The sequence below is a fragment of the Staurois parvus genome, unplaced genomic scaffold (genome assembly GCF_062004578.1).
Source record: "Staurois parvus isolate SC_StPar_1 unplaced genomic scaffold, SC_StPar_1.0 ptg000152l, whole genome shotgun sequence".
NCBI lineage: Eukaryota > Metazoa > Chordata > Amphibia > Anura > Ranidae > Staurois > Staurois parvus.
Window position 1 is genome coordinate 160457 of NW_028317948.1, and position 122902 is coordinate 283358.

The 122902-nt window shown below is 41.5% G+C and overlaps 2 protein-coding genes across 2 annotated transcripts; one reads left to right on the top strand and one right to left on the bottom strand.

Annotated features, from left to right (window-relative positions):
- Nucleotides 1-9824: 9824 nt before the first annotated feature.
- DCUN1D3 (defective in cullin neddylation 1 domain containing 3) lies at nucleotides 9825-72912 on the bottom strand. The gene is made up of 3 exons (XM_089674781.1): nucleotides 72715-72912; nucleotides 18050-18580; nucleotides 9825-12932 (listed from the first exon to the last, which is right to left on the bottom strand). The coding sequence occupies exons 1-3, from the start codon at nucleotides 72741-72743 to the stop codon at nucleotides 12449-12451; spliced, it is 1044 nt and encodes a 347-aa protein (XP_089530907.1). The 5' UTR covers nucleotides 72744-72912; the 3' UTR covers nucleotides 9825-12448.
- On the top strand, nucleotides 72889-121493 carry LYRM1 (LYR motif containing 1). The gene is made up of 4 exons (XM_089674782.1): nucleotides 72889-73044; nucleotides 102126-102303; nucleotides 116479-116571; nucleotides 121162-121493. Exons 2-4 carry the CDS (start codon nucleotides 102145-102147, stop codon nucleotides 121276-121278), a joined length of 369 nt encoding a protein of 122 aa, XP_089530908.1. The 5' UTR covers nucleotides 72889-73044; nucleotides 102126-102144; the 3' UTR covers nucleotides 121279-121493.
- The last annotated feature ends 1409 nt before the right edge of the window (nucleotides 121494-122902 follow it).

Here is a 122902-nt window from a genome sequence, read left to right on the forward strand (position 1 = left end):
AAATTCTGTTTCATATTATGAAGATTTGAACAGATGAAGTGGGAACATTCCAAAGTGAACATATAGAGCTCCATAATGTACAGGAACTGAGCCAAGGACAATGCAGGGAAATCTCACCACTCATGTTCCCAAAAATTAATGTAGCCTTTGATGTAACATATAAAATGAATTTTTCCTGTAATATTTGCAAGTATAACATACTGGGGTTTATAAAACTAGAGTGTTAGGATGTATACACAATCCATTGATCTGCTATTTGTCCTTGCCTAAATAAATCCTAGCATTTGCTTCCAGTCAGTCTCTGTTGGAAATTTCATCACTGAATACCTACAGGGCAGAAGCCTCCACGAGAGCAGAACCGTAAGAGCTCATTTTGATGGGTGTTCTTGTTAAGTGCTGATTTCCTCTTAAATGCATGTAGCTGTGTTTGAATGGAAAATACAGCATTTGAAAAGAAAAGGCTGCATTTTTCCAGCTTTGTCTATAGGCAAATGCACCTCAACAAGAAATACTGCATATAAAGAAATGTAGTGCAATTAGAGATGTAAAATTTCAAGAAATTTTGAAGCCATGAAAAAAACAAAAAAAACCCAGTTTTTTCTTTATTATTTTCTAGAGCAAAATATTGAAATTTTCTGAAAAATTTAAAAAAAAAAAGTGTGGGATAGTTTTATAAATTGAAAGCCATTTTTACACTGGAAACACAAAATGCAGTGTATATTAAAGTATTATGCTTGAAATAAAAGTACAGCTTATTCAGTAAATAAACTTTAGTTGCTTTTTAAAATTTGTGATGATCCAGAAGCAGCAGAGTGTTTCTGGAATGAACTCTGGAGGGAAAAGCTACTTGCACTTTTTTTTGTGGTCCTCATCATTTATTTCCAGAAAGTGTTTTTAACCACTTCCAGTCCGGACACTTTTACCCCGTTCCTGACCAGGGCAATTTTCAGCTTTCAGCGCTATCACACTTTGAATGACAATTGCGCGGTCATGCAACACTGTACACATATGAATTTTTTTACAATTATTTTGAGACAGATAAAACTTTATTTTGGTGGTATTTATTCACCGCTGGGATTTTTATTTTTTTTGCTATGTAAATGAATATGTCCAAAAATTTTGAAAAAAAGTGTTTTTCTTATAAAATTTTGCAAATAAATATTTCATCATAAATCTTGGCCAACATTTATTCTGTTATCTTTTTAGTAAAAAAATAAATAAATAAGCCAAATTAGTTTATAACCAAAAATTATAATTTTTTAACTTTTTTTAAATTTTTATATTATTTTTCTTTTTTACATACTGTCACCCTAGCAGTACAGTGTCACCATGGTGACACTGTACTACTTTTGGGGAGTGATGGATTTTTTTTTTTTTTTTTTTACACTGATTGCTTTTATACCCATATAGGATATAAAAGCAAAAATTTCTCTCTCTGTCTGCATTCTTGCAGCCATTGAGAACTACTGAGTGAGCTGTGATTGGTCACAGCTTGTCACATGGTACAAGGCTGTTGTGAATAGCCTTGTACCATGTGACCTCTGTGATCATTCACAGATTTCACACGTAGTAAGCAATGATGTCAGAAGTGACATCTTGCTTACTACTTTGCATGTGATCACTGATTGGCCAATCAGTGATCACATGATCGGGACCTCGTACAGAGGTCCCATCCGACGATCGGTGTTTCACTGTGTCTGGAGGACACAGTGGGCACCGGATCACGGTGCTGAGCGCTCCCGGGGAGCGCACACAAGCAGGGTGCGGAGAGGCCGTTTATAAACGGCCACCCGACCCTGCAGTGCCACCGTCCGGCCGTTTATATACAATGGCCTGTCGGGAAGTGGTTAATGCATTTAGGGCCCCTGTGGCATGTAATAATGTGTTTTGTTATCCTAGTAGCATTTTGAAAAGAATACTTCTTCTCAATAGTTGCAACATTGCAGCTTTGCTCTCAACAGAAATTGCACCTTTTTATGGAGAGGAGGAATAAAACAAACAAACAATTTACTGAGACTATAGGTAAACATTATGCTGTGGTGATGGAGAACATTATTGGGCATCAAGGGTTAAAAAGATGAAAACATTTTCAGACAAATTTACCCTCTTACCTGTCAACTGGCAATAACAGTGGCATAATGTGAAAGTAGATATCACATACTAGCACATTATGAAATACTTACCTTAGAACTAAACCCTCCAGTGGTGCACTGTTACTGCTGTCAGGTCTTCAAATTTCCCACTATTATTCCTTCCAGATTTGCTGGCTCTGGTCCTTTGAATGGTCGAGACGTGATGATGTCACTCCTGTGCATGGGTATGCCGTCCCTTGAGAGCTCATGCACCAGTGATGACACTAGCTGCATCAAATGTGAATATCTCCTAAACACCGCAAGTTTAGGAGATATTCACTGTCCCTACAGGTAAGCCCTATTATAGGCTTACCTGTAGGTACAACTTAAAAAGTGGAGTTTATTACCACTTTAAGGTCTGAGAGGACGACAGAAATCTCATCTACTGTATCCCAACAATCACTCAACTGTAGGAGGTAGATGATGGAGCCCACAAGCAAACTAAACTGGAGCATTGCCCCTGCAGAGTCCCCTAGTAGCAGAAATGCATATTTCTCGTTTGAGAACTGCATTGAGAAGTACAGTGTTACTTGAATTGTATTCCAGAATTTGTCTTTAGCTGAGAGAACTTGCAATAATGTAAGACTTTACATAAAGTCACAGAAATCTTTCATTAAGGTCTTTATGTTATATAGGTTGAATTCCATATCACAGATATATTTATTTATCATTGTAAAAGAGCATATTCCACAAACACTTTTTTCTATTTTTCCAAAAAAAAAAACCCAAATAAATGGCTTTCGAAAAAAAAAAAAAAAAAAAAGTTTTCTTTCCCTATTTTTCCCCAAGGCTGTCACATCTCTAAATGCAATGCAAAGCAAGTTCAAGAAATCCTCTGAACAGTCACATGTACTGCTCAAATAAAATCAATGGGATTTTGCAGACCTGTATTTCATGTTTCAACACACAAAAAACACAGTACAACTGCACCCATTGACATGAGCTTAAGGTCTAACTCAAGGTAAGAATACTCTCATTTAAATATATTTCCCAATAGTCGCACAAGATATAAATTCACTGTGTGCACCAAAATACCTTTGCCCAGATATTACCTTGTAAAAGAAGTGGTGACATCATCACTGCACATAGCCTATGCAGAGAGCCTGACTTCCTGCAGGAGGATGGATACAAAACCAGTCACCCTGCACAAAGAGGGAAAGCAGAAGTGACCAGTCTTATCACAGGAAAGAGAAGCAAAGTGCAGTTGTTTCATAGTGGATTTCTGTACAGATCTAGTAATACAAATACAAATGACACCAAGATTCAAGTACGAATAGACATGGCTCTTTTATTTAGACAATATTTGTTTGCCCAGATTCAGCTTTAAAGGGAATGCTGTACTGAGAGAAATAAAAGGACTGTCATTTTTTAACCTCCGTTACAAATTTTAGTTACCTGGTTTTCCTTAGCTTCAAGGATTTTTGAGTCATTGACAACAGAACAATACAGTTAGTGACATCACAAAAGAATCTGCACTCTTGTTCTGGATTAGTGATTCAGAAAGTAAAGGTCTTTGCATCAACAAAAGTGCCAGGCAACTAGCATTTTCAAAAAAAAAAAAAGTTCAACAATGGCAGTCAATGTATTTTCTCAGTACAAGAAGAAAATTCAAGATAATATGCACTCCAGGACCAATGTATTAGTGTTATCTGTAGCCTTGAAATAAGATCTGGTCAAGTCCTCGTCCAAAGAGTTTTCGAAATTCTAAAGCCCAACTGGATACAGCAGAGACTCCCTTCTACAGACAGGAAGAGTTATCACTAAAAACCTCTGGTCAGGTTTTTATTGCCGTTCCTTCTCCTTGTAATTCTAACAGTGGGAGAAAGTAAAAACAAAACTTTATTTTTTCCTATTACAGCATGTGAGGGAAGGAGGATGACCATTTGTTCAAGTATAACTTATACTCCAATTTTCTTTTCTGGTGTCACATAAATAACTATGGTGTCACAGACTGCAAGGAAAATTCTGATAAAAATGTTAAATGTTCCCCTCCCTATATAAAAATATTGGCCATTCTTGGCCAACGCTTTCTCCCCCCCCCCCCCCCCCATAAAAATGGTGTTGTGTTTGCCTTTCTTGTATCTAAGATTTTGAAATAGAACTTGTAAGTAGAGGGGGAGGAAAGTTGCTGTATGACCTGGAATCATGGGGGAGGGGGGGAGAGATGAACTAAAACTGGTGTACTCAGAATCTGCTGCATCGGTGCTTGGTAGCCAATCAGTTTTTATCTTCAGCTTGTTCACGTAAAGTGTTACTAAACCCAGGACCCTGCATTCGCTACATCTGGTCTCCCACAGTACACAGAAGATGGAAACGCAATTATTTTAGTAAGTATAAACTGCTAAGTACCTTTTCTAATCAGCAGTTAGAGAAGTCTTGTGACTTCTATCAGTGCCCAGCAAAGCACATGTTAAAGCTTGTAGGAGTTTTCATTTTGTTCTATGAGGATGCAGAACCCCTGACCTCTGTTTGATTGGCCCTGTGCTGATCCCATGCACTCTCCCAAGAAAAAAACAACAAAAAACTTTTCTAGCAATACACACTAAACTGGACATGTGCAGAGCGACTCCACACGATAGGTTTTATCAGGAGATAAGAGGGGAACACTGAAAGAAGGGGAGGATCAGAGAAGACCGGATCAAACAACCTTTTTACACAATGCAAAGGATTAATCCCTTAGGTTCCACAGTGAGTATAACAAGCATACTGTGCTGCATACACAGACATATTTTACTGGTGTGGGTTTAGTAACACTTTAAGCTTTGACGATAAAACATGGAAGCTGGCTGATGTCTTTGCAGAGCTGCACCAAATTTTGAAACTATAGCTTTAGTAAATAACCCCCATGAAATTCTTGGCTAAATTTTACCAGCTTCACCATGTTTTGGCTTGGAAGAGGTGCGCCTTTAAAATGAAATATAGTATGAAAATGTGAATTCTAAAATCAACTGACATACATTTTGAACTAGCAAATGGCTCACAAAGATACACCTCCGACCTCCATTTCATACATTATCCTGATGTTCATCAACACTTTTTGGCAAAACAGATGAGCAACAGGGACAGAGCCTTTCCCTATGGACTGCACTAAGCCAATGTAAATTAGTTCCAGCTTAGCATGATGTCTGCAAATTGCAGTTTTCAAAGAACTGTAGAATACAAAAGGGCCCCTTCTAACATTTCCCACATGCATGTCATAGCTAAATACAACAAGCAACATTAAAATTTAGCTTTCACTAATTTTATTCAAGGCCGGTGCACACATACATGGCATGCTGAACTTCATCCAGCACCTGTATGGCTCTAGGACACATTCCACCATGCTTGTACATGCTCTTGCTGAGGGAACATCATTTGTATATACAGGCCTGAAGTGTTAGCAGGACTAGGCTGGATCTGAAATCACACAGTGCAAAGCAAAGCGGATCTTTCTCCAAGCCCTGGTGTGTATTGACTCACCTAGCTTCATATATTAGCTATCAGCCCTTATGTCTAAGGGCACACTGCACTTTGAAACGTGACAAGTGGCCAATTGTGAAACAAACAGGGCCTAGGACCACATCAGCTGAATTAAAAGAAGTCTGCCCTGAAGACACATACCTGTATGAGAAGCCTCTGGTAGCAGAGACCCTATAAACCACAAAGACCTGCACAATAAGTCCATGGCAGTACCCTCACAGTACAACTGAACAGAGTGCACCAAAACTAGTATGCAACTTGGCTTTACCTATAACTTTCATCGGAGGCTGCTCACATACAGGTAAACTAATTTAAAGCAGATCCCATTTAAGATGGAACAGGTAAAAAAAAAAAAGAAAAAAAAGAAGAATAAAATGTCACTGCAAAAGGTTGTACCAAGGAAAACATAACTGCTCAAATACAATTTGTAAATCTTTGTTACAAATTTATTTAGCTAGTTATAAGTCATCCAATGCTGAATTTTCAGGTTATAGCTATTCTTAAAATCCAAGTTTCAATGGCAATTATAGGTAGTAATGCTGTAACTAACCCATGTTAATTAATTACAGTCCTCACCACAATTTTGTTTAAAGTACAACTCCAGTTATATTACCAGAATACAACATGAAGGATCTATTCTGTTACTTATAACCCTTTTTTTTCTGGAGGGGCATTCGATGAGTACTTCCTAGTAAAATGCACAAAAGGTTTGCCATTTTGTGTTCTATTTTTTTTTTCAGAGCAGCAGTCAACAGTCAAATCCTGTTCTAAACTTAACCCCAGTGTCTTCCACTACAGAAAGCATTTATAACACAGCCAAAGTGGAGTTATAGTTTAACATGTGAAAAAAAATTGCTAAGTTCAAAGCATAACCTTGACTGCCCCTGTGATTACCATGTTCAGTGTAGCTCTTCGATAATTGTTGTAAACATGCCTTTGTGATCATAGATGAAAACAAAATCGGTTTATTTCTTGATTGTTTTTGATGCTGGTGTCACCAATTTTATAACTAAAAGTACTTACTGCTGAGGACTCCTTTGATTCCTTCTACTAGTGGTGCCATCATTTTTTATGTCTCCTAACTGCAGTTTTATTCTGGCCATACACAAAGATTTTCATTAAAAAATGTTCGTTTTAAGAATGTTTGTTTTTTCCCTCAACAGATGTATTTCTACTATCTGCAATTATGACATTCCCTAATAGCTCAAGCATTTTCCCCATGACTTCTTTCTCCTACCGCGGTGTTTCATACGATTCAACAAGTTTCTTCCACCAAGAGTTACATTTCCAACTTTCACTCACAGTTACTATTGTCATACTTGGATAAATACCCATGCAAAGCTAGAATACAATGGGAGCCAAATGTGGGGGAACTGACCGGTAAACAATGGGTGGAGGTTATGGAGGCAGTATGCTATAACTCCCTGAATGTGTTGCAGCATTTCTTGCAACTGTACATATTGCTTAGAGCACATAAAACCCCTCTGTGCTGACGGACCCTCTTTGCCCTAAGTATCAAAGGGATCATGGGGACCTGATCCATATGTTATGGCGCTGTCCTGAGCTCCATAGATACTGGGATAATGTCCTGCATACAATTAATCAGGCTTACAAATTAAATTTATCTCTGGACCCCTTGCCCTGTATACGGAGTATTCTTGACCTAGTGATTCCTGACGCTTTTGTTAAAGGATAAGTTCACGTTTGGGATAATGTTACATGTTCCACCCATTTTTAGGGTGGAACATACAAGTATAACATGTTCCCATTGCCGCAGCCCCCCCTCCCTCTGACCGACAGTACAGAGAGACTTCTCATACTGTCAAATTTCAAAACTGCTTGGCTGTGCGGGGCTCCACCCAATCGGCCACGTCATTCATTCATGGACTTCCATGACTGAATGAACTGCAAGTTCCAATATCCTTAGCGGCTGTGGGCTTGTAGTTTTCAATGAACTACCACAGCGCTGTGAAGCGCCGGGGTAGTTCACTGAAGCTTCTTGTTAGAATATCTGTTTGCTCGTACATCCCATACAGCAAGCAGATATTCTGACAGGTCTGCAGGAGACCTGCATGGCATCAGCGATCTACTGATCAGTGGTGCAATGCTTTCCAGGCTCCAGTAAACAAAAATAATAAATGTAATTTTTTTTTACCTGGAAAAAAAAAATGTGCATTTATCATTTGTCTAAAAGGTTAACTTATCCTTTAATCACTTGCTCTCCTGAGGATTTTTTTCCCCACAAGTTGAGCTTTCTTTTGGTGGTATTTGATCACCTGTGCAGTTTTTATTTTTTGCGCTGTAAAAAAAAAAAAAAACGACCAACAATTTTGATAAAAAAAAAAACCAAAAAACTATTTTTGACTTTTTGCTATTAAAAATGTTTAAAAAATGTGTTTGCCAAATTAATTGGTTTACTTGAGAGGATTGGTTTATGTTTTTACGTTTACAAATGGAGGTATATATACACTAGGATTTCTTTTTTAAATTGTTACTAGTAATGGAGGCGATCAGCAACTTATAGCGGGACTGACACCAATAAAGCGATCAGTGCTTAAAAAAAAAAAAAAAAAAAAAGAAAAAAGCACTGACAGTGTACTAATGGCACTGGGCAGGAAGGGGTTACCATGAGGGGCGAACAAAGTGTTAACTGTGTGCTGTTTTACTTGGTGCTGTGCACAGCCATCTACAGCAGTGCATGATCTGACAGGGAGGAGAACTGTTCTCCCCGTCAGAGATGCTCGCCAATCACAGCCGCGAATGGCGGCGAGAGTAGGGCGAGCATGCACCCCCTACCCAGAAATGCAAAATCACACACACACACACATATATACACACATATATACACACACATACGATTTTGCGTACCTGTGCTGCCCTGTAGCAGTATATCAGCTATAGGGTGATCGGGAAGCAGTTAAGGAGGCAGTATATAGAGCTCTGTTTTAGGAAAGTGCTCGTAATGCACTGGAAGAGTTCTTTACCTCTGTCCACACAGGACTGGATTGCCAATCCAATAGGAGTATCATCCTGCACTATAAAAAAAAAAAAAAGTGTGTGTGTGTGGTGTGTGTGTGTCACAAATACCTATCAATGCAGGGGCTGCCTGGCTAAATTTGAAAATTTAATATATGGACTGGCTGGCTGTACCTGTCTTAGAGCTAGTGTTAACCCAACTGTTAGGTTATGGCTAAATTCCCTAAATGTACTGCCTAATCTATATGATAGCTCAGGTTTGAATCTCTCTCTGACTAGTCTGTTGGTCAGTGGAGGGTACCGTCTGTACTCCACTGTGTATTATTTCTGAGTACCTTGCCAGCCTATGCATCTACATGACATGTTTTGGTGTGTGCAGCTATTGTGACACAGATACTCTGGACCTTATTTCTGTTCGGTTTAATAAACGTAATTTCTGATTTAACCACTTGCCATCCGCCCTATATCAGAAGTACTGCTACAAGATGGCAGGGCTGTGCAAAATCACGTATATATACGTGATTTGCATTTCCGGGTACAAGGCGCACACGCCGCCCAACCTGCGCCGCTATTGGCGGCTGGGGATATCAATCACCGGGTCCTGGCCGGCAATTTCCGGCCAGCAGTCGGTGATCGTTGGCAAAGCTGACAAGGGAGAGACCTGTGTGTGAACAGCACAGTTCTGTCTGCTGTTAGCATGGACATGCTGCTTAGAGATACAAAGCAGCATGTCTCCGAAGTAAAACAGCACACAGTTAACCCTTTAATCACCCAAAAGTTAACCTCTTCCTGCCCAGTGTCATTAGTACAGTGTCAGTGCTTTTTATTAGCACTGATCACTGTATTAGTGTTACTGGGGATGTAAGTGGCAGTTAACCAGTTTAAAAAAAAAAAAAAAAAAAAAAAACATTTTTGACTTTGAATTGTCGGTCTTTTTTTGTTTATTGCGCAAAAAACAAAAACAAAAACAAAAAACACAGAGGTGATCAAATACCACCGAAAGAAAACTATATTTACGGGGGGGGGGGGGGGTTACATAAATTTAATTTAGGTACAGCGTTGCATGACCGCGCAATTGTCAGTTCAAGAAACGCAGCGCAGTATCACAAAAAATGGCCTGCCGGGAGGGGGGGTAAAATGTTCAGGAGGGCAATTGATTTACAAAAAAAGAAAGAATGTTGTTTGTTAGATTTTCTAATCATTATTGGGGTCAAACTGACATTGGTTTTCGACCACACTAACCAGACAATTCAACAATTTCTCAAACCAACAAATTTACTGACAGTGTATGTTTTTTTTGTTTAGGAATTACATTAATTTTCAAGCTAATTGTTAATAGCAAGTGAAATTTTCAAATATGACATTTGTCCATTCATTGAATATAAAGCAAATTTTGAGAATGGATGTTTGTATGGATATTCTTGTCTGAAATTCTGTTAGTGTATGCCCAGCATTAAAGTGTACCTCTGTTCAAAACTAAAAGCCAAAAATAAGTTTAAGCTACAGTGAAGCAAAGAACACATTCTCTGTCAGGTTTCTATTGTGGTCAATAGAACAACTGGGGAAACTTCACGTCACTTCCTGTCCTTGTGAATAAGACAACAGTAGGGCAGGAATTGAGAGGTAATCTTGCCAATAGTTACAATGCCATTAAAACCGAAGAAAGGTTCTAATTTTTTATCCAAATTTAAAACATTTTGGCTTAAGTTCCATTGCCTCAAATGTAAAAATCTGAATAGGCACTGACAAAACTACTATTTTGATAACGGAACAGCAGGCGTCAAGCTAATAAACAATGAAAGAAATAAAAGTTTCACTATAATAAGTATTTCATGTTTGGTATGTCAAACCTGAGCTTCCACTTTAATGTTAATGCAAAGAGCAATGGTGTGCACCACACAGACTGCAATGGCAGATCACTTTAAGAAGGAACTCAAATAGTCACATTCTTATTGGTTGTTTGTCACAGGACATCATTATAGCCTGCAGCAAGTTATCAAATAACATCCATTCCAAAATTACAAGGGTCATTGTAAACTCCAAAAAAAAAAAAAAGATTAGGAGGCCAAAAACTCTTCAAAACATATGGAGTGCACTGTTGTTGACCATTAACCCTTTCATTTCATCATGCAGAAATTATCTGCTGCCAGGACATTATTACATGGCAGCCCAATGGATAGCCAAGATCAGGAAATGCAAACAAATATTAAACATACAAGGGATAAGGGGGAAAAGTGCAATAAGTTAAAAAAAGCTTAAACGTTTTCTTTACCAGTTGAATGGCAAACTTTGTCCCTGTATCTAAAATACAGGGTCAACTTTCATCTTCACATTTGCTTTACTGTCCAAAAAATATGTATTCTAATGCTCTTAAATCAAGATTAAAACTTGACTTAGACAGTAATGCCGAATTTTGGTCAATACTAAAACAGCAACAAAAATCTGGAATATTGCCTTCTGCATTTTATGACCTTGACTAGGGGGCACAATGCAAAAAGGAAGGAATTCTCCATTTTACAACAGGGAAGTCAAAAGCAGAAGTGAAATGTTATGTTGTCCTGGAAATCCCCTCCACAGCATCTCTCTGATCCATCTCCTATAGAGACTATACTTGAGAGTTATGGCAGAAGAACATTTATCCATGGATCCAAAACATTTCATGCCAACATAATTCTTACATAATTTTTATTTCCAAAACATATGGCATCAAATCCATTTCTTACAAAATAAACATGGACTTGTGAATTAAAGCTAGGGAAGGAAAAAAATTGGTCATGCCAAATTGGTTCTCTGTTCAATCAGAAAACAAAATGAAAATACTGATTTAGTTGGTATGCCATATGATGTTCTTCCCTTCAGTTTTCATACAAAGTTTAAATAAATCTGCAAACATGTTAAGAGGAATCCATTGTAACTATACTTGCTTAACTTGGGAAGCCTGCAAGTGAAAAAAATCTCCTCTGCCCCCTGGACCACATGCTAATCCCAGAGCAGTCACATCAGCTAAACTGAAACTTCACTACCTCTAGTACACAGTGGCTCTATTTACCAGAGAATTTGCAGTCAAGTATTGTGATGACAGATTTACTTTAATAGAAAAACCATGTCCTATTTTTGTTACGATTGCAAATAATGCAAATATGATTAATGCTCCATAATAGCTTTGAAGGAAATGTGTTCTTGATCCAACCCCACTGAAGAGTGTCACAACTCAAACACCAACAATGTAAACACCACTACACACTGTACACAACTGTCCTGATCACCAAAGGATCTTGAAAAGAAAAAAACAATCCTGGCACTCTCATTGAGAACTGCATTTTTTTTGTTTATTCCAATCCTGCATGTGCCAGACTGATGTGTTGCAGGCCTCTTTGGCACTGGAGGGGTTAGTATAAAATATTTAGCTTTTTTAAAAAAGGTGCAGGACTCTGCAATAAGCAGAACAGTCACCACCTGGCTGCCCATGCCCTACAATGCAATGCCTTGCTAATTTTCCCATTCCCAACCTAAAAATGTCAATTGGGTTTAATTAAATAAACTGATCACAAACCCTGCCTTCCCCCACCCGCCTATCCAAGCTCCCATTTAACTTAATTGGAGCCGGTTAAACCTGAAATATAAAGGTGAAACACTTTCTGGCACTATAAGATAAAATATTCCTATTAAAAAAACAAATAACTAAAATAACCAAACAGTAAGAAAGTGCCTGAAACATGTTACCAGCATTTAGAGCCCTTTCAGATACAAGGCAGAAATAGGTGTAAAGTAGTTTAAGAAACCAAAACAGAACAAAATATATGGATTTTCCATTAAATTTCCAGGGAAGGTCCATAAATGTACATTAATGAAGGTCAACGGGGTCTGATGTTCACATTGCGCTAAGTCTGTTCATCTATACTCAGATGATCTGTGTCTGAAGATCTTAAACATTTGGTTTCCTCTTCCTTTTTCCTTCTCTCTAGTTCCCATTCCACAAAGGTGTCAAAGAGGCTAGGCCAGGCCTCATCCTCACTGTAGTTGCTAAGGTCGGGTCCAATCACCTGAGTAAAGTTTAGGAACATGTTCCATGTGTCTCGGGAGATTCCCTTGATTCCTGAGGGGTTCTCAATTAGGAAGTCTAACCACTGGTCCAAAATGAGGGGTTTGTTCTGGGTGAATACTAACTTCCAGAGGGCAATGGCTATTTCCCGATGAAGTGACCGCTGCCCTTCTTCTGAGTCCAGGCCAAATTGAAAAGTGAAACGATAAAGATCCTTAAATTTATCTTCTTGCTTGGCTTCATTTAAGAGACTGGGAAACCGGTTGCAAATTCCTTCAATGCTGTCTGCATTTATTGCCTTGCATCCTTCAAAAAACTCTTTCCTGCAAGGAAGAAAGAGAAAAAACAAATCTGAAAAAAATTAATTAAAAACAAAAATTTTGGAAATCACCAGCTGTGTATGAAAGGGATCAAATCCTGGTCAGCAGTTAGGATGGGGGGGCAATCAGAAAGCCTTACTGAGGACAATGCTACTGTTGTATTCAACAGTCCCAATTTATGCATAGTCCTCAAGGAAGTAATGATTCCCGTTTTCTTGTATACAGATTACTATACTAGCATGGCATGTAGGGCTGTTTCTGTGAGGAATATAAAGGACAATGCCTTCACTACGCTGCAGTATGTTTGGGTAGGTATACTAGGGGTCATCAGGACAGTACTGAAAATATGCCAAGCTGCAGGTAATAAAAGGGTGTTGCTATGAATAAACACAATATTTTGCAGCATTGTCAGATTACGTCTGCTTTGTGTTAGGCCTTGTTCACACAAGTGTACTACAGAATATGCCAGTGCAAGGGCCATGCTTACCCATGACAGCATGCGTTCATGTGAAGTACACCCACGCAGATATCAAATTGAAAGCAGTGGCTGTGTCTGTGCAGCCTCTGCATCCCCTCTGACATGAATGGGATTGCCTGCACAAGGATGCACCGGCGGAACACCATTGCATCTCCATGCAGGTAAACACAGCCCTCTCACTAGTGTGTGCTGCAGTACGCCTGTGTGAACGAGGCCTTAGAAGGGTCAGGTTATTGCAGTTTTTTTTTTCATTTTAGATCTAGTATAAAAACTCATTAACTACACTTCACTTTTTATTGTATTAATCAGTTAATGAATAACCATATATACATTTTATATATGGTCAAGTGAAGGACTTTGGCAGAGAAAACTCAATAAAAAGAAACTTATGTGAAGGCAGAGATTGTATACTATGTAATAGAATAATATTTAATTGATGTGTCTTCAGAACTGGTATACCATGATATCACATGTAACAACTGTTTTTTGCAGCTATGGTTAGTGCCCTCTCTACACCCCAGTTGTCCTTCTATAGTTATTGTGATGAGAAAATTGGCCTGGGATTGGTTCGTAGGAGGATTTGCAAACCAAGTCTGAAACCTGCAAATGCTGAAAATAGCAACTCAAACTTCACTGCAGTTTATGAGAGCCAAATCTTGTATTCTTTTTCTGCCCTTTTTCACAGCCAATTAGCAAGACTTTGGTAAAAAAAAAAAAAAAAACGAAGGGTGGCTGGCTACCACCATGAAAGACACGTACCAATGCAAAAAAAAAAATGTGTAATAAAATTCTGTTTCACAGGGAGCAGATCTTTTAATATGGCTTAAAGGGCAACATTAAGTGGGATATTAAAAAAAAGGTAGGTAATTTTTTTTTTAATTTAAAATATCAAACTTACCTGAGCCTCACCGTGATCCAGCGATGTGAATGACAGCCTTGACTGTCCCAGGCCTTTGCCTCCTTATTGGCTGAGACAGCAAGAGCTGCCATTGGCTCCCGCTGCGGTCACAGTCAGTCAGCCGGAGAGAAAAAGGGCAGGGCCAAGCCACGGCTCCGTGTGTGAATGGACACTCTGAGCAGGGCAACAAGCTGCTTGCTGTGGGAGCACCCGATAGACAGGAGGAGCCAGAAGAGCCTGCGGGGGACAGAAGAGGAGGATCCAGGCTGCTCTGTGCAAAACCACTGCACACAGTAGGCAAGTATAGCATGTTTGTTATGTTACCAAAAAAAAAAAACCATTTAGAATTGCTTTAAACTCACCTGCTCTGTAAAATGGTTTTGCACTGAGCAAACCCTGATCCTCTTCTCCTCGGGCCCCCCGCCAACACTCCTAGCTCCTCATCTTCTCCGAGTGCCCCCATAGCAAGCCACTTGCTATGGAGTCACATATGGGTGCTTGCTCCTGAGCCCCAATGTGTGTCCATAAGATACACAGAATGGGATTCAGCCCCGCACCACTCCCTCCTCACTGGCTGTGACTGACAGCTGTAAGAGCCATAGGTTCCCTGCTGCTGTCTCTCTCTGCCATTGAGGAGGCAGGAACCCAGGATAGTAGTTGCTTTCATGCACATCGCTGAATCCTGATCAGGCTCAGGTAAGTATTGAGGGCTGCAGGGAAAAATGCATACTGAAGGTTTTTTAACCTTTATGTATAGAATGCATGAAGGCATAAAAACCTTCAACCTTTAACAAGACACAATTCCTTTAAATGCTCGGGGATGCATTAAAGTGGTTGTAAAAGGTAGAAATTGTTTTTAACTTAATGCATTCTTTGCCTTAAGGTAAAAACCCACCTGTGCTCAGCTACCCCTTAGACCTCATAAATACTTAGCCTGAGCCCAGTCTCGATCCAGCAGCACTGCTCTCTCTCTCCCTGATCACAGGACTGCTGCTGTCAATCCATTGCTGTGAGGAGGGAGCAGGGCTGGGCGGCATTGTGTATCAATAGACGCACATAGTCCAGCTTGGGATCGAGCCTGAACAAGTGCTCCCGTACCAAGTGGCTTACTAAAGGGGCACTTGTAAGGAAGGGAGGAGCCAGGTGCACAGGAGAGGGACCCCAGAAAAGGTGACCCAAAGCAACAGCACATCTCTAATTGTAGTTCAGTTAAAAAAAAAAAACAAACCTGTAGGTGATTCTGTGGACAAATATACTTCTGAACCAGATTTCAATTCAATCCAACAGTGAAAATAAAATGTCTTGATCCTTAGGGCAACTGAATAACTCCATGGGTCAACAGTCTATAATATAATTTATAACAACTAGCCCTTCATTAGAACCAGCTCCTGTGTAAGACTCTACAATAAGCACTGTGAAAATTAAAGTGTCCCCAAGTCTTTTGTTGTGATCTTGCAACCCTGTCATCCTTATAAAAAGGATTGTTGCCTTATTGTGTCTGCTATCAATGTCATTTTGAACCAATGTGTCTGATTTTCTTATCTCTTCTTATGTGCAACTGACTTCTGCTTTATGTTTGAGGGTCATGTTAGTACTGCAGTAAAAGTATTTTTTTTCCTTCTATAACTAGTATAAAAAAATCATTAACTACACTTCACTTTTTTGGATTAATCAGTAAACCAATAAATGAGCATAATATAAATACATTTAACACGGTCAAGTGCAGGGCTTTGGCAGGGGAAGTAAAATGAAAAAGCGGTTATACTTTAGAACAATCCGATAGGTTTATTACAGAGAAATAGGAATGTGCAAGAAGAACAGCGGCTAAATGGTTAGCACTTCTGCCTGGTAGCACTAGGGTTGCTGGTTCAAATCCCAACCACGGCACCACCTCCCTGGAGTTTGCATGTTCTCATTGTGCCTGCGTGGGTTTCCACCGGGTACTCCGGTTTCCTCCCACACTCCAAAGACAGGCTGGTAGGTGAATTGGCTCCTGTCTAAATTGGCCCTAGTATGTGTATGTATGAATGTAAGTTAGGGACCTTAGATTGTAGTCCCCTTGAGGGTTAGGGACTGATGTAAATGTACAATATATATGTAAAGCGCTGTGTAAATTGACAGCGCTATATAAGTACCAATAATAAATAACTAATTTGGCCAGTCAGAATGAACCTTAAGTGTCTGTGTTGATGGCATCATAAATCATTGATAGAAGCATTTGAGCAGCAGTTTGCTGTATGTCATGCCTCTGGGCTTGAAAGAACTGAAATCCAATGAATGAAAGGGGTGGGCCAGGGACAGAGAAGGCTAGAAGATGCTGGATGTATGCCAGCCAGGAAATAAGGTGAGCTCTGACTTGCTGCAACTTCTAAAGCGCACTGGGAAAAGCTTACAGTGTGCGGAGAAATCAAGGAAAGCAATTTCAGTACATCAAAAGAGCCCGTATAACTGTGCAAAACGAAAGTTAAGGCTAGAGTTCGGCTTTAACCAGATATGTCTTAATCACCAATGGTGCAGCAGTTTCTTTTCCAATGTGACAAATAGTTAATCAGAGATGACCTGTGTATAATCAGGGGGTTTACAATATTGTAGACAAAAGAAAACTTCAAGCAACTCAATTAAAGGACACTGAAAAGCACAAATCATGAATGGGGAAACAAACTTTTAACTGCTGCAAGTGCATACTAAAAACTGACATGAATTGGGGTGAACACTTAGGCCTCATGCACCAGACAATAATTTAAACTCCTTTGGAAGCCAGCAGGGTTTTGGACAAAAAAAAAAAAAAAGGCTTGTAAAAGTGTATACTGCATTTACCCGCGTCAAGCATTCTGGTGTTAAGTAATTTGACTGGCCAGAATAAACCATTTATTCTGGTCATAATGCACAAGCGATGAACACGCCTAGTGTTTGCAAGCGTTAAGATGCATTTTTTCAGCCAAAATGCTGCTGCTCCAGGACGCTGTGGTGACAGTGGGTCTTTTTTCTGCCACATGACGCTGCTAAAATCCTATGTGTGCATAAACACATAGGATAACATGCAGGGGGGTTTAGAGGCAGAAAAAAAAAAAGCCCAACGCCCCTAGGAGCAGCAGTAAAACTGTCCAGTGTATGTGAGGCCTTATTTAGTCAAATATTTAATTTCTTATTCATTGGAATGCATTTAAACCACTTTGCAGTTATCTGTCTTCACTTTGACATGGAACGATCCATTTCTATTTGTCAGAGAAAACAAAATTAAAAGGATAACTAAACCCAAGTGCAAGTAGGTAACAAATTACAGTTTGTCAGTACTTTGACGTGATGGCTGCATTAGTATTCATTTTTTAGGCCAAGATCTTTTTACAGCAAGTACGGAAAAAAACGATCGATCTTTCCAGAAATACAGTATCCCTGCCACCTTCTGTGAGCTCAACTGCAAGCAATACAATGTTATCTTTTTTGTATAAACCATTCCATCCCCCATGTAAAGGAGATCAACAAAAGGAAGATATTTGTAGTCCTGCCTGAGTAGCAACCATGGCTGCTTTGATACAATGTGATGCTTGAGAGGAGCCACCCAAGGACAGAAAGTGTTATTCACATAACAAAAAGGTGAAAATAAAATGAAAGACGAAAGACTAAATCAAACACAGTCACCTCATCTAAGGAATGCTAAGCTGTAATGTATTACATTTTTGTTTCTGGGTTTAGGCAGGCTTTAAATGGACTGTGATTTAATGTTCTTGTAGTAAGTACACGTACCTAGTAAACTTGCACATGGTTGCAGCCTGGAATTTCCAAGCCAGAACTAACACTCTAAACTCTGTTGGGTCCACACTCAGATCATTACAAAACCGTTCCATGCCTTCTTCTAAGATGGCGTCTTCCCGCTCATCCTTGTATCTCCTAAACAATTCTTCAATCCTTTGCAAAGATGACACTTCTGCTCCCAACCCTGGTTCTTTCTTCTTTCCATCACCACTTGGTGCCTGAGGATGACAAGACTCTACTGCGGCATCCTGTGCTTTCTTTGTTCCATTGACTAAGATGTCTCCTGAGGCCTTACCACCAGCAGATGTGTGTTCTTCCTTGTGTCCTGAGCTTCTCTTATGTGACTTGTTAGAGTCCCTTTCACCGTTTTTACTGCCTAGTGTGGATGATGGATTTTTACACTTGGTGACACACTGGCCCATGTTGAGTGTGTCCAGTTTTAGAGCAGTCTGTCTTGTACCAGACACTGTCTTGGCCAATGTGCGATACACGTCAACATACCATCCTGAGAAGCTGTCTAACCTAGAAAATATAAAAGTTAAAATGTTAGCCAAACAGAATATGCATTACACCTTCAAAACACAGTGTTTTTAATCATCTGTTCCATTCCTTTGGATTAGTATTACAAAGGCAAATCATTTTTATAGATGCAGTGCAACATCTCTGTGCATTGTACAATGTTAACACTTTATGTGCAGTTTTATAATACACCTCTATGCACTGTATAGTATCATATTATCCATGTGCTCTATAATATACCTCCATGTACTTATAGAAATAGCACTTTATCTGTGTGCATTTTCAGAATACACCTCAGAGTCCTGTACAGCAATATCTTTTTTTTGAGTGCAGTTCTAGAATATACCTCTGTATACTGTAAAAGAATAGTAACTGTGTGCAGTTCTAGAATACATCCCTGAGAACTATACCATAATCTTACCTTTTCTGTGTGCAGTTCTATAGTAGCTATTACATCTAGCGGGGTCTGGGTGGTTGGGGTGTTAGTGGGCCGGTGTTTTTTTCCTGTGCTCCCTTCTTTCCCCTACGGGGAAGGGGATAGTCAGGTGTGTGTGTGTGTGTGTGTGGTGGGGGGTCATTGTGGGAAGAGCATTGGGGGCTTGGAGTTGTGGGGTATAGGTGGTTGGGTCTGCTTGGGAGAGTGGGGGTGGCTGGTTCTGTGGGGGAGGGGGGTTGAGTTTCTATCAGTGGACATGTCTTATCCATCGGTCAGTGTCTTACACGGGAGGTCCTTCCTTTCCGGGGGTGGGGGGCCCTTGTGATTGGGCATGTATGCCGGATCTCCGATGCAATGTTTTTACTGTGTATGTCATTCATTAATAAACATTTTTGAGGTTAGTCTTTTAAGTGATAGACCAACACAAAGTGGCACATAATTGTGAAGTAGAAGGAAAATGATACATGGTTTTCAACATTTTTTACAATTAAATATCTGAAAAGTGTGGAGTGCATTTGTATTCAGCCAGCGTGAGTCAATACTTTGTAGAACCACCTTTCGCTGCAATTACAGCTGCAAGTCCATTTGGGGATGTCTCTACCAGCTTTGCACATCTAAAGAGTGACATTTTTGCCCATTATTCTTTGCAAAATAGCTCAAGCTCTGTCATATTGGATATTGTCATATTGGATGTCATATTGACTGGGCCATTCTAACACATCACTATGCTTTGATCTAAACCACTCCATTGTTGCTCTGGCTGTATGTTTAGGGTGGTTTTCCTGCTGGATGGGGAACCTCTGCCTCTTTCTCAAGTTTTTTGCAGATTTCCCTGTATTTGGCTCCATCCATCATTTTATCAACTCTGACTAGCTTCCCTGTCCCTGCTGAATAAAAGCATCCCCATAACATGATGCTGCCACCACGTTTCATGGTGGGGATGGTGTGCTCAGGGTGATGTGCAGTGTTAAGCTTTCCATCACACATTGCTTTAAGGACAAAGTTAAATGTTGATCTCATCTGAGCAGAGCACCTTCTTCCACAGGTTTGCTGTGCCCCCCACATGGCTTCTTATGGCTTTCTTTTAACAATGGCTTTCTTCTTCTAATGTTTCTAGACAACATCTCAACTTTTTTTGGATAGAAGTATAAAGTCATGACTGGATGAAACGGTGCAGATGGTTTACAACACTATATTATTATTCTTCAGGATTTATATAGTGCCAACAGTTTGCTCAGAACTTTACAATATAAAGGGAGACAATATAGCAACAATACAGTTCAATACAAGAGGGTTAGGAGGGCTTTGCTCTTTGGAGCTTACACTATATAGGAAATATGTATTTTTTATGTTAAGCAGAATTTCGAAAGTTTCTATTATCATTTCTTCATCACTGTAACTACAATTTTTGTTTTAAATGTGCCTGAAGGTTCTAGATTTCCTAAAATTCTTAAATGAAAAGTGTACTATATGTCCAGTAAATACAGAGCTATTACAGTTTGTACCATAATTTGTATGTGGTTAACATTTTACATGCTTGCTCCCCAATGCTTTAGTTATCAAATATGATTTTTTGTAGATTAACCATATGAAGGAGAGCAAACAATGTTCAATCACTCAATCCCTAAACAGCTACCAGGTAAAGATATAAGACAAAACAGCAGAATATTGTATTTAAAATAGAAGCGTGCACTTTATCACCTAGGTGGATCTGATGTGGTGTCTGTCGCCTGTCATTTCTGTCTGCTGTTTTATTTCTGTTTTGTTCCTCTTCTGTGAGAACTGAGCGATCAAATACCGCTGATTGCTCAGTTCTCCCCTTTGCTCTGAGCAGAGAGTCAGGACTGTCAGTCTTCGGCTCTCTGCTCTGTCCCTCTACCACTCACTGGAGCACTGGGCTTTGGAGAGGGCGGGTGCGGCTGGTTCGCTGAAAGGCTGAGCCAGATCCCGGTCCAGGCTTTCAAGTCAATTGCAACCATATAGTTGAGATCTTTCCAGAGTCTGGACCTGCTCAGGACGTCAGCCGATGGCGGACTTTAGCCTGCTGTCGACTAAAAAAAGGGTCACAGGAATGCAGTACGAACTGCACTCCAGTGATTCATAGGTTAAATAAAGCCTGAAAAAGCTTTGGCTATACTTTGCCTTTAAGCAGGAATCAGAACCTGCATATGTAATCAGGAAATATGGCTGCCCCCATGTACATACAGTCATGGCCGAAATTGTTGGCACCCTTGATATTTCTCCAGGAAATCATGTATTTCTCACGAAACGTATTGCATTAACACATGTTTTGCTATACACATGTTTATTCCCTTTGTGTGTATTGGGACAAAACAAAAAAAGGGAGGAAAGAAAGCAAATTCGACATAATGTCACACAAACCTCCAAAAATGGGCTGGACAAAAGTATTGGCACCCTTTCACAACTGCGGATAAATAAGAATGTTACAAGCATGTGATGCTCCTGTAAACTCACCTGGGGCAAGTAACAGGTGTGGGCAATATAGAAATCACACCTGAAAGCAGATAAAAAGGAGAGACGTTCACTTAACCTTTGCATTGTGTGTCTGTCTGTGCCACACTAAGCATGGACAACAGAAAGAGGAGACGAGAACTGTCTGAGGACCTGAGAACCAAAATTGTGGCAAAATATCAACAATCTCAAGGTTACAAGTCCATCTCCAGAGAACTAGATTTGCCTTTGTCCACAGTGCGCAACATTATCAAGAAGTTTGCAACCCATGGCACTGTAGCTAATCTCCCTGGTCGTGGACGGATGAGGAAAATTGATGAAAGATTGCAACGCAGAATAGTCCGGATGGTGGATAAGCAGCCCCAAACATGTTCCAAAGACATTCAAGCTGTCCTGCAGGCTCAGGGAGCATCAGTGTCAGCGCGAACTATCCGTCGACATTTAAATGAAATGAAACGCTATGGCAGGAGACCCAGGAGGACCCCACTGCTGACACAGAGACATAAAAAAGCAAGACTACAGTTTGCCAAAATGTACTTGAGTAAGCCAAAAGCCTTCTGGGAAAACGTCTTGTGGACAGATGAGACCAAGATAGAGCTTTTCGGTAAAGCACATCATTCTACTGTTTACCGAAAACGGAATGAGGCCTACAAAGAACAAAACACAGTACCTACGGTAAAATATGGTGGAGGTTCAATGATGTTTTGGGGTTGTTTTGCTGCCTCTGGCACTGGGTGCCTTGACTGTGTGCAAGGCATCATGAAATCTGAGGATTACCAAAGGATTTTGGGTCGCACTGTAGGGCCCAGTGTCAGAAAGCTGGGTTTGCGTCCAAGATCCTGGGTCTTCCAGCAGGACAATGACCCCAAACATACGTCAAAAAGCACTCAGAAATGGATGGCAAAGAAGCGCTGGAGAGTTCTGAAGTGGCCAGCAATGAGCCCAGATCTAAATCCCATTGAACACCTGTGGAGAGATCTTAAAATTGCTGTTGGGAAAAGGTGTCCTTCCAATAAGAGAGACCTGGAGCTGTTTGCAAAGGAAGAGTGGTCCAAAATTCCGGGTGAGAGGTGTCAGAAGCTTATTGATGGTTATAGGAAGCGACTGATTTCAGTTATGTTTTCCAAAGGGTGTGCAACCAAATATTAAGTTAAGGGTGCCAATACTTTTGTCCAGCCCATTTTTGGGGTTTTGTGTGACATTATGTCATATTTGCTTTTCTGCCTCTGTTTTATATTTGTTCCAATACATACAAAGGGAATAAACATGTGTATAGCAAAACATGTGTTAATGCAATACCTTTTTTGTGTGAAATACTTGATTTTCAGGAAAAATATCAAGGGTGCCAACAATTTCGGCCATGACTGTATATTTAAAAAGTTTACACAGCAATGATTTTCTTTTCCCCAAAAATGACCACACGTGGATAACATTCTATGATTCTGGTTTATTTTATATGTACTGTATAACTTAAAATTATTGAAGAGTTATAAAGATGCAGATTCATGCTCAAAAATTAATTAACAGCTCAGAACGTCTCTACCACATGCACATGTACTTACAACTTAATCAGTTCTTTAGTTCAGATGTATTTCAACTACTGTAAGATGATGGAGATCCCAGGTATTAATAACAAAGCTAGAGTTAAACTCAAAGTGCAATGTGGTGCTTTTGTCAATTTATTCTTGTTTCAGTCTTATATTAGTTTTCATTATTTACATATTTATTTTGTAAACACTTAAAGTGGTTGTAACCCTTAGAAATGAAATATGAAACAAAGCATATCCCTCTATAGTGTGTATTTGTCTTAATTAAAAGCACCGTGTGTCATTTCTGTCTGCTGTTTTATTTCTGTTTTGTTCCTCTTCTATTTGTATCACTTCTGACAAGTTTTCCTGACACCAAGAGAAAAAAAGGTGACAGAGGAAGAATTTTGAAGCACACAGCTTGAGATCGACAGCCTCAGCTCTGTTCCTGTTAGCTGTATGAAAGAGGGTGTGTCCCTTCCCTCCAATCAGCTCTCTATTTAAATCTGTAGTGTGTAAATTCAGCTCTCTGCCTCCCATTTTCTAAAATCTCAAACAACCTTTATAAATTCAGAATTTTGAATGGATGTAGAGAAGAGAAGACTGCAGATAAACAGGTACACCTTATGTAGGAGAATTTGTTTCAGCTCTGTGCATCACTCGAGGCCAGTCACTTCACTGGGTATATGTAAGCATTTGCAACCACTTTAACCGCCCTATAGCAAAAATCCTGCTACAGGGTGGCATGGGTGTGCAAAATCACACACATATACATTATATATATATAATCCTTATGCACCTTCGGAAGGATATACATAACTGGTAGCCTAGGAGCAGAGGGACATAAAAATTCTCTCTCTTTTTTATTTATTGTTTTATCCTGGTATCCTTTGGTAATGATATCCTTGAGAGATTTTTTATACATATTTAAAGGGTTTTTTGACAAAACACAATATGTCTCAGTGTCACTAAGGATGTTTTGTACTTCCCTGGTATAATTTTCTTTATCCATTATTACAACACCTCCTCCTTTATCGGCGGGGCGTATGACTAAATCCTTACGGTCAAGGAGGGAGTCAATCGCTATAGAAACCTCCCGATTATTATTATGGTTCTTAGTTTTAACGCCAGCTAGATCTTTGAGAACTGTCTCCTTAAACACATTTACGTAGCTAAGAGCCTGTGGAGGAGGGTTGTACAAAGATGCATTACGCAAATTAGAATGGGTATTAGTACTGGGTGCATTCCTAATGATAGGGTTCTGGGAAAAATACCTTTTCAATGATAATGACCTAATAAATCTATGTACATCAATGAATGTATGGAATTTATCAAGTTTCTTATGTGGGGCAAATTTTAATCCTTTGTCTAATAAACCCATTTCTAGGGGTGTGAGTTCCTTTCCACTGAGATTAAAAATGCCCTTTCCCTTTAGGTTTTTCTCTTTTTTGGGTTTATTGACCCTTTTGCCTCCCCTTTGTCCTCTGTTCGAGCGCTTCTCTTGCGCGTATTCCCCTCTCCTAAAAAATGCACCGGGGTTGATTTGGAGTTAGAATTATCACCCTGATGTCTAGGGTTGTTAGATGGAGGCGGAAAATAAACATTAGTGCCAGATGGTGGGTCATGCTGGTATCCCCCTTGTTGTTCATTATACACTCTAGGACCATTTGGTGGATTATATTGGTATTGGTATTGATACCCCCCTTGGTTTTCACCATATGTTCTGGGGCCAGATGGCCTCCAATTACCATCTCTTGATGGTGTGCCATAATAGTTTGCAAGAGAGTTATAGTTGTTTACAGGAGGATTGTGATAGACATTCTTTTTATTGTTGTTATGCCCATTAGTGGGTTTCTTGTTATGGTAGTAAACAGGTTTTATGAATTGATTATTTCTATAACCTTGGTCTGGATACCATTCACAATTCCTAGATCCTATATTCTCATCGGGCATAAATTGCAATGGTTCAAAACGATTAGATGTTTGTATGTTGTTTCTCATAGGTAATTGAAACTGATTAGGTTTCATGGGATGGTATTGGGCGGGACCTTTCCAACCATTCTTTTTCTTAGATGGTTTGGATACATATGTAGTGACCTCCATGGGTGTGGGAGAGACTGTGACAGTCTCTTCATTAATCGTTTGCCACTTAAATACTCTATTCTCCGCATAGTCTTTATGGTCAATTTTATTGAGTAGGTTCATATGGTACCTCTTTGGTGTTCAGCTGCTGTTTTCTTATTCATATTTAGTGATCTTATTTAGTGATTTTATTAATTGTTTTAAGCGCTCACTTATTCTGAATATTACGTTTGACTTTTACCTATTTGAAGTTGAGCTGCTATTCTGCAATTTTGCATAATGACTGATATTTTTGAGATTAGGTCTATGAGACCGATGATATCAGATGATGTGTTTACCATTAATGAAGATACAGATGATATTAAGGGATTATTCATACAGCTACGTAATATGACCTCAGCTGAGGTCAGAACGCTGTGGGACATTTCCTTTCTTGATAGATATGTGAAGGAACATATGGTTCCTCGCTCACTGAGATGGGATATTCCCCCAGAGACAGGAGATGTCAATAGTACGTCCGAATGGTTTCAGTATTTCAACTCTGCTGGGTTGGATTTATTGAAATTTCTCATTTTACGTAAAAGAAAGAAACTAGGGTATCTGGATGGTGAAATTAATAATATACGGGATAAACTTACCCCATTTAAAGAGAAAGATGACTATAGAACAGAATCAGATAATCTTAAAACTTTTCTAGAGCATATCGAGAAAGAACAACGAATTAAAAAACGTAGGAAATATATACGTGACCATAAAGACTATGCGGAGAATAGAGTATTTAAGTGGCAAACGATTAATGAAGAGACTGTCACAGTCTCTCCCACACCCATGGAGGTCACTACATATGTATCCAAACCATCTAAGAAAAAGAATGGTTGGAAAGGTCCCGCCCAATACCATCCCATGAAACCTAATCAGTTTCAATTACCTATGAGAAACAACATACAAACATCTAATCGTTTTGAACCATTGCAATTTATGCCCGATGAGAATATAGGATCTAGGAATTGTGAATGGTATCCAGACCAAGGTTATAGAAATAATCAATTCATAAAACCTGTTTACTACCATAACAAGAAACCCACTAATGGGCATAACAACAATAAAAAGAATGTCTATCACAATCCTCCTGTAAACAACTATAACTCTCTTGCAAACTATTATGGCACACCATCAAGAGATGGTAATTGGAGGCCATCTGGCCCCAGAACATATGGTGAAAACCAAGGGGGGTATCAATACCAATACCAATATAATCCACCAAATGGTCCTAGAGTGTATAATGAACAACAAGGGGGATACCAGCATGACCCACCATCTGGCACTAATGTTTATTTTCCGCCTCCATCTAACAACCCTAGACATCAGGGTGATAATTCTAACTCCAAATCAACCCCGGTGCATTTTTTAGGAGAGGGGAATACGCGCAAGAGAAGCGCTCGAACAGAGGACAAAGGGGAGGCAAAAGGGTCAATAAACCCAAAAAAGAGAAAAACCTAAAGGGAAAGGGCATTTTTAATCTCAGTGGAAAGGAACTCACACCCCTAGAAATGGGTTTATTAGACAAAGGATTAAAATTTGCCCCACATAAGAAACTTGTTAAATTCCATACATTCATTGATGTACATAGATTTATTAGGTCATTATCATTGAAAAGGTATTTTTCCCAGAACCCTATCATTAGGAATGCACCCAGTACTAATACCCATTCTAATTTGCGTAATGCATCTTTGTACAACCCTCCTCCACAGGCTCTTAGCTACGTAAATGTGTTTAAGGAGACAGTTCTCAAAGATCTAGCTGGCGTTAAAACTAAGAACCATAATAATAATCGGGAGGTTTCTATAGCGATTGACTCCCTCCTTGACCGTAAGGATTTAGTCATACGCCCCGCCGATAAAGGAGGAGGTGTTGTAATAATGGATAAAGAAAATTATACCAGGGAAGTACAAAACATCCTTAGTGACACTGAGACATATTGTGTTTTGTCAAAAAACCCTTTAAATATGTATAAAAAATCTCTCAAGGATATCATTACCAAAGGATACCAGGATAAAACAATAAATAAAAAAGAGAGAGAATTTTTATGTCCCTCTGCTCCTAGGCTACCAGTTATGTATATCCTTCCGAAGGTGCATAAGGACCCACTGAATCCTCCTGGTAGACCCATCATTAGTGGGATCGGATCCTTGTGCTCCAGAGCTGGACAATACATTGACTGCTTCCTGCAACCTTTGGTACGGACTACGCCTTCCTATCTTAGGGACACGAAGCAGGTCCTACAAGACATTAGGAGCCTTTCCTTGGATGGAGATACATTTTTAGTAACGGCAGACGTTGCATCATTGTACACCAGTATTGATCACTCCCATGGTATGGAAGCAGTGGAATTTTACCTGAAAGAATCTGAGTTGTCTATTTCGCATCAAACTTTTATCCTCACTCTTTTAGATTTCACTATGACTACAAACTATTTTTGGTTTGATGGTATTTTTTATCTTCAAAAAAAAAAAAAAAAAAAAAAAAAAGGGGCGTGGCTATGGGAGCAAAGTACGCTCCCAGCCTGGCCAACCTATTCATGGCCAGGTGGGAGGAAGATGTCATTTATGCCAGGGATTGGCCTGAGCTCGTTTTTTATAAACGTTATATAGATGACATCTTGCTCTTGTGGAGAGGAGAAGAACAAGCACTTGTGAACTTCTTTGGGACTCTTAACAACAATATGCTCAACATCAGACTTACATATGAATATAGTAAGACTAGCATTAATTTTCTAGACTTAACATTAATTAACTCCAATGGGGCTGTTGCAACTTCTTCCTTTTTCAAGGAGACGGATCGCAACAGCTACATTCCCACTAGCAGTTGCCACCATCCATTGTGGCTTTCCAATGTACCTAAAGGTCAGTTTCTCAGAATCCGGAGAAACTGTACCTCAGTGGACACCTACCACGTACAGGCCTCTATTTTGCGCAAAAGGTTTATTGAAAAAGGATACGAGCAATCTCACCTCACTCGTATCATGCAAGAGGTGGCAAATATGGATAGGGAGTCATTATTGACTGATAATCCCACTAGTAAACCTTCCAAGATTTGTCCTTTTGTGACCACATTTTCTGCCCAGTTCAAAACAATTACGAGAATAATTAACCAAAATTGGAAGATTCTTAAAGCGGATCCAGTTTTGGCGAGGATCTTGCCGGACAAGCCAGAGATTATGTTCAGGAGGGCACAACCTCTGAGAAATACGATAGCCCCGAATATCGTCAATCCCCCTACTAAAACTACGTTTTTTAATAATATGGTCGGGTTTTTCCCGTGCAATAATTGTATCATATGCACATGTAACGGACATAGGAAAAAGAGGATTGATGATTTTACGTCTACTAGTACCGGGAAAAACTACAAGATTAACAACTTCATATCATGCAATAGCAGATATGTGGTTTATCTTTTGCAATGTCCGTGTAAGAAACAGTACGTAGGTCGTACTACCAGGAGACTTAGAGACCGATTGCGGGAACACGTTAACAATGTGAAAAAAGGTTACAAAGAGCACTCGTTGTCAATGCACTATAGGACTCATCATAACAGAGATCCATCTTCCTTGGTATTTGTAGGAATTGATGTAGTGCAAAACCATTGGAGGGGAACGAATAAAAAGAAAGCGGTTTCCCAGATGGAAACTAAATGGATTTACCAAATTGATTGTATGCGTCCTAAAGGACTTAACATAGACATGGACATCAACTGTTTCATTGACAACAGTTAGCACCCCCTTCTTTATCTCCCCTTTTTTATCTCTATTTTATTGTCTTTCATCCTCTTTCGGTTTTATGGTTTTTGGTCATAGTGGAATCTATATATATATATTTTAAATATTATATATATTTTTCATATATTTTTTGTATATTTTTATATAATTATATATGAGGAGATTTGTTTCTTTTTATTATACATTTATGTGATTTGTTTTTATTTTGTGATTTTATATAGGTTTTGCATTATAGTTACTATGTCATTGGTTTCTGTATTTTGGTATTTTGTATGAGAGTTTATTAAAGAGTGTGGCATTAACAATGACCACCAGGTATAACCTCATTTGATCATTTGACATTTTACATTCATATTGGATTTTAAATAAATCTTTTAGTATTGATTAATATGCTGACTAATTTGTGGGCATATATTTTTTATCTTTATCTATATTTATATATAAGGCTTTAGGGAAAGACGTCCATCTGATAACTAGTAACCTGGTATTGATGGTGTCCCTAAATTGCCCATGAGACTGCCTTTAATTGTCTCCATGCACTGGTTGCTGGGCTATACACCTTTCCCTGGTGATCATTGATGTGCCGTTTACTCCGTGCTGACAGCGCTCGCGCATGCGCTGTTTGGCGGGCTACATGAAAATGGCGCCCGATACGGAGACATGTGTCGATGGGAAAATGGCGCGCGATTACAGCGCATGCGCCACTTTCCCTATTTAGGGCTTACACTGACGTCCACTGCTGTAAGCTAACCCCCTATGACTACGTGCCTTCGCACGAAACGCGTCAGGGAGCGGCTACAAGCGGTGTGACGTCACGCCGACCGGCGCCACGAGGGCCCCGGCGGCCATCTATTTACATATCCATTGCATGGTCAGTATCCTTCCTGCCTCTGCCTGTATATATTGTGTGTTTTTGGGAATAAACACCCCTTGCCTATAAGGTATCACACTATTTTGGCCTCCTTTGTTCTTTGGGCTCTGGTGGGAGTCCTTTACATCTGCAGAGCGGCCTCTTCTATGTGTGGAATACACTATCAGGTGACGGAGGGCTTTCTGTGACCAGATCTGACCAGATCCATATGAGGACCCTGGAATATCAGCTTTTAATGCGCTTTTGAATTGCGCATTTGGTGAGTGCGCAATTTTTACCTTTTATCACCTCATCCACGAATCCAGGGATTGGAGCTCTTAAGGACTCTCTTGGATTCTGAGCACGCTATGGACTAGATTCATCATTTAGTCACCGTTTTAGTCACTGTTTTGCACTTTAATAGCACTTTTATTGATTGATTTATATTGTATGTTTACCTAAGCATATATATATTTATTCATTTAATTAGCGCTGCACCTCTCCCTTGTATGCAATTTTATTGAGTAGGTTCATATGGTACCTCTTTGGTGTTCAGCTGCTGTTTTCTTATTCATATTTAGTGATCTTATTTAGTGATTTTATTAATTGTTTTAAGCGCTCACTTATTCTGAATATTACGTTTGATTTTTACCTATTTGAAGTTGAGCTGCTATTCTGCAATTTTGCATAATGACTGATATTTTTGAGATTAGGTCTATGAGACCGATGATATCAGATGATGTGTTTACCATTAATGAAGATACAGATGATATTAAGGGATTATTCATACAGCTACGTAATATGACCTCAGCTGAGGTCAGAACGCTGTGGGACATTTCCTTTCTTGATAGATATGTGAAGGAACATATGGTTCCTCGCTCACTGAGATGGGATATTCCCCCAGAGACAGGAGATGTCAATAGTACGTCCGAATGGTTTCAGTATTTCAACTCTGCTGGGTTGGATTTATTGAAATTTCTCATTTTACGTAAAAGAAAGAAACTAGGGTATCTGGATGGTGAAATTAATAATATACGGGATAAACTTACCCCATTTAAAGAGAAAGATGACTATAGAACAGAATCAGATAATCTTAAAACTTTTCTAGAGCATATCGAGAAAGAACAACGAATTAAAAAACGTAGGAAATATATACGTGACCATAAAGACTATGCGGAGAATAGAGTATTTAAGTGGCAAACGATTAATGAAGAGACTGTCACAGTCTCTCCCACACCCATGGAGGTCACTACATATGTATCCAAACCATCTAAGAAAAAGAATGGTTGGAAAGGTCCCGCCCAATACCATCCCATGAAACCTAATCAGTTTCAATTACCTATGAGAAACAACATACAAACATCTAATCGTTTTGAACCATTGCAATTTATGCCCGATGAGAATATAGGATCTAGGAATTGTGAATGGTATCCAGACCAAGGTTATAGAAATAATCAATTCATAAAACCTGTTTACTACCATAACAAGAAACCCACTAATGGGCATAACAACAATAAAAAGAATGTCTATCACAATCCTCCTGTAAACAACTATAACTCTCTTGCAAACTATTATGGCACACCATCAAGAGATGGTAATTGGAGGCCATCTGGCCCCAGAACATATGGTGAAAACCAAGGGGGGTATCAATACCAATACCAATATAATCCACCAAATGGTCCTAGAGTGTATAATGAACAACAAGGGGGATACCAGCATGACCCACCATCTGGCACTAATGTTTATTTTCCGCCTCCATCTAACAACCCTAGACATCAGGGTGATAATTCTAACTCCAAATCAACCCCGGTGCATTTTTTAGGAGAGGGGAATACGCGCAAGAGAAGCGCTCGAACAGAGGACAAAGGGGAGGCAAAAGGGTCAATAAACCCAAAAAAGAGAAAAACCTAAAGGGAAAGGGCATTTTTAATCTCAGTGGAAAGGAACTCACACCCCTAGAAATGGGTTTATTAGACAAAGGATTAAAATTTGCCCCACATAAGAAACTTGATAAATTCCATACATTCATTGATGTACATAGATTTATTAGGTCATTATCATTGAAAAGGTATTTTTCCCAGAACCCTATCATTAGGAATGCACCCAGTACTAATACCCATTCTAATTTGCGTAATGCATCTTTGTACAACCCTCCTCCACAGGCTCTTAGCTACGTAAATGTGTTTAAGGAGACAGTTCTCAAAGATCTAGCTGGCGTTAAAACTAAGAACCATAATAATAATCGGGAGGTTTCTATAGCGATTGACTCCCTCCTTGACCGTAAGGATTTAGTCATACGCCCCGCCGATAAAGGAGGAGGTGTTGTAATAATGGATAAAGAAAATTATACCAGGGAAGTACAAAACATCCTTAGTGACACTGAGACATATTGTGTTTTGTCAAAAAACCCTTTAAATATGTATAAAAAATCTCTCAAGGATATCATTACCAAAGGATACCAGGATAAAACAATAAATAAAAAAGAGAGAGAATTTTTATGTCCCTCTGCTCCTAGGCTACCAGTTATGTATATCCTTCCGAAGGTGCATAAGGACCCACTGAATCCTCCTGGTAGACCCATCATTAGTGGGATCGGATCCTTGTGCTCCAGAGCTGGACAATACATTGACTGCTTCCTGCAACCTTTGGTACGGACTACGCCTTCCTATCTTAGGGACACGAAGCAGGTCCTACAAGACATTAGGAGCCTTTCCTTGGATGGAGATACATTTTTAGTAACGGCAGACGTTGCATCATTGTACACCAGTATTGATCACTCCCATGGTATGGAAGCAGTGGAATTTTACCTGAAAGAATCTGAGTTGTCTATTTCGCATCAAACTTTTATCCTCACTCTTTTAGATTTCACTATGACTACAAACTATTTTTGGTTTGATGGTATTTTTTATCTTCAAAAAAGGGGCGTGGCTATGGGAGCAAAGTACGCTCCCAGCCTGGCCAACCTATTCATGGCCAGGTGGGAGGAAGATGTCATTTATGCCAGGGATTGGCCTGAGCTCGTTTTTTATAAACGTTATATAGATGACATCTTGCTCTTGTGGAGAGGAGAAGAACAAGCACTTGTGAACTTCTTTGGGACTCTTAACAACAATATGCTCAACATCAGACTTACATATGAATATAGTAAGACTAGCATTAATTTTCTAGACTTAACATTAATTAACTCCAATGGGGCTGTTGCAACTTCTTCCTTTTTCAAGGAGACGGATCGCAACAGCTACATTCCCACTAGCAGTTGCCACCATCCATTGTGGCTTTCCAATGTACCTAAAGGTCAGTTTCTCAGAATCCGGAGAAACTGTACCTCAGTGGACACCTACCACGTACAGGCCTCTATTTTGCGCAAAAGGTTTATTGAAAAAGGATACGAGCAATCTCACCTCACTCGTATCATGCAAGAGGTGGCAAATATGGATAGGGAGTCATTATTGACTGATAATCCCACTAGTAAACCTTCCAAGATTTGTCCTTTTGTGACCACATTTTCTGCCCAGTTCAAAACAATTACGAGAATAATTAACCAAAATTGGAAGATTCTTAAAGCGGATCCAGTTTTGGCGAGGATCTTGCCGGACAAGCCAGAGATTATGTTCAGGAGGGCACAACCTCTGAGAAATACGATAGCCCCGAATATCGTCAATCCCCCTACTAAAACTACGTTTTTTAATAATATGGTCGGGTTTTTCCCGTGCAATAATTGTATCATATGCACATGTAACGGACATAGGAAAAAGAGGATTGATGAGTTTACGTCTACTAGTACCGGGAAAAACTACAAGATTAACAACTTCATATCATGCAATAGCAGATATGTGGTTTATCTTTTGCAATGTCCGTGTAAGAAACAGTACGTAGGTCGTACTACCAGGAGACTTAGAGACCGATTGCGGGAACACGTTAACAATGTGAAAAAAGGTTACAAAGAGCACTCGTTGTCAATGCACTATAGGACTCATCATAACAGAGATCCATCTTCCTTGGTATTTGTAGGAATTGATGTAGTGCAAAACCATTGGAGGGGAACGAATAAAAAGAAAGCGGTTTCCCAGATGGAAACTAAATGGATTTACCAAATTGATTGTATGCGTCCTAAAGGACTTAACATAGACATGGACATCAACTGTTTCATTGACAACAGTTAGCACCCCCTTCTTTATCTCCCCTTTTTTATCTCTATTTTATTGTCTTTCATCCTCTTTCGGTTTTATGGTTTTTGGTCATAGTGGAATCTATATATATATATTTTAAATATTATATATATTTTTCATATATTTTTTGTATATTTTTATATAATTATATATGAGGAGATTTGTTTCTTTTTATTATACATTTATGTGATTTGTTTTTATTTTGTGATTTTATATAGGTTTTGCATTATAGTTACTATGTCATATGTTTCTGTATTTTGGTATTTTGTATGAGAGTTTATTAAAGAGTGTGGCATTAACAATGACCACCAGGTATAACCTCATTTGATCATTTGACATTTTACATTCATATTGGATTTTAAATAAATCTTTTAGTATTGATTAATATGCTGACTAATTTGTGGGCATATATTTTTTATCTTTATCTATATTTATATATAAGGCTTTAGGGAAAGACGTCCATCTGATAACTAGTAACCTGGTATTGATGGTGTCCCTAAATTGCCCATGAGACTGCCTTTAATTGTCTCCATGCACTGGTTGCTGGGCTATACACCTTTCCCTGGTGATCATTGATGTGCCGTTTACTCCGTGCTGACAGCGCTCGCGCATGCGCTGTTTGGCGGGCTACATGAAAATGGCGCCCGATACGGAGACATGTGTCGATGGGAAAATGGCGCGCGATTACAGCGCATGCGCCACTTTCCCTATTTAGGGCTTACACTGACGTCCACTGCTGTAAGCTAACCCCCTATGACTACGTGCCTTCGCACGAAACGCGTCAGGGAGCGGCTACAAGCGGTGTGACGTCACGCCGACCGGCGCCACGAGGGCCCCGGCGGCCATCTATTTACATATCCATTGCATGGTCAGTATCCTTCCTGCCTCTGCCTGTATATATTGTGTGTTTTTGGGAATAAACACCCCTTGCCTATAAGGTATCACATATATATATATATAGATATAAATAAAATGTGATTTTGTATCCCTAGGCAGGGGGAGCGCATGAGGCGCCAGTGCGCCAATTGCGGCCACCAATAATTGGGTCCCAGCCGGTGATTACTTGCTGGCGCCCGGTGATTGCCGAGCATCTTCGACAGGGAGAACTGTTTGTAAACAAAACAGTTCTCCCTGTCAGTTCGTGCACAGCACAGCCATGCAAATCAGTGTGCTTACAGTGAAGCACAGGGACACAGCACATAGTAAAAACAGCACACAGTGAACCCTTTGATCGCCCCTCATGTTAACCCCTTCCTGCCCAGTGCCATTAGGACAGTGTCTTTTTTTTTTTTGATCACTGTATTGGTGTCACAGAGGATGTCAGTGACACCATCTCAGTTGCCCCCAGTGTCAGAATGCCTGCCGTAGTCCCGCTATAAGTCGCTGATTGCCGCCATTACTAGTAAAAATAGAAAAAAAAATTCCAGTATATATACACCGCCATATGTAAATGCTATAACATTCACGTAAAGCAATTAATTTACACGTATTGGGGCTTTTTTATTTTTTAGCATAGACATGTAGCAGAATACAGTTTGGCCTAAATTTCTACCGAAACTTGATTTTTTTTAAATTTTAATACTGGACATGTTTAATGGCAAAAAGTGAAAAATATAGTTTTTTTTTTTAATAGCACAAAAAAATTAAAAAATATACAGGCGATCAAATACCACTGAAAGAATGCTAAATTCATAGGAAAAAAAGATGTAAATATAATTTGAGTGCAGCGTTGCATGACCACGCAATTGTCAGTTAAAGTAACACAGCGCCATAACGCAAAAAATGGCCTGGTCAGGAAGGGGGGTAAATCCTCTGGAGGGCAAGTGGTTAAAGACTGCTTTTGTACATGTAGCATTCTAATAAGAAAGCCCAGCATTACCTGCTTGCTTTTTGTCATAAGTCATGGAACATGTCTCTCTTCTGACCCATTTAACAGTATGTGGGAGCAGATGAAATAAATGCAGTAAATGACCACTGGATGGAAAGTAAAAGCGCACAATTGATAATAGCAAATCTAAAAGATTAATATGCAATTCAATGTATACCAAACTAAAAAATTTTAAAAATGTTTTCACTGGCTCCTGCACTGTACAGTTGCTTTTTATACAGTTGCCTGACCATTTTTCTTTTCTTTTATTTTTTGCGGTGTATCAAAAAAAAAAAAAAAAAAAAGTTTTTGTCTGCAGACTAATTTCCATATAGAAGGATATTATTTAACTTACGTAACTTCTAAAGTCAACTAGTTGCATGATAATTCTTTTATGAATTCACAGAAGGCAAATACATACTTCACAGCTTTTATTTTTTTATCTGCAAATACTTATGGACCATTTTTCTACAGCAGTTAAATATAAAATCCCAATCCCATGCAAACCACTGTAGGTATTTTTCACAGAACACAATTTGAATCTCCTTTAGTTATAGTTGAGGTATGACCCCTCTCACATCAACTGTTCAAGAATGGGCCAAAGCTGGCATTTTAAAAACAAAGAAGATATGCTACAATCAATTTGTCCTATATTATGTAGTGCTAAAATAACATAAGAAGCAAATTTATGGTGTAAGCTTTGATCTTCATTTGCTGCAATGAGTGAGAACATCACGTGCTCTAAAAGGGACCCAACTGTTCTGCTTTAGAAAACAAAAAAAACCCCCAATAAAACAGACATGGCAACAGAGATTAGAGAGCCATAAATTGACCTACAGAAGTCTCCAATCAAGGAAACAGGCAAGGGAGTTTTGGAACAGATATTTTAAAACTGCACCAATCAATATGGCTTCAAACCATAAAACGAGCCATAACCATGACTGTGAAAACAAGCAGCTGTCACACCTTCACTTAACAGAGCTAGTCATTTTAACAAGGCCCTTGTGACTTTGGCACAGTTGAACAGCAGTCTGTTTATGCCAGGACACAGCAGAACTGACACCCGAATACCAGGTTTAAAGTGGAGCTCTAGGCAAAATAAAAAAGGACATATGATGTCAATAACAGCAGTCTGTTTTTTGTGTCCCCCAGTAATAAAGTTGTATTATCCTTTTATCCTGCCAGTAAGCAAGCCATACAATGCATATATTTTGGCCGGTTCCTGAGGAACCTAATGAAAATGGCTTAGTTGGTGGCCACCTTCTGCCCAACATTCCTTAACTGAAATACTGAAGGAGCTGGGTAGAATATCAAGTCAAGAAAAAAAAAAAAAAAAAAAAAAAGGAAGAGCCACAAAGCTGCAAGCATGCTAGGAGATATTAACCACAGCAAACAGATACATAATCTTTGACGAAATGTGTTGGAAGGAGCTATGCTACGTGACATCATCATGCATCAGAAGTGTCTCCAGACACAAAGCTGATATGCTTCACACATGTAAGTGCAATTATTTTACATAATAAAGGGATATCGGATTTACACTATGTGGTACATTGGTTTCCTTTTCTTTCTTCTCTTAGTATATGTGAATTAAAAAATAAAACTAACGAAGTGCATCCCAGATCCTGTTTCATCATCTTTATACAATCCAAATGCTATACAGTGAATATAAAAAGGTCTACACACCTCTCATGTTTCTGTGATGTAAAACAATGAGACCGATAAATCATTTCAGAACTTTTTCCACCTTTAAATGTGACCTATAAACTGTACAACTCAGTTGAGCAACAAACTGAAATCTTTTAGGTGGAAAGAAGTAAAAATAAAAAAAAAACTAAAATCATATGGTTGCATAAGTGTGCACACCCTTAAACTAATACTTTATTGAAGCACCTTTTGATTGTAGCACTCAGTCTTTTTGGGTATGAGTCTATCAGCATGGCACATCTTGACTTGGCAAGTAAGAATGGGCAAATATTGCCAAAACACTCCAAATCTGTCAGATTGCAAAAGGCATCTCCTGTGAACAGCCCTCTTCAGATCACCCCACAGATTTTTGATCGGATTCAGGTCTGGGCTCTGGCTGGGCTATTTCAAAACTTTAATCTTCTTCTGGTGAAGCCATTCCTTTGTTGATTTGGATGTATGCTTTGGGTCACTGTCATGCTGAAAGATGAAGTTCCTCTTCATGTTCAGCTTTCTAGCAGAAGTCTGAAGGTCGTGTGTCAATATTGACTGATATTTGGAACGGTTCAGAATTCCCTCTACCTTGACTAAGGCACCAGTTCCAGCTGAAGAAAAACAGCCCCAAAGCATGATGTTGCCACCACCATGCTTCACTGTGGGTATGGTGTTCTTTTGGTGATGTGCAGTGTTGTTTTTGTGCCAAACATATCTTTTGGAAGTATGACCAAAAAGTTCAACCTTGGTTTCATCAGACCATAACACATTTTCCCACATGCTTTTGGGAGACATCAGATGTGTTTTTGCAAAATTTAGCCAGGCTTGGATGTTTTACTTTGAAAGAAAAGGCTTCAGTCTTGCCACTCTACCCCATAGCCCAGACATATGAAGAATACAGGAGATTGGTTCTACATGAACCACACAGCCAGTACTTGACAGGTATTCCTGCAAATCCTTTAATGTTGCTGTAGGCCTCTTGGCAGCCTCACAGACCAATTTTCTTCTCGTCTTTTCGATTTTTGAGGGATGTCCAGTTCTTGGTAATGCCACTGTTGCGCCACATTTTCTCAACTTGATGATGACGGTCTTCACTGTGTTCAATGGTATATCTAATGCCTTGGAAATTCTTTTGTACCCTTCTCCTGACGGATACCTTTTAACAATGAGATCCCTCTGATGCTTTGGAAGCGCTCTGTGGACCATGGCTTTTGCTGTAGGATGCAACTAAGAAAATGCCAGGAAAGACCTGCTAGAACAGCTGAACTTGGGTTTAATCAGAGGCACTTTAAATGATGGCAGGTGTGTACTGACTTCTATTTAACATGATTTTGAATGTGTCGTCTTAATTCTGAACACAGGTACATCCCCAGTTATAAGAGGGTGTGCACACTTATGCAACCACATTATTTTAGTTTTTTTAGGTTTACTCACCCCCCCCCCCCCCCACAAGAGATTTCAATTTTTCAATTGAGTTGTACAAGTTATAGGTCACATTAAAAAGGTGGAAAAAGTTCTGGAATCTTGTAATCTTTGTTTCATTGTTTTACATCAGAGAAACCTGACATTTTAACAGGGGTGTGTAGACTTTTTTTTATATCTACTGTGCATGACTGTGATGGTTGTGTGGACTGGGCACACGATAGGCTGTGTGTGTAGCAGCCATATTCAGCCATTACATTTTATTTGTCATTTTTCTTTTCCGTTTTAAAACCAGAGATCCAGCAGCTCTGATTCCTCCCCCCACCCTCCTTTCCAGAATATAGCTATAGTTTCAGAGACACCTTTAGTCAACAAGGGTCTGGGTCTTCAAAGGCCTGCTAGCAATCAACTCCTACAGTTTATCACTTTCTGAAAGGGATTTGAAATGACCCATCGTAAAACTATGACAAAATCCTTCAGTTCTGTCACCCATGGTTTGTAGGGCAATTAAAGAACTAGGAACACATAGCATGCCGTTAAATGTCTATCCAGAAAGCAGTCAGATGTAAGGGGACCTCTCTGAGACCTTTTCCCAATCCACAACTTAAATCCACACACAATTCATAAATTCAAACAGGAACAAGACACATTAATAGTAAATATATGTCTGAATAGGGAATATCATACTGAACAAATCAAGTTCATAAATGACTAAGCTAGCACATACAGAGGGTGAGATAGCAGTCTCCTACCTCCTGGGTGACAGGCCCATCCAAAATACTCTGTGTTTGATATTTCCGGACACGAAATATAATGCTGAACAATAATCTACCAGTTTCCAGAATGCAACCTGTATATAGTATTAGTATAAAAATGTAAGTGAGGGCCACCATACAGTCATAAATACGGTGACACCCCGTATTGGTTACTCCTCAACCGCTTAATTGGTCAGATGGTCTCTGACAACACCCCCTTGATACCAGAGAAAAGGACTGCTCCAAAAGTTGACAGCTCTTGTTTGAACATTGACCAGGTACACTCTTGAAAGACCACTGTACCATTTTTGCTTGATCAACTGGACTCGGCTAAAACCAAGGGATTTGTAAGTATTCTTCATTTTCAACTACTTTTTATTTCTCTGTTGCTTTATTGTCTTTGTTTCCTTGTAACACCATTTTTTCTGTAAACACAGCGGGTAAAATAAGTATTGAACACGTCACTATTTTTCTCAGTAAATAGATTTCTAAAAGGTCCTATTGGCAAGAAATTGTCACTAGTCTGTAACAACCCATGCAATCCATACATACAAAGAAACCAAAGCAAATAAGTTCAGAAACTAAGTTACATGTAATAAAATGGAATGACACAGGGGAAAACTATAGAAAACGCTAATTGAAATGTATTTAATAGTTTGTACAAAATCCTTTGTTGGTATTGACAGCTTCAAGATGCCTCCTGTATTAAGAAACTAGTTGCAGGATTTGCTCAGGTGGGATTTTGGCCCATTCTTCTACAGTCTTCAAATCTTGAAGGTTCTGTGGGCCTCTTCTATGGGCCATTCTAGCAGCATTATTTTCTTTATTGAAACCAGTTAAGAGTTTCCTGGGCTTTGTGTTTGGGATCATTGTCTTACTGAAATGTCCACCCTCGTTTCATCTTAATCTTCCTGGTAGATGGCAGCACATCTCCTAATTTAAATAAATAGATCCAAACAAGAATCTACCCTCTTTCAACAAATAATCCAGCTATATGTGCAACAACAAAATTTTCCCCATATAATTTATACTAAATCATAAAGTCCAGTGTCTCCGTGATTTAAACCAAATAGTAAAAAGTCCAGTGTCTCGATAAAAGAGAAGAAAATAAAAGAAGATGTATTTCTTGCAGTGTTGATTGTTGTGAAAAACCTCAAAAATAAAGAAACTCACAATAGTGCATTACCATAATATCACCAGAGAGAAAAAAAAAAAAAAAGGATTATATATATATATATATATATATATATATATATATATATAAAATAACTTATATATACACATACATGCACACACAAATGTGTATCTTAAAATTGTGCAAACTTTAAGTGAAAAAATATATATTAAACACTTGTGAAAAAACCTTCCAAAGACGAAAGGTAATAAAACACTCGTGCTCATAAAATCATGAAGTGATCCACTTAGTGAGATTCCTACCCACACGTGACACTTCTAGTGAGTAAGGCCAATATACCCTTACCAACAGTAGATGGAACTCACGCCTTTTTTTTATATTGTATGGAAATCCTCCCAAGAAACTTTGTCCTCCTCTCCTCCTTCACTTCCCGTTAAGGCGATATTAACATGCCATCCACATACATAGATCTATGAAGCACGACGTACCTCCATATATGTTTAGAGTTTTAATAAATCCACTTGCATTTGGAGTTGAAAACATAAGCAGTATAGACAAATAGGACTAACCCCACTAAGTGGGGATTACCAGGCAGTTCCCACAGTTCCCAGGCAGTCCACACTCGAGTATCTAGCGATTCCCCAACAAAGATGGCCGCTGTGATACTTCCGGTTCCTGCTCCTTGCGTATGACGTCACGAGGAAGTGACGTCATACGCAAGGAGCAGGAACCGGAAGTATCACAGCGGCCATCTTTGTTGGGGAATCGCTAGATACTCGAGTGTGGACTGCCTGGGAACTGTGGGAACTGCCTGGTAATCCCCACTTAGTGGGGTTAGTCCTATTTGTCTATACTGCTTATGTTTTCAACTCCAAATGCAAGTGGATTTATTAAAACTCTAAACATATATGGAGGTACGTCGTGCTTCATAGATCTATGTATGTGGATGGCATGTTAATATCGCCTTAACGGGAAGTGAAGGAGGAGAGGAGGACAAAGTTTCTTGGGAGGATTTCCATACAATATAAAAAAAAGGCGTGAGTTCCATCTACTGTTGGTAAGGGTATATTGGCCTTACTCACTAGAAGTGTCACGTGTGGGTAGGAATCTCACTAAGTGGATCACTTCATGATTTTATGAGCACGAGTGTTTTATTACCTTTCGTCTTTGGAAGGTTTTTTCACAAGTGTTTAATATATATTTTTTCACTTAAAGTTTGCACAATTTTAAGATACACATTTGTGTGTGCATGTATGTGTATATATAAGTTATTATATATATATATATATATATATATATATATATATATATAAAATCCTTTTTTTTTTTTTCTCTCTGGTGATATTATGGTAATGCACTATTGTGAGTTTCTTTATTTTTGAGGTTTTTCACAACAATCAACACTGCAAGAAATACATCTTCTTTTATTTTCTTCTCTTTTATCGAGACACTGGACTTTTTACTATTTGGTTTAAATCACGGAGACACTGGACTTTATGATTTAGTATAAATTATATGGGGAAAATTTTGTTGTTGCACATATAGCTGGATTATTTGTTGAAAGAGGGTAGATTCTTGTTTGGATCTATTTATTTGAGTTTAAGCTTTCAGGGGTTGAAAGTTCTTTCCAATTTGGAATCAGTGTAGGTGAAAGGGTGTTTTTTGTTTTCACATTACATTTATATCATTTTCACATTATATTTATACATCTCCTAACTTCACTGTTGGTATGGTGTTTTTGGGGTGATGTGCAGTGCCATTTGACCTCTAAATATGGTGTGTATTATGGCAGCCAAAGAGTTACAGTTTGGTCTCATCTGACCAGACTATATTCTCCCAGTACTTCACAGGCATGTCTAAATGTTGTGCAGCAAAGTTTAAACGAGCTTCAACATGCTTTTTCTTCAGCAATGGAGTCTTGCGTGGTGAGCCTGCATACATGTCATAGCGGTTGAGTGCATTATTTATTGTTTTCTTTGAAACAATTGTACCTGCTTATTCCTGGTCTTTCTGGAGCTCTCCACAAGTGGTCCTTGGCTCTTAGACAACTCTTCTGATTCAAATTCTTTTCACTCCTCTGTCAGAAATCTTGCGAGAAGCACTTGGTCGTGGCTGGTTTATGGTGAAATTATGTTCTTTTTACTTCCGGTTTATGGCCCCAACAGTGCTCAATGAAACATTCAAAAGTTTAGAAATCCTTCTGTAACCAATGCCATCAGTATATTTTGCAACAATAAGGTTGCAAAGGTCTTGAGAGAGCTCTTTGCTTTTATCCATCATATTTGTTGTGTGACACCTTGGTAATGATACCCATTTATAGGCCATTGGTTGAGACTGAACCAGCAGACATTAATTTGCACTGACAAGGGACAGGATTGCTTTCTAATTACGGATAGATTTCAGCTGGTGTCTCGGCTTTCCATGTCTTTTTGCACCTCCCTTTCTTCATGTGTTTAATACTTTTCCCCTGTGCCATTCCATTTTATTACACATAAAACTTAATTTTTTAACTTGTTTTGGTTTCTTTGTATGTATGGATTGCATGGGCTGTTACCAACATGTGGTGCAAATTTCATGTCAATAGCACCTTTAGAAATAGATTTACCTAGAAAAACGGTGATGTGTTCAATACTTATTTTACCCGCTGTATTCTATTTGCACCATTTTTACCCTTTTTCATTATTAAGCCATGTTGGAAAAGTGTTGAAACTGCCTCTAAAGCTTTTAATTAAAAGAATCCCTGTCTCTTGAAGAAGTGCTACTGGAGTATAAATCTCTGAACATACCTGTGGTGACAGTGCGTGTTGCAGACATTCATTCTAAAATCATAGATGTTATTGCTAAGATTGTGAGCTTCCTCCTCCTCGGTAAAATGGCAGTGGTGGCAATTAAAGGGTTAATTGCTTAATTAACTTAACCCAATGACAATCGCTCTCAGGTTGCTGGCACCTACACTGCACAAAGATTTTCCAGCTTGCGGGACCACAGAGTGCAGTGGAGAGTAGCATTGTTACATAAGTGACAGTGCAGTGTAAGATTGGCCAGTCCTTAGTCCTTTCTGAGTTGGTGAGAAGGGCAGGGGTCAGGCCCCGCATTCATCACAATGACTTCTCTATAACTTGAGGGTCATGTGGCTCTAGTAAGTCTCCTTTGTGTTTTCCTTGGTGGTGGTGATAATTTATGATCTTTATATAGTCTTTACACTTTGGGTTTACTGTGTAGTATGCACTTTGGACTTATTTTCTGTTCAAATTTATTAAGCGCAGCACATTTGATTTACGACAGAATATCAGATGGAGCTAATGTTCAGGTGGTTGTACAGCCAGAAGGGCCCGTTGTCAAAATACAATAGCCAAAGTGGAAGATTTGTCCATTCCCACTGTTAGAGCATATCCAGAATAAGTCTGCCCTGCCTCTCCACCTCATCCAATCAAAGAACACTTTGCAAGCTCCTGTGTTCACCATGTAGCAGGACAGTGGCTTGGCAGGGGACCCAGATGCAAGAGGCATTAACTATATGTGGAAAGAAAAAACAGAGGGCGTACAGGCCTAGTGCATTACCATAAAAAATTTAATAAAAAATAAAGTAGGTGTTGTACTCACAAATAACAATATAGTCAAGGCACATCATAAAGAACAGCTGGGTCAACACCGCGCTGAGTAACAGTCCGCAATAGGGAGTGTAGATATCCAATAGGCTGATGCGTTTCGAGGACTTGCCTCTTCCTCAGAGCCCCGAGGAAGCCACTATATTGTCATTTGTGAGTACAACACCTACTTTATTTTTTATTAAACATTTTTTATGATAATGCACTAGGCCTGTGCGCCCTCTGTTTTTTCTTTCCTCATTCAATATATTTGGATTCCCCCGGTCTATTTGAGGGCAGCAAGGTGTGCATGTTCCAGGACATTCTTAATGTGGTTGTAGCCTGCACCGAATCCATCCTCACGCGCAGGAGCATTTGTGTTTACAGGCGTTAACTATAGTCCCGTTAACCTACAGTGATTTCCAGCTTCCACAAGGCCCGGACAGCTTTGTCACATACATACTTGCATTGGTCAAACTATGCAAAATTATCCATACCTAAAATTTCAGCTTTAAAGGATAAGTTCACCTTTCTTAACATGTTACACCCATATCTAGGGTGTAACATGTTCAGCCTCAAGATCCCTCCCCCCCCCCCTCTTGTGGCAGTGAGCCAAGAATCTTCTCCTCGTACTTGCTGCCACAATTCAAAGAAAGCGCGGTCGTGCGGGGCTCAACCCACATGGCTGCATCATTGATTCACAGATTCCTGTGAATCAATGAACTACAAGTACTGACAGCCTTTGCGGCTATTGGGTTGTAGCTCTCAATGAACTACCATGGCACTGTTGAGCGCTGCGGTAGTTAATTCATACTTCCTGTCAGTGAGATACGAGCAGAATAAATACACTGACAGTCTGCAGGAGACTTGCATGGCTCTAGTGATCCACTGATCGCTGGTGCAATGCTTTACAGGCTCCTAAAGCAAAAAATAGTAAAAGCACACTTTACCTACAAAAAAAATGTGCATTTATTATTTTTTGTAAAAAGGTGTACTTATCCTTTAAAAGTAAAAAGTTGAGCCTGAATTAATGCAAAGCATTCTTTGATTGGACGAGGTGGGGATTGTGATAGCACTGCTCCATCCAGTCAGAGTACATTTTGCATTCATTGAGAAAAATGGAAAGTGTCCTCTGAACGGCAACTAGACCAGGAGTGAGTGACCTCCTGTGTTCACTATGCAACAGAGCAGCCACAGGCATGGGACCCAGAACTTAATGGAGTTCACTGTAGCAGCAGTGTCTTTTACATGGATTTCTAGCTTAAGCAAGGGTCCCCAGGTATGGCATATACATACTTTATATTGGTCCAAGTTGGACCAAGGCAACTATGTAAAAATTGCCATATCTAAACTTCAACTTTAACCTCTTCTCTAGCAGGACAACTTTTTATTTTTTGCAAACATGTTAAAAAAACTACATTTTTTTGCTACGTTCATTTTCAGTGTTTTCAGTTCCATGATATTTTATCAAATTCATATTTTCATGAAAAATACACTAAAATGAATTTTAGTGCAAACATATATAATATAATATCCAATTTTGGTAAAATATAACAGATGGGGTTGGGTAAATAGAAACAAAACAAGCCTCAAAACTGCACACGCCTGTGAAATGTCCAAAATTGTCTATAGGACACGCTTTAAAAGCCTTTACAAGTTATCAGTATAAATTATGACCTTACTGCTTAATGCTCTCACTCTGAAGTTTGCGGCAATTCTTCACGTGTGATGCAATTTATGTTTACCTACATAATTTGCCCTACTCATGTGTTTGCATTTGGATGTGTATGGGGACAACGTGGTTGCTTTTAAATTTTGTAATTTTTATTTTGTTATAAATTATTTTAGAGAAGTTCATCTTTAGTAACATGTATGTTATACCCATACTCAGGATGTAACATGTTACTATAGCAACTGCCCACACCCCGATCCGATCCTCTATTGTGACAGCAGGCGGGAGATCCTATCCCTTCACCCACTGTCACAATAAAAAAAAAAAAAAAAACAGGCCAGCTGTGCAGGCCTCTGTCTGCACACCTGTGTCATTCATTCAGAGATCTGTGAATGAATAAACTACAAGTATTGTCTTCCACTGCAGCAGACAGCGTGTAGCTTTCAATGAACTGCAAGGGCACTGGTCAGTGTTCTCATAGTCCACTGATCTTCCTAGACTTCAATAACGGTCTGTCCACATGGACAGTATGGGCAGACAGTTGTACGGACAGTTTGCAGGAGCCTAACATTGAAAAAAATGAGAAATCCAGTAATCAGATCGTGAGATTGCATGATGACAACGGAGATGTGATTGATAACTTATGATCATATATTCCAACTTTTTGTTTGAAATCCACTTCCCAGGATGTGTCATCTTGATCAAATGGGTTGCAAACTATAGATCGATTTGATAAATGATCACTTCCTTTTCCAAGTGTGTATGGGCCTACATTACAGGTACCATTAGAAAAAAAACAAAACAAAAAAAAAAAACACATAAAAAGTCTATACATTCCATGTGAAGACTGCTTGGGGGATTCTGTCCAGTGGCACACACGACAGCCAGCACAAACTACGAATATGACCTTTAACCTCTTCCCATCCAGCCCATGTCGATAAACGTCCAGATTGCAGCACTGCCGATGCAGGTGGACGTTTCTAAAGGTCCCCCTGCATCCATTGCCTGTGAGGTCCCGATTCATGTGATCACTGAATGGCCACTCAGTGTTCAAATGAATAGTAGTAAACAAGATTTCACGTCCTGACATTGTGTACTACTTGTGAAATCTGTGAATGATCAGAGGTCACATGGTACAAGGCTATTAACAATAGCCTTGTACCATGTGACAAGCTGTGACCAATCGCAGCTCACATATTTCTCAATGGCTGCAAGAATGCAGCCAGAGAGCTGAAATGAATGCTTTTAAAGCCTTTATTGGTGTAAAAGCAATCAGTGTGAAAAAAGAGAAACAAATCATCACCCCCCACAAGTAGTACAGTGTCACTATGGTGACACTGTACTGCTAGGGTGACAGTATGTTAAAAAAACACAAATATAAAAAAACTTTTTGAAACATAATTTTTGGTAAAACTAATTTATGTTTTTTTTTTACTAAAAATGAAGAAAGATTTGCTAAATTTTATAAGATAAACACTTTCAAAATTTTTGGACTTTATATATATATATATATATATATATCTCCCAGTGGTGAATAAATACCACCAAAATAAATTTTTTTATCTGTCTCAAAAAAAATGCTAAAAAATTCATATGGGTACAGTGTTGCATAACCGCGCAATTGTCATTCAAAGTGTGATAGCACTGAAAGCTGAACATTAGCCTGGACTAGAAGGGGGTGAAAGTGTCTGGACTTGAAGTGGTTAATAAAGACGGGCCAGTCTATCAGCTGAAAATCTAAGGCTGCAAAATAATGCATCATAACAAGGTTCTTTACAAACCAGAAATGATGCATGTCTCCTAACCCTTCCTAGACTAGAAACTTTCACAGGAAAAACAAACCAATTGTGTACACTTCCCACTTTAAATCTGCAGTTCTCCAATTTCCTAGCGGCTGTTCATAGTTTGTCTCATGAATCATACTCTCATAGTTGTACAATCACAGCTGCCCTTGTGTTCCAAGCACAATACATGGTAACAGGTCCAAAATGCGTTAAGAGGCCAGAAATAAAGCAGCACACTTTTCCTGCAGAGACACAGAGAACCTGGGGAGGAATACAATGAGCTTTACTGGCAGCGTATTGTCTAACTTGCTAGGCTGACCTAGTACTTGTGGTAACGCACTTTACAAAGAGTTTAACTATGCTAGAAGTGTATTAAAAATCAGCTCACATTCTCTCTGTAAGCTACATACAGATGAAGAAATAACAGGAAACTTGGCTGACTTTGCCGCTACAACGTGAACACCAATACAAATGTAGATTGTGTAGAAGTGCTAGTCCTTGAAATCTTGGTCTTTAAATTTTTGGTATAAATGGCAGAAGTAACCTTTGTACAATTGCCAAATTAAAAACACTGTTAGAGAGTCTCCTTTTCTTCAATAGTGCCGATTAACTTCTTCACGCCAACAGTACGCAAATATGTGGCCGCTCAGCGGCTGGTCCTTGACGCAGAGTAGCTGCATATTCGCGTACCATTTGTAAACAAACGTGCTGAGAGCGCGCGCCCTGTGCGCTCCCAGCACGTGTCAGTGTCCCAAGGAAAGGGACCGATCTCTCCTTGAGATCGAGACGTTTTCAATCGTGACTGCTGTGACAGCCAGTCAGGGCGGTCAAATGACCGTAAACCGGAGTGAAGGGGTTAAGTAACCATGCTGTGAGCTTTAAGAGTAATGTCACTGTTGTTGACAAAAGGATCTTCTCTGGGTGATCAATGTACATTGCAGGAATTTTAACTTTATTGCAGATTCCTACCTGTTTACATTCTGAAGAAAAATCTGTTTGTTTGGTATTGTTAATGTGATAAGTGAATGTGAATCAGGGTTCTAATGAGGAAAGCTGCAAGGTGCTTTCCCTTTTATGAGTATCTCACCAAAAGTGATATTTTGCTGCCGGGGATGCCTAAAATGTGACTTGTATCTTAGGGCAGACGACTGGGAAAAACAGGGAGCCAGTCACACAAGCAGGAAATTACATTCCTGAGGAAGTTATAACTGTGCATTATGACAACCTGACAACATTCTGTACATTCAGCTTTACAGAAACCTACGTCACTGCAGATTGAAAAAGGTAATTTTTTTTAAAACATTAAACGTATGCACGGTTAAATTTAAAATATTAAATTACAGTAGCAATTGCATATGAAATACATATATGTATGTACACACACAAACACACACTATATTGCCAAAAGTAATCGGGACACCCCTCCAAATCATTGGATTCAGATGTTCCAATCACCTTCCTGGCCACAGGTGTATAAAATCAAGCCCCTAGGCATGCAGACTGCTTCTACAAACATTTGTGAAAGAATTGGTCGCTCTCAGGAGCTCAGTGAATTCAAACATGGTACCGTGATAGGTTGCTACCTGTGCAATAAGTCCATCTGTGAAATTTCCTTGCTACTAAATATTCCACGCTCAACTGTTAGTGGTATAATAAAGTGGAAACAACAGCAACTCCATGTAAACAGCAGGCCATGTAAAAACAACAGAGCGGGGCCAGCACATGCTGAAGCACACAGTGTGCAGAAGTCGCCAACTATCTGCAGAGTCAATAGCTAAAGATCTCCAAACTTCATGTGGCCTTCAAATTAGCACAACAGTGCATAGAGAGCTTAATGGAATGGGTTTCCATGGCCGAGCAGCTGCATCCAAGCCTTGCATCACCAAGTGCAATGCAAAGCGTCGGCTGCCGTGGTGTAAAGCATGCCACCACTGGATTCTAGGTCAGTGGTGACGTGTTCTCTGGAGTGACGAATTGCGCTTCTCTGTCTGGCAATCTGAAGGACGTGTCTGGGTTTGGCGGTTGCCAGGAGAACGGTACTTGCCAGACTGCATTATGCCAAGTGTAAAGTTCGGTGGAGCAGGGATTGTCCCTTCCTGTTCAAACATGGTGGGAGAACTTGGCTGGCCTGCACAATGTCCTGACCTCAAACTGATAGAACACCTTTGGGATGAATTAGGAGCGTAGACTGTGAGCCAGGCCTTCTCGATTGACATCAGTGTCTGACCTCACAAATGCGCTTCTGGAAGAATGGTCAAACATTCCCATAGACACACTCCTAAACCTTGTGGACAGCCTTCCCAGAAGAGCTGAAGCTGTTATAGCCGCAAAGGGTGGGCCAACTCAATATTGAACCCTACGGACCAAGACTGGGATGCCATTAAAGTTCATGTAAGTGTAAAGGCAGGCGTCCCAATACTTTTGTCAATATAGCGTGTGAGATTTTTTATATATATATATATATATATATATATATATATATTTTTTTTTTTTTTTTTTTTCCTTATGGTTCCCTATGAAAGTAGAGCTATCCTTTAGACACCTAGATCTGGGCATGCAGAACCAGACCATGACAGATTGGTTATTTATTTTCGATTGGCATCTAGGCAGTCGTGCTGGTCAAACTGAAGTAGAGTTAACCAAGATCTCCTGGGGCAGAAAGGAGCAGTGAGGACAATCCTGGCTCTCTCTTAATAGACTCCTGTACATTGGTGGCAGATATAAAACTCTGCTGTAGCACTGTCCTAAAGGATCTATACATAATTCTCAATAAATGGGCATGAAATGCCTGATTCCACAATAGCTCTGAGCTCCCTGGCACTGGATAAAAAAAGCCCAGGTGTCAGCTCTTGATAGGTGCTCTACATCCCCAGTCAGTGGCATCAAAAGCAATTCTTACTGATTGAAACACTCCAAGTGACCCAATGAAAGATTTTCATTGTCCTTTCATAATTAAAGACTCACTAAAATGTGGACTAGAGGAACCAAATATTCCCACTTTCTACCTCATATTGATCAAAGAATCTTCCACATACACTAGATACAAAATGTTTCTACCTTGTAGTTAATGTACAGCTTCCACGAGATACCCACGGGGGTCCACCATTGCAGGATTCACTATAAAAATGCTAGCTGTCTGGCTATGTATGGCTTCAATAAATTTAAGTCACAGTCCTAAAAAATGCATGCCAAGTATAGGAATTCATTATTTGTACATTTGCTCTGGGTCAGTGATTCAAAGTGCTGAAGCCATGGCATCAGTAAACTGCCAGGCAATCAAGTGACTTGCCATTGTTGATAAAATGCCATACGCTCTTAAAGGTGCTCAAAAACCTGTCTAAAGAGCTTGCTGCAAATGAATATCTGAGGCTAACAAGAGCAAAAGGTAATTCAAATATGGATGTACTTGCAGAGATCAAAGTCTCAGATATCACAGAGCCTTCAAAATGACTCTGAACCAGATAAAGACATTTTATTTAGAACATCCCTAAAATCCCAGAGGGTACAGCTGAAAGGTTAAGCGGAAAGGCCTAGAACTGCCTGTGTTAAGGTGCTGACAAAACTACATCATGAAACAAGAAATTTTCTGATGACTTTGTATATGGTCGGATGATGTGACTTTTGATAAGCTCATTGTTCTGCGCTCTGCAATGTATTAAGGTTGGATGGCTAGACCTCTAAAACACCAAAATATTCACTCATACAAAGTGCTCAATAGAAATCACAGTGAACATTACACAAGTGAGTTAAATTCTTTATTCCTCCAGTTATGTACCTGTGAAACTTGTTTTATCACTTGCTAAGTATTTCTTTTTTCCCTATAGGGCATTTCTAGAAAGAGTTTCAAGTTGCCTGCAGCTTGCATATATTTCAGAAAGTTACATTATGCTGCAAATAAAAATAGTATCTTTATAACAGGTTAGACAAATGTGTTAACCGTTCCAATCCCTCTCCATTCTAAACAATAAAAAAAAAAAGTTTTGCCTTTAGTTATCCTTTAAGAAAGTTTTCGAAAAGGCTGATTTTCTGCCAATCACAGGTGATCTTTTAAAATATAGTCCTATAAACGAATCTTAAAGAGCATATTTATCCTGAGGTAGCCCCAATTAAAAAAATAATCAAAAACACCCTTGTATACTCAAGATGGCAGTGAGCTTACAATTAACACAGCTATTTAGCTGCAAGAACTGGTCCTGAATGCTGCCATGTTGAATCTACATGAAGCCAACAATACCTGACCCTCTGCAGTGCTGGACAATTACAGCCACCAAAATGTCTACTAGAGATGATAGAGGCCTGGCAAGGAATTCTGAATATGAGACACTACTCCCTATGATAACACACAGAATATTGCTTATAATGTGTCATGGCCCATAAGCAGTGGCTATTGGTTCTGACAGTGTACAGAAAGAAAATGATGCAGAGGGTAATTTATCTTATATACTATTCTATAGTTTCCTCTAAGAAGCCGCCTATATGCTCTTTTCCACAACATCGGGAACGTGAACTGTCAGCGACCTTGTCACCTGATGACTAGCTGCCGATGGTTCAAACGGCCTCCAGATGCACTAGAAATGTTTCCATATTGGAAAATGCCTACAAGGTTGTCTACGGCTGGTACTACACACCAGCTCGATTAGCCACGGTCATTCCACAAATACCCACAAACCTGTTTTCGTGGTTGCTCCCAGTTGGGGATGATGGCCCATATATGGTGGTCTTGCGCTAAAGCGAGATTATGGATCCGGGTTTACGCTATCTTACATACTATATTTAATTCAAATATAAAAAAGAACCCTTCTGAGGTCCTCCTTTTTAAACCCATTGAATCACGATTACGGGTAGAACGCGAGTAAGCAACACATCATTTAAGTGCCACGAAGCTTACAATAGTGGGGGTGTGGAAAACTGCTGCCCTTAGTTTTGAAGCAGTTAAAAATCGCATGAACGACATTATGGTGAATGAGAAATTGACGTCTATTCTTTCCGATTCTCATGGCCGGTTCCTGCGGGTTTGGCAACCCTGGATCTCTCATGTATACCCTTAATGTTTTGATCACACCTTAAAAATGTGATCTTTTGAACACGTTTCTCTACTGATGATGGTTCTTGGGGTCATTGTGTCTTTCCTGCATATACAATTCACCAGCCCTAGCAACGCTCTGATGATATATCTAGGTAACAATTGCAATGTACCACTATAGTATGGATGACCCCATTACTTTTTCATCATTCTCTCTTTCCTGACTTTCTTCTAACTTTTCTTGCAGATTTCTTTTTACTACACAATATCTCTTTGATATAGCTTTTCATTGCTAAATTGGCTTTAGGGTCAAATATGCACAGTAATTCCGTGAGCTGCTACTTTTCTTTTTTTCCCCCTTTTTCTCTTATATGGTAGGGCATGTTACCCATGCACAAAAAATGTGCTGAAAAACGGTAATAGTGCAGTGACAGATAAAAGTGTGAAAGGTACACCAGGTAGCTACCTTGCCAATATGGTCCAAAAGAGCCTTTCTGTCCACAAAGCTGTAAAAACCAGAGTGGAAAGGGCTAACAAAGAAGCATGGAGATCCACCTTCACTGCTATGGAGTTCAATAACTGCCAATTTGTGTGGTTAGAGATGACCACAATTAGCAGTTTCCAGAAAACTGAATCAACACGTTCAAATGGTTCCCTTCCTTGGAGAAAAAAAAAAAAAAACACTGACCAGATTCATTTAGGAGAGGAAAGTGACTATCCTGGTTTGAAAAGACCCTTAAAAAAAATCATAGCAATCAAAGCCTAAAACTCTCTGGGTTGAGAGTCCCTACTGCCAAGCAATTGCTTTGATCTGGCCAAAACCACTTAATGCTGCACTGGATTGACTAGTCCAGTACCTCCCAGGCCTCAAACAATTCCTACCAGTAAGGGTAAAGACTTGTGGGACTAGGCAGTAAACAATGCTGCCATAAGTCACACAAAGCTCACTAACAAAAAACAATCACCGACAGGGAGAACGGTTTTGTTTACTGCACAGCCATCCAGAGCAGTGTGATTACAGTGAAACACACACACACCCCCCCCTTCCCCTAGTAAAACACTCCCTGCACACAGTTAACCCTTTGATCGCCCCTCATATTAACCCCTTCCTGCCCTGTGCCATTAGTACAGTGTCAATGCTGTTTTTTTTTTTTTTAGCACTGATCACTGCATTTATGTCACTGGGGATGTCAGTGACACCAAGTCAGTTCCTCCCAGTGTCAGAATGTCCGCGCCACAGTCCCGCACTAAGTCACTGATCGCCACCATTACTAGTAAAAATAAATCCAGTATATATACCACCATTTGTAAACGCTATATCTTTCACATAAACCAATTAATTTACACATATTGGGATTTTTCTTAGCAAAGACATATTTTTCTCAAAATTGTCGGTCTTTTTTTTTTATAATGGTGCAAAAAATTAAAAAAACCGCACAGGCAATTAAATACCACCGAAAGAAAAAAAAAAAAAAAAAGGACATATATTTAATTTGGGTGCAGCGTTGTCAGTAACACAGCACCATAATGCAATAAATGGCCTGGTCAGGAAGGGGGGTGGGGGGTTAATCCTCAAGAGAGCAAGTGATTAATGAATCCATGCAAAAAGACGGCTGTCAAACTGGGACCAGCAGCTGTGTCCATGTAGCCACTACATCCCAATAAATTAGACTGCCTGCAAACAGATGCATTGAACACCTGTGTGGGCAAACACGGCCCTTCGAACAAATATACACTTAAGTAAGCCTATGTGAATGAGGCCTAAGAATGTGCTTGCAATTTAGAGAAGAATGGTGTATATCTACTCAAAGGTTTATATATGACCACTGCTGACAATTTGCAAGCATACTCATGCGAGTGATTATGGATGCTTTGGCGATGTCAGGGGCCACAACTGAGGCTCCCTGTATGTAGCAAGGTGATCACCACTGATCTAGAGGTCATTAAAGCATATACAATCCAAAGAACAAACAAGTGTTGAGACTACAGAACACCTCTCATGGGTATGGAAATTTTTGAAAAAAATTACCTGTCCAGGGACTAAATCGGTGTCCCGATCTACTTGTCGAGATTAAAAAAAAAAATACATTTTAACCAAAACCATATTTAAATCTGAGGTGCTTTTAAAAACAAGAGAGATTTAAACGGTTAATATTTTTAACACTGCGCTGTCCATCTCCTCCTCACCTCCCTGCCTGTCTCAAGCACCATATCGGGGGACTAGCAGAGAGGAGAGAGACCTTGCAATGTAATGCGCATGATTGGGTGCTCATCAGGAAAGGGGAGTGTCGGGCTTATCCTTTATCCCTTTCGCTGCCAGAGCGTTTTTGCATTTTTTGCACGTTTAAAAAATAATTTTAGGCCTGAAAATTACACAGAACCACTAGAATGATATATTTTCTGAAAGCAGACACCCTAGAGAATAAAATAGTGGTAGGTGCAATTTTTTATGTCACACGATATTACCACAAAATTTCAGAAAAAAATACATTTAAGTTAATTTTAGGGCACAAAAAAGCAATAAATCACCCAATTTTTTGTAAAATATAAAAGATGAGGTTGAACTGAGTAAACTGATATCCAACATGTAAACCTTAAATTCATGTGTGCTCATGAAATGGTGACAAATTTTAGTACCCTATATTTTCTATAGGCGATGCATTTAAAGTCCCTTATAGGTCATCAGTTTAGCGTTACGGAGGTGGTCTGGTGCTAGAATTATTGCTCTCATTCTGGCATGTGCGGTAATATGCAACATGTGAATCGCAATCGACATTATCATGCGTATGCTTTTACGTTTGTATGTACAGGTTCTCTTTTATGAGACATCCTCTGTACTTCACTGGATGTAATGCAGTGCACATCTCACTGCATTACATTCTTTCTTGGCCTTGATGGCAGGGAAATCTCAACGGGGACGTCACTTCCAGGGTCAGGACAGGAAGGGGAGAGCACATGTCCGCCCTCCTCCCTTCCCTATACCCATATCAGGGCAGGAGCAGAGGAATGGGCAGGCAGGCCTAATGGTAGGGTCACGCAGCAACTGACAACAGCCGCTACTCACAGACCAGAGTCCCTCAGGGCACGGAGTCTAAGCCCCAGGCTGCCTTTCACCAGGGCCCCTGATGGTGGGGATGGACTTGACACAGCCTGAGACCAGGTTGTGGCCCCCGAGTAACCCCAGCTGCGGTAACGACTGCCGCCAATGCCGTACAACTGGTGGGAGCCAGATGGAAAACGTATAGCGTGGTCGGACAGGCCGGGTCGATAACAACGGAGCAAACAGTACAAGACGGTAGACAAGAATACTCAGGTCACGGGCCGGGTTCAGCAACGGGAGGTCAGGTAATGGGATAAAGCAGAGAATAGTCTTGTCCAAGCCGAGTCGGTTACCAAGAGAGCAACAAGAACAGAACAAGAGCTTGCTGCAAAGGAACATACAGGACACGAATGCAAAGAGCAACTGCAGACAGCAGGCTTAAATGTGATCAGCCACACCCTTCTGGAGGAGGAGCAGCAGAGCCCTGAAAGCATAAAGGCTCCCACCATGCTTTGCAGGAACATAAGATGGATGTCAGCACATAGAGCAACACAATCTCTGAGGAAAGGTAGGACCTTGACAACCCACCAGCACACGTATCCAGGACATGGGCTACAACTGTTGCATTCCTTGTGTCAAGCCACTCCTGAACCAGAGATGATCTCAGAAGTGTCTTACCTGAGCTAAAGAGAAAAGACTAGACTCAGCGGTCCAAAGTCCTCTTTTTGGATTAAAGTAAATTTTGTTATTTTATTTGGAAATCAAGGTCCCAGAGTCTGGAGGAAGAGTGGAGAAGCACAGAATCCAAGTTGCATGAGGTCCAGTGTGAAGTTTCCACAGTCAGTGGTGATTTGGGGAGGCATGTCATCTGCTGGTCTTGGTCCACTGTGTTTTATAAAGTCCAAAGTCAGCACAGCCCTCTATCAGGAAATTCTAGAGCACTTCATGCTTCCTCCTAGAGCAGAAAAAACTCCTCCTACAAGCTGTGACCAGTGCTCTGCTGAACACTGAAAGAAGTCACAAGACTGTTCTGACTGCTGATGGTATTTAGCAGTTTATAAAGGTATTTAGCAGTTTATAATTACTACAATAATTGCATTTCCATGTTCTGTACTGTGGGAGACCAGATATACTGAATGCAGGGTCCTGGGTTTAGTAACACTTTAAGGAAATATACATGCTCAAATTCTGCAAGCCCTTACCCAGAAAGGTCTTTTGCAAAAATATAGATTAGAGTAAAGAGGCAATACTGTCTCATACAGCCGCAAAACAGAGCCTGGAAGCAAACTATTCCTAGCAACCAGTATAAACTGAACTGTAATTAGAAAAATGAGAGTGCCAAAATGTGACAGCTTTGTCCTAAGAAAAGAAAGCTATGATCATGAAACAACAGACAGAGGACACCTGATTACAGGATTCAACTCACACTATACTCTTGGCACAGCTAATGCTACCCATCAGCCTACTCCAATAATTGTTTAATCTTCTTTACTAAAACACCTAAAAAGTCTATTAATATGTTAGCAACCCAATATGGACTCAAAGCACCCCCCATAAACCCATTTAAGACTTTAAGAACGGTGGAATAAGAATATTGTGTACCTCCTCCTCCATTCTTGCATGGGCAAGAATGACATGTTGCTCCTGCTCCTTCTGGGATATTCCAATCACATATCTCAGGAGGCAGAAGCAGGGATACAGTGGCTGAAGGGCAGACCTGGTGGTATATCATTGGGAGCTTGATGCAAGAAATCGGAAAAACACAGTTGGCTCCCAATAACATGAATTAGGAGGGGAATATGGCAGCACATGAAATGAAGGTCCACTTTAATGGATAGCAATACAGTATGGCCAGAGCCATGCACAGCTTTGCTAAATACAACATGATCAGATGTTTGCAGAGAGAAGTATCCCATAATTCAGGTAAGTTGGGTGAAGTTTGAAAGTGGAGGATTGGGGAATGCAACCATGTTTCAAGTTACCCTGTATGTGTGTAACATGGTCCCCTATGTAGACTATGCCTTTTAAACCTTAAAAAAAAAATCATCTAATTGCAATTAGTACTCACATCCAAATCCAATACATCTGGAAAAGCACATCTCCAAGCTGATCAAAAACTACCCTGGCAGATGGGGCTTCCCCACACACAACAAGGGTTCAAAGGAGGATGCACAGCAATTTTGGTGGCCAAAACGTTTAAGCCGAAAATACCCCTATCGGCCTTTGGCTGATATGAAAATAGGCACCCATACAGGTGCTGAAAGTAACCCCCGCCTCGCTGCCCGGTGGTTCTTAGCCGTACCGGAGAACCCATCCGATTTCGGCGCTGGGCATAGAAATCAGTGAAGGAAAGATGGCCTCCATTCATCTCTATGCACTTGGGAGGACCGAAACAACATCATTACTTCACTTGTAAACAAGGCCATTTTTTTTTATAGCACTAGATCAATGCTTTTTTATAATCTAATGCTTTACATTGTAGAGGAGAGATTTGGGGTCACATTGACCCCATATCTCTCCATAAAGAGGATCTGTCATTGCTTGCATTCCTTGTGATGGGAATAAAAGTGATTAAAATTTTTTTTTTTTTTTTAAAGGGACAGGAAAAAAAAAAAGTGAAAAGAAAAAAATGAGAAAAAAAAAAAAAAGTTTAAAGTGCCCCCGCCCCCCGCGTAGTGGTGAATGCATATGTAGGCCACGCCCACATATGGAAACTGTATCAAACCACATGTGAGGTTTTGCTGCGAACATCAGAGCAAGAGCAATAATTCTAGCACTAGACCTCCTCTGTAACTTTAATGGATAAGTTCACCTTTTGGACAAAAAAAAAATAAATGCACATTTTTTGCAAAAAAAAAAAAAATGTGCATTTATTATTTCTGTCCAAAGGCGCCTGCAAAGCATTGCACCAACGATCAGTAGATCGCTGATGCCATGCAGGTCTCCTGCAGACCTGTCAGAATATCTGCTTTACTGAATCACTATCACTCAATTCTGCTGTTTTCTAGCTGGTCTAAAACCGCTTTTGGCCTAAAGGGACGCTTATTGAATGCCATGGACGTTCTCAAGTACCCAGGCAGAAAGAACGGTAAAAGTGCAGGCAGGACACTGGACAAAGCACTAGGGACAAAACTGAGGTGAAATGGTTTGATACAGTAATGTAATCCTAACAGATTACAATGTATTCTGTGTATGTCATATTTTTACTTTTTTGAATCTCCCGCCAGTTCCGCCCCCCTGCGTACCGACACTCGCAGGGAAGGGAACCCGAAGACGGATGCCGGCATCGGCCGGAGGACATAGCGGGAGGACATCGCGGGATTGCAGGGTAAGGTCAGGATTGGGGGATCACAGGAGAAGCACTATAGAGTAATCCTGAGTGTGGCTCGAGGTAACCACTTTTGGTACTGTAAATTAAACCCCAGCCACACTCGGGATTACTGCTAGGAAGGTTAAATCGGTAAACTGTAGAAATCACCCATAGATATTTTTTTTTTAGATACCGTAGTTTGGTGCCATTCCACGAGCGTACGCAACTTTAAAGCATGAGATGTTGGGTATCTATTTACTCGGTGTAGCATATTTAATTCTTTACAAAAATTTGGGGTACATATATTTTCGTGCGGTTTTTTTTAATTCATTAAAGTATTTTTCCCCCAAAAAAGTTACATTTAAAAAATATATACATTTTTAAAAACTATCCATTTCGGTTTCAGTTTTCGGCCAAGTGCATCCTGAATTTTTGGTTTCAGCACCAGAATTTTCATTTCGCTGCAACACTAGTTAAAATTTTGTTTTTCTCTAGGGTACCAGAAAAAGCAGTTCTGCATTGTAACTGCCTTACATTCCCACGGCAAGGTTAAATTATTACTAAACCCAAAACAGTCAAATCATTCTGTATATGCAGTAAAGGATGCTTGTTATACTCACTGTGGAATCTAAGGGGTTAATCCTCTGCATTGTGTAAAAAGGCTGTTTGATCCTGTCTTCTCTGATCCTCCCCTTCTTTTACTGTCTCCAATCCATGTGCCATAGTACAGAGCAGCAGTGGCAAGTCTGCACATGCTCTGTTTGATGAGTATTGCTAGAGAGGTTTTTATATTTGGGAGGGTGTATGTGAACGGCACAGGGCCAATCAATGCTGTCCAGACAGAGGGTCAGGAGTCATGCTGCCCAAGAGGACACACAAGAAGAGAATGAAAACTTCTACAAGATTAACCAAAGCTCTGTATACTGCTGATGGAAATGCAATTATTTTAGTAAATATAATGCTACATACCTTTTCTATGTCCTGTGTACTTTATGAGACCAGACATTGTGAATGCAGGGTTATGGGTTTAGTAACACTTTAAAGTGGAACTTCACTTTCTCAATCAACACCATTTTTAATCCTCATTCTGCTAGCATTAGTAAATATATAGGAATGTATATTAGAATTACTAGTTTTTTACATTTCTTCAGTTACTTCCTTAACGGTCTATATACCTACAAAAAAAAAAAAAAAAGCAGCTTCGATCACCCAACATGATCATCCGCTATTCAGTGCCAGATGGACAAGGCAACAGTGTGCAGTAAAATCAGGAGAAAGCAATTTCAGTACGGGAGAGAAGCCTGTACAATTGTGCAAGATTGATGTACAGCCTTAAATCAACACTAAACTCTGGTTTAAAAAATGTCATTCAACATTAAGGCTCCATGTACACTGGAATGTTTTTCTGCTGGCAGCAGAAAAACACTAAACGCTGCAAAAACGCATGTAAACGCGGTACTACGTTTAGCGCTTGGACAATTATTCAGTTCATTGGCCAGAGTACTTTCCATTGAAATGAATAAACGCCAAAGTGCTGACCACGGTTAGTGATTAGGCACATTTAGCATTTTTTGCCCAAACGTGTCTCTCCTGAAAGCGATTATTCTGTGTTCAGGAGAGGGATGTTTAAATGGTCCTAAACTCTGCTACTGGTAAACTCTGATAAAAGCCTTTCACACAGGCAGCCTGATCCATTTTTCAAGCGAACCCAATCGGACCACCCATTATCTATGGGGAGTTTTAATGTAAAATGGACATGTGCCTGTTTATACCTTCCTGCATCCGATCCGCTGAAAACAGATGGGTGGGGAATCTGTTCCCCATCCATCTAGCAAATCGGATGTGAGTCGGATGTAAACTGACAGGCGTTTTGTTTACATCCGACCACCCCATAGAGAACAGTGGGCTGTGTCCGTGTCTGCTCTGCACAAGCAGAGCGGACGCAGACCTGTCAGCTGCCTGCTCAGTGGGGGAGCAGTGGACAGATCCCCGGATGAGCAGGCAGAGTCTGCCCATGTGAAAGAGCTCTAAAACATCAGGGCCCTAATGGGGGTGGTTTTGTGTAGAAGAACAGAAGAGAGATAGACAGGGCTGACAACACGATTTGGAACTTTCACACACCAGTACAGCTCAATAGATTTCTGGCAGATTAACAGGTATTGTTAGGTACTTGTAGCATTTTATAAAAATAAAATATGGGAAGTGTGCATGTACTGCAGTCTAGTACTGTATATGTGATTTGTAATGTTTCTTTCCCTGACATGCAATCTAAAGTAAACCAGTAATGAGGGAAATATGTGGAATGTTACTGCTGCCTAGTTGCCTTGGTGTCATGCTATTGCTCTGGTTTCAACACAATCCCAGTCACTGACATATAAAAGAATAGATAAGATTTGTGACTGCTCTCTTACACAGTTGCTGAATGCTTAGCCTGGGTGTGTGAATCAAGTTTAGAAGCCCAAGAAAACCAGACAACTAGCATTTCCACAAAGCAGAATGCAATAAGGTCTGTGGAAAAAGTACATTAAAGAGCATCAACTACACAGTCTTGATATGCTGAAACAAGTGCAAAGAAGATGCATATGTGTAAAGACCCTTCCAACAAGATCCAGAGGAATTAAGATTAGCCCATATTTTGTGAGATGATGCTACAATGCACTGCAGAATTTATGTTTTATTTTGCATAGCATGGGGAGGATTAGACCCCCCTAGCAGGGTTTTTTTTGGGGGGGGGGGGCGGTTTGTCATCTCTTCCTGATGAAAAAAAAAAAAAAAAATTACCCCTCCTTTTGTCCTGGTGATCCATGTCACTAAGAAAGCAATGGGAGGTCCAAAATTTCAGAGCTGTCAGAGGAAAAAGTGAGGAAAAATCTTCCAATAAAGAAACCTGTTCCTATGACAACTTTCTTGGGAATCCTGTTTAACCCTGTTCTACTGTGATGAAAATAAATGCTTTGGCTTGAGGCCTCATGCACACAGGATGTTGTGCTAATTTCTCCTAGGCACCTTTACTCCTGGCAGCAGTGTTTTAGCAGAAAAAAAAAATGCTTAACACTTAACATGTTTAGGTCCATCAAGCAATTGGGCATTAATTTCAATGGCAAGAAAAGTAAATTATTTTGGGCCTTTGAAATGAATTAACACTCAAGCACTAAATACAACTAAAGCGGTAAGCATTTTTTCTGCTAAAACGACGTGTTGGCTGTAGGGTTTTTTTTTCTGTTTCTAAATGCATAGGCTAACATCCAAGCGTGTTTAGAGGCAGGCAAAAGAAAAACAAAAACAAAAAAAAAAAAACGCCAGACGCCCCTACCAGCCACAAGGCCTTAGATTCAGTTTAAAGTCCATTTAGAACAACATGTCCACATAAGGTTCCACAGTTCACAGGGTGACGATGCTGCAGAACAAAGTGTTGTCACACTGTCACAGATGTAAAAAATCAAGTTCTAATGGCCAGAACAACATGTAATAAAATGGTTTTACATAGGGGATTGAGAAAAACAAACATTTCTGTGTTAATAATTCTGACAGACATGCATCATAAAAGCAAATTTTGCTTCTGCCCATAGTTCTTCTCTAAATATAATACACTGTCAGTAAGCTATTTGTATACAGAAGATCTTATTTAGCTTCACTTGTCTTTAGCATTAGATAAAAAAAATCAACTTTCAGTAATATTCATATTGAACAGAATAGGAAAGAATTAAAATCAGTCATGTTATTTTTCACTGTTTTTCCTTGTGGAGATTTTCCTTCCCTTCCTGTCCTGTAGGCGAAAAAGGTAAAAAAAATCTCTCCAAAATGGACAAAGTTTCCATCTTAGAGAGAGTAGTGGTCATAGGAACAGGTGTCCCATTTGGGGGATTTTCCACTTTGAAGAGGACCCTAAAATTTTGGATTTCCCATCACTTTTTCACTTTGCTAAACATGACAAGGGGTTACAAGTAAGAACTTAAAGTGTTACTAAACTCAGGGCCTTACATTCATTCTATTTGGTCTCCTATAGTGCACAGAACATGGAAGTGCAATTATTTTAGTACATATAAACTAAATACCTTTTCTCATCAGAAGTTAGAGCAGTCTTGTGACTTCTGTGTCAAGCCCACCACTAGTTAAAGCTTGGAGGAGGAGTTTTCTTTCTGCTCTAGGAGGAGGGAAATCCCCGATAAGCCCTTTGCTGATTACAAGCACCCTCTCAAAAAAAAAAAAAACCCTCACTAGCAATACATACCAAACTGAGCATGTGCATGCCTACAGTTGAGTCTGGAGATAAGTGGTGGTCTCTTGAAAAAGGGAAGGAACAAAGAAGAAAGGATCAAACAGACTTTACACAATGCAGAGGATTAACCCCTGTTGTGGGTTTAGTGACACTAGCAGGAGGTGTATTCTTTCACAAGGTTAGCCAAAACTGCTACCTTATACCTACTACTTTAAGGCTGAACTCCATGAATTAGCTAAATACAAGTAGTAAAGTATATTCTTACTTGAACCTTCATGTATTTCTTCCAGATCTATGCAGCATCCAGCATAAAAACTCTGCCTTTGTGCAGAATCTTCCTGTAATAAAGACTGGACACTGCTGCTCTTGCTCTTTGTGCAGGGTGACTGGTCTTGTATACGCCCCCTCCTGTAGTTTCCTGCAGGTACCTTGTAGTGGGTAGATCCATAACGCTGCTCTCTGCAAAGGCCATGTACAGCACAGTGATGATGTCACTGCTACTTATAAAAAGATAGTAGCTGGGCTTGGAAGACATCTAGTGCACACAAAGTGGATTTATATTCTTTGTAGCTATTGGGGAATATATTTATCTAAACATCCATGAGCTTGGAGTGCAGCTTTAAAGCGATAATAAGGCTTACATTTTTTTAAATTAAAATAAACATAGTATACTTCCCTTCTTTGTGCAATGGTTTTGCACAGAGCATCCCCGATCCTCCTCTTCTTGGGTCCCCCCCACCAGCGCCACTGCCTCCTCCCATCTTCCAAATGCCCCTATGTGGGCTTACTCCCAAGCCACTCTTTGTGTGCCCATAGACACACAGAGTGTGGCTTGGCCCCACCCTCCGCTCCCTTCTCATTGGTTGCGATTTACAGCAGCAAGTGTCTGCCTTTAGGACCACTTTAAACTATGCACAGGAGGAGGCAGAAACACAACATCCCTCAATATACTTCCAGACTATAGAACCAGTGCACACATACAATGCTTCATGCCCTATATTTTGGTCTGTGTACAGTGTATGGTAGTATGGCAAAAATGGTTTTCATATACTTGGATGCTGTACTTGTGTTTATGAGTCAGTCAGTGAACAGCCATTCATGTCTATGTGAGGATGAACGATGCCCGCATTTATGTTGATCTGGCACAGAAACCCATGTACAAACACCCCAGAATTCATCCTTGACAGCCGAGTTTGACAGGTACTTCTGTAGGGACAGGTATGAACCCAGAGTCTGCAGATCCAAGTCTGTGCACCAGTCTCTGCCTACCTGTCAAACACGGCTGTGCAGCAGGGAGACAGCAGTCTGATACAAGCATTAACACTTATGTGTGTGTGATAGTGCTGGGCTGATAGACGTGAAAGTTGGTTCTGATGGATCCACTGTAAAGTGATTTTTTTTTCCTCCAAAGAAGCAGATCTGTGATTGAAATATAGTATAGGTGGACCCTGATCTGGTCTTACCTCTCTGACAACAACAAAGGAAGTGCTTGGAGGTGCACGGAGCAGAGCCTGGTACAAAAAGCTAATCTCACTTGAAAGACTTTTTCAAGCATCTAGTACCAGTTCGCAATGCTGTGATTCTGATGCGGATCAGATGCAACCTGAAAGGCATGGATTCTCATGTCACCTGAAAATACATTGTTTCCTACCAAAACCATTCACATTTATGCGGTGCAATTTCGATCAGTAAAAAAAAAAAAAAAAAAAAAAGGATCCCGAGCGAGTCGAATTTGATCTCCAGCTATGCCCGGTCCCCTCAGAAATCACATTAAATTCACACCTGTCAAAACACGAATCACACTGTGAAATCTCAAGGGAGATGAAGTTTCATCCCTTGTAAATCAAATTAATTACCGACTAGAATTAACATAGCAATCTTTGTTTTTCTGTGTCCCCCTGTAACTTTGTTTTATTACCCGTTCATCCTGACAGTAAGTTTGTTATTTTACTACCTCTTTTAACAAACTGAGCTGTATTGCAAAATGGAAAGTAAAAAGTTGGCCATAACCAGTTCTGTTTTTTTTCCTTCAGACTGAAAGAAAAAAAAACTGAAGAGTCCCCCAGCCACACACTTGAGGTGGATGGGGGAAACCTCCCTGCTTCGCTATTTTATTCTGACAGAGGGGCAACATGGATTAAAATTTGGCCGGACCCTGCTGAACCAGATGGATTTCGATCCATCTATGGCCACCTTTAGCCCGGATTCACACTTTCGCAGTGCGGCATATCACATGTGATTCCCACAGAAACTGCACTGCATTCCTAACGAATCCTGTGCGGTGCGATTTGAGCCATTTTTTTTGGGTCAAATTGCACTGTATAGGTGCAGAACCCTTTTTTTGGTCCGCACTAGAATTGGATCACATAGGTATTCACACCCATGCGTTCTGATTCTGCAAATTACACTGCATTTTGCGAACTGATTTTGGGGTGTTACGTTATCATACACACCCACAGAGGTTCGCATTCCACACCGCATCAATGTGAACCCAGGCTGAGAGTGTTGAGACAAACCAATTCATAATTATAGGAGTGCTTACAATGGTCAGCTTTTATTCATTTTGTTAATACATTTATCCCAAGAGGAAACTTTTAATAAAACGCACATATAGCATTAATGTGCGTTAATAAATGCGCTTGCTGTGTGTTAAAACTGCTCTCCCAATAATGCACTGTCGTTTTGATGCATTTGACACGCATTAAAACCGCACCACGAACACCTACATTTTTTAAAATAAATTATTAATGTGCTGCAAATGTGCCGCAAGCACATGCCAGCGTGTTACCATATACTTGAATGGAAGGAGTTGAAAGGCTTCAACTCCTTCAAACTCCATACGAAGCTTAATTTTTGAAGCAAAGAGACAAGACGCTAACACTTCATGTTTTGATAATGTGAACGCACTGTGTACGGTCTATGTTATCATTTGCAAAGGAGTTTGAGGAGCATTAAAAACACCCCTCAACTCCTGCTTTTAATGCCTGTGTGACCAAGGCCTTAGTCTTCAATTTGTCTGTCACTTATGTAAAGTTCATCTAAACCCACTAATCCAGCTACCACAACCTGGCAATGCTGTTGTCCAAGGGTGTCTCAATTGCTCCTCCACAGATAAAGGAGCCACCCTAAGCCCCGGTTCACACCGATGCAGTGTGGGAAATGCAGTGATTCCTGTGTGTTTCTCGCACTGCATAGCAATCACACTGTATTCTGCGATCTGCTGTGACTGTCAACGAAAAGCAGCTCACAAGTGCAGTGTTTTCCTGAACCGGATCACATGGATATAAACACCCATACGATCCAGTTCTAGTGTGAACGAAAAAAAAAATCTGGCTGCACATTTTAGATGTCAAGCGATTTGAGTCATTCAAAATGAATGGGTTCAAATTGCACCGCACATAATCACGTGATTTTCATAGGAATGCAGTGTGATTCCTGTGCGATTCACATGCAGTTCACAGTGTGAACCTAGGCCAGTGTTTCTCAATTCCAGTCCTCATGGACCCCCAACAGGTCATGTTTTCAGGATTTCTATTATTTTGCACAGGTGATTTGATCAGTTTCACTGCCTTAGTAATTACCACAGCTGTTTCATCTGAGGGAAATCCTGAAAACATGACCTGTTGGGGGTCCATGAGAACTGGAGTTGAGAAACACTGACCTAGGCTAAGATAGTGGGCTACTGGCTGGATCAACAGGTAAAAATAAATTTAAAAAAAACCCCAGAAAACTAATTCAGCCACCACATCTAAGTGTTGGTAAACTGCAATATATTACAATTTTCTTTGTGTTTAGATATGTATTAACTCGCAAAAGAGAGAAAACAGGCAAGCTGTCACTATTTTGCTACGTAAGCACACCTGCTTTAATAAACAAGACCCCCCCCCATTAAGACCTGTGTGACTTTGCGGCCAAGTAACTACTTTTCATTTATTCTCTTCAGCAAAAACAGAGCACCTCTTTTGCAGGCTTAACCCCTTCCCGCCAATGTCACACAAATATGCAGCCTTGCAGAAACGGGCTTTTTTAATGGGGCAGCATATTTGCATACCTGTCTTTGTGCTGGGATCATGTTTTGTGGACCGGGGTGTCACTGAGAGCCCCAGGTCCTGTTCTAATGATTGGGACCTAAGACTCCTGATTCTGAGTCACATGATCACTGTAATAGCCTCCGATTGGCTATCACAGTGATCACTACAGCCCACCCCCCTTGTTTTTTTTTCCCCCCCCCCCGAGTTGTCATCCAGAACTGTGAAGTGTCCCAGAAGACTGGGGGGAGAGGAGGAAGGCAAACTTCAAAACCAGGTACCCACTCCCCCTCTCCCCAAAATAGTGCCAAATGTGGCAGTGGAGGGGGAGGCGCTTCCCCTTTTGGGTGGAGCTCCGCTTTAAGAAGTGCTAAGGAGCAGATTTTCAACAGACACAGATATTCATTATTTTTTAAATTTTTGCATCCAGATAATAAAATCGGTCCCTAACCTGCAATATATAATATATGATGTGATAAATCTGCACCTGGATGTATTTAACACAAATTACATCCTTTTTATATACACACCAGTGTCACTGACACATCACCATCATCAGCAGGGAAGTTCCCTTTTACAGACTCAATTGTAAGAGAACAAAAGGAAAAAGCACATCTAAAATCTTAATTACACAAAAAACAATTAAAAACAATTAAAGAAAAAAAAAAAAGTGATAGAGAAGACAAGTTCTATGTTGAGATACTGGAAAGTGAGTAACAAACCTGTGATGACAAAGGCCTGTTCTTCCTGCGGGGATTACACAGGAATTATAGGGGAACAAGTCATGACATGTCATCACTAACTTTTGGATGGAGGAATCTGTGGGAAAACAGGGCCTTATTGCTTCCGAAATATTAATCCAAGAAATGCCAGTAAGTCTAGGCTACAGATCTAATCAGGGAAAGGGAAATATCATTAAATTACTCAAACACTGACATCAACACAATTCTTTTGTTTGCCTTTTCCCCTGTATTTTCTACACGCAGATACATATTTATCTGAAAACATTCCCAATGTGTAAACAGAATAATTCAATCCTGCTTTTTTTTTTTTTTAAGTTGTCATATATACTCAGCTAAAGTCTACTTGCAAACATTGTCTCGTTAAAATGACAGAGTGAGCAAAGTGACTTTTGCAAATGCACCCCCTTATAACTTATCACGTGCTGGCATCACCTAGAACCCCAATTCCAAAAAGGCTGGGATGCTGTGTACAATCTACATAAAAACAGAATGCAATGATTTGCAAATCTCATAAACCCATATTTTATTCACAATAGAAATCATATCAAATTTTTAAAAATAGAAAAAGTACAATTTTAAGAAAAAAAAAAAAAAGTCATTTTGAAATTGATGACAGCAACATGTCTCAAAAAAGTTGGGACAGGGCCATGTTTACCACAGTGTAGCATCCCCTCTTCTTTTACCAACACTCTGGAAACATCTGGGAACTGAGACCAGTTGCTGGAATTTTGGGGGAGAAATTTTGTCCCATTCTTGCCCGATATAGGATTCTAAGTACTCAACAGTCCTTGGTCTTATTTGTCATATTTTTGTTTCAAGATGCACCAAATATATTCGATTGTTGGAAGGTCTGGACTGCAGGCAGGCCAGTTAAGCACCCAGACTCTTCTACTACGAAGCCATGATGTTGTCCTAGAGACAGTATGCAGTTTAGCATTGTCCTGTTGAAATAAGCAAGGCTTTCCCTGAAAAAGATATTGTGTAGATGGGAGCATATGCTGCTCTAAAACCTGGATATGTCTTTCAGCATTGATGGTGCCTTTCCAGATGTGCAAACTGCCATTCCATATGCACAAATGCACCCCCATACAATTAGAGATGCAGGCTTTTGAACTGAGTGCTAATTAAGCTCGCTCTCCTCTTTAGTTTGAAGGACACGGCACCCATGGTTTCCAAAAAGAATGTCACATTTTGGATTCATCTGACCACAGAACAGTTTTTCACTTTGCAAAAGATCATTTTAAATGATCTTTGGCCCAGAGAAGATGGAGGCATTTCTGCATCACGTTCAGATATGGCTTCTTCTTTGCATGATATAGCTGAATCTTGCAATTTTAGATGGCACAGTGAACTGTGTTTACAGAAAAGTGATTTTTGGAATCATGCCTACTTTGAATGCAGTGCCCTCTAAGGTCCAGAAACATTACGGGCATCCAATACTGTGTTTCGGCCTTTTCCCTCAAAGTATTTGCAATTTTATGTTGGGGAACATTACTCTCTAATTGTTCGATATTTTTTAGATGCAGCTGACTCTCTAAGATGCTCTTTTTTTTTTTTTTTTTATACCAATCATGTTGCCCATTGACCTATTTCAGGACTTGACAAATTTGCTTTGAATCTAGGAGCCAGCTAAAAAAGCTAGGAGCCATTTTTTTTTTTTTTAAACTAACAAAGCTTTATTTTCAACAACAGAACCCTTTTCCTTATGCAAGCCCTGATGTGTATCTTTACAGATGCACAACACAGGTTTACACACTGAGAATACACAGAGGTGACGCTATGTGAAGTAGAAGAAAACAACTTTAGCTCTGCAGCTGCTGACTTCATGACCGGGCTGATCACAGTAAGACAGTTTTAGCAATTTTTGCTACAAAATGTTTGTGCACAGAATAGGAGTCCCAACACATCACATAGATAATACTGTCACTGATGACAGGATTGTTGGTTTCAGGCAGTACGGTTACCAGAAGATGAATTTCAGGGACTCTTCTGTAGGTGAGGTGTCCTCAGAGACTGAATTACACATAATAGGACCCAGGGGGCACAGGGGAGCATGATTTTATGACACAGCTGTGTTTAGGATTGTCATTGTTATTGAATAGGCTGCAGTCTGAGAATAGCTCACAATGAATATCTGGCTTGACCAATATTGGCTAAAAGCAGCATTTCACTGCAAAACTTTATTATATTGCAGCTCACCAATTCTTGGATGTGGTGGCTGCATTTGTTTTCTATTGTAGGCTTTTTTCCCCTTTATTTTCACCTGGTGATCTGGGCAGTAAATGTGTTATTTTTCTTTATATTTTCTTTAACAGACCAAGCTGTCCAGGCAAACATTTAAATCAGTATTTCAAGATCTGTGTTTAGAAGCATATAAAAGAAAAAAAAAAAAAAAAAGAAGAGGAAGACAGGAGCTTACAAACATAATTTATGTATGTGCAAGTATGAATGTATTCTAATTGCCAAAATAAAATAATCTGGCATTTAGAAAACATTTAGGGCCAGTTCGCACCACAAAAACATACTCCGGATGCGTTTTTGATTACAGTTCACACCACACACACAGTACAGTTCTGTGCAGAAAAAATGCAACATTTTTGATGCTGAAAATAACGCACTGGACTACAACTGGTGTGAACCAGCCGTTATCATGAACACCATAAGTACATAAACGTGCGTACATATATATCGAATTAATATTAATTTTTTCTGCCAAGTCCTGGCAGAAAAAAATGCTGCATATCTGGAAAAAAAGTTCATATGCCAGTGTGCATGAGTTCTTAGAATGGCACAGAGCAGACTATATGCGGTCACCATTGTCTGGAATGATACACTGGACATCTCCTGCTTCTGACCACCTCTAATTGACTGTACACAGCAGATTATAAACATGGACACTCCTGTCTGGTACGGCAGTCTGACAGCTCCTATCCCCGACCACCTCTGATAGACTGGCACAGAGCAGATTATACATGGTCACTCCTGTCTAGTATGAGACACAGCCTGCCATCTCCTGTCCCTAACCACCTCCCATGTACTGGCACATAGCAGAAAGTGGCATTGTCACTCTTGTCTGGTATGATACACCACCTAACATCTCCTGCCTCTGACCACCTATGTTACACTTGCACAGTGCAGATTATATATGGTTACTGCTGTCAGGTTGTGTCTGGTGCATCATACTGGAAATCGATGACCACATATAATCTAAGAGCCAGTCTATCAGAGGTGGTCAAAGGCAGGCTGTGTGTCATACTAGACAGCAGTGACCATGTATAATTTGCTGTGTGTCAGACTGACACAGGTGGTTGGGGGACAGGAGAGGTCAGGCTGTGTCTTTTGTAACATACTGGATATCTCCTGTCCCCGGCCACCTGTCTTAGACTGGCACAAAGCAGATTATACATGGTCACTGATGTCTGGTATGACACACAGCCTGTCGCTGACCACCTCTGATAGACTGGTACTTAGATTATACATGGTCACTGATGTCTGGTATGACACACAGCCTGTCGCTGACCACCTCTGATAGACTGGTACTTAGATTATACGTGGTCACTGATGTCCAGTATGATACACCAGACACAGCCTGACATCTCCTGCCTCTGACCACCTGTGTTAGACTGACAGAGAGCAGATTATACGTGGTCACTCCTGCCTGGTAGGATACACCACACACACCCAGCCTACCTCTGACAGACTGGCAGATTATACGTGGTCACTGATGTTCAGTATGATACACCAGGCACAGCCTGACATCTCCTGCCTCTGACCACCTGTGTTAGACTGGCAGAGAGCAGATTATACGTGGTCACTCCTGCCTGGTAGGATACACCACACACACCCAGCCTACCTCTGACAGACTGGCAGATTATACGTGGTCACTGATGTTCAGTATGATACACCAGGCACAGCGTGACATCTCCTGCCTCTGACCACCTGTGTTAGACTGGCAGAGAGCAGATTATACGTGGTCGCTCCTGCTTCTGACCACCTGTGTTAGACTGGCAGAGAGCAGATTATACGTGGTCACTCCTGCCTGGTAGGATACACCACACACACCCAGCCTACCTCTGACAGACTGGCAGATTATACGTGGTCACTGATGTTCAGTATGATACACCAGGCACAGCGTGACATCTCCTGCCTCTGACCACCTGTGTTAGACTGGCAGAGAGCAGATTATACGTGGTCACTCCTGCTTCTGACCACCTGTGTTAGACTGGCAGAGAGCAGATTATACGTGGTCGCTCCTGCCTGGCAGGCTCTGTAAAGGATCTCCAAGTAGTAATCTCGCTCTCCTGCCTGGTCTCATACACCATAGACACACAGCCTGCCCTCCTCTTCCTGTGCCCACCCTCCTATGTACTGGTACAGAACACATTACACATGGTCCCTCCTGCCTGGAAGGCTCTGTAAAGGATCTCCAAGTAGTAATAACCTAGCCCAGGTGTAGGCCCCCCATACAGAGAGAATAAAGCCCTCCACCCCTCATACAGAGCAGAGTGTTGGAGGGTGTCTGAGGTGGGAGGAATAAAGCTGCCCGCACCCCATTATCTCACCATATCTGCCGACTCTGAGTCCCCCGCATCACTTCCTCCTCTCCCACATTGTGTCAGAGGTGCAGGGGGGGGCCGGGGATCCCAATCAGCTGTCTCCCTGCGACGTCCGCACCTCTCCCTCCTCTTCTCCGCCCGTCGTGACGCCACCAACGCGACCAGCGCACTCCTGGTGACGTCATTACCTAGAGGCGGAGGGAAGAGAAGGAAAGTGGCCCATTTTTCCTGGAGCCCAGCCTCTTAGCGTCAACGTCACCGGGGAGCCGGTCTTGCGTTGGTGCGGTATGGGCGTCGCCGTGCGTGTTCGGTCATCAGAAGAGGGCGGCCTTAGAGGTGAGACATCTGCTGTGTTGTGCGGGGTCACTGCATGTGTGTCAGGGCTGTGCCTGGGCACTACGGACTCGTGGGAGAAGGCTGGCATTAGGACTACCACAGCCCTTTATTACTCCTCAGTGGCAACACAGACTGAAATGTCTTTGAAGACCAAACCTTTTGGGAAAGAAAGGGTTACAACGCCTTTTAGTTTGGGTCTTGTAAACCGTTTGCTTTTTGTAATTGTTCAGTTTTTAAAATTGTTGAGTATTTTGTTTTGCCCGGAAATTGGATTTAAGCACTTCCCTACTGGGCACCTACCCAGGCCAATTTTCAGCTTTCAGTGCTGTCGCACTTTGAATGACAATTGCGCGGTCATGCAACACTGTACCCATATTATTATTGTGCAGTATTTATAAAGCGCCAATAGTTCGCTCAGCGCTGTACATTACAAAGGGGGACAGAACATGTGACAGAACAACAACAATACAATGCAAAACATGAGGGGATCGAGGGCCCTGCTCTTTCGAGCTTACAATCTAGGAGGGAGGGGATAGTGGCACAGGAGGAGATAGCTGTGGGGGATGGAGTGGTAGGAAGAGTGGAGGCGGTTGAGAGTTGAAGAGTTGAGGCAAGTTAGCAGGGGGTGGGGTAGGCTTCCCTGAAGAGGTGGGTTTTCAGGGTGCGCCTAAAGGAGAGTAGGTGATAATCTGATGGGTTGGGGCAGGGAGTTCCAGAGGATGGGTGACACCCTGGAGAAGTCCTGGAGGCGGGCATGGGAGGAGGAGACCAGGGAACTAGAGAGAAGGAGGTCTTGTGAGGAGCGGAGTGTGCGTGCTGGGTGGTACTTGGATATTAGGTCAGTGATGTAGTTCGGGGCAGTATGGTGGACGGCTTTGTACGTCAGTGTTAGGATTTTGAATTTGATCCGTTGCGCAATCAAAAGCCAGTGGAGGGATTGGCAGAGGGGGGTGGCGGAAACGGAGCGGTTGGTAAGGTGAATGAGTCTGGCAGCCGTATTCAGGATTGACTGAAGCGGGGATAGCCTGTGGCGAGGCAGGCCAGTGAGGAGGGAGTTGCAGTAGTCGAGTCGTGATATGATGAGGGAGTGGATGAGCTGTTTAGTGGTTTTTGGAGTTAGGAACGTGTGTATTTTGGCGACGTTGCGGAGGTGGAGTCTACACGAGCTTGTTAAAGATTGGACTTGGGGCTGGAAGGATAGGTTGGAGTCCAGAATGACACCAAGTACTCTGGCCTGCGGGGCGGGTTTGATGGTAGCATTGTTCGATGTGATAGAGAAGTCAATGGGGGGTGGTGTCCGGGCTGGGGGGAAGACAAGAAACTCGGTTTTGGAGAGGTTCAGTTTAAGGAAGTGGAGCGACATCCAGTCTGATATGTCATATGGGGCATCCAGTCCCATATGAAATTTTTATCGTTTTTTTAACACAAATAGAAGTGTTTTTGTTGGTATTTAATCACCACTTGGTGGTTTTTTTTTTGCACTATAAACAAAAAAAAGCAAAAAATTTGAAAAAAAAAAGTTTTCCTTTGTTTCTATTATAAAATTTTGCAAATAGGTAATGTTTCCCCTCCCTGATGTTCATTGATGAGGTGGCAGATAGTCGGCACTGATATGCAACAATGATGGGCACTGATAGGTCGCACTGACTGACGGTGCTGATGGGTGGCACTGATGGGCACAGGTGGGTGGCACTGCAGGAAACGGGATGCACTGCTGGGCACTGATGATCAGTGCCGATCTGTTTTCTGACAATTGCCAGTTCTCGGCAGTACTTTCCTAATGCTGTGATTGACCTTCTGCCACATCACGTGATCAGCTGTGTCCGTAGGACACAGCAATCGTGGAGGTTGCTGGGTGCGTGCGATAGGGCGTGTTCTGGGAGGACGTCATATGATGCCCTCCCAGAACTGGACAACCGCACTGTTGCCGTCAATCGGCTCAAGCGTGGTTGGCAAGTAGTTAAAGTGGAATTCCACTCTAAACCTACTCTCAGCCCTATTCTAAGCATAATCTATCTAACCCTGTGAAGAAAAGATTCCTATGCTCACTTATTCTGAATGATGTCACCCATAGATTTACTATGGGGCTTCCATTCCTCTGCTCTACACAGAAGCCGCCACTGATAGCTGAGCGTGGGACCGGAGCGGCTTCAGAATAGCTAAGCGTACACATTTTTTCTTAATGGTTAGATAGGGCTGGCATTAGGTTTAGCGTGGAATTCCAATTTAATTTAGAACTATAGGCAAAATGTTTTTTTTTTGGATAAAGTAAAAGATGAGTATAAACTGTGTAGCGCTACCCCCAAAGGAGCTACTTGGTAGTTTGGGTTCTCTTTTCTGTGCCTAGACTCCAAGAACACCCTCAGCCCCTCTGCCACACCTGGATGAATAAAAGTTACTGCACATACTCATAAGAACATAAGTATTAATACTGTCACCCCGATTGGGTGATTCCACCAGAGAACGGCTTCCTCGCAGCTGGGATGCAGGACCAAGGAATTATAGCTGGGCATTGTACCCAAGGCTAGGCGACTAGGTGCGAAAACTGGAACTCTTTATTCAACAGAAATACAGGTTTTTATACACTCAAAAATAGGGGCAGTCCCCACATGAACAATCAAAACAAATATTACACATTGGGATAAACATCCCACACTGATTAGGTAAGAGCTTGATCACATTATCCTAAACCGTGCAATTGGTAAACAGTACGGCTAACAGTGATCTAATTAACAGTAAGCAAATCAGCCAAGCACATAGACAATGCTTTGAATAATCTGGGAGACCACTGCAGACAGCTTGGCAACAAGCCCACCCCTGAATACACAAAGTACATTACACATGCTGTCTTTTTTAGATGTTTGCTTTCACTTGTATAATCTGTCCATCATAAGACCAAACCTATACAATAGTCCTAACAGTCTGAAAAAGTGGAATTCATCTATCTTCATAGATTTCTTAGGGGGGAGATTGTTGATAAATATTTCTGTCCCAAGTGCAGAAGCTTCTCTAGCCCAGTCTGCAGGAGTGCTCCATATTTCCTTTGACCACAAAATTAATATTACGTCTTTCCATGTACTCCAGAAGAAAGGCTGTATTGCCTTTACTCAGAGAATTATTCCAAGGCTTGCTCTCAACGTTCGTAAAGTTGTCCATCATTAGAGAATGATCTGCTCTCTCCATGGGCCATAATCAGTGGGTAGAGGGTTAGCCCCTGCCCCGGTTTGGTCTGTCACATTTCTCTTCCCTCAAAAGTGGACTAACCAGGTTCCAGACCTCTACCTGGTCTGGAGATGCGTTAGTCAAGCAAAGTAAACCCACATGATCGCGATTCTTGGCTGCAGGAAAGACTTGTCATCAGTAGGTGTGGGGCATAGGTTGTGGACCCTCTGTCAGCGCTTCAGCTGGGAAGTATTTACCTTTCCGGGGCTTGGTCTGATGCTGGGGAGAGGAGCCGACTGTCCCAACTCCCTGGAGCTGGGAAGACATGATAGGTGCTGGACAGAAGCCAGTGGTGCTCTGCCCTGTTGCCAGAGCTTTAGCTGGGGAACCTACATCCTCTGCTCTGGCTGACTGTTGGGGAGGGAGGACGGCCACCTCTTCTCCCGGACTGTGGATCTGCCGCTGGGGAGGGAGGATGATCACCTCCTCACCCAGATTGTGGAACTGCTGCTGGGAAGATGAGCCGACTGCTGCATCTCCTGTACCCTCATCGGGTTGTTGGGATGACATTTCTCTGGTAATGTCTGCCAGGTGCACAAATGAGCTGGCTGTTCCATCTCCTGGACTCCCGCACTCCTGTTGTAGAGAGAGGACATCTTTCTTCACTTCCGAGTCCCTGAACTGCTGCCGGGGAGGGAGGAAGACCACCTCCTTCCCCTGGGCCCCTGGAACAGCTGCAGGTGTAGGACAGAGGTTTTGGACCCTTTGTTCTGTCTTGACTTTGTATGGGCAGAGACTGGCGGTACTCTGCCCCGTTGCCAAGGCTTCAGCTGAGATTAGGAGTTCCACTGTATTGGCCTGCTGTTGGGGAGAAGGGCTGCTTGCCCTGGCTCCCTTGAGCTCCAGAAGTGCTGTTGGTGCTGGGCAGAGGTCAGTGGTGCTCTGCTCTGATGCTAGCTCTTCTGCTGGGAAGTAAAATGCAAATTCGGTGTTATTGCACAAATGCTTCTGGGTCACCAATTGTTGTAGGTAGAGGTGAGCCGCAGTCTGCATGGATGCCAGCTCTTGTGCTGGAGGCTCACTGGGTTGTTCTTCCTTAGCAGAAAAGTCTATTAAATTCCCAGTCTCTGGAATTGTTGAAAATCCAGGGCACAGGCTGGTGGCATTTGGGCCCAGTGATGGTGCTTTGGTGGGTGAATCATAATCCATAACATCCATGGGTGCTTGGCATAATGTTGAACTTCGTTGAACAGTCTTTTATACGTTTGCTCCAGCTCCCATTCTTGTGTAACTATAAAGTCCAAGTCATGGCTTAATCTGAGCTCACTGGGAGGTTCCAATTCCCTAAAATCTCGAATGGCCTCCCATCTCCACTCCACTGCACTACCAAAATATGGATCCTCCTGAAGCATCTCAAATATCAATCCTGGGCTGCCAAAGTCATAGCCTTCTATGGAATCACTGTCCTTCAGCAACGGGCACATTTGAGTAGCATACCATTGCAGCACACAATACCCATCGTCTAGCACCATTTCCGTGTAGACCAGCCTATCCAGCTCCATTAGCATTCCTCCTGAGTATGATCACCCAGGAATGGTATCAGCAATGCAAGCTGGTCACAAAATCTCTGCTCTGTAGTTGGAAGTAATTTTCCCTGGAGAACCTGAACCTCCTCGAGGGCCTCATTCTACAGTTCTCTTGAATCACATCATTCTAGTCCAGATCACCTGCCGAGACAGAGCCATCAAACTGGACCAGAGCTTCATGTTGTTTCCACTGAAATTTGGCTGCCATTTCCTGTCCTCTTTCATCCATAATCCCAGTGGTAGTTTGGATTTCTCTGAAGGGAAGAAGCAAATCCCACTGCTGCCACCAAATGTGACAGACCACCTGTCACCCTGATTGAGTTATTCCGTCAGAGAACTGCTTCCTCGCCACTGGGATGCAGGAACAAGGTATTTTAGCAGGACATCGCACCCAAGACTAGGTGACACTAGCTTAGGTGCAAAAACTGGAACTCTTTATTCAACAGAAATACAGGTTTTATACAGTCAGAAATAGGGGCAGTCCCCACATGAACAATAAAAACAAATGTTACACATCTGGATAAACATCCCACACTGATTAGGTAAGAGCTTGATCACATTATCCTAAACCGTGCAAATGGTAAAGAGTACAGCCAACAGCTAACAGTGATCTAATTAACAGTAAACTAATCAACAGCCGAGCACCCAGCCAATGCTTTGATTAATCAGGGAGTCCACCGCAGACAGCCTGGCAACAAGCCCATCCCTGAATACACAAAGTACATTACACATGCTTTCTTTTCAGGTGTTTGCTTTCACTTGTATAATCTGTCCATCATAAACCCAAACTCCTACAATATTCCAACAGTCTGAAAAAGTGGAATTCATCTATCTTTATAGATGAAGAGAGATTGTTGATAAATATTTCAGTCCCAAGTGGAGGAGCTTCTCTAACCCAGTCTGCAGAAGGGCCCCATATTTCCTCTGACCGATACCCTGTATAAGATTAATAGTACACCTTTCCATCCACTCCAGAAGGGAAGCTATATTGTCTTTACTCAAAGAATTAATCCAAGCTTCACTCTCAGCGTTCAGTAATTTAAAATAAATGGTGCTTTAAGCATAAATGAATACACAGAAGGTAGGTTCAGACACAGTCCGCTAGACAGTATAATCACTAAAATAAAAGTTCAGTACCACTAGATTGGAATGAGCAATGAACAGTGTATATACAAGTGAATCTCAATAAATTAGAATATCCTCAAAAAGTTAATTTATTTCAATAATTCAATTCAAAAAGTGAAACTCCTATTATATAGATTCATTACACACAGTGATATATTTCAAATATTTCTTTTTATTTTGATGATTATGACTTACAGCTAATAAAAACCTTAAGTTCAATATCTCAGAAAATTAGAATATTGTGAAAAAGTTCAATATTTGAGACTCACGGTGTCACACTTTAAACAGCTAATTAATTCAAAACACTTGTAAAGCCTTTAAATGATCTTTCAGTCTGGTTCAGTAGGTTACACAATCATGGGGAAGACTGCTGACTTGACAGTTATCCAGAGAGGCACAGAATCCAAGTTGCACGAGGTCCAGTGTGAAGTTTCCGCAGTCAGTGATGATTTGGGGAGCCATGTCATCTGTTGAAGTTGGTCCACTGTGTTTTATCAAGTCCAAAGTCAGCGCAGCCCTTTACCAGGAAATTCTAAAGCACTTCATACTTCCCTCTGCTGACCAGCTTTATGGAGATGCTGATTTCATTTCCAGCAGGACTTGGCACCTGCCCACACTGCGAAAAGTACCAATACCTAGTTTAATGACCATGGTATCACTGTGCTTGATTGGCTAGCAAAGTCACCTGACCTGAACCCCATATAGAATCTGTGACGTATTGTCAAGAGGAAGATAAGACACCAGACCCAACAATGCAGATGAGCTGAAGGCTGCTATCAAAGCAACCTGGGCTTCCATAACACCTCAGCAGTGCCACAGGCTGATCACCTCCATGCCACGCCACATTGATGCAGTAATTCATGCAAAAAGAGCCCCGACCGAGTATTGAGTGTACATGGACATACTTTTCAGTAAGCCAACATTTCTGTATTAAAAATCCTTTTTTTTTAATTGGTCTTATGTAATATAATGTTCTGTGTTATTGAATTTGGGGTTTTCACTAGCTGTAAGCCATAATCATCAAAAATTAAAAGAAATGCCTGAAATATATGAATTCTGTGTGTAACAAATCTATATATGAGTTTCACTTTTTGAATTGAATTACTGAAATAAATTAACTTTTTGATGATATTCTAATTTATTGAGATGCACTTGTAAGCACCACTAGGGTCTGGTGCAATGGCCACTGAGAGGTACCGCTTAGCATAAGCAGTAGGTGAAGGCATATAGCTGCTGCAAAGGGACAGTCTTTAGTCCTAACTCTTCAGCCAGCTAGTGTTGGGGCCCTATTGTACTATTGGCTCTTACAAGAATAGTCCAAGTTAAGCCTGCAGACAGCAATAAGTCTACTAGATGGCTGTGTGGTTGAAGTTGGTGACATTTTGCAACATCTATCTTTTTCCATTCTTCAAGAACGACCTCTGTTGGTACCTGGATGCTGGATGGAGAGTGATGCTCAACTTTTCTCTTCAGAATTCCCCATAGATGTTCAATTAGGTTCAGATCAAGAGACTTTATTGGCCACTGAATCACTGTTGTTCAGAAATTCAACAGAATCATTAGATGTGTGTTTTGGATCATTGTCATGTTGGAAAAGTGCACGACGACCAAGGGCATTAAGTGATGGTAGCATCTTCTCTTTCAATATAGAGCAGTACATCTGTGAATTCATGATACCATCAATGAAATACAGCTCCCTGAAACCAGCAGGACTTATGCAGCCCCACAGAAAGACACTGCCACCACCATGTTTCACTGTATGCACCATGCATTTTTCTTTGTACTCCTCACCTTTGTGGCGCCATACAGTTTTGAAGCCATCAGTTCCAAAAACATTTAATTTGGTCTCATCACTCCAGAGTACAGAGTCCCAGTAGTCGTGTTCTTTTTCAGCATGGGCCCTGGTAAATTCTAGGCGGGCTTTTTTGTGCATGAACTTTAGGAGAGGCTTCCTTCATGGACGACACCTATGCATGGCATTCCTCTGCAGTGTACTCCATATTGTGTCATGGGAAGTAATCACCCCACTTTGGCTTTCTACTTTAGCTAACTACAGTGAACTTGCATGGAGATTTTCTTCAACCCTTCTCATCAGAAGACATTCCTGTTGAGTTGTTAACTTCCATGGACAGCCTGGACATCTCTGTGAGATGGTTGCAGTTCCATCTTTGTTACATTTTTGTATCACGTTTGCTACAGTATTCTGACTGATAAGTAAAGCTTTGCTGATCTTCTTGTAGCCTGCACCTTTCTTTTGTAAATAAATTATTTTCTTTCTCAGGCCTTGTGACATTTCTCTTCCATGTGGTGCCATTGCTAACAGCATGAAATGGGAAGGGGTTTTCTTTGTTAAGTAACACCCTTTTATAATCAGCTGTCTGCTGGACACCTGTCTAATTAATAATTGGACCCACCTGTAGTTGAATTCATGTTAATTAGAATTTTGTTGTCTAAAATGTAGCCTTTGCTCCTAAGACTTTCATTGGGGTGTATTCATGGTCTTGAATGAATTTGTTACGAAAAATACTTTTTTTGTGTGTGCAAATTAACAAATCTTGTTTGCAATCAATGGCCCACATTTGTGAGAGTTTTTTGCAGCATAGTGTCCCATAGAAAATGTTGATTCTGAAGGAAAAGTTAAGGTTTTCTGACAAATTTGTTGGGGTGTACTCATTTATATATATATTCCTGACCTCGACCCAACACAACACCTTTGGGATGAATTAGAGCGGAGACTGCAAGCCAGGCCTTCACATCCGTCTGACATCAGTGCCTGACTTCAGAAGAATGGTCAAACACACACACACACACACCATGATTTGCAGGTGTGAAAGTGATGACTTTGCATTAAAAGTGGAAGGGGTGTAACATTCTTTTGCTTCCGCTATGTGATGAGGCACCTAGCTAACAGGTGGGAAGCCTCACTTTCGTCATTCACTGTGTGTGCTGCTAGCAGTACGGATGTCATGTTAGAGCTTATTGAGCTTAAAAGGGGGCAGATTGTTGATGCTCGCCTAGCTGGTGCCTCTTTGACTGAAGTTGCCAATTTATTTGCCGTGTCGCGAGGTACAGTATCAAAGGTTATGGCGCCATATATAGTTTCCGGAAGAACATCGTCTGATAAGCATAAGTAAGCTCTAACGAGCTGGGCCCTCTGTTTCCTCTTTACCAAATTGTATTGTGTCTGTAATGTCTACCTTCATTTTGTAAAGCGCTGTGCAAACTGTTGGCGCTATATAAATCCTGTATAGTAATAATTATAAGCACGGCCAACATGGTCAACTAACCGAAAGAGACAAAAGGACATTGTGCAGGATTGTGACCTGGAATAAGTAAAGAACTGCTGCAAAATTGACTGCAGGCCTCATTCTCAGTCTTCTAAAGCCCGTGTCCACAAAAACTGTGCGCAGTTAACTCCATAAGTAAAACATTCACAGGCAAACTGCAATTGCCAAACCACTAGTGACCAATATTAATGCTCAGAAGAGGAGACAGTGGTGCAACACCCATAAATTGTGGACTATCGATCAATGGAAGGCTGTAATATTGTCCAATGAATCGAGCATCACATTGTTCCCAACCACCAGACATTGTTATGTGCGGCAAACACCGTCCTAAGCTTACGACCAGGACTTGTGCCAACAGTAAAGCATGATGACAGCGCAATCCTTGTTTGGGCACCCATATTTTGGTATTCTGCAGTCTCCATTATCACCTTGAAAGGTAGAGTCACTGCCAGAAATTATGTACAAATTTTGGCCAACCATGTGCACCCCATGGTGCAGACACTGTTTCCTGAAGACAGCGTCATTTACCAAGACGATAATGTTCTGATTCTCACAGCTGGTGTTTGCAAATCGTGGTTTCACAAGCATGAAAATGAAGTCTCACACCCATCCTATCCTGGGAACCTCATTTGCCGAACCCTCAATATCATTAACCACTATGGTTAATTTTGGAGTACAAGGTTTGGAGCACAAGGCTTGTTTTTTGCCTCTGGCATCTCTGCAAGGACTGGAGCGATTTGTGCATGAAGAGTGGTATCAGATTCCCACCATCAAAGACTTATATTTATCAGTCCTTAGGAGAATTCAAGCCATTTTGGCTCCAACATCATATTGGGTAACAATTTCATTTTTTATCTGGTGTTTCAATAATTAATAGTCCCGGATATGGCAGTCGTCACTTCCTGAAGACGCCACCAGGCGAAACGTACATCGAAGCGTGATTCTGTCACTTCCGGGTTCCGGTGACATCACGCCTGGCCCCAGTGAGAGCGAGGCTTGGAATGCATGTCGGCCTTCTTAGACTTCACAGACTGTACATACTGGTGCCGGTGGAATAGGCACCTTTACATGTGAGTGCACAGCATTCTTTTAAACATGTTCCTTTATAAATAAATACTACACTTAGGTTGCACAAATCTCTCTTGGTTTCGTTGAGTGGCTTGGCACTACAATATAAAGAAAACCTGCTACAAGGTACCCCCTTTTATCTGGAGAGTCCATTGGCTATGCTCATTCCTTGGGCCATTAGCTGTGGAGTGTTGGTGACTGGTAGGACTAAACTGGGATAATTAGAGGTGGATTTTCCAGTTTATACCACCAGAACGCGCTATTTGACCACCTTAACCGGGGTCATATAGGTCTGCTGAGTGAGACATTGACTTATTTTCACCGGTGTCTGGATACATGGATTTCTGTCATCAATATTATGTCCCAAAGGACTGTTATAATCCTTGATTGTTATCACAATCAGTTTGTGTTTGGCATGTGGTGAAGGCACATGGACTTTTATGATTTATATTATGCCTTTCTTACCTATATTTTTGTTTTTTATATTATTATGTTCTATATAGGAATAATATTTGTTATATTATATATACGGATTTTATTGATCAACACTGGTTACAGGTTATTACATTATTTAGGCACATGGAAATTTTGGGATCGCCTGTCCCATTTTTGAATTTATAACAATTTATTGCACAGTGCCTACCTATTCACTAATATCTCACGTTTAAGTGTACAATTTAACTTTTTAGGGGCAGCTGTTGATTTACGTTGGTGTTAATGAGTGGCTATACCACTATTCATTTCAACACTACTCATTAGTTGCCACAATCATTTAATTTGAATTTTTCAACAGTTCTGTCCAACCCCTCTTTGCCTGTCCGTCCACTGGCTCGTGCTCACCCAACGAATAAAATTCAAGATACTTACAGAAACTTATAAAGCCACCCACAACTCAGCCCCTAGTTACATCACTAACCTGATCTCAAAATACCAACCAAATCGATCTTTATGTTCTTCCAAAGACCTCTTGCTCTCTTGTCACCTCCTTCCATGCTCATCTCCAGGATTTCTCCAGAACCACTCCCATCCTCTGGAATTCCCTTCTCCAATGTATCTGACTATCTCCATCTCTGTCCACTTTTAGACGATCTCTGAAAACTTATCTCTTCAGAGAGGCCTATCCTGCCCCCCACCTAACAACTGTACATGTAATTTGTCCATCAGCCCATCTTCCACAGTTATTACTTTTTTGTATCTCTCAACCCTCCCTCTTAGATTGTAAGGTATAAGGAGCAGGGCGGCCCTCTGAATCCTCCTGTATTAATTTGTATTGTAATTTTACTGTCTGCCCTTATGTTGTAAAGTGCTGCGTAAACTGTTTCTCTATATAAATCCTGTATAACAATAATAATAACAACCCGTGAGTGTGTGTGTATATACAGTCATGGCCGAAATTGTTGGCACCCTTGATATTTCTCCAGGAAATCATGTATTTCTCACGAAACGTATTGCATTAACACATGTTTTGCTATACACATGTTTATTCCCTTTGTGTGTATTGGGACAAAACAAAAAAAGGGAGGAAAGAAAGCAAATTCGACATAATGTCACACAAACCTCCAAAAATGGGCTGGACAAAAGTATTGGCACCCTTTCACAACTGCGGATAAATAAGAATGTTACAAGCATGTGATGCTCCTGTAAACTCACCTGGGGCAAGTAACAGGTGTGGGCAATATAGAAATCACACCTGAAAGCAGATAAAAAGGAGAGACGTTCACTTAACCTTTGCATTGTGTGTCTGTCTGTGCCACACTAAGCATGGACAACAGAAAGAGGAGACGAGAACTGTCTGAGGACCTGAGAACCAAAATTGTGGCAAAATATCAACAATCTCAAGGTTACAAGTCCATCTCCAGAGAACTAGATTTGCCTTTGTCCACAGTGCGCAACATTATCAAGAAGTTTGCAACCCATGGCACTGTAGCTAATCTCCCTGGTCGTGGACGGATGAGGAAAATTGATGAAAGATTGCAACGCAGAATAGTCCGGATGGTGGATAAGCAGCCCCAAACATGTTCCAAAGACATTCAAGCTGTCCTGCAGGCTCAGGGAGCATCAGTGTCAGCGCGAACTATCCGTCGACATTTAAATGAAATGAAACGCTATGGCAGGAGACCCAGGAGGACCCCACTGCTGACACAGAGACATAAAAAAGCAAGACTACAGTTTGCCAAAATGTACTTGAGTAAGCCAAAAGCCTTCTGGGAAAACGTCTTGTGGACAGATGAGACCAAGATAGAGCTTTTCGGTAAAGCACATCATTCTACTGTTTACCGAAAACGGAATGAGGCCTACAAAGAACAAAACACAGTACCTACGGTAAAATATGGTGGAGGTTCAATGATGTTTTGGGGTTGTTTTGCTGCCTCTGGCACTGGGTGCCTTGACTGTGTGCAAGGCATCATGAAATCTGAGGATTACCAAAGGATTTTGGGTCGCACTGTAGGGCCCAGTGTCAGAAAGCTGGGTTTGCGTCCAAGATCCTGGGTCTTCCAGCAGGACAATGACCCCAAACATACGTCAAAAAGCACTCAGAAATGGATGGCAAAGAAGCGCTGGAGAGTTCTGAAGTGGCCAGCAATGAGCCCAGATCTAAATCCCATTGAACACCTGTGGAGAGATCTTAAAATTGCTGTTGGGAAAAGGTGTCCTTCCAATAAGAGAGACCTGGAGCTGTTTGCAAAGGAAGAGTGGTCCAAAATTCCGGGTGAGAGGTGTCAGAAGCTTATTGATGGTTATAGGAAGCGACTGATTTCAGTTATGTTTTCCAAAGGGTGTGCAACCAAATATTAAGTTAAGGGTGCCAATACTTTTGTCCAGCCCATTTTTGGGGTTTTGTGTGACATTATGTCATATTTGCTTTTCTGCCTCTGTTTTATATTTGTTCCAATACATACAAAGGGAATAAACATGTGTATAGCAAAACATGTGTTAATGCAATACCTTTTTTGTGTGAAATACTTGATTTTCAGGAAAAATATCAAGGGTGCCAACAATTTCGGCCATGACTGTATGCATGTATATGTGTGTGTGTACAGTGGGGATCGAAAGTTTGGGCACCCCAGCTAAAAATTTGTATCAATGTGCATAAAGAAGCCAAGGAAAGATGGAAAAATCTCCAAAAGGCATCAAATTACAGATTAGACATTCCTATAATATGTCAACAAAAGTTAGATTTTATTTCCATCATTTACACTTTCAAAATAACAGAAAACAAAAAAATGGCGTCTGCAAAAGTTTGGGCACCCTGCAGAATTTATAGCATGCACTGCCCCCTTTGCAAAGCTGAGACCTGCCAGTGTCATGGATTGTTCTCAATCATCGTCTGGGAAGACCAGGTGATGTCAATCTCAAAGGTTTTAAATGCCCAGACTCATCTGACCTTGCCCCAACAATCAGCACTATGGGTTCTTCTAAGCAGTTGTCTAGAAAACTGAAACTGAAAATAGTTGACGCTCACAAAGCTGGAGAAGGCTATAAGAAGATGGCAAAGCGTTTTCAGATGTCAATATCCTCTGTTCAGAATGTAATTAAGAAATGGCAGTCATCAGGAACAGTGGAAGTTAAAGCAAGATCTGGAAGACCACGAAAAATATCAGACAGAACAGCTCGCAGGATTGTGAGAAAAACAATTCAAAACCCACGTTTGACTGCACGATCCCTCCAGAAAGATCTGGCAGACACTGGAGTTGTGGTACACTATTCCACTATAAAGAGATACTTGTACAAATATGGTCTTCATGGAAGAGTCATCAGAAGAAAACCTCTTCTACGTCCTCATCACAAAAATCATCGTTTGAACTTTGCAAATGAACATATAGACAAGCCTGATGCATTTTGGAAACAAGTTCTGTGGACCGATGAGGTTAAAATTGAACTTTTTGGCCAGAATGAGCAAAGGTACGTTTGGAGAAGAAGGGGCCCAGAATTTAATGAAAAGAACCTCTGTCCAACTGTTAAGCATGGGGTTGGATCAATCATGCTTTGGGGTTGTGTTGCAGCCAGTGGCACAGGGAACATCTCACGAGTAGAAGGAAAAATGGTTTCAATAAAATTTCAGCAAATTTTGGATGGTAACTTGATGCCATCTGTGAAAAAGCTGAAGTTAAAGAGAGGATGGCTTCTACAAATGGATAATGATCCTAAACACACCTCAAAATCCACGGGGGATTACATCAAGAGGCGTAGACTGAAGGTTTTGCCATGGCCTTCACAATCTCCTGACCTCAACATAATTGAAAATCTATGGATAGACCTTAAAAGAGCAGTGCGTGACAGACAGCCCAGAAATCTCAAAGAACTGGAAGACTTTTGTAAGGAAGAATGGGCAAAGATACCTCAAACAAGAATTGAAAGACTCTTGGCTGGCTACAAAAAGCGTTTACAAGCTGTGATACTTGCCAAAGGGGGCAGTACAAGATATTAACTCTGCAGGGTGCCCAAACTTTTGCAGATGCCATTTTTTTGTTTTCTGTTATTTTGAAAGTGTAAATGATGGAAATAAAATCTAACTTTTGTTGACATATTATAAGAATGTCTTATCTGTAATTTAATGCCTTTTGGAGATTTTTACATCTTTCCTTGGCTTCTTTATGCACATTAATACAAATTTTTAGCTGGGGTGCCCAAACTTTCGATCCCCACTGTACATGTGTGTGTGTGTGTGTATGTATATATATATATATATATATATATATATATACACACACACAGTGCCTTGAAAAGTATTCATACCCCTTGAAATTTTCCACATTTTGTCATGTTACAACCAAAAATGTAAATGTATTTTTTTGGGATTTTATGTGATGGGCACATAATTGTGAAGTGGAAGGAAATTGATAAATTGTTTTCAAACTTTTTTACAAATAAATATGTGAAAAAAATATGTGAAAAATAAATATGCGGTTTGTGCTGTCCAGTTGGGGCTTTGGGGATTCTATCCTTTCTTGGATCCAGGCCTTGTATTCTTCCCCCTCGGCTTCGGTTAAGAATGCAAGGTATTTCTCAGATCCCTTTCTCATTTGTTTACTGCAAATTATTATCTATTGCTTCCCTCTGTGTCCTCTCTTATCCAGTCTTGGCAATTCCCGCACCTGTCCTAGATTGGACGGGTTAATTCGGTGAAAATGACTATCCTGCCTAAATTGTTGTATTATTTGCGCCATCTCCCAGTGCGGGTTCCTTCTCATTTTCTCCCGTTACTTCAGGCAAGGATTATGCAATTTATCTGGGCTGACAGGCACCCCAGAGTCTCCAGAAACATGATTTTTACCCATAGACTGAAGAGAGGTCTTGGGGTGCCTAATGTATTACCAGGCAAGCCAGATTGCCCCTGTCTATGTTGCATGCTTCCTCTGATGTTCCTCTCTGGGTCCTTTTGGAACTGCCTAATAGTGCCCCCGTTGCGATGTCGATGCTTTAATGGCTCCCCCGGCCCAATGTCCGAGGACATTGAGTCCCATTTTGCTCCATAGCCAGTTCGCTACTCTAGATGCTTGGTGTCTCCCTTTCTGCCCTTGCTCCCAATTATCAGTAATCCTCTTTTTCCATTGGGTTTGGATTAGCCAGGGGTATTATCTTGGTGGGTGGCCAATGGTTTTTTGCACGTGCGACACTTTTTGACCTCTCAATCTTTCCCCACCTGGAACTCTCTTCGGGAATCACAGGATGTCCCTCAGGCAGAATTTCTCTGTTCCCTTCAATTGCAGCACTGGCTGACCTCACTGCTTGGTACGTCCGCCTTTTCATATCAGAAATCAGCCTTTGAACAGCTTTGCCAACAGCATCTGGGCGCTCCAGGTCTTGTTTCCCTACTCTGTGCATCCTTGAATGGGCACCCAATGCCTAATTCTCTATCATATATCGTTCAGTGGGAGCGTGAATTGGGGACGATCGTGGATGTGGAGAACTGGAATATGGCCTAGTCGTTTGTAGCTAATGTATTTAATACAGCCACGCTGGAGGCAGTATACAAAGTACTGTTTCATTGGTATTGGGTCCCGGCTCGTATAGCCTAGGCAAACCCTGCCTATAGTGATCGCTGCTTTCAGGGTTGCTGCCATCGTGGAGATGTGTTGCATATATGGTGGTCATGTCCAAGACTGCTTCACTTTTGGTCTCGTGTCTTTGGCCTTCTTTACACCTTGTTCCATTTCTCCAAATGCCGAGAGGCTTGGTATGCTTTGCTTCATTGTCCCATACCGGGCCTGTTGGCTCATCAGCAGAAGCTGGTTTCCTATCTTGTTCTGCCGGCAACTAGAACAATTGCCCAGGCATGGAAGAGCCTGTCTGTCCCTCTGCAGGGGGTGTGGGACCGTATGACCATTCTGATGCTCAATGAACAGATGTTGAGTATCCGTAATGACTCCCAACGAAAATTTTTGAAAATATGGGAGCCGTGGTTAACATATGCTTCCCCACCCAGCTAGTCTGGGTTTATAGCGCTGTATGGTATTGGTGTTCCCAGATCCCTGCTTCTGGTCTTGTTTTCTTCCTTCTTTACTCTTTTTTCCTCTTTCTTTTTTGTTTGATTATGTGAGGCGATAAATATTTGTCTTTGGCTGGAAATTGTTGTTGGTGTTATATCACTGTTTCTGTATTTTATGTGCTATTGATAGCCCCTACGTGGGTGCGCCTCTTGCATTGCTGAAGTTACAGTACTGATTTCCTTATTTTTTATGTACCATTGATAGCCCCTGCGTGGGCGTGTCTTTTGCTCTAACCTTTCTAGTTAAATTGTTTACAAAAGTTAATAAAAACCATTGACTTACAAAATGACTTGGTATGCTGACACCTTAAGAGTTCCCTTCACTTGAACTAAGGGGCCAAGACGAACCCCTGAAAAATAACCCCATGCCATAATCCCCCCTCCACCAAACTTTACACTTGACACAATGCAGTCAGGTATGTACCATTCTCCTGGCAACTGCCAAATCCAGACATGCCCATTGGATTGCCAGACAGAGAAGTGTGATTCGTCACTCCAGAGAACACATTTCCACTGCTCTAGTGGCGGCGTGCTCGCTACCACTGCATCCGAAACTTTGCATTGCACTTGGTGATGTAAGGCTTGGATGCAGCTGCTCAGCCATGGAAACCCATTCCATGAAGCTCTCTACACACTGTTGTTTTGCTAATCTGAAGGCCACACAAAGTTTCGAGGTCTTTAGCTATTGACTCTGCAGACAGTGTTGACTTCTGCCCACTGTGCGCTTCAGCATGCGCTGATCCCACTCTGTCATTTTATATGTCCTACCACTTCGTGGCTGACTTGCTGTTCCCAGTTGCTTCCACTTTGTTATAATACCACTAACAGTTGACCGTGGAATCTTTAGTAGCAAGGAAATTTCACGGATGGACTTATTGCACAGGTGGCAACCTATCACGGTAACATTCTTGAATTCACTGAGCTTCTCAGAGCAACCCATTCTTTCACAAATGTTTGTAGAAGCAGTCTGCATGCCTAGGTGCTTGATTTTATACACCTGTGGCCTTGGAGGTGATTGGAACACCTGAATCCAGTGATTTGGAGGGGTGTCCCAATACTTTTGACAATATAATGTATATAATAAATATACCCAAAAGTGTGGATCTACAATACAGGGTGATCTAACTGAGAGTCAGACATGAAGCTACATGAAGGGTGAAGGGGGATATAATTTTTTTTTATATTAAAGTAGTACTGAAGGCTGACTCTTTAAAAGTGGTTGTAAAAGCTGAAAAAACCCTCCTCTGTGCTGCTGCACCCCAGTTCCAATACTTACGTGAGCCTGATCTCGATCCAGTGATGTGCACGAAAGCAGAGACTCTCCTGGGTCTCTCCCTCCTCATTGGCTCAGACACAGCAGTGGGAGCTATCTGCACAGCCAATGAGGAGGGGGCGGGGCTGATCCATGCTGTTTGTGTCTTATGGACATACAGCACTGATTCAGAAGCAAGCACCCATGAGTGCCATCATAGGAAGCGGCTTGCTATAGGGGGCACTCGAGAGGGGGGAGAAGCCAGGAGTGTCAGCAGTAGACACAAGAAGAACAGGATCAGGGCTACTCTGTGCAAAACCATTACACAGAGCAGGGAATTATAACATGTTTGTTATTTTTTTAAAAAACTGAGCCTTTACAATCACTGTAAATTCAATGCGCAATACTGGTAAACTATAACTTTCAATTGAATTGTAGTGCCTTAGTTTAATTCCAGTCTATCAACCTCCAGCTTCTTAGAGTTCGGATGATGATCTTCCTTGCACAAAGCCCTTAAAAGTGATTGTAAACATTGGAAAATATTTTTTTTAATAACAAACATGTCATACTGGTATGGTTTTTCATCCTGGTAAAGGAGCAGGGCCTTGACTTTTTTCATATCAGCATTGTTCTGTGATGACCGGTAGGGAAGTATTTCAAGGCCAACTCCAAGATTTTCTCCTTTCCTATCTGCTTTTGTACTTCTGCCCATACACAAATCAATTTCATATAAAGTTTTTAATTTACAAGCTGCAGAAATAAGAAATGAAATAGACTCATACCTGTGATATCATAGAGTTGTCGATATCTCAGCTATACTGTGGACAACAGTAAACTGAAACATTCACTTTCAATGAAGATATTGCTGTATATCACAAGAATTTGTTTTTGTAGAAGGCACAGGGGAAAGAGGTACACTATTGCCAATGAATTTTGTCTGGAGCTGGAGTTTAACAAGCAGCAGGAGTGATGTAGAAAGCACAGATCCATGGAATAAATGAAGCAGAAGCAGGAAGATCCTTGCACCCAGGTCCTTGTTTTCAGTTTCCTATTCAGCAGAGAATGATGAGAGGTACAATATAGAGATATGCACAACGGAAAAACGTGTTTAGTTGCATTTCGGGTTTGTTTGTTAGGTTAATTATTTTGTTTCATCATATTCATTATGTTAGAATGATTCGTTTTCAGAATTCATTTTATATATTTGTTATTTTCGAAATTCAAATTCCAGAAGACTACTATATTCTTTCTATTTTATTCTTCTCTATTCAAATTTCAGAAGATTGCTATATTCTTTCTATTTTATTCTATTCCTTTAAAAATATGAATTTCAGAAGACCGTTATATTCTTCCTGTTTTGTTCTAGTCCAGCAATGGGCAAACTACGGCCTGCGGGCCATACACGGCCCGGCGGACCTTTTAATCCGGCCCGCGGAGCGTGCTAAAAAAAAACACAGCCAGGGCAGGCAAACATTGTCTGTCAGGATGTGTGTAGGCAGGGCAGCGTGATGAACGTGAAGGGAGCTAGGCTCCTCTCACAGTCCGCCCTGAAGACCGGAACGGCGCGGGAACACGGCGAGAGGAACGCGCGGAGCAAAGGTAAGTGACACAGGGGGGACTTGGCTTACTACTTGAGGGGGAATAGTACTGTGGGGGATGAAATACTATATGAGGGATGAATTAATATGGGGGATGAATTAATATGGGGAATGAATTAATATGGGGAATGAATTACTATAGTGGGGATGAATTACTATGGGGGATGAATTACTATGGGGGATGAATTACTATATGGGGGATGAATTACTATATGGGGGATTAATTACTATGGGGGAGGAATTACTATATGGGGGATGAATTACTATGGGGGATGAATTACTATGGGGGATGAATTACTATGGGGGATGAATTACTATATGGGGGATTAATTACTATGGGGGATTAATTACTATGGGGGATGAATTACTATATGGGGGATGAATTACTATGGGGGATGAATTACTGTGGGGGATGAATTACTATGGGGGATGAATTACTATATGGGGGATGAATTACTATGGGGGATGAATTACTATATGGGGGATGAATTACTATGGGGGATGAATTACTATGGGGGATGAATTACTATATGGGGGATGAATTACTATGGGGGATGAATTACTATGGGGGATGAATTACTATGGGGGATGAATTACTATATGGGGGATTAATTACTATGGGGGATGAATTACTATATGGGGGATGAATTACTATGGGGGATGAATTACTGTGGGGGATGAATTACTGTGGGGGATGAATTACTATATGGGGGATGAATTACTATGGGGGATGAATTACTATCTACTCTTGGTCCGGCCCCCGGGTCCAATATATGAACCCATTGCAGCCCTCAAGTCAAAAAGTTTGCCCACCCCTGTTCTAGTCTATTAGAAATTTAACTTTTGAATTTCGGAAGACAGCTACACTATGTTGCCAAAAATATCGGGACTTCTGCCTTTACACTCACATGAATTTTAATGGCCAGTCTTAGTCCGTAGGGTTCAATATTGAGTTGACCCACCCTTTGCAACTATACCAGCTTCAGCTCTTCTGAGAAGGCTGTCCACAAGGTTTAGGAGTGCGTCTATGGGAATGTTTGACAATCCTTGTGAGGTCAGGCACTGATGTCAGACGAGAAGGCCTGGCTCACAGTCTCCGCTCTAATTCATCCCAAAGGTGTTCTATCAGGTTGAGGTCAGGACTCTGCAGGCCGGTCAAGTTCCTCCACCCCAAACTTGCTCATCCATGTCTTTATGAACCTTGCTTTGTGCACTGGTGTGCAGTCATGTTGGAACAGGAAGGGGCCTTCCCAAAATGTTCCCACAAAGTTGGGAGCATGAAATTGTCCAAACTGTCTTGGTTTGCTGACGCCTTAAGAATTCCTTTCCCTGGAACTAAGGGGCCAAGCTCAACCCCTGAAAAACAACCCCACACCATAATCCCCGCTCCACCAAACTTTACACTTGGCACAATGCAGTCAGGCAAGTACTGTTCTCCTGGCAACCGCCAAACCCAGACACATCCATCGGATTGTTAGAGAAACGTGATTCATCGCTCCAGAGAACACGTCTCCACTGCTGTAGATTCCAGTGGTGGCGTGCTTTACACCACTGCATCCGACACTTTGCATTGCACTTGGTGATGTAAGGGTTAGATGTAGCTGCCAGGCCATGGAAACCCATTCCATGAAGCTCTCTATACACTGTTGTTATGCTAATCTGAAGGCCACATGAAGTTTGGAGGTCTTTTAGCTATTTACTCTGCAGACAGTTGGTGACTTCTGCGCACTGTGTGCTTCAGCATGCGCTTACCTCGCACTGTCATTTTATGTGGCCTACCACTTTGTGGCTGAGTTGCTGCTGTTCCCAGTTGCTTCCACATTGTTATAATACCACTAACCGTTGACCGTGGAATATTTAGTAGCAAGGAAATATCACAGATGGACTTATTGCACAGGTGGCAACCTATCACGGTACCACACTTGAACTCACTGAGCTCCTAAGAGCGACCCATTCTTTCACAAATGTTTGGAGAAGCAGTTGAATTTTGCAAGACGGCTATATTTTTTTTAAATTCTATTCGATTCGATTTTTGGAAGACTGCTGTATTTTTTCTGTTTTATTCTGTTCTATTCTAGATTCAAATTTCGGAAGATGGCTATATTCTTTCTATTTTATTCTAATCTATTTTTTTCTATTCTTTTCTAATTTTTTCTCTTATTTTCTATTCTATTTTTTGCTGTTCTATTCCTTTTTTTAGATTCTATTATATTCTGTTCCATTCCATTTTACTCTGTAAAGTAGCCTAAGTAGGAATCATCATCTCACTTTTATGCCTTAGTGTATTTATTGCAATATATTTCCATTTCAAATTAATTTTCAAATTCGGATACTTTGTTTTGTTACAATTTATTTCAGATTTGTTGAAATTCATTAATATTTTGATTCGGAAATTCAGATACATCTGAAGCTCTGAATAATGAAAATTTTGTCCGAATTTCGATTTGTAACGAAACGAATTGCTTGTGCAATTGGGGCCTCACCAAATCTCAATCCAAAATCTATGAAACTATAAGTCAGAGACTTTAGTGTGTTAGAAGATCTCACTCTCCAGATATACAGCAATGAGGCTAAAAGTAAAAAAATCGCATGGTTATTTATTAGAAAGAAGGTAGATTTGTCCATGTACTACCTACTCATTATAAGATTTACTAGAGGACCCCGTATGACATAGCAAATCTTCACTTTCTGTGCTCACTTTAAAGTAAAGTGAAGCTGTGCTTTTGTACATGCAGAACAAATTGCCCCCAGCTGTTTGTACTTCCTTTCATCCAATAGCCCCGCCCCCTACCCATTGACCTCCTCACACTCTGGAACCAATAGAGAAGCTCTATTTAATTCCCAAGCCAAAATGATCAGTTCTTACTCATCGCTAAGGACATTTGTTCACTAAATTAATAAGATTCACACTACTCCTATGCCAATTATATATTTTATCTAACACTTGGATGATACAAGTGAGATATCGATGTTATCTTTGCTTGCCTGAGCTCTTTAGCCAGCTAAAATGACTTACCATGTCATTTCCATGTCATGGAATTTCTGTACAGTATGTGTCATGCATACCTGTGTACATTTATTACAGTATGTGTAATATGTAGTACCTGATGTATACAGGCTATAGAACTCACAATTTAGAGCTGGGTACACACGGATCAACAATTTTACAGTTCAGCAGGAACTGGCCCTATTATGATTCGTGTGTAGCCCTCCCAGTTCAGCAGAAGTCGATCTTTAAATCAGCTTCTGTCTTCTGAAAAATCTCCTTCAATCAGCGACTTGCAGTCAGTCGGCTTCAAGGCTGATCAGTGTACAATATTCCGACAGTAGAGGAATCCCACTGACAGAATTCTATTCTATTATAAATTTGAATTTCAGAAGATGGCTATATTTTTTCTATTTTATTCTATTTTACTACATTCAAAATTCAAATTTCAAAAGATGGCTATATTCTTTCTACAGTGGGGGAAAATTGTATCTCCACCTTGCTTGTGTGGACGCAGGAAAATTGTTTTTTTTTTCTTTATTTGTGATGTCTGTGTGCAAGGGGCAACAATACTGTCAATGAAGAAGAATTTAACTTGTCTATACTTAATGTATACACGTACATACCTTTACTCGCCTATACTCAACATTATTCAGGTCTTTACAAACAGTTTTTGGCCTCGTGCACATGGTTGTTGCCCCCCTGTTCGGTTCATGGTTGAACATTCAAACCTTAACGAAAGCTCGATTGCAAACTTCGAACTGGGACAATTCACTAAGCGGTATCTTACCACATTCGAGTATGCTGTAAGATAACGCGCAGCTACTAAAATACTGCATGAGTTATATTATGAAGTCATGTGGTATTTTAGTAGTGAAAACATTCTTTTTGACTGCTGAATGTAAAAAGAATTGCCAACAATTAAAAAACTAACAAACAAACGGCAACTTATATCTGAGCATGCAGCCAAGCAGATAAGGAAAGGGAGGGAAGAGCGAGCTCCCCTCCCTCTCCTGAACCATACCAGGCCACATGTCCTGAGCATGGGGGGGTGCTTTGGTCTCACCCCCCCCAAAGCACCTTGTTACCATGTTGATGTGGACAAGGACCGTGGCTGGTGGTTGTGGGGATCTGCAGGTGGGGATCTTAACAAGCAGGGCACCAGATTGCGCCCCCCGCATGTGAATGAGTATGGGGTACCTGGTAAAAAATATATATATCTAAGGGGCAGGGTCAACTGGTGACATCAACCGGGTGACCCCATCCCCTTGTCTCGTCATCATATGCTGTGATTGCCCAGTTATATTGTTTTGGCCAATCACAATGCACTGCCAGAGCACAGTGCATTGTGGGGCGCGGTGCACGAACTGCCCGCCAAATGCCCTTATCGTTCATGTGTTTGCCGAACACACAAATGGCCGATGTTGGAGTCGAACTTACGTTCGACTCGAACATCAAGCCCAACGGTATTCCTGAGTAAACATCAGTAAATTATGACGCATTAATCATGGGGCCTAGAACCCCGCTGCCTCTGTCTTGTGATATTTGGTCTGAGATTTGGTATTGTTACATTTGCGATGCTCATCGTTCTTCATGAAGCTAAGCCCTACTTCTCTACCAACATGGCTGCCTCCACACACAGACACAGTGCAGTACAAGGCATAGTTAATTGGTAATGAGGTAAGATCAGCTGCAGGGAGAATACAGACAATGCTGGTGACTAGTCTTTTGCCCTTTTTGCACAGAGTCTAGAGTTCAGTTTCTCTTTAGACATGTAGAAACTAGGCAGCTTTTTTTGACAGTGGCAACTGGTTTGTGTTCTGACTTACTGTATTATGTAATAGTTTTTTTTTTCCATCTAAACAAAATAAAAAATACTGAATTACAGCTTTATCTAGCTTCAGCTTTTCTTGTTATCTTCTTTCTTGAAACCATTCTAGTAAAAGTTCAGTAGGTTCGGATCCAGATTTCCCATTAGGCACAGTAGGCACGCGCCTATAGCTAAGAGAAAAAGAAGGGGCTTTTTCCCTTCACAATTATCAGCCACATATTTTTTCCCACCATCAACAGAAATGCAGTCATCTCATAGACAGTAGGCATATCTTCACATGTCACAATTTTGTATAGGGTGATTAGTAAGGTGAGAAATGTTGTGTAAGAGAGGTGATCGTAGCAAAGGGGGATTGTGTTGCATGCCAGAAGCTTTGTTGCCTGCAGGTGCCTGTGGTGGAAATCTGTCTGGTCCTGAGCAGGGTTTTAATTCACTACTCACCCCTCCTCCTTGCTTTATTATACTGCTCTTTCCCTTTAAAGTGATCTTAAACCCCCAGTTTTAAGCAGTCACAGCAGCTGATTTAATCACGTACTAAGTATGCAGCTTTTTGATCTCAAATCCTTGCCTGTATTTTAGTTTAAAGTGGTTTTAAACCCTAAAGCAAACATTTATTTTCCTGACAGACTCCTTGGCAGCATACGTATGGGTTTGTCTCGTCCTCTCTTCTCCTAAAAGACCCCACTACCATAAATCTTTGCTCCTCGCCAGAGGCTGTGTTCCTTTTTTATCCTCCTCCTATGGACCTAGTGCAAGTCTTACCTGGTTCCCACATACAGGAGATGTGAGGTGACGCGCCGCTTGTCGGTTCCATGGGTCCCCAGCAAACGGTGGGGTATTGGACATGGCGGATGGATGCGGTACCGGAAGTGGCGGAGCAGGCATCCCCCCATCAATTTCAGTGTTCCCCAACTAATAGGATGGAAATGGGTGTGCAGGAGTTGGTGCTTGGAAAAGCTACTACAGCACAGGGCCCACATCATCTCGACCCTTCTCAAGTTTGGGTGGTTACCATGGTTGGCCCCATGGTGTCCACAGTGCCGATGGTGAAGTGAGCACAGTGGAGAATGCGACCCTTCCAGAAAGGTTTTCTTCAACAGTGGAATCCAGGCAGCATGGGCCAGGTCATTTACATATCTCCCTCCATGAAGGAGAGCCTTCCTTGGTGGCTGCAGCGGAAGAACCTGCTCAATTCCCATTCAATTGCCCCCATCTCCTGGGTCACAGTCGCTACGGATGCCAGCCATTCTGGATGGGGTGCTCTCTGCCAGTCAGTGATAGCCCAGGGCAGATGGAGCTTTCCCTTCTACAGGTTAGTTTTGAACGTCCTGGAATTACAAGTGGCGCTCTGGCCTTTCGGGGCTTCCAGCACCTAACACAGGGGAAATCAGTCCTCCTGAGGTCTGACAATACGACGGCAGTGTCCTGCATAAGGACACAAGGCAAGACCAACAGCCTGTCCCTCTTGCGAGAGGTAGAGCCAATCATGGCTTGGGCTCAGAGAAACCTGTTCAACATATCGGCAGTATACATCCCCGTATCCAGAACTCACAAGCAGACTTCCTATCCAGGCTTCAATTGGACAACAACTAATGTCCAAGTGGATACTGACCCTCGGGATCAGTCCGGAATTCGATCTGTTTGCCTCCCCAAGCAACAGCAAACTGAGGATGTTCTACACCAGGAATCGTTGTCCCCAGGCCTTTGGGATAGATGCTCTGATGGATCAGTGGGGGTTTCGCACGGCGTTTCCCCGGGTCCCTGTCATCTTCAGGTTTCTTCGGAGGCTCAGAGCAGAAGCGGTAGAGCTAGTGGTTGTAATTCAGTACTGGCTGAACAGACCATGGTTTCCCTTACTTTTGGGATCTGGTTCCTCTCCCTCTAAAGCCAGACCTGCTGTCGCAGGGGGCCATTCTTCACCCTTGCCCAGCCCGTCTTCATCTAATGGTCTGGTTCTTGAGAGGGGAAGGTTTCAGGCCTTAGGCTGTCCTGCTGAAGTCATTCCTACTCTGATGAATGCCAGAAGACCAAGTACCAACAGGGTCTATGGAAGAGTCTGGTCTAAATTTGTGGACTATATCTCGACCGTGGGTGGATCCCTTGATAATCCGAGGATTCAGGATGTCCGGGGATTCCTGCAGTCAGGCCTGGACCTGCCCCTGTTGGTCAGCACCCACAGTGTTCATGAGTCAACCATCTCTGCCTTCACTGGAGTATCATAGGCTGACCACTCTCTGGTTCGGCAATTCTTCAATGGGGCAGTAAGGTTTAGGCCCCAGTGGAAACAGAGGTTCCCAAAATGGGACCTGCCGCTTGTCCTCAACTTCTTCTCTGGAGGCATTCCAGAATCAGCTGGACCACCCATAGTGAGGTAGCTCTCCAAGGCGGCCTTTCTGGTGGCGGTTACATCGGCAAAAAGAGTCTCTGAAATCCGGAACTTTGGCTCTAAAGAGCCGTTTTTTACATTCTTCCCAGATCGAGTGGTCCTCATCCTTGTGGTAGGTTATAATCCTAAAGTGACCTCTGTCTTCCACGAGAACCAAGAGATTGTTCTGCCAACATTTAGAGCCTCGGGAGTCTCACCCCCTGGATGTAGGTGAGACCTTAAGGCTATACTTGCAGGCCACAGCATCTTTCCATAGGTTGGGTCTTCTATTCATCCTTTTTTATGGGAAGAGTAAAGGAGACCGGGCGTCTCCCAGGTCAATCGCTGCCTGGATCATCCAGGCCATCCAAATGGTCTACAGAGCTAAGGACTTGGCGCCTCTAGAGGCAGTGACCGCACACTCAAGCAGAAGTGTAGCTACATTCCGGGCATTTCGCCCCTGAGATGATCTGCAGAGTGGGAGCATGGTCCATAGTCAACACGTTTATGGCTCCTTACTATGTAGAGCCTGCTTCCTTATCCTCTGCTAATTTTGGTTTGAAAGTCCTGTCAGTTGACGGGGAAAATTAAAGTCTTTGAGTAACTGCCCACCCGTGTGTGTATGGTTATTTATTTCCCATACGTATGCTGCCATGGCGTCTATCAGGAAAACTGAAAATTTCCTATCAAATACTTACCATATTTTTCCTTGACTCCATGACAGCAGGAGTACCCTCTCAATGCTATGAGTAGACTATAGTTATGGAACATGGTCTCTGGTGAGGAGCAAAGATTTATGGGAGTGGAGTCCTATAGGAGAAGAGAGGGCCGAACTAACCGGCGGTATTTGATAGGAAATTTTCCATTATATTGCAGCTTACCATTTCTTAGATGTAATGTCTGCATTCATTTTTTTAGGCTTTCTTTCTTCTATTTTCATCTGGTGATCCAGCCAGTAAGTTTTTTGTTTTTCAATTTCTCCAGCAGAATGTATCAGTTTACAGGGTTTAGACAAACCATTTAACAATAGCAGTGGTGCTTACAATGGTTAGATTTTAATTGTAAAACCTGCAGTATATTACATTTTTGGTTTTGAGCTGATGCCATGGCTGCAGCCCTAGGTGTCCTGTTTCTGTGTGGTTCTTTTCTCTAGAGTTTTCTCCCTGCACTGTGTGCATCAATAGAAGCACACAGTCTTTTAGCCTAGGATGGCAAGGCACCCCATTGCTCCTTCCTCCCTTCTCCATACTAACAGATGGGTTGGAAACTGCACTGTCCACTGTTAACTCTTTGCTTTGAAAACCAGATATTCAGGAAAACAGCAATGAGAGAGCCACACTGCATTGTAAATTGTAAACGGCAAATGCTGGGGTAAGAATTGCAATGGTTCACTGAGGAATGTTTATTTTATTGTGCTCAGCGTGTTATACTAAAAAAAAGCTGAGGGTTTAATACTCCTTTAATGACTTACACACTTCATCACTTCCAGGTTGGATGAGGCACAGTGTCATGCAGCCAGTTCCAGCATACAGTGAGAGGAAACAAACAGTGCATGCACATGACACAGCTGTGTGATGTGTGCCACCACTACTGATCTGCAAAGAGCCATGTCTGCCCCCGTAGTCAAGAGAAATACAGCCAGTGTGCTCATGACTACCTACAGTGAGGAACAGAAGTATTTGAACACCCTGTGATTTTGCAAGTTCTCCCACTTAGAAATCATGGAGGGGTCTGAAATTCACATTGTAGGTGCATTCCCACTCTGAGAGACAGAATTTAAAAAAAAATTCAGGAAATCACACTGTATGATTTTTAAAGAAATTATTTGTCTTGATGATTTCTAAGTGGGAGAATTTGCAAAATCGCAGGGTGTTCAAATACTTCTGTTCCTCACTGTAGGTAGTCATGAGCACACTGGCTGTATTTCTCTAATATTTTTATGCTGTTATGGTGATTTGTGAGATCCTATGGATGTGGTCTAAAGAAATCTCCAAAGAACTGATCATTTTTATGGATTGGTCACAGCCTGCGCCTGCTGCATTGCATTATTATGTTGACAGATTATAGCCAGAACTTTTCCATGGCCTATTTAGGACAGTCAGATTAGTCAATCGGACAATAGGTGGGCTTCATTCCAATGTCAAGCCTTTTGAAACAGAATAAACCCAGGATCAGAGGGTTTTCTGCATAATAACAGTAATCGCCTTGTGATGCCTGCTGGTAGAAACTAATTTTAGGAGGATATAGAATAAGTGTAGAAGAAAATTCTGAAAACTGTCAATACAGTAAAAATGTGTTCAATGTGATACATTCATGTTCATCTCTCTGTAGGTATACATGGCTTGCTGAGATGACGGCAAATACACGTCAGCAAGTTATTGGTCTGTACCGCAAGATTTTCAGAATAGCAAGAAAATGGAAGTCTGTGTCTGCACTGGAAGAAGATACGATCAAAGAAAAACAATATATTATGGAAGAGGCCAGGCACTTGTTTCACAAAAATAAACATGTATGTATCCTACACTTTAAATTAAAAGCTTGCTGCACTTGCATAAGGTTACTCACACATGCTATGTGACAATATTCAGGCTTGTGGGTTGGTCATACGTGGCTCTCATACCCAGGGCTTTGGATTCTTTGGGAGAATCCAGAGGCACTTTGTGGAGGTCAGCAGCACTGTGACACATTATGGTACCTGCTATACAGTGTCTGCGTGAGATCTGTGCTACATAGTTGATATTGGGTAGTTCAGTAATGGCACATATCACACTAACATTTAAATTCTGAATAGTAACTGATGGCTACAAAGATAGAACAAATATTGCAAGCTGTGAAAGTAGCAGTGATTATTTGCACATGATCCCAGGACGCTTCTTACTGTGTGCAATTTATGTCTACTAGATGCTACTTGCATTGATTTCAGGATAGGGAAGCCATTTGTTTTGTCTGTTTTACAGGTAATAGCTACTTTTAACAATGAATCCACATCTAGTGGTGTTCTTGAGCCACTAAATCCCTTATATTAAATGATATCTACTGCATGCTGGAAGACTGCAAGCAAACACCCTGGGAAACATCTCTTACATACCTGAGACCCACTCCGTGTACCTTTTATATAATACGCCCCTCTTCTTCTCATCATTACTATCCTCTGTTCCCAAATCTCATTTCTTTACCCCTCTGCTCCACCCCAAAACTTGTACATCTCCCCCTCACTGCTATCATCTCCCTACTATTGCTCTCTTCACCTCCGCAAAATGCCTCTTCCACTCTTCCTCATTTTCCTCTCCTCCGTTCCCAAAATCCATTCACTATATCCCTCTGCTCCTCCCAAACAATTGTATATTGTGTCCTCACTGCTTCCTTCACCCCTCTACAGCACCCACCACCTCCTCCTATTACTCCACTCTCCCACTGACCCCAACACCTCCACTAGTAGTTTCACACGCTCCTGCACATCCCGCTCCCATGCCACCTTTCTCACCCTTCTCCTCCTCCTAGCCGCGGGGGACATCTCCCCGAATCCTGGCCCTCCACCACCTCCCTCACCCGCACAACACCCTCCCGCCTCCACGTCCTACTGCAACCCCCGCAACTTAGTATTTCTCCCCCTGCGCCCTAAAATCTCCCCCCCATTTTCATGTGCACTCCTGAACACCCGTTCGGTGTGCAACAAGCTTACCGCCATCCACGACCTCTTTGTTTCCCGCTCCCTCAACCTCCTAGCGATCATGGAAACCTGGATCCAGCCCACTGACTCTACCTCCCCTGCTGCACTCTCCTATGGAGGTCTCACCTGGACCCACTCACCCAGGGCTAACGGTCGTAAAGGTGGTGGGGTTGGTCTGCTCCTGTCACCACAGAGCACCTTCCGAGTCCTCCCAAACCCCCCCTCCCTATCCTTCTCCTCCTTCGAGGCCCACTGCGTCCGACTATTCTCCCCAACCCCCCTGAAGATTGCTGTGATATACCGGCCTCCTGGATCCATACCCCGCTTCCTGGATGACTTCTCCTCCTGGCTACCCTTCTTCCTCTCCTCTGAGCTACCCACCATCATCCTTGGGGATTTCAACATCCCTGTCAACCTCGACAACCCAGACACATCCCGTCTCCTCCACTTAACCTCCTCCTTTGCACTTGCACAGTGCATACAATCCACCACCCACTCCGACAGTAATATCCTTGATCTCGTCTTCTCCAATCGCTGCGCTCCCCACAACCTCACTAACACCCCCTTCCTTCTCTATCTCCTCGTCCTCCAACACCTACCCCTCCAAATGTCACACTACTACCAGCCGTAACCTCCGCAACCTTAACCCTGCCTCCCTCCACCCTGCAGCTGATCAACTCCACAACCGCATCCTCCCCCTGTCCTGCCCCGACTTGGCTATGACCGCCTACAACAATGCGCTCTCAACAGCCCTTGACTCACTAGCGCCTTTAACCACACGCAACATCAGACCCCGACCGCTCCAGCCCTGGCAGACTGATCACACCAAAACCCTCAAACGACAAAGTCGTGCCCTGGAGCGACTATGGCACAAAACCAAATCCCAACAAGCCTTCACCCGCTACAAATCTGCCTTCCGCACCTACACCTCCTCCCTCCATGCTGCCAAACAGGCCTACTTTTTGACCCTCATCAAGGCCCTCTCCTCCAATCCTCGCCGACTCTTCTCTGCCTTCAACTCTCTACTCTCTCCACCCCCACCTCCACCCAGCACCTCACTCACTGCCCTTGAGATTGCCAATCACTTCAAAAACAAGATTGACACAATTCGCAAGGACATTGCCGCAACTCACACGCCCTCTCAACCTGTCCCCTCTCACACAGCTACCCCCTTATCCCCCCTCCCCCTCGACATAACCCGCAGGGACTTCGTCGCTGCTCAAACTCTCTCCAACCCCCTTCACCCTCACTCAGCTACCCCCTCATCACCTCTCTCCCACGGCCCCACCACTGCTCTGACCTCCTCTTCCACCCCACCCTTCATTCCTCATACTGAAGCTCCCCCCACACTCCGCACCTTTGACCTTACTACCATCGAGGAAGTCTCCAAGATCCTCTCTGATGCCCACCTCACCACCTGCCCCCTCGACCCTATTCCCTCACAACTCCTACGACCTTCCTCCTCCTCCATCCTATGCTCCCTCACCCACATCTTCAATCTCTCCCTCTCCTCAGGCACTTTTCCCTCCCCTCTGAAACATGCACACATCACCCCCATACTTAAAAAGCCCTCCCTGGACCCCAATGACCCGAGCAACCTCAGACCCATCTCCCTGCTCCCATTTACATCTAAACTCGAGCGCCTAGTCTACACCCACCTATGCTCTCACCTCAACGACAACAACCTCCTCGATCCCCTACAGTCCGGCTTCCGTCCCCTACACTCCACCGAAACTGCCTTACTCAAACTCTCCAACGACCTGCTAACCGCCAAAGCTAATGGCCACTATTCAGTGCTCCTACTCCTTGACCTCTCTGCGGCCTTCGACACAGTCGACCACCCCCTCCTCCTCAAAAAAAACTACACTCCCTTGGCCTCAGAGATTCTGCTCTCTCCTGGCTCTCATCCTACCTGTCACAACGCTCCTTCAGCGTTACCTATAATGCTACCACCTCCCCCTCACTCCCCCTCTCTGTTGGGGTCCCTCAAGGCTCTGTCCTCGGGCCCCTTCTCTTCTACATCTATACCTCCTCCCTTGGCCAACTCATACACTCTCACGGCTTCAACTACCACCTCTATGCCGACGACACACAAATCTATCTCTCAACCCCCCACCTCACCCCCTTGGTCTCAGCCCGAATCACACACCTGTTGAGCGACATATCAGACTGGATGTCGCTCCACTTCCTTAAATTGAACCTCTCCAAAACCGAGTTTCTTGTCTTCCCCCCACTGATTTCTCCATCACATTCAACAACGCTACCATCAAACCCGCCCTGCAGGCCAGAGTACTTGGTGTCATTCTGAACTCCAACCTATCCTTTCAACCCCAAGTCCAATCTTTAACAAACTCGTGCAGACTCCACCTCCGCAACATCGCCAAAATCCGCACGTTCCTAACCCCAGAAACCACTAAACAGCTAATCCACTCCCTCATCATATCACGACTCGATTACTGCAACTCCCTCCTCACTGGCCTGCCTCGCCGCTGGCTATCCCCGCTTCAGTCGATCCTGAATACGGCTGCCAGACTCATTCACCTTTCCAACCGCTCTGTCTCCGCCACCCCCCTCTGCCAATCCCTCCACTGGGTTCCGATTGCGCAACGGATCAAATTCAAAATCCTAACGCTGAGGTACAAAGCTGTCCACCATACTGCCCCGAACTACATCACTGACCTAATATCCAAGTACCGCCCAGCACGCACACTCCGCTCCTCACAAGACCTCCTTCTCTCTAGTTCCCTGGTCTCCTCCTCCCATGCCCGCCTCCAGGACTTCTCCAGGGTGTCACCCATCCTCTGGAACTCCCTGCCCCAACCAATCAGATTATCACCTACTCTCCTCTCCTTTAGGCGCACCCTGAAAACCCATCTCTTCAGGGAAGCCTACCCCACCCCCTGCTAACTTGCCGACCTCCTCCACTCTTCCTACCACTCCATCCCCCACAGCTATCTCCTCCTGTACAACTATCCCCTCCCTCCTAGATTGTAAGCTCGAAAGAGCAGGGCCCTCAATCCCCTCATGTTTTGCATTGTATTGGTATTGTTCTGTCACATGTTCTGTCCCCCTTTGTAATGTACAGCGCTGAGCGAACTATTGGCGCTTTATAAATACTGTATAATAATAATAATATAATAATAATATCTTTACTTTTAGCCCCCATTCCCCTGAATGTAGCCAGCATGGTAAAATACTTCCCACACCTCTCTGAATTCTTCTTTGTGTGGCCCTGCACAATCTTTGCATCCAAGAAGGCCCAGCCATGTACCCTATCTAGTGTGTTTGTGTATTATAGCCTTCATTCTTATTGATGGTATGGTGAACCCCAGTTATCCGGTGGAGTGCATATCATCCAGGAAGAAATGGGGTCCAGGTGCACATGTGTACTAAGCCAGGGGTGTCCAAACTATGGCCCTCCAACTGTTGAAGTACTACAAGTCCCATCATGCCTCTGCCTCTGGGTGCCTTGCCTGTGGATGTCAGAGTCTTGCAAGGCCTCATGGGACTTGCAGTTCCTCAACACCTGTAGGGCCATGGTTTGGATACCCCTGCACTAAGCAGATTATCTGTTCAGGGCATTTTAGATGCACAGTAAGTATGGTGCTGACCTGTGAAGAACCTGGGAGTAGGAATGAAGGTAAGTATTCAATTATTCTAGCTACACTCAGGGAGTGGAGCTTTATTTAAATGGCAACTTGATAGTAAGTGAAGTTGTCCTTTTAGAGCCAAAGTACCCTAATGTAAATTCCAGTCAAGAGTTCAAAAACCATAATAAATCTCTTTCCATTTCATTATAAATTGTTCAAAAAAACTTTACTTCCAATCCAATCTTAAAGTGGACCTGTACTAAAAAAATGAACATTTGCTACGGTATAGTGAACACTTTGAAATGTTAATCATGTCTAAGCAGATTTACTTTTTATCTTGAAATCCTCCCAAAAATAGCAGATCATTTCCTGTTGTTTGGTTGTGCCTACATCCTCATAGCTGTATATATGTAATGTGGATCTAAGGCCTTACTGCCTCTGATTGCTAGTGTCAGGAGATTTGAGATGTGATTTTGGTGAAATAACTACTGTACTGCTCACTGTTCTGCTTGCTGGAGGCTCTGATATGGGATAGTCTTCCCTCTACAAAGATGACCAGTTCCACAAAGGGAAAGAGTACAGAGCAATGCATGTCATGTCAGTGAATGGGGAAAAGATAGCGGCAGAGAGATCATGGCCAATCCCAATCGTGATGACTTAGTCTTTGTCTTCTACATGCCTTTTTCTTTTGGTATAGTGTCCAGAGATCAGTTTCTCTTCACCTCTATAGTACTGAAAAATGTCTCATTACATATAATAATTCTCTTATCACCTATACATGACATAGTCACATCTTTTTATTAAAGTATTGACTATTGAGCATGCATATAGTTTTTATTTAGTTCAGTTTTGTTTCCACAGTGTATTTAAAATTTTCAAAAAGTCTCAATCTTGCAGACCCCTGAGTCAGTCAGATCTGCACAAATCTGACCAGAGAGCTGTACTTAAATACAGTTGTGTTCAAAATAATAGCAGTGTGTTGAAAAAAGTGAATAAAGCTCAAAATCCTTCTAATAGCTTTTATTTCCATACACACAAATGCATTGGGAACACTACACATTCTATTCCAAATCAAAACATGAAGAAAAATATATCAAATGTGTGTTGTTCCTCTAAAAATTTGAAGAAAAGTGAATATTAGACTGTTCAAAAAAATAGCAGTGTTTGTATTCTTCTTTACAAACTCAAACATTCACTATATAAACTGAAAAATGTTTGAAGATTTTGCTTTCCTTTGAATCACTTAATGAATATTTAGTTGTATAAGCACTGTTTCTGAGAACTGCTGTACATCTGTGTTGCATGGAGTCAACCAACTTCTGGCACCTGTGAACAGGTATTCCAGCCCAGGATGATTGGACTACATTCCACAGTTCTTCTCTATTTCCTGGTTTTGCCTCAGAAACTGCATTTTTGATGTCACCCCACAAGTTTTCTATTGGATTAAGATCCGGGGATTGGGCTGGCCACTCCATAACGTTAATCTTGTTGGTCTGGAACCAAGATGTTACACTTTTACTGGTGTGTTTGGGGTCAATGTCTTGTTGGAACACCCATTTCAAGCGCATTTCCTCTTCAGCATAAGGCAGCATGACCTCTTCAAGTATTCTGATGTATTCAAACTGATCCATGATCCCTGGTATGCCATAAATAGGCCTAACACCGTAGTATGAGAAACATCCCCATATCATGAATCTTGCGCAACCATGCTTCACTGTCTTCACTGTGTACTGTGGCTTGAATTCAGTGTTTGGGGGTCGTCTGACAAACTGTCTCTGGCCACTAGACCCAAAAAGAACAATCTTCCTTTCTTCAGTCCACAAAATGTTGCGCCATTTCTCTTTAGGCCAGTCAATGTGCTCTTTGGCAAATTGTAACCTCTTCAGCACATGTCTTTTTTTCAACAGTGTGACTTTTCGGGGGCTTCTTGCAGATAGCTTGGCTTCACATAGGCGTCTTCTAATTGTAACAGTACTCACAGGTAACTTTAGACCTTCTTTGATCTTCCTGGAGCTGATTGTTGGCTGAGTCCTTGCCATTTTGGCTATTCTATCCATTCGAATGGTAGTTTTTCGCTTTCTTCCACTTCTTTCAGGTTTCGGTTGCCATTTTAAAGCATTTGCGATCATTTTAGCTGAGCAGCCTATTGTTTTCTGCACTTCTTTATATGTTTTCCCCTCTCCAATCACCTTTTTAATCAAGGTACGCTGTTCTTCTGAACAATGTCTGGAACAACCCATTTTCCTCAGAATTTCAGAAACAAATGCACTGTAATCAGCATGTACAACATTTACTGCCTTCCTTCCTTAAATAAGGGCAATAATTGCCACCTGTTTTTCAAAGAATGAATGACCTCACTAATAGAACTCCACACTGCTATTATTTTGAACATGCCCCTTTCAATTAGTGATTCAATGACACAGAATCAGCAGCATGCATGTCATGACTGTTGGGTCTGTTGGACTTCTATTACACCTGCTAGTAAATAATTTGCCATGTAGAAATATGATTTCTACCAAAAACAGTGATTGATCAGGTTAGTGATGTCTGACTGCTATTATTTTGAACACAACTGTATTTTTTTTTAGATGAGGAGGATGAGTTGGGGAAATATGAACTTAATGGAAGACTGGAATTGCTAATATTACATAAGACTCAATTGCCATGTAACATTTTTCCATACATAAATTTAGCCAAAGATGGGAACTTACGGAGTGCAATACACATCGGTAATACAGTATGTAGTATTTTGGTTTTATATTGACCCACCAGAAGCATTACAGATTATTTCTTCTGCCTAAATAATTGGCCTATGTATACATCATGATTTGTAATATGCTTCTGACAGGTTAATCTGCTTTGTTGGTAGTCATCTCATTTGTGGCACAGGGATTTCACTATAGTGAAGATGAGATGACTTCCGCAAGATGGTGTAAAACACCTCTTCTATAGCATGAATTAGCTATTTAGTTCATTGCTTAAAAGATCTTTTCCAGTTTATGTAAGGGCTCATGTACACTGCAGCTGATAAACTCACATTCAGGAGCTGTTCAGCGTTTTTTCCTGCAGCCCCTGAACTCTCCCTAATGGTTTCCTATGTGTCCATGTACACTATGTCGTTTACGGGCACTTGATTTTACAGTCGTTTTTTTGAGCGCAGAAAACTTGCATTCAGGAGTAGATTTTATCAGCATTTCAACCGCTTGTAAATGCGGCTAACTGCATTTATAAGCATTTGCGTGTGACAATTTTTTTTAACTCTTCCATTTCCAGAGGCTGTCCAGAACCTTTTTTCATCATGAAAAATACATGCAAAGCGTTTTCCCGGTACTCAAATGGACCTGGTACACCATACTGTGAGGTTTCACATGAAAGAAAATATGTTAGACATTGCTGCAATAACTTCTGCACAGAAATAAGCTGGAACACATCCAAACACCACAAAAGAAAAAAAAAAAAAGACAGCTAATCTCAATAAATACTGCTATCTCTGCTTCTGCTCTCTTTCTGTCAAAATTTCTGAAATAGTTAATTTTTCACTGTTTTTCAGTGCATTCTGGGCATTTTGGAAGGTCTCCTGAGGTTATCTTTAACAAACGCTTCTAAATGCATATGCGGCTAAACAGATGTTTTTTAACCTATGTTTTCCAGCAGTCAGTTTCCATAGTTTAGAAGTGTCCTGTGTACATGGAGCCCAAGAGTTTGCTGTAACCCAGTGTTCTGTACTGTACCATGGTTATTGGACCACTGGGTGGCACTGTTTGACCAGCTTAGAATGCAACCATATCAAAAAATAAATTTCATTGGAAGAGCTCAGTGTTTCATTTGGGCAATACATTTAAATGTTACAGTGCAGGTTTTTCCTACGATCAAAGGGTACGCTTTCATTTTATAAACCAACATTGTTAAATTATGTGTTCACCTTTATAAAAATAATAATAAATGCACATCGTTTTGCATGTATAAAAAAAAATGTGCATTTATTTTTTACTAGGAGCCTGTATTCATTGCACCAGCAATCAGCAGATCGAGGATGCAATGCGAGGCTACTTCAGACTGTTGGTGTAAGCTGTCTACTCATACCTTGTACAGGCAGACAGATAGACAATGATGGGAAGCATCAATGAACTACCTAGAGCGCTCATCACAGCCTTGCTAGTTCATTGAGAACTACAAGAAGACAGCCACAGCTGCAGGTATCGCCATCGTCCCTGTATAACCACTCAAAGTCCAGCGACGTACAGGTACATCACTGGTCCGCAAGCAGTTAAAGCAGAAGTAATGTTTCTCAACCGACATTAACTATTTTAATCCTTATGCTGGTAGCATTAGTAAATAGGTAAGAAGGTATATTTATATGCTGTTTTCATTTCTTCAGTTGCTTCCTGATTTCTAGCCAGGCCAAAATAATGTCATACATCCCATGAGTCTTCATGGGGATTTTTTTTCTTTCATCTAGAGGACTGGATGAGTGTTTTTGAAAGTGATTTCTCAACAAAATAAGGGATGGAGACATGGAAGGATGATTGAGTTTGCTTTGAATATTAAAAATGAATTAAATAATGTGTCAGGGATCCCGGGTCCTCGGCGGTGCGCGCATGCGCAGACTGCCGATCCGTCCCAGCCGGCGAGCGCCGAGTCCTCGGCGATCGCGGCCGCGCATGCGCAGTAGCGATCGCGGCCGCACCAATGGGAGAACAGGGCGCTCTATTTAAAGCTGCCCTGTGCATCTCCAGGTTGCCGCAAGGTCTTGTTCCTGTCCTGTAAGTACGCTTCCTAGTTGCCAAACTCTGCCTGTTCTGATTTATGCTTACCCTCTCCTGCTCTGACCCCGGCTCGTTCCTGACCATCCTTCTGCCTGACCCTCGGTACCTCGTTGCCCGCTACCTGTTGAACCTGGCTTGTGACCCCGACCATTCTCCGCTTACTCCCCCTGTACCACGCTGCCCGCACAATACCGACCCGGCTAGTCTGACCTCGCCCACTCCTGACAGTCGCCCGTCCACCCCGCTCGGATCGGGATCTGTCATCCCATCCATCCCGCTCGGATCGGGATCTGTCATCCCATCCATCCCGCTCGGATCGGGATCTGTCATCCCATCCATCCCGCTTGGATCGGGATCTGTCGTCCCCTTCACAGCAGGCTCAACCCGGGCACATACCCCCAGCGGGACCCCTCTGCCACCGCCGGGGGTGCCCCGGAACGCGACCTGGTTTCAGTCTTGCACCAAGTCCATCCCCACCATCAGGGGCCCTGGTGAAAAGGCAGACTGGGACTTAGACTCCGCGTCCTGGGAAACCCCGTGCCGTGGACCACTAGAGTTGGGCGGAGCCTGACATAATGTTTTCTCTTTGTGGTGCTCAGATAAAGTTTAGATCCACATAAGTTTTTTCTTTTTTTTTAAATAACAAACATGTCTATACTTACTTCCTCTGTGCTGTGATTTTGCACAGAGCAACCCTGATCCTCTTCTTTTCGGGTCTCCACTGGCGCTCCTGGCTCCTCCCCCTCAAGCAGTGTCTCCGGGGAAAGCCGCTCACTGCTGCGTGCTCGTCCCTAAGCCGTTACTCTACGTGTCCAAAAGACACATGGAGCCACGGCTTGGCCCCGCCCCCGCTTTCTCCTCACTGGCTATGATTGACAGCAGTGGAAGCCAATGGGCTCCCGCTGCTTTCTCAGCCAATGAGGAGGAAGAGTCCCCAGACAGCAGAGGCTGTCGAGAACATCGCTAGATCGGAGGGGACTCCGGTAAGGATTGGGGGGCGAGCAGCGAGCACAGATGCGACTACACCTGCGCTCCAAGACTCATTGTGAAGCCGAGTTCCAGTTTACAACTTCTGTTTTCCGGCTTCTGCGGCACTACCGCTGAGGGGACAGGTGCAGGAGAGGTCCGCTCTCCTACGCTGAGAGGAGACACTATCTCCACCGCCGCGGGGGACTCGGAGGGACTAGGAGTAAGTACTGTATACAACATGTTATATCACTATAATGGAGTACTGGGGAGCTAAGATATACATTACTTAGTAATGTATATCCCAGCTCCCCTGTACTCCATTATAGTGATATGACATGTATACAGTAATGTATATCCCAGCTCCCCTGTACTCCATTATAGTGATATGACGTGTATACAGTAATGTATATCCCAGCTCCCCTGTACTCCATTATAGTGATATGACATGTATACAGTAATGTATATCCCAGCTCCCCTGTACTCCATTATAGTGATGACATGTATACAGTATGTATATCCCAGCTCCCCTGTACTCCATTATAGTGATGACATGTATACAGTAATGATTGCTGTATACATGTCATATCACTATAATAGAGTACAGGGGAGCTGGGATATACATTTCTGTATACATGTCATCACTATAATGGAGTACAGGGGAGCTGGGATATACATTACTGTATACATGTCATCACTATAATGGAGTACAGGGGAGCTGGGATATACATTACTGTGTACAGTTTTATATTTTGGACTCTTTATTCTAAAGAAAAATATAATTTCATAAGCTTTAAGGGGGCATGGTTGGGGGGCGGGGTGGGGGTTGGGGCGTTCCTGGGCAAGGTTGGGTGGGGCAACTGGTGGAAAGTAAATTTTGTGACCGGCTAGTAGGTCTGGACTCAAAATTTTAACCCCTGAACTAAAATATGGACATTTGCATAGCTAGCCAACTTCAACAGGGGCTAGGTAAATACACAAGTTCATTAACATTTGAATAGTAAGACCCCAGCCCCCACACCTGGACAGTGTGGTTACTGAAGGGGGAAGAGTGGAGTAGACATTCTGACTACTATGACCCCCTGCAGGGGATTACTGCCCAGTTCTGGCTACAATGACAGTTTACTTCCTGGGCTGGAAGATTATGTGGACATCTGAACAGGAATGCAATAAGCTTTGGACAGGAAGGAGCTTTATGACCTTTAATTCAAGATATCACTGACTGCAATTACCACTGACTGGGGGTGTGGGTCTCAAGTCTGGACAAAAAGGGCCCTGGCATGAGAGAATAGAAGAGAATGTGCGAGGATGTGTGTATAGGAGCTTACAGATCTCTTTCCTTTCCACAATCCTTCTTCCTACCCAATTCCTTATTTGTAAATATTATGTAGTTTTATCCCTGTTTATAAATAAACCTAACCCTTGTAAGAATTAGTCATCCCTCTTGGAATCAAGACACCCCAAGCAGAACACCTTTTACACACAGAATACATGCATAGAATACATGAAGGTAAAAGCCTTGAGCCTTTAGAACCACTTTAAGCTCACCATACACATTACACTCTGTCCCCATTATTATATTGCAGAAATCTAGTGTGACATGCTCAACATTATTTAGGCAGATAGACCTTTTTCAGGTTTCTGTGCTACCTGTGTCAGTTTCTCATTCAGAATGGGAGAGAAACTGGCGCAGGTTCCATTCCTAATTAACAAAAGGATTGCGTCAATTGATATAGTCTGCAGATAGCTCACATTCTTCTCTGCCCATTTAGTGATTACACTGCACAGGCAGACTCAAACAAAATATACAGCACTAATTCTATTAAATCATTAAAATATATATAATAGTTGTGAAAATAATATTTGTGCCCAAAGTATCCCACAATGTGCAAACAATGTCCAAAAAATACACATTTGAATAATACTGTCATCCAGTGTATCGGTTCAACAAACCAAAACTCAAAGTCCCATGAAGTGCCAGTGCTTTTCCTAACGGTATACACAGCTGTTAATCCTAGCAAATGTAGGAGCCTGTGCCTCTTTTGTTAATGAGGAGCAGTATCTACTGCATTTTTTCCATAAAGAAGAATGGTGCAGGTTCTTTTTGCCTATGCCACTCTTAAATCCCGCAAAGTGTTTATAACAGCGGATATTGAGAAATGGAAAGTTAGTATACTGTGTATAAAAATGTTGCTGTAATACAAACATATCTTGTTAAAAATGGAATACTCAATATAAAATAAAAGGCAAGTTCCAGCATACAAATCTTTTGATGAGCAACATAGTCTATAGTCATGATTATTTGAACAGCCATCTCATTATTCCATATAAATTAAATAGGTGTTTACACATGCAGTAAATCAACACGTTTCCTGGAACAAGATCTTCTTTTTCAAGGATGCGTGTATGGAAGGTGAACGATATAAAATAAAGAAATAAGTAATAGTAGTTTCATAAATATATATACATTTGTCTCAAACCAGAATATCGTAAAGGGTTCTCCAAAGATACATCAATATATCATGCACACCTCATCAAAATCATTTTTTTCCAACATAGCATGAACATGGATTGATGGATTGTTCTGTGTTTATGCTATGTTGAAAAGAGTTTTGAAGTTTCTGTTTATATATTGCTGCATTCTTTTGAAGACTCTGTACTGTTCATGTATAGATTTGTATATTGGAACCTGCCTTATATTTTATATTGAGTAGATTTTTAGTGAGATATATTTGTAATACATTTTTTATGTATATATCTTTTGTTTGGTGTATTGACGTTTCACTTGTCAATATCCTGTTATACTTTTTTTTTTCTTTACGCTTAAACGTATTTGGGGATAAGGTGTGGAAAATAGTGAAGTACCTCCACCCACAACTATCTTGTTTTATTCCTAACACCACAAACAAAGAATTTCCAGCACACTTACCAGCTAGCTTGCAAAAAAAAAAAAAAAGAAGCAAACTGACCCTGTCTTAACAATTCACGTTAAAAACAGGGTTTTGTTTGCATACATTTGCAAATATATGCGTAAGCCGCAGTGCCCTACATCAAGGCTCCTCTATGTACTGTGGTTCTAACTATAATTTTCAGTCTCTTCAGGTTGCAGCACATATAGCAGTTATTCCTAATACAATAAAGTTGCATTTTTGATGTAAAAGTCATTACATCATCTCAGTCATCTACGTTTTCTACAACACACTAGTGCCTCTTAAGCTGGCCATACACTCATCAAAGTTTAAGTGATTCAGCAGGGACCAGAAAAATTCTGATCATTGTGTGGCCGTTCCTGCTCAGCAGAGGTTGACCATTTCTCAAAAGGACATCTGACAAATCTATTGTTGATGAGAAACTTCAGCTGCAGATCACTATTCTGACAGCAGTGGGTCCCACTGTCAGAATACAATGTTCATGTGGATAGGATTCCTCAATCCACCACATATGAATGAAAAAAACTAATTATGACCAGCTACATGAAGTCTTGGTGCAGACATTTGCTGCAAAGCACTGTGTATATTTTTTTTTATTTTGTGCACCTTTAAACTTTTAGAGGCCCTCGTACTGGCCTTATAAATATCACTTAATGTCTCAGAATCAAGTTATATCTCTAAACCTTGTTTGAATATGAGTCTTTTATGCTTACTTTTCTTTTGCAATCTCCTGTTTGCTGACTTTATTACTTTTTTTTTTAGGTGACACACAAAGAAACTATCCAGCAATGCATAGAAGAATGCAATGCAAGGATTGAGATTGGCTTGCATTATGGAAACCCATACCCCAGACCTGTACGTGTTTCTACATTGAAATTCACTTTTCTTATGACTAGCAAAAGTGTGCCCCTTAAAGAACTTGAAATTTTTGGGCTATAACCGAGAATGCTAAAGAAATAGCAGGCAGCATGTGCAGGTGAAGATTGCAGAGGATATGACAGCAGGGAGTATGTGCAGAAGAAGAGTATGGAGGATATGACAGCAGGGAGTATGTGCGGGAGAGGAGTGTGGAGGATATGACAGCAGGGAGTATGTGCAACAGAGGATATGACAGCAGGGAGTATTTGCAGGAGAGGAGTGCAGAGGATATGACAGTAGGGAGTATGTGCATGAGAAGACTGCAAAGGATATGACAGCAGGGAGTATGTGCAGGAGAGGAGTGTGGAGGATAAGACAGCAGGGAGTATGTGCAGCAGAGGATATGACAGCAGGGAGTATATGCAGGAGAAGACTGCAGGGGATATGACAACAGGGAGTATTTGCAGAAGAGGAGTGCAGAGGATATGACAATAGGGAGTATGTGCAGGAGAAGAGTGCGGAGGATATGACAGTAGGAAGTATGTGCAGGAGAAGAGTGCAGATGATATGACAGCAGGGAGTATGTGCAGCAGAGGAGTGCGGAGGATATGACAGCAGGGAGTATGTGCAGCAGAGGAGTGCGGAGGATATGACAGCAGGGAGTATGTGCAGCAGAGGAGTGCGGAGGATATGATAGCAGGGAGTATGTGCAGCAGAGGAGTGCGGAGGATATGACTGCAGGAAGTATGTGCAGCAGAGGAGTGCGGAGGATATGATAGCAGGGAGTATGTTCAGAAGAGGAGTGCACATGATATGACAGCAGGGAGTGTGTGCAGAAGAGGAGTGCGGAGGATATGACAGCAGGGAGTATGTGCAGCAGAGGAGTGCGGAGGATATGACAGCAGGGAGTATGTGCAGCAGAGGAGTGCGGAGGATATGATAGCAGGGAGTATGTACAGGAGAAGAGTGCAGAGGATATGCCAAGGAGAGGAGTGCGGAGGATAGGACAGCAGGGAGTATGTGCGGCGGAGGATAAGACAGCAGGAAGTATGTGCAGGAGAGGAGTGCGGAAGATAGGACAGCAGGGAGCATGTGTAGCAGAGGAGTGTGGATGATATGACAGCAGGGAGTATGTGCAGCAGATGAGTGCAGGGGATATGACAGCAGGGAGTATGTGTAGCAGAGGAGTGCAGGGGATATGACAGCAGAGGAGTGTGGAGGATATGACAGCAGAGGAGTGCGGAGGATATGACAGCAGGGAGTATGTGCAGCAGAAGAGTGCAGTGGGAGTGACAGGGAGCAGCCTGTGCAGTAGAGAATGACAGTGAGCATTATGTGCAGGAGAAGACACTGAAGGATATGACCACACTAAGAACAGTTTATCTTTTAACTCACAAATGGTGGTTTCTGATCTTTCTGTAAATAACAACAATTGCTAAAAATATGGTCAAAATCATACAGGTAAATGGCAGAGGTGGAGAAATGTATACAAAACTGTATTTGGCAACCCTTTTACAAACCTAAGTGCATGGGAGCTGAACTCTTTACACAGAGGCCTTACAGAGGAAGAAATGGGCCCACTGCAATTGAAGCAGGTAATTCTGTGACAGTGATGGTGGTAGGTATTGTGTCAGCAGCACCACAAACTGAGAACATGGTGAAGAGGATACTGAAACAAATGGGTAACATGTCAGTGGAACTGGGTGCAATGAAGGTTGAAAAGGAGACACCAAAATGTAATTAAATTATTAGCAGAGACTATATCATAGAATCCAGGAACACTGGAGGTAGTGCTGAGAGCATGTGAGATAGGGCATTGCTTTGTTGCCAAGGGTTTTTGAAACAAGAAATGGGGCAGTGGAGCTGAGATTCCTACTGGACCGTATATTGCATTGTGTGAATTTTTAGGGAGGTGTTCCTTTTTTCAGTTGCTTGCCTCCTGGAGTAGCAGCTAGCCTTAAGCACAATTAAGGGTCAGTTGTCAGTATTGTCGGTTTTGTTTCAACGCTCACTGGCATTGCTGCCACTTGTCCTTACCTTCATTCAGGCAGGTGTGTGTGTTGTTCTCTTGGTTGTCGCTGTGGGACTGGGACTCAAAATGCCTTTCAAGAACATCAGAGAGATCCCACTGCTAACATTGTCGCAGAAAGTGGCTTTTCTAGCTTTCAGTTCGGCATGCAGGGTATTGGGACTGGGGGCATTGTCCTGCAAGTCTCCATATTTATCGTTGTGCAAGGATAAAGTTGTCCTGCATACAAGAGACAAGGACTTTAAGCTTCCATCTCTTTGCCCTAAACCAGTTTACCCTAAGGAAGTGGCCTTACACACAATTGGGGTGTACCTGAATGCCACTGCTGGGTTTCATAAGACAGGCTTTCTGTTCATGCTTCCAAGGGTCTTGCAGCAGAGACTATTATCTCATGCTGGATCCGGGAAACCATTGTACAAGCGAGTGCCATCAAGCACCAAGAACCACCATTTACAGAAATGGCTCACTCAAGCAGGGACGTAAGTGCATCCTGGGCTTTCTACCACTGGGCATCAATATTAGCGGTTTGTAAGGCAGCCATTTGGCAGTCTGTTTATGCAGTCACTATATTTTACAAGGTGGATGTGGCAGCATTGGCCGATGCCAGTTTTATTGTTGTGGGTTTAGTAACACCTTAATGCAGATAAGTTGAAAAATTGATGGGATAAGGCTTCTTCTGTGGGATACGGAAGAAAGACTAATATTTGTGTACCTGTGTGTGTGCCCTTGCCAGAGAAGGGATACAGGAAAAAGACCAATGTATGTTAATGTGTGTGTGGTGGATGTAGGATCTCACAGGAGAAGAACCAGGAGGAGGCTGATTTCCACAGTGTCAAAGTGAAAGATGAGCTAAGAAATAATATAAAATATAGAGGTAATACATATTCTCACATCATATTATCTTCTAAACTATGATTGTTTTCTTTAATAAATTGCTCACTGTAATCAGATAGAATTTGCTTGTTGTGATGATTAGTGTATTATTTGTTCAACTGTTTGTTCTCTTCCTGTACACTGTTTGTAAAAAACAGATAGATCTTCATCGTATAGCCTACCCTACTAAGTGGTCATCTTTTTATGTGTGGTTTAAAATAGTTCAGTAAACAAACTATACTCACCGGCCACCTGTTCAGTTACTTGATAACACAAATTGCTAATCAGCCAATCACATGACAGTAACTCAATGCATTTAGGCATCTAGATGTGGTGAAGACAAATTGCTGAAGTTCAAACTGAGCATCAGAATGGGGAAGAAAGGGGATTTAAGTATCTTTAAACGTGGCACTGTTGTTGGTGCCAGACTGGCTGGTCTGAGTATTTCAAAAACTGCTGATCTGGGATTTTCACGCATAACCATCTATAAGGTCTAGAATGGTCTGAAAAAGAGAAAATATCCAGTAAGCTGTAGTTGTGTGGATGAAAATGCCGTGTTTATGTGAAAGGAGAATGGGCAGACCGGTTGTTGTGACATTCAGATGGTAGGGTCAGAATTTGGTGTAAACAACATGAAAGCATGGATCCATCCTGCCTTGTATCAGCGGTTCACGCTGGTGATGGTGGTGTGGGGGATTTTTTCTTGGCACTAGCAAGGTGTACCAAATAAAGTGGCCGGAGAGTGTACATTACCAGGTTTCACCTGTGGAGAACTTTGAACTTCCATCTGAACTCTAAGAAATACCATCTCTGTACATTGTTATTTGAGATCAGCTGTTAGGAAGTATATTTTAGCAGGGGAACTTTTAATTTTTGAGTCTTAAACCCAAAATCAAACATTTACTATATTAAAGCTCACCATTTCTTACAGTAGATGTGGAGGCTCCATTCATTTTCTTTCTTAGACTTTCTCTAGCTCTCTAGCAGAGTGTATCTGTTACATCTGTTAGATGACAAACCTTTTAACACTAGCAGGGCTGCTGTAGTACCTTTATCCCAAAAGGAAAAAAACTGTTTTCTGTAACTCCTTATAAAGTATTCGCTGGAGTTTGGCTTCAATTTGTTTGGCTTTTTAAATCTTCAACTACATCTAACTCTCCCCTTCCCCCAGACTGACAGTGCTGCTGTTCAAAGGTGTCCCTGTGCTCCTTCATCCAGAGTGGGGGAACTCTAAGGTAGGAGGTGTGTTACTGGCCAGATCACTAGGTGAATGCAGAGGGGAAAAAGCCTAAGAAAAGAAAACTAATGCAGCCACAACATCTGATGTTTAGTAAGCTGCAGCATATTAAACTTTTTGGTTTTGGGTTTAATGCTGGTTTAATATAAGCTACTCTAGAATTTTTTTTTTTTTTGTATTGTTTGGGAAGGTTTAGAATGTCTGTCAGTATTTTTTCTATCAACCCTAATACAGAGATTTTGCCTCACTTTCTGTACCTTTTGATGGGAGTAAAAATGGTCAAGGGCTGTATCTGTCCCCACTTTGTTCAGAATTGTAAAGAAATTCAGCTGGATTTTTACTTTCAATATTACAAATTATTAAGCATGGTCACCTCATCTTCAGTATTATGAAAAAAATGTTTGAGTGCTTTTCCAAAGAATAACATATAATTTTTTTGTATTCTTAGACCCACCTACCTCCCATGGGGTTGCCACTGTCTCACAGTAAAAAAATGAACAAACAAGACAAGATGAGGAAGCAAGCTAAGCCTCTGTATCTGAAATCGTATGATGAGATCTCCTAGTGCCTGCAGGATGGGGGAGATGGAGGGGGGGGGGGGGGGGTCAGACTGCCATCCTTTTCTGTAGCCACACTCTTGTCTGCAGATTATAAAAGCCAGACTAGCAAGATCTCAATACTGGGGCTGCAAATATAAGTATGAACTACTGTGTTGATTAGTGTTTGTTCAACTGTTTGTCCTCTTTCTGCACATTGCTTATTAAAAAAAATGTAACCGCACATCTCAGTGTATATTGTTTTTTAATTTATTGCTAACAAAAACAATACTGTTAAATGTACGCACAACATGTTGAGATGCGCTGCCGTGCATTGTAATGAACCTGTACAGTGTGAACAGGGCACATAGAAAAGTCTTCTGTGTAGCTCTGAGCTTGTGTTGATCTAGCTGATCAATGCACCTCGTGTGACGTCCTTAGGGCAGTGCACATCATGTTTATGCAGTAACACCCGCTTCAGTGTGATGCACAGCAACACATGTTACGCGTGCTGGTGCATTGAGGTGCCAGTCAGTCTGAATAGCATCCCATATCACCCTTTGATGGACATTCCTTACACTTCTAGTATGTTGCTGTGCTAATCAGACAAATGAGTTCAGTAACATCTTCAATCTGTGTGCTAAGTGAAAGGGTCATCTACTATGGAAGGATGAATTTCTAATCTGGCCTGGGAATGCTGTAGAATCACAACAAATAGTTGGCATGGTCTGGAAAATTGTATGTCCTGGCTTACTTACAATGTGCTGGCTTACTGTACAAAATAATATGGCTCATTGAAAGTGATAGCACACAATGTGGGTGGAGCCTTAATGTATTTTTGTTTAATGGAATCCAGTAAAATGTATAAAATTTTATAACAAAGGTGGAAACCATAAAATGTACAGTAGTTGTGGGACTCATATTTGGCATTTAGACCCATGAATTTTGCATTTAGGGACTAGATAAACAAATTATATCATGCTGCTCCTTAAATAGCTAGACATGGTTTAACCTGTTATCACCCATGTAAGACATCTGTGTCGTGGCAAAAAGGTTGGGCTTTAATGCCCAAATGCCACATAAATGCATACATGGATGGCCGAGGTTTCTGTGCTGGGAAAACGCTCACTGCACACTCCCAGTGTAGATACTGAGATGTCATAGTTAGCTCCTGGTGTCTGGTAATGATAAAGAGCTGGCAGGACTGGCTCCGGATTAGCCAGTCACAGTGTTCATGTGATTGAACAGCCTGTCCTGCCCCTCAGGCTGGAAGACCCATTTAAGGGATGCTGGGGCCAAAAATGTGTCATATAGTATGCTAATGTTTTAACCACTTGGCGACCCACCCACAGTAATTTTACTGAAGGTGGACATCATGTACATTGGTACATGCTAGGATATCATTGGTATCAGTGGATGGAATAGTGCCTCATCATTGCTGTCAGTGGATAGAATAGTTCCCCACCATTGGTGTCACTAGATGAAATAGTGCCCCATCAATGGTATCGGGGATGGAATAGTGCCCCATTGTTGGTGTCAGTGGATGGAAAATTGCTTCATCTCTGGTGTCAGTAGATGGAACTGTGTCCCATCACTGGTGTCAGTAGATGGAATGTGTCCCATCACTGGTGAGGATGGAACAGTGCCTCATCA

Bases quoted from the DNA above. Each gene is read 5' to 3' on its own strand.
- LYRM1 (XM_089674782.1), top strand. From the start codon at position 102,145: ATGACGGCAAATACACGTCAGCAAGTTATTGGTCTGTACCGCAAGATT. The intron at 102,304-116,478 runs GTATGTATCCTA...TTTTTTTTTTAG, and splicing joins TGTTTCACAAAAATAAACAT to GTGACACACAAAGAAACTAT. The intron at 116,572-121,161 runs GTACGTGTTTCT...TTGTATTCTTAG, and splicing joins GAAACCCATACCCCAGACCT to ACCCACCTACCTCCCATGGG.
- DCUN1D3 (XM_089674781.1), bottom strand. From the start codon at position 72,743: ATGCGGGGGACTCAGAGTCGGCAGATATG. The intron at 18,581-72,714 runs GTGAGATAATGG...TATATTTTCTAG, and splicing joins ACTCAGAGTCGGCAGATATG to GTTAGACAGCTTCTCAGGAT. The intron at 12,933-18,049 runs GTACGTGTACTT...TCTTCCTTGCAG, and splicing joins ACCATGTGCAAGTTTACTAG to GAAAGAGTTTTTTGAAGGAT.